Source organism: Oncorhynchus kisutch, linkage group LG25 (genome assembly GCF_002021735.2).
Source record: "Oncorhynchus kisutch isolate 150728-3 linkage group LG25, Okis_V2, whole genome shotgun sequence".
Classification (NCBI taxonomy): domain Eukaryota; kingdom Metazoa; phylum Chordata; class Actinopteri; order Salmoniformes; family Salmonidae; genus Oncorhynchus; species Oncorhynchus kisutch.
This window is the reverse complement of record NC_034198.2, coordinates 30,547,813-30,675,228: the sequence shown is the minus strand read 5'-3', so window position 1 is coordinate 30,675,228 and position 127,416 is coordinate 30,547,813. Positions and strand designations below refer to the sequence as shown.

At 44.0% G+C, this 127,416-nt stretch overlaps 2 protein-coding genes across 4 annotated transcripts; one reads left to right on the top strand and one right to left on the bottom strand.

The window, feature by feature from the left end:
* The first annotated feature begins 6,038 nt into the window (after positions 1 to 6,038).
* On the top strand, positions 6,039 to 84,026 carry LOC109870031 (proteasome activator complex subunit 4B-like). 2 transcript variants are annotated; one of them, XM_031804754.1, is made up of 44 exons: positions 6,039 to 6,940; positions 15,924 to 16,064; positions 16,560 to 16,676; positions 17,829 to 17,885; positions 20,539 to 20,583; positions 29,034 to 29,183; positions 29,580 to 29,643; positions 30,463 to 30,537; positions 33,068 to 33,190; positions 37,357 to 37,449; positions 40,307 to 40,572; positions 40,991 to 41,177; positions 41,307 to 41,461; positions 43,808 to 43,958; positions 44,030 to 44,198; positions 44,417 to 44,484; positions 44,723 to 44,938; positions 51,339 to 51,496; positions 51,969 to 52,064; positions 52,184 to 52,239; positions 52,346 to 52,402; positions 52,920 to 53,074; positions 53,298 to 53,360; positions 53,485 to 53,580; positions 53,813 to 53,944; positions 54,224 to 54,433; positions 54,847 to 54,983; positions 55,215 to 55,268; positions 55,559 to 55,688; positions 55,973 to 56,054; positions 59,404 to 59,627; positions 59,959 to 60,084; positions 60,370 to 60,522; positions 69,197 to 69,301; positions 69,578 to 69,669; positions 70,242 to 70,373; positions 71,080 to 71,288; positions 71,845 to 71,930; positions 72,023 to 72,151; positions 75,633 to 75,788; positions 80,650 to 80,812; positions 81,303 to 81,436; positions 81,654 to 81,795; positions 82,102 to 84,026. In XM_031804754.1, exons 1-43 carry the CDS (start codon positions 6,744 to 6,746, stop codon positions 81,786 to 81,788), a joined length of 5,544 nt encoding a protein of 1,847 aa, XP_031660614.1. In that variant the 5' UTR covers positions 6,039 to 6,743; the 3' UTR covers positions 81,789 to 81,795; positions 82,102 to 84,026. The 2 variants fall into 2 exon arrangements, with proteins under 2 accessions (XP_031660614.1, XP_031660615.1); XM_031804755.1 differs by lacking the exon at positions 17,829 to 17,885.
* A 7,953-nt stretch (positions 84,027 to 91,979) lies between these two features.
* Positions 91,980 to 102,904, bottom strand: LOC109870259 (endoplasmic reticulum lectin 1). Of its 2 annotated transcripts, none has more exons than XM_020460686.2 (13): positions 102,458 to 102,904; positions 102,047 to 102,151; positions 101,770 to 101,850; positions 99,330 to 99,407; positions 99,095 to 99,217; positions 98,659 to 98,882; positions 98,041 to 98,191; positions 97,718 to 97,882; positions 96,930 to 96,989; positions 95,503 to 95,627; positions 95,132 to 95,209; positions 93,238 to 93,313; positions 91,980 to 93,108 (listed from the first exon to the last, which is right to left on the bottom strand). In XM_020460686.2, exons 1-13 carry the CDS (start codon positions 102,599 to 102,601, stop codon positions 93,037 to 93,039), a joined length of 1,482 nt encoding a protein of 493 aa, XP_020316275.1. In that variant the 5' UTR covers positions 102,602 to 102,904; the 3' UTR covers positions 91,980 to 93,036. The 2 variants fall into 2 exon arrangements, with proteins under 2 accessions (XP_020316275.1, XP_020316273.1); XM_020460684.2 differs by having other exon boundaries at positions 99,095 to 99,220; positions 102,458 to 102,902.
* Positions 102,905 to 127,416: the final 24,512 nt, after the last annotated feature.

The window sequence follows — 127,416 nt, the reverse complement described above, 5'->3', positions numbered from 1 at the left end:
TCCTGGCACTCAATTGTTACCCAGAAATGATTTGATATTGAGATAAAAAAGCATTGGACCTTTAATAAAATACTTTTTATGCTAACAGATTTGTCTGAAGGTATTAAATTATTCTTCTCAGAGTCTGATAAGTCATTATGCTGCCTTGTAGGCTGTTGCAGACAGTCTACAAGGCAGCATTCTGACTTATCAGCCATTGAGGCTGCTATTGAATCTGATCAGTGCACTAGGAATAGAGAGCACACACTCTTGATCATATACATAATGCACTTACTACTAATCTGCCTGCAAGGAGCCTTACCTGTGAAACAGTCTACAAGACAGAATCCTGACTTACAAGCCTCTGAGGCTGTTAGGGAATTTGATTAAGCTCTGAGGCTGAAATTGAATCTGATCAGCCTGTCAGGAATGGAGATCGCTCACTCTGTAAATTTAAGTATGATCCATAAAACATTAAGTGTCCCTTACAATTATATACATATCAGTTACAGAAGCTAAGAACCAGCATAGATAACAAGCTAGCTAGCTAGCTAACAATACTACCTACCCTCTTAGAAGAAACGATGATATCTAGAGCCTAAAGGGGTTCTTCGGCTGTCCCCATACTTTGAAGAGCCCTTTTTAGTTCAAGGTAGAACCCTTTTGAGTTACACGTAGAACCATTTCCACATAGGGTTCTACATGGAACCCAAAAGAGATCTACCTGGAACCAAAAAGGGTTCTACTTGGAACCAAAAAGGGTTCTCCTATGGGGACAGTCGAAGAACCCTTTTGGAAACCTTTTTTTCTAACAGTGTAGCATACTTTTGAAGAAAGCTTGGAGTGAGATTTGCTTTGTGAATTTAATTGCCCCCTGGCACAACTGCTAGATGGAGAGTCTAGGCGTCCTCCCCCAGGAAAATGTTACTGTTTTAAAAATTTAAAATTTAAAAAACAGGTCAGGTGTCTTCAGGATGCCTTGAACATTACATGCTTTGTAACTTTCAGATTTTCAGGAATGAAATCTAAAGTATGCAAATATTGTTTTCAACATATTCTTTTGGTAGTTTGACCCTTTATTCAGGAAATAATAATAAAGTAATAATTACAATATTATGGTTGATGGCCGTGGGTAATCAAATCATAGATTGCAGTCTCCTTATCCATAGACTTCTTTCAAGGTAAGGACACAAACCTTTTTGACACAAACAAACAAATAATCTGCTCAGACCCCAACCAAGGATCATCAAAAGCCGTGCTATAAATTCTCGGAGAACCCAAAGATTCCTAGATGACTTCCAGACTCCCTCCACCTACCCAAGGACGTCAGAGTACAAAAATCAGTTAACCACCTAACTGAGGAACTCAATTTAACCTTGCGTAATACCCTAGATGCAGTTGCACCCCTAAAAACAAAAAACATTTGTCATAAGAAACTAGCTCCCTGGTATACAGAAAATACCCGAGCCCTGAAGCAAGCTTCCAGACAATTAGAATGGAAATGGAGCTACACCAAACTGGAAGTCTTCCGACTAGCTTGGAAAGACAGTACCGTGCAGTATCGAAGAGCCCTCACTGCTGCTTGATCATTCCATTTTTCCAACTTAATTGAGGAAAATAAGAACAATCCCAAATGTATTTTTGAAACTGTTGCAAAGCTAACTAAAAAGCAGCATTCACCAAGAGATGATGGCTTTCACTTCAGCAGTGATACATTCATGAACTTCTTTGACAAAAAGATCATGATCATTAGAAAGCAAATAACGGACTCCTCTTTAAATCTGCATATTTTTCCAAAGCTCAGTTGTCCTGAGTCTGCACAACATTGCCAGGACCTAGGATCAAGGGAGACGCTCAAGTTTTTAAATTCTATATCTCTTGACACATTGATGAAAATAGTCGAGGCCTGCATACTGGACCCTATTCTAACTAAACTACTGAAAGATTTGCTTCCTGTGCTTGGCCCTCCTATGTTGAACATAATAAACGGCTCCCTATCCACCGGATGTGTACCAAACTCACTAAAAGTGGCAGTAATAAAGCCTCTCTTGAAAAAGCCAAACCTTGACCCAGAAAATATTTTTTTAACTATCGGCCTATATCAAATCTCCCATTCCTCTCAAACATTTTTGAAAAAGCTGTTGCACAGCAAATCAAATCAAATCAAATCAAATGTATTTATATAGCCCTTCGTACATCAGCTGATATCTCAAAGTGCTGTACAGAAACCCAGCCTAAAACCCACCCAAACAATCCCTCAGGTGAAGAAGTCGGATGTGGAGGTCCTGGGTTGGCGTGGTTACACATGGTCTGCAGTTGTGAGGCTGGTTGGATGTACTGCCACATTCTCTAAAAAGACATTGGAGGCGGCTTATGCTAGTGAAATTAAGATTAAATGATCTGGTAACAGCTCTGGACATTCCTGCAGTTAGCATGCACTCTACTTCAAAACGTGAGACATTGTGGCATTGTGTTGTGTGACAAAACTGCACATTTAGAGTGACCTTTAATTGTCCCCAGCACCAGGTGCACCTGTGTAATGATCATACTGTTTAATCAGCTTCTTGATATGCCACACCAGTCAGGTGGATGGATTATCTTGGCAAAGGAAAAATGTTCCTTTGCCAGTGATTAGCACTGTTGTAATGGAAACTATCATCAAATACAACCCAGCAGCCAAACTCATCTGCCAGACTTACAATGGGGCAAGCTGCATTAGTGAGCAGTGACGTGGGGTTTAGGCATTCATGAAAACCCATTGTTAATATGCCCTGTTCATTCATTGTAATGCCCACAAACTAAACTTAGTTTTAGCACAGGGGACAAACAATATTCAAAATGCATTGTTTTTTTTGTTGCATCTATTGACAATTTTCATAACTTCTTTACCCGGTCATGCAAAAACACAGTCATGCTTACTGAGGTTGACAATACCATTCAGGTACCGGGAGGCTGTGCCACTCCTTGGAACTTCAAAAGTAGAGCAGTGCATGCTGTGCACAAAGGCCAGAGATTATTGGACATTGCTTTTGATCGGATCATTACTGTGATAAAGATTAAATTGCCCAGAGTAGTGCTCTGAAATAGAAACTGAAAGAGTTCATGTTAAGAGGTTTGCTGACATGAAGAGCATCGACTTCTTCCATGTTCTTGATCATGGGACAATTTCCGAGTACTCAAAGCCAGAGGGGTTTCTTGACAAAGTACTCACACAGCTGTTCCAGATGTACCCTTTCTTTGACAACCAGTGGTTGAAAGAATAGCTGCAGGTACCCTATGCTGATGCCTCCTTCCACAAACCACCAGGTGAGCTGCTGCAATAATATGACCTGTACACCACTTTACCCAAGCTCCTGAAACTGATGCTCACCATCCCTGTTACAAGTACATCTGCTGAAAGGTCATTTTCCTGCCTGAAAATAATTCAAACCTACCTACGCAATAGCTGTGGACAAGAGAGACTCACACATTTGGCTAAAATGGCAATGGAAACGTGTGTGCTGCATGAACCAGCGGAGTACTGTATGACAAAGTCATTGACCATTTTGCCAGCATGAAAGACAGGAGGATGGCATTCCTCTACAAGTAGGGTGAGTCAACATGTTGTTCTCTTCGTACACACACACAGATTGATTTGTCTGAATTGTTTATGCCGTTATTAAATTGCCATTGTAATAGACTAGGCATATACTTAATGTTGTTGTTTAAATGTTTTCTGTTTTCATCTTTGCCGTAAGATGATCAATGTCTATATGCTTACAATTTGTGTACCATGTTCATTGTTAATTTATTGTTTTAGCTCGGTTTATTTCATGTTTGCTTCCATCTTTGCAGCAAAATGGTAATACTTAAATATTTATCTTGTCTGGACTGTGGGCATATATTCTGCACAGGTTTATTCTAAATTGCATGTATTATTGTGACGAGTCAGTGTGAATGTGCTCGTTGAGAGAGGCGCTGTCCAACTGGCGGTGCTGATAGCGGAGGCCGCACCAGTAACTTTATCTCGCTGCTATACCATGTGCAACCGTGTTTCGATCTTGCCTAGCCATCTTGTCTCAAGACGACCACAATGGAAATAAGTCCCGGACTTTAATGTGTGTTATCCTCAATGATTTTACTTGTGTGTATGTATGGTTTTTTCAGGTTTTATGTGTGCTTGTATTTTAGAATGGTCAAATGAATAAACTAAACTCTCTGTGATCCTGAATCAATAGTTAATGTGCTCAGAGTCTGTTTTAATGCACATCTTGGGGTTACCACAGGTTAACATCAGTATTCCAGGTGTTTCTCCCTATAGTTAGCCTACAACATGTCCAAGTTGAAGTGCATTTCTGTTGTATTTTCCATTAGGCTATTTTAATCGTGCTGCTTCGGAAAACATTTTAGTAAGGATGTTATTATAACTTCAGCAAACCAATGGTGAAATTAGCTTTGCCAACTAACTTCAAACTTGCATTTGACCATGCTGTGTAGGTCATGTAACTGTTTGTTGCATGCAATATTTGATTTGTGGACTTGAATTTATTCCGCCACTGTGTGACATTTGTACTTTGGAACTGTCTGTAAACGTTAGAATGCATTTTAGTGGGTTATAGAGGAAACAAAGATATTATCACAATATAGGTTGTCAAAAAATGTTTGGCCCTGGCTTGTTGCGTCTGAACGTGAGAAGAGGGTCAAATGCATGTCTCACGGCCAGTGCGTGAAAGTCGACAGCGCTGTATCAACACGACCGCTCGTATTTATAGAATGTATCTCGTGATCTCGACAAAACAACTTTTGTTATGTTGTGATCATGAGATAAATAAGTTGTGATCTCGACATGAGGATGGATTTGTATTAATTTGTCCTCTCTGCACTTCCGTAGTTATGGGAGTTGTAGCAGAGTTTCTAAACCCAGAGACGCAACATTGCGAGACTTTCGGGATTGCTTGCAAAACAGACAAGGCTGACTGGGGTTTGAGAAGTCATTGGGGGAAGTGAAAAATGATTGCTTTGTTTTTTCTCGAAATCTAAATGCACAACCTAGATTCGAGCCAATGTCGTCAGTAGTTGAACATGTTATTATGTTTACCTCGTGAATGTGACAAACTGACACACTTTAAGTTGTGTCTAAAACACTCGAAGGAGTTCGGCACTAGACGACTATTAGAACCGATGGCGTGTTTCTACGCATGAGTTTAGCTAGCAATGAGCATGAGTTTAACAAGTGTTCTATTGCAGAAGCAGTTTTAGCCCATCTTCATACTATACTGTCTTTGGTCGTAGCAGAGGAAGAGAGGCCCAACTCGGCAGAAAATCTGTCTCCCTCCAGCAGGTGGCGATTTTTCGTTGTTTCGGCAACAAGCAATGACTTTTTGTATGGAAGTCCATGAGAGTTCCGAATCTGGTCAACAAACAAATTGTTTTGTTTTTTGCTACGGGAGGTTTATTTGATCGAATTTTTGTACGTTTTGTAATGTTTAAGGTGTTATTAGTGTACTGATATAAGTAGGACACGTAACATCCCGGGAACTTTGAGAAAAAAAGTGTTTATATCGGAGTTGTCTCGAGATGGCTATGCATCTCTCTCCCTTGAATACAAGCAGTTGACGTGACATTTCAAGTCATCCAATCAAATTGTATTTGTCACACGCGCCTAATACAACAGGTACAACCTTACCATGAAATGCTTACTTAACCAACAATACAGTTTTATGAAAATATAGTTAATGAAATATTTACTAAATAAACTAAATTTAAAAAAAGGCGGCAGTGCCCCTGTGACAACAATTTTGGACCCCCTTGTGCCCCCCCTAAATGTGGAGTATGAAATAATTTTTACATAACTCAATTTTGCTATCGTTCTTTTTTTACATCCGTTATTAGACAGAAAATGCAAATAAATTGTTGAATGATTATGAACATGGTATTTTGCCTGCTAATGCCTGCAATGCAGTGAAGAAAACGATATGACGACAATAACGTCTAATGTAACTGGCCCCTCTTAACAGTACAACTGGCCCCAGTTTGAAATGGTCTAGAACCGCCACTGCTCAGTGGAGGAGTTGCATAGTTTTGTCACAAATCGGACCATTCCTAGCCTAGGACCTTGGTCATAGAACCTGAGAAGGGAGATATGGAGATTAAGGAAGTTTTCGTTTTTTGTCAATGTGTAGTTCGCCATTAAACCAATAGAAGAAGAAAAAAATTGGTTTCATCGACTTTGCTTGAGATTGTTTTTTTAAATGGCGACGTATCACAAATAATTGAATGTAGGTTGACCGTGAATGGACTCACATTCCAGTACAGTAAGTGGCGGTGTATGCACCTTACGATCCGCCAACCCAATCCCAAAGAAGAAGAAACATCTAATTATTGTATCTTGCGAAAATTACTGTAGGGGAGGAGCCGATTGCGTGGGATGGGTGTCTGGTAAAGAAACGTTGAAAGTAGTCAGATGGATATAAGTAGCTAGCTAAATAAGAAGGAACCCGTTTTAAGTGCTAACGCACTCTTTCAAGAAAGCATATTCGACTGAATCGGATATTTACATTTTTGTGTAGCCATATCAATGCCCAAGTGTGATATTTAGCTAGCATGGTGTTACAAAGGAAACATTAAGATGTTGTAGCTAGCAAGCTAACGTTATCACGAAGTTACACAGAAGGATACAAACTGCTCATCCAAAGCTAGCTGATATACTACGAGCCAACGGTAGTGAACTACATTATCTTGTCAAGCAACGAAGAGAACACAACCAACATTTGGGAAATTGTAATATGAAAGAAGACGTGTCGGAGAAATTAGGATTTGTCCCTCAAAAAGACATAGTCTACAACAAACTTCTTCCATACGCGGATATATTAGACGAGGAATCCAATGACCTTTTGGGTAAAATCAAAGGAAACTTGGGCCGGGCTGTCCAGCTTCGAGAGATATGGCCGGGTGTCTTGTTTTGGACAAGGAAACTTTCCACGTAAGTGCTAACGTTAGCTAACCCAGTTCAGTTGTCTGGCTTTCTAGATAGCTACTGTAGATAACTAGTTAATCAATCAAATGTATTTATAAAGTCCATTTTGCATCAGCAGATGTCAGTGCTTATACATAAACCCAGCCTAAAACCCCAAACAGAAAGCAATGCAGATGTAGAAGCACGAAGTTAATCATTCATCTACTCTAAGTTAATTTGGGCCGCTAGCTACATAATACATTTGCTTTTGCCAAATAGTGTTTAGAAGCTGCCAATAGCTAGCTAAGGCTGGTTTTACGTTGGAGCGAGTGGGCTGCCCATCGGTAGCTAGCTAACTATTTGATCGGTGTTGACATCACTGACTGAGCGGGCGGTTGTGGATTTAGCTAGCTAGCAGGATTAGCCAGGCCAAGAAACAAGCTCTTACGTGAGGTAGCTGGCTAGATGTGTTTTGTGCTCAAACGTGTAAGAATGCTAACATAGCCATGCAGCAGAGAGTAAACATTAAAATGTCAAGCCCGAGATGGCAAGCAACATAACTAATGCCATGTCATACATCACGATATGATTCACGTTAGCACTGGCCATAAGCAACGCCATGCTACCAATTGCTGTGTCATTAGAATATGACGCTTGCTAACTAACTTGGCTAATACTCCCTAAGCATCTTGTTTGTAAACATACTTGTGGTCTTAACTAGTTGGTTGTACTACCGGTAACTTGCCACAGAGTCATTACTTTATATTTCTAACATCAGTTGCCATGTTCCCTAATGGCCCAGCTAGTTAGCTACTTGAGACACTGAGCGAGTTTGTTTTACATTGCTCGGCTAGGCGGGGTTTACTCAATTGAGACCATTTCATTGGTCCAAAGTGAAATGTCCACTCACCCGGGACACCGGGCTATGCAAAACGATTTTGCCCAATGTCACTGACATGACCCTATTGCCCAAATCCCTTTTAACAAACCATGCCTTCACTTAGGCTGGCTAAATTGGCCAGGCATTGCATAGTCACTGACTGTATCAGAAGCACGTGAAGTCTTAGCAAGTGATCACAACAGCCTTGGTTTAAATAAATAAATGGGTTTCTTGAGTCGTCCCATTAGATTGTATATATTTGTTGATGGTTTTACATCAGTCCCATGATTGAGCTAGCTGTATTGATTAGAGACTACAAAACCAAACAATCTCAGAAAGTGAAACAAGCTTTTCTTAATTTCCCCAAACATTCCTAAATATAATCAATATTATTTTCCAGTTGGGAGTTCAGGTTTGCTGTCACATGGCATTCAGCTACTGGTCATAACTTCACAACACAAGTAGGCTTCCCAAATTACCGTAGTCCCTAGCTCAGGGCTCACTAATTGTTCAATGTTTGCTTTCACACTCACTGTTCACATATAGCCTTATCACTGCCAGTCCTTTAATGACATGCAGTCACACTTAAATTCTGCGTGGTTTTCTGAGGTATTTGGTGACACACATACAGTGCATTTGAAAGTTTACGGCCTTATTCTAAAATTGATTAAAAATATATACATGTATAATATCTTGCTAATCTACACACAATACCTCCTAATGACAAAGCGAAAACAAGTTTAGATTTTTTTTGCAAGTTTATACAAAATAAAAAAATAATACCTTATTTACATAAGTGTTCAGACCCTTTGCTATGGTTGCGGTCCAAACGCATAAGACACACCCTCGTTCACTTAACCTCGCTTTATGCCCTTGGGGGAATCCCCGTTGCCATCTTGGAAGGCGGTCTAAATTATTAGCCAAGCTAAGGAAGTTTACAACGTACGCCCCTCAGCCCTCGTTTTTGATCGGCGTTGCGAGTGTACAATTGTGTTCACTCGGGCCTGAAACTTCCCACAATCCATTTTGCGACAATTGTACATCCGCTAAGAAAAGTCAGTGAAAACTTAACAACATCAATGGAGAAATGAACATTCAAGTGTAAGTAAAAACAAATGCAATAAGTTAGAAACTGTGCTACTAATGCACATGATGGCACAAACAAAAACATGTTACTTTTTATCTTTAGGAAATTGTGGAAATAACATTTTCCTTCAAGAAGTTCCAGCTAGGCAGGCTAACGTTAGTTAGCTAATTAATTTGCTAGCTATCATACAGTAGGCATATTAATAATATATTTAATATAAGCAGACATGCATAATTGACTGAAGCGCATATAAAGCACCCACAAGCTACCTGTGGCTGAAAACACGATCATCGCGGGATGAACAAGTAATGAATTTCCAGCCAAGGGTGGTTAATTTAAAAATCATTCCTCCTTCCCTCACCCTGCAAGTGTATGAAATGAAATGTTTTAAAAGGCTGGTCATGGCTCACATAAACACCATCAATGCAGACACTGGGGGACCCACTCTAATTCGCACACCGCCCCAACATACCCACAGATGATGCAATCTCTTTTTCACTCCACACTGCCCTTTCCCACCTGGACAAAATGAACACTTATGTGAGAATGCTGTTCATTGAGTACAGCTCAGCATTCAACGCCATAGCTTAGTGATGACTGGGATTAAAAGCCTCCCTCTGAAACTGGGTCCTGGACTTCCTGTTGGGCCACCCCCAGGTGGTGAGGGGAGGCAACAACCCATCTGCCACGATGACCCTTAACACAGGGTTTCCTCAGGGGTGTGTGCTTAGTCCCCTCCTGTTATCTCTGTTCACCATTGACTGTGTGGCTGCGAATGACTCCAACATAGGACTGATCACTGAAGACGATAAGACAGCCTACAGGGAGGAGGTCAGGGACCTGGCGGTATGGCGCTAGGACAACAACAACATCTCCTTCAACGTCCGCAAGACACAGGAGCTGATCATGGACTATAGGAAACAGAGGGCCGAGCACGCCCCCATTCACATCGCTGGGGCTGTAGTGGAGCAGGTCGAGAGCTTCAAGTTTCTATGCATCCACATAACTAAAGACCTATAATAGTCCAAACACGCCAACACAGTCGTGATGAGGGCCAGACAACACCTCTTGCCCTCGGCTGAAAATATTTGTAATGGGCCCTCGGATCCTCAAAGTTCTACAGCTGCACAATTGATGGCATCTTTACTGGCTGCATCACAGCTTGGTATGGGAAATGCTTGGCATCCGATCGCAAGTCGTTACTGAGAGTAGTGAGTTTGGCCCGAGTACGTCACTGTGGCGGAGTTCCCTGCCATCCAGGACCTCTGTACCAGGTGCTGTCAGAGGAAGGCTCTAAAAATGGTAAAAGTCTCCAGCCACCCAAGTCATAGACTCTTCTCTAGCTAACTATATAGCTACTGAAACAGATGTAATTTTGCTATGTTTTTGGGGAAGAACATTGTTTGCATCCATCAGCTAGATAGCTATTTTTTATGACCAGCACTGTAGGTGCGCGAGACAACTTTACCAGCATCATAGCATACGTAACGATTAATCGTTGTGACAAATACAAGTGATAGTGTAATCAATGTGTAATAACAACGTAAAAAATGAATGAACGTGTTAAATTGTGACGTGCAGCCATATTCAGGTCCTGATTGGTCAACAAGCTTATTTGAGACACAAAATAGTGTTATCAACTGGTCATTGTTTTCTTATTTGACACGCAAAGATCCAAACGGCGTTCCATAGAAATCCTGGTTGAGAATAAAACGACTGAACAAATGAACAACGAAACAGCACAGCAAGTAAGTGAAAGAAATAGGTTTTGATTATGTTTTACTGGTAATGGGGATATATGTAAATGCCAACAAAACAACCTTTATTGTGTGTGTTTTACCTTTTTTTAACTAGGCAAGTCAGTGAACAAATTCTCATTTACAATGACTGCCTACCCCGGCCAAACCCGGACAATGCTGGGCCAATTGTGCGCCGCCCTATGGAACTCCCGTATCACGGCCGGATGGGATACAGCCTGGATTCGAACCAGGGACTGTAGTGACGCCTCTTGCACTGAGATGCAGTGCCTTAGACTGCTGCTTCCGTGTGTGTGTGTTAACTAACTGTATGAGAATGCTTAAAAGGACGCACAAATTTTAAATATCTGTTATCGGATGCGCTACCAGTTGCGATAAATGCATTTTTATGCTTGCTTTGAGGCGAGCAACACTGAAGCATGCATGAGAGTACCAGCTGTTCCAGATGACTGTGTGATCACGCTCTCCGTAGCTGATGTGACCAAGACCTTTATAAACAGGTCAACATTCACAAAGCAACTGGGCCAGACGGATTACCAGGACGTGTACTCAAAACATGCGCTGACCAACTGGTAAGTGACTTCACTGACACTTTCAACTTCTCCCTGACCGAGTATGTAATACCAACATGTTTCAAGCAGTCCATCATTGTCCCTGTGTCCAAGAAAGCGGAGGTAACCTGCCTAAATAATTACCGCCCTGTAGCACTCAAGTCGGTATCCATGAAGTGCTTTGAAAGGCTGGTCATGGCTCACATCAACAGCATACTCCCGGACACCCCAGACCCATTCCAATTCGCATACCGCCCCAACAGATCCACAGATGATGCAATTGCACTCCGCACTGCCCTTTCCCATCTGGTCAAAAGGAACACCTGTGTGAGAATGCTGTTCATTGACTACAGCACAGTGTTCAACACCATAGTGTTCACAAGGTTGTAAGGGTATGCAACAACACATCTGTCACGCTGATCCTCAACACTGGGTCCCCTCAGGTGTGTGCTTAGTCCCGTCCTGTACTCCATGGTCACTCATGATTGCACGGCCAGGCACAACTCCAACACCACCATTAAGTTCGCTGATGACACAACAGTGGTAGGCCTGATAACCGACAACGATGAGACAGCCTATAGGGATGATGTCTTAGACAACAACCTCTCCCTCAATGTGAGCAAAACAAAGGAGCTGATCGTGGACTACAGGAAAAGGAGGGCCGAACAGGCCCCCATTAACATCGACCGGGCTTTAGTGGAGCGGGTCGAGAGTTTTTCAAGTTCCTTGGTGTCCACATTACCAACAATCTATCATGGTCCAAACACAACAAGACAGTTGTGAAGAGGGCATGACGAGACCTTTTCCCCCCCAGGAGACTGAAACGATTTGGCATGGGTCCCCAGAGGGTAGTGCGTACGACCCAGTACATCACTGGGGCCAAGTTTCCTGCCATCCAAGACCTTTATACTAGGCGTGTCAGAGGAAGGCCCAACAAATTGTCAACCTCCAGCCACCCAAGTCATAGACCTTTCTATCTGCTACCCCACGGCAAGCTGTACTGGAGCGCCAAGTTTAGGAAGGCTCCTTGACAGCTTCTACACCCTTGAGCCATAAAAATATTTGTAAAATTGTGCCCCTAACTATTTACATTGCTGCTACTTGCTGTCTATCTATGCATATTCACTTTACCCCTCTTCACTGTTGACATTGATATTGGTGTGTTGCGGGTACTATTTAATGAAGCTGCATTGAGGCGTCTTTCTCAAACTATACTCTAATGTACTTGTTGTCTTGCTCAGTTGTGCACCACTCCTGTTTCTTTTCTAGTTAGAGACATTTGGCTCTGAAGGGAGTAGTACACAGCATTGTACGAGATCTTCAGTTTCTTGGCAATTTCTCGCATGGAATAGCCTTAATTTCTCAGAACAAGAATAGACTGTGTTTCAGAAGAAAGTTCTTCCTGGCCATTTTGAGTCTGTACTCTAACCCACAAATGCTGATTCTCCATATATTCAACTAGTCTGAAGAGGGCCAGTTTTCAGCTGTTATAACATAATTGCAAAAGGCTTTTCTAATGATAGATTAGCTGACATGTGCCATTGGAACACAGGAGGGATGGTTGCTGATAATGGACCTCTGTATGCCTATGCAGATATTCCATTAAAAATCTGCCGTTTCCAGCTACAATAGTCATTTACAACATTAACAATGTCTACACTGTGTTTGATCAATTCTATGTTATTTTCTTTCCTTTCAAAAACAAGGACATTTCAAAGTGACCCCAAACAATTGAACAGTTGTGTACATGTACAAATGACCACGACTAACCTGTATCCCTGCACATTGATTCGGTATTGGTACCCTCTGTGTATAGCCTCATTATTGTTGTAATTTTCTTTGTTACATTTTTTATTATTTAGTAAACATTTTCTTAACTCTATTTCTTGAACTGCATTGTTGGCTAGGGGCTTGTAAGTAAGCATTTCACAGTAAGGTCTACGGCGTATTTGGTGCATGTGACAAATGCATTTGATTTGATTCCTTATTCTGCATGTCAGATATGCATGTTTGTTCTGCGTACTATATTTCTATATGAACGTTGGGTATGGCGGCAGGTAGCCTAGTGGTTAGTGTTGGGCCAGTCACCCGAAGGTTGCTAGATCAAATCCCAGAGCTGACCAGGTGAAAACCTGTCCTTCTGCCCCTGAGCAAGGCAGTTAACCCACTGTTCCCTGGACGCCGAAGACGTGGATGTCGATGAAGGCAGCCCTCCGCACCTCTCTGATTCAGAGGGGTTGGGTTAAATGCGGAGGACACATTTCAGTTGAATGTATTGTTGTGCAACTGACTAGGTATCCCCCTTTCCTATTGCTGAACGTGCCCCAGACCTATACCTTCAGTATAGAATAGCCTATACAATTGACAAAGATCGATGCACAGTTTTGTGTGAACCATTTCAGAACTTCTGAATGTAAGGCATTCGTCAGAGCTCCCCAAACCAGAAGAGACCTGTTCCAAATGTATAAGCTCCATCCTGGTTTATGGAAATGGCTGCACTTAGATGGTGTCTTCACACCTTGTTAATTTACATCAGGTTACTCTGTCTGTGTTGTGTAGAGAATATGGTGCCATTTGGGACTAAGCCTACATGCCAATGCATATGTCAATGCATATGTCCGACCAGGCTATGACTGAGTCACTGGGACCTAGGCAATTTAGGCCTAGATTTAATACAATATTGTTACTTTGCAAGCTTTGTGTGTGGGAGTTGCTTTCCTTGAAACTGAATCTAGCTAAAGGCCTAGCATCTTCTCCTTCCCGATTTGCTTTACTCATACAGTACCAGTCAAAGGTTTGGACACCTACTCATTCAAGGGTTATTTATTTTTATTTTTACTATTTTACTATATAATAGTGAAGATACACAACTATGAAATAACACCATATGGAATTATGTAGTAACCAAAAAAGTGTTAAGCAAATCCAAATATATTTGAGTTTCTTCAAAGTAGCCACACTTTGACTTGACAACTTTGCAGACTCTTGGCATTCTCTCAACCAGCTTCAGGAGGTAGTCACCTGGAATGACCCACCTTTTCAATTAACAGGTGTGCCTTAAGTTAATTTGTGGTATTTCCTTCCCCAATGTGTTTGAGCCAATCAGTTGTTTTTTGACAAGGTAGGGGTGGTATACAGAAGACAGGGCTGTTTGGTAAAAGACCAAGTCCATATTATGGCAAGAACAGCTCAAATAAGCAAAGAGAAACGACAGTACATCATTACTTTGACTGACATTCGTGTCTTAATCTGGAAAATTTCAAGAACTTTACAAAACCGATCAAGCGCTATGATGAAACTGGCTCTCATGAGGACCGCCAGACCCCAGAGTTACCTCTGCTGCAGAGGATAAGTTCATTAGAGTTACCAGCCTCAATTGCAGCCCAAATGTATGTTTCACAGAGCTCAAGACACAGACATATCTCAACTTCAACTGTTCAGAGGAGACTGCGTGAATCAGGCCTTCGTGGTCGAATTGCTGCAAAGAAATCACTACTAAAGGACGCCAATAAGAAGACTTGCTTGGGCCAAGAAACACGAGCAATGGACATTAGACCTGTGGAAATCTGTCCTTTGGGTTGATGAGTCCAAATTTGAGATTTTTGGTTCCAACCGCTGTGTCTTTGTGAGACAGAGTAGGTGAACGAATGATCTCTGCATGTGTGATTCCCACCATGAAGCATGGAGGAGATGGTGTGGGGGTGCTTTGCTGGTGACGCTGTCTGATTTATTTAGAATTCAAGGCACATTTAAACAGCATGGCTACAACAGCATTCTGCAGCGATACGTCATCCCATCTGGTTTGCGCTTAATGGGACTATAATTTGTTTTTCAACAGGACAATGACCCAATACACACCTCCAGGCTTTGTAAGGGCGAGTGATGGAGTGCTGCATCAGATGACCTGGCCTCCACAATCACCCGACCTTAACCCAGTTGAGATGGTTTGGGATGAGTCGGACCGCAGAGTGAAGGGAAAGCAGTTCTCATATGTGGGAACTCCAAGTCTGTTGGAAAATCATCCCTCATGAACATGGTTGAGAGAGTGCCAAGCGTGTCATCAATGCAAAGGGAGGCTGCTTTGAAGAATCTAAAATATATATTTTTATTTGTTTAATACTTTTTGGGTTACTACCTGATTCCATATGTGTTGTTTCATAGTTTTGATGTATTCACTATTATTCTACAATGTAGAAAAGAGTCCAAATAAAGAAAAACCCTACTACATTTCTTATTCACCTGCTCTATACTAAGCTATACCCATAAAGCTGTTTTTGTTGTTCAGGAGCATGAGTCTGTGGCGTTTGCACATATTTATTGTGCATCAGCAACTTTATATTATATTTAACTTTATATATAGGGATAGCACAAAGCTCCTTTTCTGTCCATTCTGCACAATACAAGAAGTCAAGCATTTATTATTCCCTGGCCAGCTCACTTTGAACTGTGGATGTTCAGGCTAGCTATAGGCCAGCCCCATGGCTGGGGCCACACATTTTGTGTCTGAAAATTCCTTATTTTTCCAGTGGGAGTCTTCCTTTGACAGATGTTGGTAAACAGAGTTGATAGTCTGTCAAACACACTAGGCTTTAGTCCTTTTTGGATATTCAGTTCGTCCGAGAATAGTTGCGTTGAATTGAACTTTTGACTGGTAAAAACCGACAGTTGAATGAATGATTTAATCCGCGTTCTTGCGTCTTTGTGGCTGTAGCCTAAAGCTTTTCTTCTCTTGTAGGTACATGCGGCTGTACGGCAGGAAGTTCTGCAAGGAGGACCATGTGCTGTTCATCCAGCTGCTGTACGAGCTGATCACCATCGACAAGTTGGAGATCAGTATGATGCAAGGACTAGCCCGGCTGCTCATCAACCTCCTTAAGTAAGACCCATAGGCTAAACACACGGTCACGCATGCAAACACACACGTTGACATGCTGGAGATCGGCACGATGCGAGGTCTGGCCCGCCTCATCAACTTCAAGTTAGCATGGGCTACTGCTACACACACAGTGATGGGCTTCGCTCGCTCATGGAGGGCCTCGCACACTCAACCTCCTAAAGTAAGCAACACACAAAACCCCATCAACAAGCTTGAGACCAGTATGATGCAAGGTCTTTGCCATCGTCATCAATCAATGTCACATTATAGGACTCTAAACAGACTTTATTTATTTGTTTGTCAGTGACTGGCGGGTCTACTGTTTTCCTCATAATTGTGTGAGAAGTTCAAGTGTCGCTTACATTTAAGAGTTGAAATACTCTCTGTAAATTGAGGCCTGCCCTCACCTAATTGTGTGAAGCTCTGAGGCAACACAGACCGTTTAAATGAAGTACTTTTACATGTTTTAACCCCACCTACTATTATTTCTGACAGGAAAAGAGAGCTGCTGTCGCGGGAGGATCTTGAGTTGCCTTGGAGACCCCTGTATGAGCTGCAAGACAGGATCCTCTACTCAAAGACTGAACACCTGGGACTAAACTGGTTCCCCAAGTACGCCCCTCTTCTCTTTTACCAGCATGGTTAAAACAGTCTTTGAAAATAAAAAATTACTCTGCATATTGACACATTGAAACCAACCTACTTAGCTGTAAAACCTTCAAGGTAACGTCTGTGTTATGACATCATCATACACTGCGGGGTGACTTCCCGATTAGAGTCAACACAATGACATCCAAAAGTCATCCAAGACTGCCACTATTGGTTCTTCCCATTTTGAGCCCTTCTTTGAGGCAGATTCTAAAAGCAGGAACGTGGCGGTGCCCCGTTTCGCACAATGATGTAGACTCATCGATATTACCTTTTATTTTTAAATGGACCTTACTCCTGAATCTCTAGTGGAGTTATACATGGGTTTATTGTGAAAAACATTGCTATAATATGTTGGTATCTGTTGGCGCTGTATAGGTACTGCCTATTGCTATGGTACTGCCTAATACAGTTCAACCCCACCCTCCCCCGATGCATCCTTTCTTACATGCACATATGTTCTGTTGTCCCTGCCCCCAGTTGTTGCCTGGACTAATTTCTGAATGTGGAAAAATCTGTACCTACCCCCAGGTGGCATATAGCCCTAGAGCTGCCTTCCCTGGTCATCACTAGCTTCCACAGCCACAAAGTTGTAAACCCCGCCTATTTCTAAAATTTTTATCTTCTAGATTTGTTTTTATTTGAATCATACCTCTAACTTAACCACACTGCTAACCTTGTGCTTAACCCTAAACTTAAATTAAGACTTAAAAGCAAATGTTTGTTTTAATGGCTTTTTACGATATAGCACGTTTTGGCTGTGGAATCTAGTGGAACCCCCCCCCCCCACCTTTTCTCCCAGCAAGCAGTGCGAGGTGCTCTTGTATGGGTCTATGGAAACATTGTGTGTCACTACAAAGCCTTGCTAGCACATAAGTCATCAGCTCTTTCACCAAGGGAAGCAAGCTGCTACTGTTTGTTTACTGATGCTTTGGCCCTTCTTTGTTTTTAAAGAAAACGAGCAGTGAAAAAAAAATCTAAAATCAAATGTACGATGCGCTGCAGCAGTACCAAAAAAAGGTGTAATTTTTTGGGATGTATTTAATTGAAATGGATTGGCTTTTCATAGTGTGAATCTGAATGTGTTTTTATGCCTTTGTCTCCTCTCACATTCAGTTCCCTACGGCCTCGTGCTTCCTCTAAACACGTAATGATAAAATTGTTTCAGAGGTGGTAAGGACAACGCTTCTCTTTTGTGTTTTTTTGTTTTTCATCCTTTTATTGAGGCACTCTTTTTGGTTTAAATTTTTCTATGTTGCATGTTGAAAACCAAAAAGCACACTGGACACCCCCACGCAGCTTGTTTGACATAAAATCAACTACAAATCAACCAAAAAGCAATGTTAACATTTCTCTCATATTGGACACTGTCGCACTGCATCTAACTGGACTATATATCCCCCTCCCCCTTTGTCAAGTCCCATATGATTTGGTGGATTGACCAACTAGAGTAGCCTAGCCCATTCTGAAGTCACCGGTTTCTAAACGGCCATGATGGATGACATCTTTGTGGTACAAAAGAGCACAAATCTGTGCTTATAATGCATATGGTTCAATGCTTATGTTTTTTTGGCCTTAATCATGCTGCCAGATAATAATTAAGTTTAGAGTAGCTTATATCTTTGCGGTTCTGTTCGCTTTTGCACCACAAATGTTGCTGTGATCACCCCTCTCTCATACCCCCCGGTATACTGGTATGAGAGAGGGGTGATGTTTCTCCCCCACTTCAAACTCTAAAGGACATTTGGATGTTCCCCAGGGTTGAGTGTCTGGACATTGGTAATGGTGTTCTGGTCATGCTGCTTTGCATTATTATTTCGGTGCATTACTTTGGTGATTTTCAGTGTGGTCTGTCTGTGGGTTGAATCCCACACATTTCTCCTTCCTCCTAAAGTGTGCATTCTTTCACTACTTCCCACAAATTTAAAATAATTATATTTGTGTTGGAATGGGCTAGAGGGAGTTTCAATATAGGCCTAGCAATCATTTCCTTTGAAATCCATAAAGGGAAGTGAACAAGTGCACATTTCAGGAGAAAGGAGAGATTAGGCTCTCCTCACTCAAGCCCTGAGATGCAAAGCCAAGAGTCCTTGGCAGAAATCGCTCGTTGTAGTTCCCATTAGTCTATTGAATTAAAGCAATGCAATCAGGTTGATTTGAAAAATACTTAAATGAAACAGAGCTTAGAGCGCGGTTGAATGGGACAGAGGGGCAGTTTAGAACGCATGACTTGAGCTCAGCGTGCATGTATGAGTGGAGGGCAAGGCAGGGGATTGAGGGTGTTTGAGCCTAACGGCTGGGGTTATATTGGTCCTCAGCTAAATCTTTTGACACTTATGTGACACGAGTCTAACCTTTACAAGCCATTATATACAGAGGCCCTATTGTAACTGTGCCAAAAAAATAAAAGTAACCAAACCAAAACCACAGCAGTCAGAAGTCCTGTAATGGAGGCCTAGTATTGGTTTTATTATTTAGGCACCAAACAGAAGAAAATGTACAATAGCAGTAAGTTGTGCTCATTTCAAGGGACTACTTGAACTTGTCCAAACCACTTTCTGTTGGTAAACCTTTTCTGTTACATTCCCCTGATATGTTTACTGTTTAGTCAGGCTAGGTGATAAAAAGCCTCAAACAATGGCTGAGGGCATCTGCCTTTTGGGCAACTATCTCCACTGTCAAGGTCAGCATTCATTACAAGTAATAACGGCTAGTCCTACTGTTTACATAAAGCCTCAGCTAGTCCTACTGTTTACATAAAGCCTCAGCTAGTCCTACTGTTTACATAAAGCCTCAGCTAGTCCTACTGTTTACATAAAGCCTCAGCTAGTCCTACTGTTTACATAAAGCCTCAGCTAGTCCTACTGTTTACATAAAGCCTCAGCTAGTCCTACTGTTTACATAGAGCCTCAGCTAGTCCTACTGTTTACATAAAGCCTCAGCTAGTCCTACTGTTTACATAAAGCCTCAGCTAGTCCTACTTTTTACATAAAGCCTCAGCTAGTCCTACTGTTTACATAGAGCCTCAGCTAGTCCTACTGTTTACATAAAGCCTCAGCTAGTCCTACTGTTTACATAGAGCCTCAGCTAGTCCTACTGTTTACATAGAGCCTCAGCTAGTCCTACTGTTTACATAAAGCCTCAGCTAGTCCTACTGTTTACATAAAGCCTCAGCTAGTCCTACTGTTTACATAAAGCCTCAGCTAGTCCTACTGTTTACATAAAGCCTCAAGCCATTTTCCCTCCAAGACATTTCCCCAAGCCCGATAAAAGACTTAATTCTGATGATTGTGAATGAACAGAGTAAATCTGTTAATTAGGTACCATTCATGTGCTGCTGTTACACTGCTGGCCCATGGCCATCCAGGACAAAGGTTGAACGGCCCTGGAATAGTCACATTGTGTGGGGGTGGGTGTTTCTGTAGTCCCTTTTGTCATGCTATGCCAGTTTGTGTGTCCTCGATTCCCTTGCTGTGTGGATGTACACACCTGCCCAACACATCCCTTACTTTTCATCTGTGTTTGAGTTGATCCGGTACATACACTAGTCTCTACTGCTTCATTACAGGCACCATAATATATGAACATACTGGTAGTGACCACACCCTAAAGGAGTAGCGAGCCAGGACTTTTCCCACTACACTTGATCAGTACACTTTAAATGCGTGGTTTGGCTGTACCTGTAGTCAGTCACTCATCCTTGTCCTAGTTGCGTTGGTGTGTTCAGTGTGTTCATTGTTTGATTTAAGTCACCTTAGACACATCTGTCTCTGTTCTGATGCCTCACCTTTCTTTCTTTTTCGCTCTCCTCCCTTTCTGTTTCTAGCTCGGTGGAAAACGTTTTGAAAACACTTGTGAGAAGCTGCAGACCGTAAGTATATTTTGAAACCCCTATGATCTATGTATTTGTTAATGAATTCAGTTGCTGAGCTCATGGTTACATTTAGGCCTACTCTTGGGACACTTGTGGTCAACACTCACACAGTTGGAGGACCACCTTAAGAGTTATTTTGTCTAGGGGTGTGAAGGTTATAATGTTTAAATGAAATTGAGATCTTAACATTAAAGATCCCTAACCTAAAACAATCCCCCACACTAAATAAAATCACTGTGCAGTGTGACCACCATTTCCCTCATGCGCCACGACACATCTCCTTCGCACAGAGTTGATCAGGCTGTTGATTGTGGCCTATGGAAGGCTGTCCCACTTTTCTTTAATGGCTGTGCGAAGTTGCTGGATGTTGGCCGTAACCGGAACATGTGTAGTATGCGTTGATCCATAGCATCCAAACGTGATCAATGGGTGACAGGTCTGGTGAGTATGCAGGCCATGGAAGAACTGGGACATTTTCAGCTTCCAGGAGTTGTGCACAGATCCTTGTGACATGGGCTGTGCATTATCATGCTGACACATGAGGTGATGGCAGCAGATGAATGGCATGACAATGGACCTTAGGATCTCGTCACGGTATCTCTGTGCATTCAAATTGCCATCGATAAATTGCAATTGTTTGTTGTTCATAGCTTATGCTTGCCCATACCATAACCCCACCACCAACATGGAGCACTGTGTTCACAATGTTGACATCAGCAAACTGAGGCCAGTTGGACGTACAGCCAAATTCTCTAAAGCGACGTTGGCGGCTTATTGTAGAGAAATGAACATTCAATTCTCTGACAACCACTCTGGTGGATATTCCTGCATGCCAATTACTCTCCCTCAAAGCTTGACATCTGTGGCATTGTGACAACTGCACATTTTAGTGGCCTTTTATTGACTCCAGCACAAGGTGCACCTGTGAAATGATCATGCTGTTTAATCAGCTTCTTGATATGCCACAGCTGTCAGGTGGATGGGTTATCTAGGCAAAATAGAAATGCTCACTAACAGGGATGCAAACAAATTTGTGCACAACATTTTAGAGATTGTTGTGTGTTTAAACATTTCTGGGATCTTTTATTTCAGCTCATGTAAAGTTTTGGTCCCAAGTTTCATGTTGCATTTATATTTTTATTCAGTGTAGAATAGAGGATATTCTATTTATTTGAGTTCTACCAGTTATCAACATATTGTTCAATGTTGAAAAAAATAAAGACCCGTGTTTATTCTGTGACTTTAGCTAATACACTCTGTTTTTGTTTTGTTGCCATGGTATCGTTTTGGTATAGAGTATCTGGATACTAAACCTGGTGTCGAAGTCCAAACTCTGGTAACGTGACAGCACTTGTGCAATTATCACAAAACATATTGCAAGGCGAGACACAGATTACCAAGACATATGCGCACCACGGTTCATTCTGCCTGCCTCCTCCCATTCTCCCTTGCCCTGGCAGCATCGCATTAGTGGAAATCAAGACCGTTTTCAGGGCAGGCCTGGTTATAGATAGATATGTTCAAGTCGTGTCATCAGGGATAATAACCCTTTCCTAACCTTAACCTAATTCTTCTAACCTGCTGTGTTAATTCTCCTAAACTGCTGCATAAATTCTACAATCTTGCTACGAAAAGTCACTTCTGCTTGTCAAAACCAGAAGACCTGCCCAGAACAATCTTGGTTTCCACTAATGTGATAGAGCCTCGCGATGGCTCGCCTGCTCTTTCTCTTCATTAATGATGCGATTGTGTGTTCAGTCTTCGGTCTGTGGCGTGTAGAATATCCTAGCCTTCATTGATGATGGACCCTGCTTTACTGAAGTTGTGAAACATTGCAAGCCAGGAAATTGTGAGATACAGCATGCCATTGCGAGATACAGCTTTTGATTGCAGATAAAACCATGCACTAGGCCTCTGTCTGCCTGCCAGGTGGCCGACCTGCCTATACTGTGCCGCTCCCGTCTTCCATCCCTCACTAGAAAAGAACAAGTGTGTGCTCTCGGAAGTACGGCAACAAATCAGTCTCTTCTGTTCCAAAATACCTGATTCTTTCACATGGCATGTTAACCTATTGTGCTTACTTCAGCACTCCTGCAATTGAATGATAGACCTAGAGTAGAGATGCAGACAGAGGCACGTGTCTACTCAGGAGGAAATAAGACACATTCTGTGAAACTGAACTGTCAGGAACAATTCTCCCTTAGGGACTTAGTTTAGGCATATTGACTGACAATTTGCGAATGTCATAATGGCTAGTTCCATCCTTGGATGCAAAGCAAGACTAGGTTTGTGTGAGCATGTGTGTCGAAGCTTAGTCACTGAGTCCCTGAGTTGCTAGTGTACCTACTAGTTGGCTAATAATCCTATTAAATCTAATTCTGTCCTGGGGAGAGTTTCCTGTTACTGTGAGCAGAGAAGAGAGGGAGCGAGAGGTGGAATACAGACATTGTCATCCTACTAGAAACATGGTATAGAGGAGGTGGACCCACTGGTTGTCCTCTAGGTTACAGATAGCTCATAGTCCCATCCACCACACTTCCAGGTGGGTGGTATAGAGGAGGTGGACCCACTGGTTGCCCTCTAGGTTACAGAGAGCTCATAGTCCCATCCACCACACTACCAGGTGGGTGGTATAGAGGAGGTGGACCCACTGGTTGCCCTCTAGGTTACAGAGAGCTGGTCCCATCCACCACACTACCAGGTGGGTGGTATAGAGGAGGTGGACCCACTGGTTGCCCTCTAGGTTACAGAGAGCTGGTCCCATCCACCACACTACCAGGTGGGTGGTATAGAGGTGGACCCACTGGTTGCCCTCTAGGTTACAGAGAGCTGGTAGTCCCATCCACCAAACTACCAGGTGTGAAATAGGGAAGTGGCTCAGGGGGTATGCTATTTTGGAATAGAGCAGACTTTACTCGCACTCTTAAATGAATCAAAACAGGAACATTTTACATTTTGGCAGGAAATTCTAAAGGAAATGATCTCAACAGGGCAACCTATCCACCTGTGTGCTACCTATAACCCCCATACTTTAATGAAGACAGCTTCTTCATCCTAGAAGGGGAGATCAACCATTTCCAGGCCCAGGGACATGTACTAGTCTTTGGTGACCTAAATACCAGAACTGAACAGGAACCTGACACTCTCAGCACAGACTGGGACAAACACCTACCTGGAGGTTACAGCGTTCCCTCCCCTAGGTTCAACTAGGACAACATAACCAAATAAAATAGGTCACAACTCCTGCAGATCTTTTAAAAAATGTATTTAACTAGGCAAGTCAGTTAAGCACAAATTCTTATTTACAATGACGGCCAAACCCGCGCGACGCTGGGCAGATTGTGCACCGTCCTATGGAACTCCCAATCACAGGCCAGATGTGATGCAGCCTGGATTTGAACCAGGTACTGCAGTGACTCCTCTTGCATTGAGATGCAGTGTCTTAGACCACTGCGCCACTCCGTTGCACACTGGGCATGTACATAGTCAGTGGTAGGCTTCAAGGGGACTCCTACGGTAGGTACACCTATAACTCATCTCTTGGTAGTAGTACTGTAGACTACTTTATTACTGACCTCAACCCAGAGTCTGTGTTCAGTCAGCCCACAGACATCAAAGCCAAAGGAACTGAATAATATTAAGAAATGCAAGGAAGGAAAGTAGTGTAGAAACATACCAAAGAACAATTAGACAACAGTCAATCCCTTTTAGGCAACTTCCCTCGACAAAACATTTCACTGTAATCGTGAAGGTGTGAACTTGGCAGTAGAATGCCTAAACAGTATATTTGACCTCTCGGCTTCCCTATCCATTTTTTATTTATTTAACTAGGCAATTCAGAACAAATTTTTATTTACAATGACTGCCTACCCCGGCCAAACGCTGGGCCGATTGTGCACCGTCCTATGGGACTCCCAATCAGAGCCGGATGTGGTGCAGCCTTGATTCGAACCAGGGACTGCAGTGATGCCTCTTGCACTGAGATGTAGTGCCTTAGACCACTGTGCCACTCAGGAACCCCAAATGGTTTGATGAAGAATGCAAAAACCTAAAAGAAATTGAAACAAATACAGAGAGACCCAGAAAACCTGAGTCTATGCCTTCACTATGGTGAATCATTAAACAATACAGAAATACACTATGGAAAAAGAAGGAACAGCACATTTGAATACAACTCAATGTAACTGAAGAATCCATAACATCGAACCACTTTTGGGAGAATTGGAAACCAATTAAACAACATGAGTTATCTATCCAAAACAGAGATGTACCGATAAACTACGGATCCAGTGTTTTTGGCCCTATAGCAAAGAACAAACAGCAAAAACATGTACATGATCAAATACAAATCTTAGAATCAACTATTAGAGACCAGAACACACTGGGTTCTCCAATTACATTGAATGAACTACAGGACAAAATACAAAACCCTCCAACCCAAAAAGGCCTGTGGTGTTGATGGTATCCTAATAGAAATGATAACATTTACAGACTACAAATTCCAATTGGCTATACTTAACTATTTTAACCTCTACAGGATCGGTAGACTTGGGCTGGAATAATACATTATGGCCTTTCTCTTGCATTTCAAAGATGATGGTACAAAAATAACTCATGGTTTTTTATTTGTATTATCTTTTACCAGATCTGTGTTATAGTCTCCTATTTTCATTTCACATTTCCACAAAAGTCAAAAGTGTTTCCTTTCAAATGGTATCAAGAATATGCATATCCTGAGCTAGGTCCTGAGCTACAGGCAGTTAGATTTGGGAATGTAATTTCAGTTAAAAAAATGTATCATCCTGACATCTTTCCCAATATTTGGAACCAAGGACCGATAACGCCAATCCACAAAAGTGGAGACACATTTGACCCCAATAACTATGCGTCAACAGCAACCTTCGGAAAATCCTCAGCATTATCATTAACAGCAGACTCAAACATTTTCAACTGGGCAAATGTCAAACTGGCTTTTTACCAAATCACCATATGACAGACCACGTACTCCCCTGCACACCCTAACTGACAAAGAAACATAACAAAGGCAGTCTTCTCATGCTTTGTTCAAAAAAAGCCTTTGACTCAATTTGGCATGAGGGTCTGCTATACAAATTGATGGATCGTGGTGTTGGGGGGAAAACCTACAAAATCCATGTACACAAACAAGTGTGCGGTTAAAATGGGCAAAAACACATTTCTTTCCACGGGGCTGTGGGGTGAGACAGGACTGCAGCTTAAGCCCCACCTTTTCTGAAGTAAAATGTATACTGTTTGCTGATGATCTGGACTTCTGTCCCCAACCATGTAGGGCCTAAAGCAGACAAAAATAATGGTGTTCCAAAAAAGGTCCAGTTGTCAGGACCACAAATACAAATTCCATCTAAACACTGTTGCCCTATAGCAGACAAAAATCTATACATGCCTCAGCCTAAACATCAGCACCACAGGTAATTTCAACAAAGCTGTGAGCGATCATTCGTAAAAATCCAAATAACTTCACAGATCTTCATTGTAAAGAGTTTAAACACAGTTTCCTATGCATGTTCAATGAACCATATACAATTAATGAACATGCACCTGTGGAAGGGTTGTTAAGACAATAACAGCTTACAGATGGTAGGCAATTAAGGTCACAGTTATGAAAACTTAGGCCTCTTTAGTGTACTTTCTACTGACTCTGAAAAACACAAAAAGAAAGATGCCCAGGGTCCCTGCTCATCTGCGTGAACGTGCATTCGGCATGCTGCAAGGAGGCATGAGGACTGCAGATGTGGCCAGGGCAATAAATTGCAATGTCTGTACTGTGAGATGCCTAAGACAGCGCTACAGGACGGACAGCTGATCGTCCTCGCAGTGGCAGACCACGTGTAACAACACCTGCACAGGATCGGTACATTCAAACATCACACCTGCGGGACAGGTACAGGATGGCAACAACAACTGCCCGAGTTACACCAGGAACGCACAATGCCACCATCAGTGCTCAGACTGTCCGCAATAGGCTGAGAGAGGCTGGACTGAGGGCTTGTAGGCCTGTGTAAGGCAGGTCCTCCCCAGACATCACCGGCAACAACATCGCCTATGGGCACTAACCCACCGTCGTTGGACCAGACAGGACTGGCAAAAAGTGCTCTTCACTTACAAGTTGAGGTTTTGTCTCACCAGGGGTGATTGTCGGATTCGTGTTTATTGTCGAAGGAATGAGTGTTACACCGAGGCCTGTACTCTGGAGCGGGATCGATTTGGAGGTGGAGGGTCCGTCATGGTCTAGGGCAGTGTGTCACAGCAACATCGGACTGAGCTTGTTGTCATTGCAGGCAATCTCAACGCTGTGCGTTATGGGGAAGACATCCTCCTCCCTCATCTGATACCTTTCCTGCAGGCTCATCCTGACATGACCCTCCAGCATGACAATGCCACCAGCCATACTGCTCGTTCTGTGCCTGGTTTCCTGCAAGACAGGAATGTCTCAGTGTTCTGCCATGGTCAGCGAAGAGCCCGGATCTCAATCCCATTGAATACTTCTGGGACCTGTTGGATCGGAGGGTGAGGGCTAGGGCCATTCCCCCCCAGAAATGTCCAGGAACTTGCAGGTGCCTTGTTACCCCACTCTTCCACCATCTCACAGCAAGAACTGGCAAATCTGGTGCAGTCCATGAGGAGGAGATGCACTGCAGTACTTAATGCAGCTGGTAGCCACACCAGATACTGACTGTTACTTTTGATTTTGAACCCTCCCTTTGTTCAGACACATTATTCCATTTCTGGTAGTCACATGTCTGTAGAACTTGTTCAGTTTGTCTGTTGTTGAATCTTGTTACGTTCATACAAAAATTTACACATGTTAAATTTGCTGAAAATAAACGCAGTTGACAGTGAGTACGTTTCTTTTTTTGCTGAGTTTAGAGCCCATTGCCCTTTGGTTGTGAGGTCTGGGGTCCGCTCACCAACCAAGAATTCACAAAATGGGACAAACACCAAATTGAGACTCTGTGTACAACGTAAAACACCAAATAATACACGCCGAGCAGAATTCGGACGATTACCCGCTAATGATCAAAATCTAGAAAATAACTTGCATTTTACCACCACCTAAAAGGAAGCGATTCCCAAACCTTCAATAACAAAGCCATCACCTGGAGAAGAGTCCCCTAAGCAAGTGGGTCCTGGGGCTCTGTTCACAAACACAAGTAGACCCCACAGAGACCCAGGAGAGCAACACAATTAGATACCACCACATCATGAGAAAACAAAAAGATAATTACTTGACACATTGGAAAGAATTAACAAAAATACTGAGCAAACTAGAATGCTATTTGGCCCTAAACAGAGCGTACACAGTGGCAGAATACCTGACCACTGTGACTGACCCAAACTTAAGGAAATATTTGACTATGTACAGACTCAAGTGAGAATAGCCTTGCTATTTAGAAAGGCTACCGTAGGCAGACATGGCTCTCAAGAGAAGACCGGGTATGTGCACACCGGCCACAAAATGACGTGGAAACTGAGCTGCACTTCCTACCCTCCTGAAAAATGTATGACCATGTTAGAGAGACACATTTCCCTCGTTACACATACCCACAAAGAATCAAAAAAATAAAATAATTTGATAAACTCATATCTATTGGGTGAAACACCAGTGTGCCATCACAGCAGCAAGATGTGTGACCTGTTGCCACAAGAAAAGGGCAACCAGTGAACAAACACCATTGTAAATACAACACACATTTATGTTCCCTTTTTTCCACTGTTTGCTCATTGTTCCAACACTATTTAAACATGACATTTGAAATGTCTTTGTTCTTTTGTAGTTTGTGTAATATTTACGGGTCACTTTTTGTTTTTCACTTTAGTTTATCCATTTCACTTGTTTTGGCAATGTACACGTTTCCTATGCCAATAAAGCCCTTTGAATTGAATAGAGGTGGAGTGAGGTGAGGTGTGGGGCTATAACGCTGCATAACAGCTCTTCTGAGGTTGAAGTGCTGTTGACATTGTGTTCACACGTCTTCTCATGATCTGATTCCATTTACTAAACTAAACACCAGCTTAACTACCATTGTTTAATATACCGTGTACAAATGGAATGCTAAGCCATAGCAGCTAAAATATAAATTCTATTATAAGGAATATATTTCTGTCTACCAGCCCTTGATTTTTGACAATTTTCTACGTGCAACGTTGCTCTTTGCATGTCTTGGTGTGGGATTTTTTCAATTGAACCTTTTATGCTGTGGGGTCAGTTATGAAATAAATTCATTAGCTGTGATTATACTGCAGGTGTTTAAAAAATAACTATTGCCATATGCTTATCACATATTGTTAGTCCTTGGCGAGTGAAAATGAATGTATGTAGATATTGTCTTTAGGTTGTAGGCATATGGCTCATACACATTACACCAACACGGTAGTCCAATAAATAATCGAATTGTTTTATTCTTCAGGTACTTCCCGGAGTCAGCCACCCAGGAGATGTTGGAGGAGTGGCGTCCACTGCTCTGTCCATTTGATGTGACCATGCAGAGAGCTATAGGATACTTTGAGCTCTTCCTCCCCACCACCCTACCCCCAGAGCTGCACCACAAGGGCTTTAAGTGAGAACACGCACCCGTATGCACACACACATCTCCACCATGTCATAGGGTCGCAAAGATAATGGAACATTTTGAAAAGTTCCCAGGTTTTTCATAAATCCCAAATGGTGGATTCCCTTACTGCTTATTCTATCATGATTACAGGAAGGTTTCCAGAATTGTTCATCTCTACGACATCCCAAAACTTTACCATTTTTAAAAATACCATTTCAATGTTGCCCCCAAAACATGATCACAATTGTTATTCTCTAATGAAAGGCAAGATAATATCTTGAGCATGCTGTAACTGCCACACGTATGACATTGGTTGTGTGTGTGTGTGTGTGTGTGTGTGTGTGTGTGTGTAGGACAGTAAGCGTTAGTATGGTGTTTGACAGACTGTTTGATGTTCACCAGGTTATGGTTTGATGAACTCATCAGCTTGTGGGTGGCAGTACAGAACCTTCCAGGTTGGGAGGTGGTAAGTTAGACATCGCTCACTTGATTGACACACTGTGTGTGTGTGTGGTGGTATGAGCCTGGTGCCTGGTGTGTGTGTGTGGTGGTATTAGCCTGATGCCCGGTGTGTGAGTGGTAGTATTAGCCTGATGCCCGGTGTGTGAGTGGTAGTATTAGCCTGGTGTGTGTGTGTGGTAGTATTAGTCTGGAGTGTGTGTGTGTGTGTGTGGTAGTATTTGCCTGGTGTGTGTATGTGGTAGTATTAGCCCGATGCCCAGTGTGTGTGTGGTAGTATTTGCCTGGTGTGTGTATGTGGTAGTATTAGCCCGATGCCCGGTGTGTGTGTGTGGTAGTATTAGCCTGGAGTGTGTGTGTGGTAGTATTAGCCTGGAGTGTGTGTGTGTGTGTGGTAGTATTTGCCTGGTGTGTGTATGTGGTAGTATTAGCCCGATGCCCAGTGTGTGTGTGGTAGTATTTGCCTGGTGTGTGTATGTGGTAGTATTAGCCCGATGCCCGGTGTGTGTGTGGTAGTATTAGCCTGGAGTGTGTGTGTGGTAGTATTAGCCTGGAGTGTGTGTGTGTGTGTGTGTGTGTGGTAGTATTTGCCTGGTGTGTGTATGTGGTAGTATTAGCCCGATGCCCGGTGTGTGTGTGGTACTATTAGCCCGGTGTGTGTGTGGTAGTATTAGCCTGATGCCCGATCTGATTCTGCTGTCTTGGCAAGACGGCACAAACAGATCTTGCACCAAGCTATTGTAGTACAGTTTCCATCATTACTTTTGATAGAAACAGAAACTTTGAGTGATTCGCTAACTTATTCCTCAATGAATGTTTTCCTCAGCATCTTGTCAACCTGTTTGCCCGGTTGGCCAACGACAACATTGGCTACATTGACTGGGACCCTTATATACCCAAGGTAAGGACACATTTGTCTAGCTGTGCCTATAACACTACCCCATCAATTCCACCCTACCCCATCACACCATTCATCTCTTCCAGCAGATCCCAATTCACTCCCTTCCCCTTGGGGAAGTCAACTTTACTTCCTGATTTGGCCTCGTTTTTCATCAATGCTCATTAAGAAATGCTATTGGCAGTGGCAGAATAATAACAGGAGTTGTCTTGGGGGTGTGGTTTGTGGGTGTTTCTTCGGTGTGTCTTTGCCTTTCAATCACAACAAACAAGGACAGTTTCTAGCCAGTTGAGTTATTGAAAGAAAGCTGGCAACCTGCATCAAACATGTCACGTTTGTGTTATGAGCTAGCTAGCTTACGTTAGCTAGCAGAGATCAAACCTGTCTTCGGGTGCAACGTTAGGAATACAAATTATCCTCTCATGTTACACGTTAGGGAAAGGCTATATATGTAGCTAGTTACATCACATTATTATAGCCTAGTATCATAGTGGCATAGCCTATCAAATAATGACATGTTGATAGCTATCTATAAACAAAATATAGCTACTTACCAACAACACACCAGTCTCAGGTTGACCGCCCAGCTGGGCCATGCAAAGCGAACTCGCCCAGTCTTTTCCCAGAAAACACGGTGCCTCACATGTTAATGGGCAAAAGGGGGCATGAATTGTTGACATAATTGTAACCCAACCTTCATTTCCCTATTGTGATGCACTAGGGTTCCAAACTCTGTTTTAGACAACACTGACTTTATTACCAAAATTATCCTATTTACACTTTGTAGTCAATTGTGACACTAGAATCAATATTTCTGACTCGTATCGATGCCACATAAGCTGTTTTCAAAGGGCTTAGTTGGTTTTTAGGGGCAGTCGTTCTTTAACACTCATGTTTGCAGATCTATAAGGTGTAAGCTCCAGCGCTGTACTGCTTAAACCTTTCCAGACCCTTCAGATCTGCAAAACATTGAAGGGGAAAGGGTAGTGGCTGAAAAGATCTTTTCCCTGATAATTTGACCTGTGACCATTGGTTGTTGGTGTGCATGTTATAGCAGACTAGACATGACCAGACAGCCATTGAAAGTGATACAGTAGTTAATGCCACTAACAGGTATCACATTTCCCTGTTGATCCCACTGGCTTGTCTTTTAGTGTGTTTTGATACAGATACGTCACAGTTATTAATTATGCCAACAGGCCCTGATCTCAAATCTGATGGAATGTTGTTTGTTGTTTTTTTGAGTAGCCCAAAAAATATGAATGAAAAACAATATACAGTGCATTCGGAACGTATTCAGACCCCTTGACTTTTTCCACATTTTGTTGCATTACAGCCGTATTCTAAAATGGATTCAAAAACAAATAAATCCTCATCAATCTACGCACAATAGTCCACAATGACAAAGCGAAAACAGGTTTTTAGAAATGCAAATTTATCAAAAAAAAAAAAATACTGAAATACCTTCTTTACATAAGTATTCAGACCCTTTGCTATGAGACTTGAAATTGACCTCGGGTGCATCATGTTTCCATTAATCATCCTTGAGATGTTTCTACAACTTAATTGGAGTCCACCTGTGGTAAATTCAATTGATTTAGACATGATTTGGAAAGGCACACACCTGTCTATATAAGGTCCCACAGTTGACAGTACATGTCAGAGTAAAAACCAAGCCATGAGGTCGAAGGAAATGTCCGTAGAGCTCTGAGACAGGAATGTGTCTCTGCACTGATCTGTGGAAGGCTACCAAAAAAATATCTGCAGCATTGAAGGTCCCCAAGAACACAGTGGCCAACATATTTCTCAAATGGAAGAAGTTTGGAACCACCAAGACTCTTCCTAGAGCTGGCCTCCCGGCCAAACTGAGCAATCGGGGGAGAAGGGCCTTGGTCAGGGAGGTGACGAAGAACCTGATGGTCACTCTGATAGAGCTCCAGAGCTCTGTGGAGATGGGATAACCTTCCATAATGACAACAATCTCTGCAGCACTCCACCAATCAGGCCTTAAAGGTAGTGGCCAGACAGAAACCACTCCTCAGTAAAAAGGCACATGACAGCCCGCTTGGAGTTTGCCAAAAGGCACCTAAAGAATCTGACCATGATTTTGCTTTGTCAATATGCGGTATTGTGTAGATTGATGTGGGGAAAAAATGATTGAATCATTTTTAGAACAAGGCTGTAACGTAACAAAATGTGGGGAATGTCAAGGGGTCTGAATACTTTCTGAATGCACTGTATCCTGTGATCAGAATGTAATTTGACGGTGGTTGTCAATTCCTGTCCTTCTGTACCACCATCAGTTCACATTTTTATTGTAGCCCCAGACAAGCACACCTGATTCTTGTCAACTAATCAACAGGACCTCAATGAGTTGAATCAGGTGGTTTTTTTTGTCCGGGGATACAACAAAAATATATGCTTTTGGGGGTACTCGAGGACTGAAGTTAGGAACCACTGCATTGGACAACACATTCAATGAAAGTACAATAATGTATTCATTTTCACACTTTTTGCTCCTTTATGATTCCAGATCTTCACCAGAATCCTACGTAGTCTGAACCTCCCGGTGGGGACCAGTCAGATGCTGGTTCCCAGATACCTGACAAACGCCTACGACGTCGGGCACGTGGTCCTCTGGGTCTCAGCTTTACTGGTCAGTTACTGTACACAATCTGTGTTGCCCAATCAATCCTTTTTATTTCTCCAAGTTCATTTACATTTTTTTCATGTATAATTGGCTTATAGAAATGAAGTAAATGTATTTTAGAGGGGGGGGATACTGTAATCATACAATGCAATACCATTAAGCCCTAGTTTATCAGAGAGGTTGGTGCTAAACTAAAGGGATATCGTAGACAACCCTGAAGCTACGGCTGAGGACAGGAACGAGTACAAGAAGTCCCGCTGTGACCTCTAGAGTCATCCTTAGGAATAAGGTGGAATCATACTACAGAGTCTCTCACGCCTGCCGCATGTGGCAGGGGCTACAGTCCATTACGGATTACAAAGGAAGTACCAGCCGTGAGCTGCCCAACGATGCTGCTACCAGATGAACACAATAAATTTTTATGCACACTTTGACAATGATAACATCGTGCCGGGTGTGAGGGCCACCACCGAGCCATAGGACTGGGTGATCTCGCTCTCTGAAGCCGACGTGAGTAAGGTCTTTTAATCAGGCCAACACCTGCAAAGCCGTGGGGCCCAACAGTCTTCAAGAACACGTTCTCCGAGCATGCGCAGAGTAGCTGGCAGGCATTTTCACAGTAATTATTTTTATCTCTCCATGTCCCAGTCTGTAATCTCCACATGTTTTAAGATGACCACAGTCATCCCTGATCCCAAGAACTCTTAAGGCTTCGTGCCACAATAACTATTACCCTATAGCAACTTGTGGGATACATTTATATGGAGAAAGTGCTTTGAGGGGCTGGTTATGGCACACATTATCTCCAGCATCCCAGACACCCTAGACCCACTCCGGCCCAACATATCCATAGACAGTGCAATGTCAATTGCACTCCACGCTGCCCTCACCCACCTAGATAAGAGAAATACCTATGTGGGAATGCTGTTCATTGTCTACAACTCAGCGTTCAACGCCATTGTCCCCTCCAGGGTTGTCACCAAGCTTATGACCCTGGGACTGAACACCTCCCTCTGCAACTGGATCCTGGACAACCTCCCTCAACGTCAGCAAGGCAAAGGAGCTGATTGTGGACTATAGGAAACGAGAGGCGAGCACTTAAAATGGTCCGCACACAGTCGTGAAGAAGGGGCGTCAGCGCCTATTCCCCTCAGGAGGTTGAAAAGGTTTTGCATGGGCCGTCAAATCCTCAAAAGGTTCTACAGCTGAACCATTGAGAGCATATAGACTGGCTGCATCACTGCTTGGTATGGCTGTGCTTCCGCACAGCAAGCGGTACCGGTGCATCAACTCTGACCCCAACAGGCTCCTGAACAGCTTCTGTCCCCAAGCCATAAGATGGCTAACAAAATGGCTACATGGACTATCTGAATTGACCCTTGCATTGTATATTTTTTATTTTTGCACAGTCTATGCACACTCACAGGGCCCTTCGCGCGCACACACACAAACACACACACACCATCATTAGCTCACACACACTCCATCATTAGCTCACACACACACATAATATGCACGTACATTTATAAGGACACTTGACACAGCCACACCCACTCATATGCAATCATCATATATCCTGATGTCTAGTCACCTTAACCGTATATTGTACATATCTACCCCTCTCACTCCAGTATCCCTGCATACTGCAGATATGGAACTGGAACTGACCCTGTATGTAGTATGGTTACGTACTTCCTCATGTGTTTTTGTTCTACCTTAAGTTATTTTTAGTTTTACATTGTTATTGATTCATGCATTAATGGGTTTAGAGCTTGATGAAAGGCATTTCACTGTACTTCACGTGCCATAAAAATACTTTAACAAGACGCCATAGTACCCCTAAATAAGGTTAAGAAAAAGAACAATGGAATTATATTTAAACTCAGCAAAAAAAGAAACAGCGTCTCACTGTGAACTGCGTTTATTTTCAGAAAACTTAACATGTGTAAATATTTGTATAACCATAACAAGATTCAACAACTGAGACATAAACTGAACAAGTTCCACAGACATGTGACTAACAGAAATGGAATAATGTGTCCCTGAACAAATGGGGGGGTTGACATCAAAAGTAACAGTCAGGTTCTGGTGTGGCCACCAGCTGCATTAAGTACTGCAATGCATCTCCTCCTCATGGACTACACCAGATTTGCCCGTTCTTGCTGTGAGATGCTACCCCACTCTTCCACCAAGGCACCTGCAAGTTCCTGGACATTTCTGGGGGAATGGCCCTAGCCCTCACCTTCCGGTCCAACAGGTCCCAGGCGTGCTCAATGGGATTGAGAACCGAGCTCTTCGCTGGCCATGGCAGAACACTGACATTCCTGTCTTGCAGGAAATCACGCACAGAACGACCAGTATGGCTAGTGGCATTGTCATGCTGGTGGGTCATGTCAGGATGAGCCTGCAGGAAGGTTACCACGTGAGGGAGGAGGATGTCTTCCCCATAACGCACAGCGTTGAGATTGCCTGCAATGACAACAAGCTCATTCCGATGTTGCTGTGACACACTGCCCTAGACCATGACGGACCCTCCACCTCCAAATTGAACCCGCTCCAGAGTACAGGCCTCGGTGTAACACTCATTCCTTCGACGATAAATGCGAATCCGACCATCACCCCTGGTGAGACAAAACCACAACTGAAGAACACTTTTTGCCAGTCTTGTCTGGTCCAACGATGGTGGGTTCGTGCCCATAGGCAACATTGTTGCCGGTGATGTCTGGGGAGGACCTGCCTTACACATGCCTACAAGCCCTCAGTCCAGCCTCTCTCAGCCTATTGCGTACAGTCTGAGCACTGATGGAGGGATTGTGCGTTCCTGGTGTAACTGGGGCAGTTGTTGCCATCCTGTACCTGTCCCGCAAGTATGATGTTCGGATGTACCGATCCTGTGCGGGTGTTGTTCAAATCAAATCAAAATCAAATCAAATGTATTTATATAGCCCTTCGTACATCAGCTGATATCTCAAAGTGCTGTACAGAAACCCAGCCTAAAACCCCAAACAGCAAGCAATGCAGGTGTAGAAGCACGGTGGCTAGGAAAAACTCCCTAGAAAGGCCAAAACCTAGGAAGAAACCTAGAGAGGAACCAGGCTATGTGGGGTGGCCAGTCCTCTTCTGGCTGTGCCGGGTGGAGATTATAACAGAACATGGCCAAGATGTTCAAATGTTCATAAATGACCAGCATGGTCGTATAATAATAAGGCAGAACAGTTGAAACTGGAGCAGCAGCACGGTCAGATGGACTGGGGACAGCAAGGAGTCATCATGTCAGGTAGTCCTGGGGCATGGTCCTAGGGCTCAGGTCCTTCGAGAGAGAGAAAGAAGGAGAGAATTAGAGAACGCACACTTAGATTCACACAGGACACCGAATAGGACAGGAGAAGTACTCCAGATATAACAAACTGACCCTAGCCCCCCGACACATAAACTACTGCAGCATAAATACTGGAGGCTGAGACAGGAGGGGTCAGGAGACATTGTGGCCCCATCCGAGGACACCCCCGGACAGGGCCAAACAGGAAGGATATAACCCCACCCACTTTGCCAAAGCACAGCCCCCACACCACTAGAGGGATATCTTCAACCACCAACTTACCATCCTGAGACAAGGCTGAGTATAGCCCACAAAGATCTCTGCCATGGCACAACCCAAGGGGTTGTTACACGTGGTCTGCCACTGCGAGGACGATCAGCTGTCCATCCTGTCTCCCTGTAGCGCTGGCTTAGGCGTCTCACAGTACTGACATTGCAATTTATTGCACTGGCAACATCTGCAGTCCTATGTCTCGCAGCATACCTAAGGCACATTCACACAGATGAGCAGGGACCCTGGGCATCTTTCTTTTGGTGTTTTTCAGAGTCAGTAGAAAGGCCTCTTTAGTGTACTAAGTTTTCATAATTGTGACCTTAATTGCCTACCGACTGTAAGCTGTTAGTGTCTTAATGACCGTTCCACAGGTGCATGTTTATGGTTCATTGAACAAGCATAGGAAATGGTGTTTAAACCCTTTACAATGAAGATCTGTGAAGTTATTTGGATTTTTAAAGACAGAGTCCTGAAAAAGGGACGTTTCCTTTTTTGCTGTTTATATATATATATATATGTGTATGTGTATGTATGTATGTATGTGTATTTTAATGTTAAGCATCTGTTTCTGTGATTGCAGGGAGGCCCCAGTAAGCAAGCCCAGGCACAGCTCAGTGGCCTTTTCAACAGCATCACATCTTTCTTCCACCCATCCAACCATGGACGCTGGCTGGTGAGTCACTAGAACTCTCACTTCCTGTGGATGCCTTCTTTGGAAGGCACATGATCTGCTAGTACTGTTAGTTCAGAAATAACACCCTGATGACATATGAGAGAGAGGCAGCAACCAGCCGTGCTATTAAAGGTTAACCTGATATCGGGGGCACACGCCATTCTGTTCTAGGAACATCCCCCCCCTCCGTCATCAGACCAGAGCCTCTGGCTACAGGCAGTGTCTTCAGTCATACACAAATCTTTATTTATGGGTGAGGGACATAGACCTGGGTTCAGATACCATTACAAATACTAAACCTGGGCTCGATTGAGCCTTTCTGACGCAATAGAATGCTCATAAAAGTGCACACCCTGCTCATTTGGCACTCCAGCTAAAGTGAACTTTAAAAGTATTTGAAAGATTTAGTTCTTGTACCCAGGTCTGGAGGGAGAGTTGTTTGTGACCCCGTTTTGTTGCTGGGAAACCTCCTGACCCCTCAGATGTTGAGGTTTTATTGCAAGTAGGTGAATGTGTACAGACAACCTGACGTTCTTGGGACCTGTGTCCAATTTGAGGGCACTATGTGTCCTGGCTTGGCAAAAGTTGTATTGTGTAATGTAATGGTCATCACTGAAGTGACATAGAAAGACACAGGGTTTGTTTAGGATTAATAAAATGACTTTGGCCTGACATTTGACATTCTGTCAGCCACTTAGGGAGCTGGATCTGTGACAGACATTTCAGATCTTAGTTCGTCGGTCTTTATATAGAGATGAAACAATCTAAGGCCATGCTGTCCTGACGGGTTATTGGTTCTAAGGCCATGCTGTCCTGATGGGTTATTGGTTCTAAGGCCATGCTGTCCTGATGGGTTATTGGTTCTAAGGCCATGCCGTCCTGACTAGGGCTGTTGCGATGACTGTATTACCGCCACACCGGCGGTCATGTGTCATGAAGGCAGTCAAATTCCACATGACCGTTTTGTCAGGGTAATTAGGCTTCTCCAAGCTCTGATGCTGCTGATGGTCATTAGTAGCCTTCAAAACTTTAACTGCCTGGTACTCAGCACTCTATTGTCCCTCTAATCATTCTGACATCAATGCAAATGTGTTCAATAATCTAATCAAACACTTCATGAGAGCCCATGAGCTCATGTTGCCAACATTTCTATAGGCTATGCAATTGCATGAAAAAACAGAATGATGGCCTTTATTAAAAAGAGGAGGATCAGCTTTGTATAGGCTAGGCCTACTATATTTATTTCTCAACTTTCCTAATATTAAGTATAGCCTACCTGACTGGCATGAAAATAAACCACAGGGAAAAGTGTCCTTCATTCACTATTTAATTGCATCAACGAAATGTATTTTTTTCCCGCTGCCCCGGTTTCGAGACAGGTGCATGATAATGGTCCATTCTAAATCAAACCAAATGTCACACATATATTATTTAGTATACGTAAAGACCAAATTAAATCAGGAATAGGTTGATGGGTGACAATATTAGCCTATCACTTGTGAATTATACACTGCTCAATAAAATAAAGGGAACACTTAAACAACACAATGTAACTCCAAGTCAATCACACTTCTGTGAAATCAAACTGTCCACTTAGGAAGCAACACTGATTGACAATACGTTTCACATGCTGTTGTGCAAATGGAATAGACAACAGGTGGAAATTATAGGCATTTAGCAAGACACCCCCAATAAAGGAGTGGTTCTGCAAGTGGTGACCAGACCACTTCTCAGTTCCTATGCTTCCTGGCTGATGTTTTGGTCACTTTTGAATGCTGGCGGTGCTTTCACTCTAGTGGTAGCATGAGACGGAGTATACAACCCACACAAGTGGCTCAGGTAGTGCAGCTCATTCAGGATGGCACATCAATGCGAGCTGTGGCAAGAAGGTTTGCTGTGTCTGTCAGCGTAGTGTCCAGAGCATGGAGGCGCTACCAGGAGACAGGCCAGTACATCAGGAGACGTGGAGGAGGCCGTAGGAGGGCAACAACCCAGCAGCAGGACCGCTACCTCCGCCTTTGTGCAAGGAGGAGCAGGAGGAGCACTGCCAGAGCCCTGCAAATGACCTCCAGCAGGCCACAAATGTGCATTTGTCTGCTCAAACGGTCAGAAACAGACTTCATGAGGGTGGTATGAGGGCCCGATGTCCACAGGTGGGGGTTGTGCTTACAGCCCAACACCGTGCAGGACATTTGGCATTTGCCAGAGAACACCAAGATTGGCAAATTCGCCACTGGCGCCCTGTGCTCTTCACAGATGAAAGCAGGTTCACACTGAGCACGTTACAGAGTCTGGAGACGCCGTGGAGAACGTTCTGCTGCCTGCAACATCCTCCAGCATGACAGAAAATATCCTTTCTATTTTATTCAGCTTTGTTCAATTCTATTCTTCTATTATAAAATAATGCCACGGAATTCTAAGCAGATCTTGTCTGCTAAATGAACTAGTGTAGCTAGTGTCCTCCCACCGGTCTCTGTCTTTATGTCCTCCCACCGGTCTCTGTCTTTATGTCCTCCCACCGGTCTCTGTCTTTATGTCCTCCCACGGTCTCTGTCTTTATGTCCTCCCACAGTCTCTGTCTTTATGTCCTCCCACCGGTCTCTGTCTTTATGTCCTCCCACCGGTCTCTGTCTTTATGTCCTCCCACCGGTCTCTGTCTTTATGTCCTCCCACCGGTCTCTGTCTTTGTGTCCTCCCACCGGTCTCTGTCTTTATGTCCTCCCACCGGTCTCTGTCTTTATGTCCTCCCACCGGTCTCTCAGCCAGTGTGTCTCTAACCCTGTCTGTCTCTGTTTTCATGTCCTCACACCTGTCTCTGTTTTCATGTCCTCACACCTGTCTGTCTCTTTATCCCCAGATGAAGTTGATGAAGCTGCTGCAGCGCCTCCCGGCCAGTGTGGTGCGGCGGCTCCACCGGGAGCGCTACCGGAAACCCACGTGGCTCACGCCGGTACCGGACAGCCACAAGATGACAGAGGCGGACATCACGGCGTTCGTGGAGAGTATGATGCAGCCGGTGCTGCTGGCCATGTTCAGTAAGACAGGCAGTCTGGACGCTGCTCAAGCCTTGCAGAACCTGGCCCTCATGAGGCCCGAACTTGTCATACCACCAGTGCTGGAGAAGTGAGTCAAATTAAACTGTCTGTCTGAATAGTGGATGGGCAGTGTTTCTTCTTTCATTGTATAGATGGGGCGGGCCCCACAACATCTGTTGTCCCTCAATGCCTAAAGCCTTCAACCCTTTAGTTGATTTCTATTTAACTTTAGACTCCCTGAATGTTAAATCGGGACTTGTGTACTCTGCCTGGAAAATAGGCTAATCTATGGGAAACACTGGGTAGAGGATACAGAGGGAAGAATTGGAATGGGGTTCTGTATTCCAAGAGGCAGATTAACTAAAGTTCTAAGGCAAATACCACAAACACATTAAACAAAGCTATTTGTCTTAGGGCTGGGCAATATAGCCAAAATATCATATCACAATATTTTTGGCAGTATTTGACATTATGTTTCTCAATTCTGTCTTGTTCTCTCTTTATAGAACCTACCCTGCTATGGAGACACTGACAGAGCCCCACCAACTGACTGCCACACTGAGCTGTATGATCGGTGTGGCTCGCAGCCTGGTGTCTGGGGGCCAGCGCTTCCCCGAGGGCCCCACACACATGCTGCCCCTCCTCATGCGGGCCCTTCCCGGGGTCGACCCCAACGACTTCAGCAAGTGCATGGTAGGTAATGGAGTTCAGGGGAAAGAAGAAGCTCTCGTAGGCCTAGATTGTCATCAATTTGGAAGTGTGTGGTGTGTGTGTGTGTGTGTGTGTTGCAGGTCTAACTTTTGCTCTCCCTCCTTTCTCCAGATAACATTCCAATTCATTGCTACGTTTGCGACTCTTGTGCCTTTGGTGGACTGTTCATCTGCTGTTCATGAAAGGAGCGACCTGACAGAGGTGGAGAGAGAGATGTGCTCAGCCTCTGCAGAGTTTGAGGACTTTGTTCTTCAGTTCATGGACAGGTATGAGTATGGAGAACGAAGTCAATGTACACTATATATACAAAAGTATTGTGGACACCCCTTCAAATGAGTGGTTTTGGTTATTTCACAAGCTCACAGAACGGGACCGCGAGTGTTGAAGCATGTACAAATCTTCTGTCCTCTGTTGCAACCCTCACTACCGAGTTCCAAACTGCCTCTGGAAACAACATCAGCTTCAATGGGTTTCCGTTGCCGTGCGGCCGCACACAAGTCTAAGATCACCATGCGCAATGCCAATAGTCGGCTGGAGTGGTGTAAAGTTCACCACCAGTAGAATGTGAAGCAGTGGAAACGCGTTCTCTGCAGTGATGAATTACGCTTCACCTCTTGGCAGTTCGACAAACAAATCTGGGTTTGGCGGAAGCCAGGAGAGGGCTTCCTGCCCCAATGCATAGTGCTGACTGTAAAGTTTGGTGGAGAAGGAATAATGGTCTGGGGCTGTTTTTCATGGTTTGGGCTAGGCCCCTTCCAGCTACAGCATACAATGACATTCTAGACAAATTTGTGCTTCCAACTTTGTGGCAACAGTTTGGAGAAGGCCATTTTTTGTTTCAGCATGACAAGGCCCCTGTGCACAAAGCGAGGTCCGTGCAGAAATGGCATGGCCGATTTCAAGTTTTCATAACAATCGGTCATTGGCATTTTTGGTCACCGATTATAGCCGATTAGATTGCACTCCACGAGGAGACTGCGTGGCTGGTTGACTACCTGTTACGCGAGTACAGCAAGGAGCCAAGGTGAGTTGCTAGCTAGCATTAAACTTATCTTATAAAAAACCAATCTTAACATAATCACTAGTTAACTACACATGGTTGTTGATATTACTATTTTAACTAACTTGTCCTGCATTGCAAATAATAGATGCGGTGCCTGTTAATTTATCATCGAATCACAGCCTACTTCGCCAAACAGGTGATTTAACAAGTGCATTTGCGAAAAAAGCACTGTCTTTGCACCAATGTACCTAACCATAAACATCAATGCCTGCCTGCCTGCCTTATATTTTTTTAAACCTGCATATTTAGTTAAAAGAAATTCATGTTAGCAAGGCAATATTAACTAGGAAAACTAGTGCGTCAGGGTATATGCAGCAGTTTGGGCCGCCTGGCTCGTTGCAAACTGTGTGAAGACCATTTCTTCCTAACAAAGACGGTAATTAATTTGTCAGAATTTAACATAATTATGACATAACATTGAAGGTTGTACAATGTAACAACAATATTTAGACTTAGGGATGCCACCCATTTGATGAAATACTTAACAGTTCTGTATTTCACTGAAAGAATAAACGTTTTGTTTTCTAGATGATAGTTTCTGGATTTGACCATATTAATCACCAAAGGCTCGTATTTCTGTGTTTTATTATATTATAATTAAGTCTATAATTTGATAGAGCAGTCTGACTGAGCGGTGGTAGTTAGCAGCAGGCTCATAAGCATTCATTCAAACAGAACTTTCCTGCGTTTGCCAGCAGCTCTTCGCAATGCTTGAAGCACAGCTCTGTTTATGACTTCCAGCCTATCAACTCCCGAGATTAGGCTGGCAATACTATGGTGCTTATAAGAACATCCAATAGTCAAAGGTATTTGAAATACAAATGGTATAGAGAGAGAGATAGAGAGTCCTATAATAACTACAACCCAAATCTTAACTGGGAATATTGAAGACTCATGTTAAAAGGAACCACCAGCTTTCATGTGTTCTCATGTTCTGAGCAAGGAACTTAAATGCTTTTTTACATGGCACATATTGCACTATTACTTCTCCATCACTGTGTTTTTGCATTATTTAAACCAAATTGAAAATGTTTTATTATTTATTTGAGACTAAATTGATTTGTATTAATGTATTATATTAAGTTAAAATAAGTGTTCATTCAGTATTGTTTTAATTGTCATTATTACAAATGTGTGAATAGGAATCAGCTTTTTTTGGTCCTCCAATAATCGGTATCGACGTTGAAAAATCATAATCGTTCGACCTCAATCCCATCAAACACCTTTGGAATCAATTGGAATGCAGGCTATGAGCCAGGCCTAATCGGCCAACATCAGTGCCGACCTCACTAATGCTCTTGTGGCTGAATGGAATCAAGTCCCCGCAGCAATGTTCCAACATCTAGTGGAAAGCATTCCCAGAAGAGTGGTCTGTAATAGCAGTCAATTGGGGACCAACTCCATAGTAATGCCCATGATTTTTGGAATGAGATGTTCAGGTGTCCACATACTTTTGGTGATATATGTAGCCTATGTATGCATACATGTCATCAGTGGAACAGCATAGCAGTTCTAAACTGTGTCTGTGCATGTGTTTATCTCTGTCCAGGTGTTTTGCCCTGATAGACAGCAGTACTCTAGAGCAGACCAGAGAGGAGACAGAGACAGAGAAGATGACCCATCTGGAGAGCCTGGTGGAGCTGGGACTATCTTCTACCTTCAGCACCATCCTCACACAGTGCTCCATAGACATCTTCAAGGTAGACCCACTCACTCACTCACTCACTCACTCACTCACACTCAACTGTTTGTTTCTCCTGGCTGTACTCAGGTGGCTCTGGAGAAGGTCTTCAACTTTGCCACCACCAACATCTTTGAGACTCGTGTGGCTGGCAGGATGGTGGCTGACATGTGCAGAGCAGCTTCCAAGTGTCACCCGGCACAGTCTCTGAAGCTTTTTGTGCCCCACTGCTGCAATGCCATAAACCAGATCGCTGTCAGTAAGTATTCACTAAGTAGGACGTGTGTTCTGTTTATGTGCAGGGCTATAAATTCAAATCTTGATTTAATCCAGCCATGATTTGATCAAGATGATGCTGTGTGCTGATTTGTTGTGGAGGGCTTAGAGTTGGGGAGAAGTGGGAATCATTGGGTCCTTGTTCTGAGTTGGCCTCAGTATCTCACTATCTCTGTCGTGTTGTTCTTGATGATTTTCCAGATGAAGAGGTGTTGAGTGAGGAGGAACTGGATAAGGAGTTACTATGGAACCTTCAGCTACTGTCAGAGGTGAGGTCCTCATCCTGTGTTCATACCGACTGGACTGAGAGACTCTCTTGTTCCCTTCACCTGTCAGTAGACACCAAACAGGAAAACATTTTTGAAATGCGGGAGTTACTAACCTAATGTTATCTGATAAGAAAGCTTATTTTTGTTTTCCGTAGCAAAATAAATAAAAAGAATTGTGCCCTAATGAACAGAACACAGGTGCGGTCTGTATTTTCTCTCCTAACCTTGTTCTCCCCAGGTGACTCGTGTGGACGGGGACAAGATCCTTCCCTACAGCACACAGCTGGTTCAGATCCTGCAGCTGACCCTCCATCTAAAGTGTAAACAGGGCTACACCCTGGCCTGTAACCTGCTGCATCATATCCTGAGGTCTACAGCCCTCATCTACCCCACAGAGTACTGCAGTGTACCTGGAGGCTTTCAGCAGCCCACACAGGACTACCTGCCCATCAAGGTATGCACAGTATAGGGTTAAGTACAGGGCTAGGGGGTTAGGGTTAGTGGTACATGCAGGGCTGGTGTTAGGGGTAACACATCTATCTACCCCACAGAGTACTGCAGTGTACCAGGGGACTTTCAACAGCCCATATAGGACTACCTGCCCATCAAGGTATGCACAGTATAGGGTTAAGTACAGGGCTAGGGGGTTAGGGTTAGTGGTACATGCAGGGCTGGTGTTAGGGGTAACACATCTATCTACCCCACAGAGTACTGCAGTGTACCTGGAGGCTTTCAGCAGCCCACACAGGACTACCTGCCCATCAAGGTATGCACAGTATAGGTTTAAGTACAGGGCTAGGGGGTTAGGGTTAGTGGTACATGCAGGGCTGGTGTTAGGGGTAACACATCTATCTACCCCACAGAGTACTGCAGTGTACCAGGGGACTTTCAAAAGCCCATATAGGACTACCTGCCCATCAAGGTATGCACAGTATAGGGTTAAGTACAGGGCTAGGGGGTTAGGGTTAGTGGTACATGCAGGGCTGGTGTTAGGGGTAACACATCTATCTACCCCACAGAGTACTGCAGTGTACCAGGGGACTTTCAACAGCCCATATAGGACTACCTGCCCATCAAGGTATCAAGTCCAAAACTTTAGTTTTATATATTTTTTTGATTCCTGCCTGCCAAATTTCTGCTACATATTCTTTGTTAGGAATACATATTTATAACCCAGAAGACCGTGAAAAATGGTGATTATCGAGCACTTCTGTCCATTTCTATCACAAATGGTGTTATTTTATACCTTTTTACATTATCTTCTTGATTGGTCTTATCATTTATCAGTCACTCTGGACCTTCGGTAAGAAAGTGTGTCAAAGGAACCAGACCAGACTAGTAGTGGTCCAGTGCATAACATGCCTCTGCCCTGTTAACTCTATTTCTCCTTCCTCATTTACTCTCTTCAGCCCTCCCCCTGTCTACTTAGTCAGTGAGAAGGGTCCATAGAGATGGATAGAGGACACCTATCTTTGCCCATAGGAAGTACAATTGTGAAATCCCAGTCCACACTAAAAGGCTTTTGTGGCAAGTGCACCCTTTATCCATCTCTATGGCCTGGCATGTGATCCTATTATGTCTTCACTATGTCACCCCCCAGTAGAGGTAGAGACATAACCTTTCTCCCCGAAGTGTGCACTTTCATGGATTTTAAAGGAAATACCTGGTATATCCAGGCCATTCCTTTTAACAATTCAATGCTTTAAAATGTGTGTGGAGTAGTGAATGTTCACTTCAGGAGGAAGGAGAGATTGTTGGGACGCACCCCAGGGCAGATTGTTGGCTAGCTCAATGGATTAAAGCCTGTATGGCACTAGATGCCAAATAAGGTGTCTTGCCTGCTGTTCTTAGAATTGATGTCAGGACTACAAGACAAGCACGTGTGTGTGTTTTGTATGTCTGTGTGTGTGTGTGTGTTATTTGCGTGCATGTCATTGACTATATATGAATGGACTAAACCATTGATTCCTATGTGAAGACTCAATAGTGCATTTAGGCCAAACGAAGTTGGTTAAGATGACATCTCATGGAGACACAACATGTGCAGTTTGAGCTACTACAGGAAGTGATGTTGCAGGCTCACTCAGTGCTGCCCCCTTTCATTGAGTAAATGTGTCAGCATGCTTTAGTTTTGCTAGCCAAAGTCGGCTAGGCGACCCGAACGAGTGCTCGCATACTCCCTTAAAAGACATTCGCTTGAAAAATGAGAAAAAAGCGTCAATAGTACCGTTTGTCCATATTTGTCCGTATATACTTCCTCAAAATAGTCTTAATTCATCTAAGATGACTCAAGAAATCTGTCATTGATTTCAACGTTTTTGCTGAGGAGATTTGTCGTACATCTAACTAACATGTTTGGTGCAGTATTTCTAAATGACAAAATGTGCATGAAAACTAGTCTTCTCTCGTTGAACGACAACAAAGAACTTACTGAAGAATTCCAACTGTTGACCAATCACCGATTTGGGCTTGCCTCAAGAAAAAATGTGTGGCCGAAAAACTGGTGAAAAAAGCTAACAAGAACTTTAGTGTCGTCATAATATATGCTCAAACTGTTTCGGCTGGGAAGCATGCGGATGCCTTAACTCCAATTGAAAGCTGACCGGTGTACTACAGGCTGCCATTAGCAACTCAATCTTACATTTTTAAGTAATGCTATGGGGAGGTCACGTAGGTCCTTTTATTAACATATGGCTTAGGTCCTTTATAAACATATGGCATAAGGCTGCATAGGTCAAGACATGATTATAATACATTGATAGCTATGACTTAGTGGACCGGGTACCACTGAGATTATACTATGTGGTTTGAATAGACATGTTCTCTATACAGTCCACAATCCACATGACCATAATTAACCTCTTTGATTGTGTACATACAGTGCATTCGGGAAAAGTATTCAGACCCCTTGACTTTTTCCACATTTTGTTACGTTACAGCCTTATTCTATCATTGTACATTTTTTTTATTTAATCGATCTACACCCAATACCCCATAATGACAAAGCGAAAACAGTTTTTAGAAATTGTTGCACATTTATAAAATATAGAAAACAGAAATACCTTATTTACATAAGTATTCAGACCCTTTGCTTGTGCATCCGGTTTCCATTGATCATCCTTGAGATGTTTCTACAACTTGATTGGAGTCCACCTGTGGTAACTTCAATTGATTAGACATGATTTGGAAAGGCACACACCTGCCTATATAAGATCCCACAGTTGACAGGGCATGTCAGAACATCAGGTCGACGGAATTGTCCGTAGTGCTCCGAGACAGGATTGTCGAGGCACAGACCTGGGGAAGGGTATCAAAACATTTCTGCAACACTGACGGTCCCCAAGAACACAGTGGCCTCCATTTTTAAGTGGAAGAAGTTTGGAACCACCAAGACTCTTCCTAGAGCTGGCCAAACTGAACAATCAGGGGAGAAGGGACTTGGTCAGGGAGGTGGCCAAGAACCCGTTGATCACTCGACAGAGCTCCAGACTTCCTCTGTCGAGGTGGGAGAACCTTCCAGAAGGACAACCATCTCTGCAGCACTCCACCAAGCATGCCTTTATGGTAGATTGGACAGATGGAAGCCACTCCTCAATAAAAGTCACATGACGGCCTGCTTGGAGTTTGCCAAAGGGCACCTAAAGGACTTTCGGACCATGAGAAACAAGATTCTCTGGTCTGATGAAACCAAGATTGAACTATTTGGCCTGAATGCCAAGCCTCATGACAGGAGGAAACCTAGCACCATCCCTACGGTGAAGCATGGTGGTGGCAGCATCATGCTGTGGGAATGTTTTCCAGTGGCAGGGACTGGGAGACTAGTCAGGGTCAAGGGAAGATTTGAGGGTGTAATCGCTGCCAAAGGTGCTTCAACAAAGTACTGAGTAAAATACTTATGTAAATGTGATATTTTAGTTTGTCCTTTAAAAATCAGGTGTATTATTAACATATTGAGCCAAACTTTCCGGTTTTCTTTCTGCATAGAAACGTCTTGGGTGGGCCGCAGTGTGAAACCATTTTAAATGTTTTAATACATTTTTGCATTGTAGACACACTTTCAGTGTAGAAAAGATAGACCTATATATTTTTTTAATTTTAAACATTTGAGAACTAACAACTTTTGAGCATAAGAACACAGCATTAACCATGGCAAGTGCATTACGTTACAGGAAGTTTGCTTAAAAGCGGAAAAATGTATTTCAGCGCCAAGGCAAAATGTGTAGAATTGCAGGAATTTGGCTTTAAGCTACTGAAGATATGTGTAGAATGCAGGAAATTGGCTTTAAAACACCAAAATCCTCTCCACCGCCAAGATGGGAGCCTCAAATGTTATTTCCTAGTGGTCAGACAAATTTCAGCTGTGCTGACAGACCGACCATGGCCATTGCCATGCCAAGTAGCGTAGCTTAATCATGACGGGCCCAGGTGCCCAAAAACATTAGTCCCCTGTCACCACCAATATTTCCCGTAAAATGTCAATCATTTTGTTGGTAAGGCTGTGCGTTAATATTACTAAGCATTGTAACAGCAGAGCAGAACCTAATCTAAGGGCACATTTGAAGCTGTTACCAGAGAAGCCGCAATATAGCCAATACATTCAGCACCATGAACGGTGGTCAGAAATGAACCCATATAAGTCGATCAGCACCACAGAAGCACAAAGCGGTCAGAAACCACCCTATTTTATCTGCAAATAATAGGTAATAGCCTATATTATAAAACATAAATACATAGATCAATCTCTTGACAGGCACTGAAACACAGCTGATGACCCAGTACATGTTTGCTGAAGTTACGCAGGGGGTCAAAACTGACATACCGCTATGTCAGATGATCTGCCTCCTGCAGAGGCCTATTGCAAAAACACCAGAAAATCAACCAAGTGGAGCATTCAAACAGATGTCTGAAATGGCAGCATGCCTTTTAACAGTATATGATGTGTATGTGCTTACTATTATTCTTATAGCCTAGTTAAACGTATAGGCTATGATGACAATGAAATGGCTCAGCGGCCGTGCACCAGAACATGGTTTCCAAAGACAGATTGATCATAGTCGTAGATTGACAAGCAATGTCAATTAATTATATAGGCTGCCCTTTAAAAATATAAGCTTACTCACTCATTTGATTGGCATTCGACAGGACTTGCGCTCTGTGAAGTCGTTGACTATGGCATTAAAATCCATGGTCCTGGCCCTGGTGTTTTCAATGGACAGAATGGCCAACCCACTCAGTCTCTCCTGTCCCATGCTGCTTCTCAGCTGCTCCCATGATTAAATTATTTTCCGTTTGGAAAAGGAGCGCTCGGCACTGGCTACCGTTACAGGCAGTCACAGAAAGAGCATCGCTGTAACTACTTCCCCAAATGTAGCAGTGACTGAATTGTAATTCAAAATTAGCATCTTGGCCAGGTCTCTCACTGTAGTGTGCTTTGCTATTTCCTTCTTAAAACATTCCCTGAAAAAGAGTAATTGGCCAGGGAAACTTGCTGATATATCTGTAATGTTCAGTCAGCCGGCTGTCTGTCTCGTAGAGCGCATCATCTGCTTTGGCCAGGGTAGTGGGATGGATGGAGTCAAACAGACTCATTGTTGCCCGCAGACTTTTAAATCTGTTTGCTCGTTGGCTCTAAATTGACTCTCCCCATCAGACAGTCGCTCGTCCTCACATAGCTCATCAAAATGACCCCTCGCCTTCCTTCTCCGAGTGTCTTCAAATGTGTTCTGAGCTCCTGTCAGCAAGGGTCTTTGCAGTGACTTTGGCTTTCTCAAAATCCTGTGGGAATCTGGACAGGACCTCTATGTCCTTAGTAGGCTGACCTTCACATTTTCTAAAACCTTAGTCTGCAGAACGACTAAAAGTTCATTTTTTAATTTTCTTTTTCCGTGCTGCTGCATCATCCCTCTCGTCCTTCTTGTCACTTAAAAGCACCATCTTGGTGGGGTCCTTCATTACGTCCACATATCTGTATCTCAGGGTGGCAAGGGACTCATATCTAGATGACCAGCGGGTGGGACACAGTCGTTTTAGTTACATTTTCTGTTTCTGATGCAAAATCAAAAATACCACTCATCATTGACCATCTCTTTATGCTATGCCCGGAGAAGGTGTATAACAGTTCAACAGTATCATAAAACTGTTTAATCGCTGGCACATTTTTGACAGTTGTTGAGAGCCAGGTTAAGACTGCGCCGGTTAAGACCCTGCTCATGTTAGCAGCTCCATCATACCCCTGCCCACCACATTTTGAAATATCCAGCCCATTATCCTCTATGCTGCCAGGATTTTATGTTGAATCTCAGCTACTGATGTGTCAGCAGTCTCCAGAAATCCCCAAAACACTTTGTGATCGTCAGATCTGTGGTGACATTATTTGCATCCCTTATCACGCTCACATAGAGATACACTTGGCTTAACTGGTCTACTTTGGATACATCCGGTGTGGTGTCCATAATAGTAGGATAAAAATGGGGCTTCCTGCATCTCTCCCTGAATGTCACACTTCACTCACGCAGCTAAGCTATAAATCAGCTCATTTTGGATTTGAGGACTGAGGTAGTTAACGGATCCTAAAAGTTATTTCAGAACTGGGTCGTAAAAATGACAGCAGTTCAATTATACTGAGAAAATTCCCACTGTTGGCCTGCCCCAGCTTTTCACGGTGCCATCTGAACGCCGAATTACATGACGTAAGAATGAGAGTTACATTAACTATGCGCTCCAACACCTGCCGCCAGAAATTTGCTGCGTTACTCACATTACTCAACTTTCTCTACTGTAAAAAGACAGTATCGTCTGATATATGGGTTGGCCTCTACTCACGCCCACCACCATTTTTCTCTCTGTGTCTCCAGGATTGGGGTCGTCCGGGGGACCTGTGGAACCTGAACATCCAGTGGCACGTCCCCAGAGTGGAGGAGACCAGCTTTGTGTTCTACGTTCTAGACCTGATCCTACAGCCAGAGCTGCTCCGACTACAGAGATACGCCCAGGGGGAACGGGACATGACCAGGTGAGAAAATGGTCCTATTCATCTGTTATCAAACAGAAGGAAACAGACAAACACAGAAGGACTACATAAACTTTCCCAATTAGAGAAACACGTTTTGCCAGGCCTTTACCAGGTTGAAGACCCATTAAACAGTGTGCCAGCGACTGGTTAAGTCTGGAGTAGACAGGTGGAGGTGCAAGATTAGGATACTGAACATCCAATAATAAGCTAACCTTTTTATGCTCTTCTGAACCAGAAGCAGGAACACCATTTTTTAAACAAGCCTGGGTGTCTACTACACCACTACTTCAGTAATGCACACAGTAGCAAAAACGTTTTGCAATGGACAAGTGTGCTATTGTCTTGAAGAGTTTAGCTGCTACCTCCATTTCAAAACGTTTTCGCCCCGCTGAACACAACCCTGTTCTGCTCTATAATGTGTAGTCAGTGTTATTTGGACCCTGCATGTAACTGTGTTAATTCTGTTTTTCAGGGATGACGTCCTACAGAGTTTGTCCATTGTACAGCACTGCCTTCTGGGAGCAGGTAGCCTGTTGCCCCTGCTGCAAGGAGAGCCCATCCCTGAACTGTGAGTAGGACACATTTAATTTGCAAACAAGTTAATCAATAAAATGTATTTATAAAGTAATTTGTTGTCAGTGTTTAACCAACTGTGTGTTTTAACTTTGAAACCTCTTTCTCCATCAGGGTGACTAGCATGGTGAATCTGGGGGAGACTAACCTCTTCACAGGGATGGCCGATGGTAGGGAGTATTACTAACTACCCTTCTAGTTACCTGTGCTCTGATTTCTTTGTGTGGGCAGTCATATTGTGACTGGGATGCCTCAACTCGCTCTCCCTCCCTGCAGATGTGTCCAGAGAGAACTACAGAGATGCTATCTGCAGAGTGATGAGGCAGCTGCTACGTGAGTAGTGTCCGCTTCCCTTCTGTCGGTGTAACCACAACCCCACCTAACATTACATTCACATCCTCTCTGCCTCTGTAACAACACCACACCCAAGAACAAACCCTTGTCCCCTCCTGTTTTTGTAACCACAACACAACCGCACACCCAACATCAAACTACAGCCAGCCAAACAACTGTTGTTATACCATGTGGCACTTAACACCTCTACCTTCCAGATACTTGTCCTGTCATCGACTGCGGTATTATCATTGTTTTGGCAAGATTACTTTATTGTCCAATGTACACAGATGTCCAACGGGAACTTGTCTTCTGCTGTACTTGGCTTTTCTGCACATGTCCAGATCTAACTAACACAAAGTGTAAACCTATCCAGATCATTTCCCTTCCTATAAGTGTAATGTTTTTTTTAATTGCTTTGTGTTCACCACCTTATGACGCTCTTCACATATTAAGATTGAATAAACCATGTCTAAAACATATCCATGTAATGGTTTGTTCCGTTTTATTTTCTCAGATCACATTCTGGAGCACTCAGAGGACGACACCAAGTCTCTGTTCTCCATCATCAAGATCATCAGTGACCTGCTGCACTTCAAAGGCTCCCACAAACAAGAGTTTGACTCTCGCTGGAAGAGCTTCAACCTGGTCAAGAAGTCCATGGAGAACAGGGTGAGCGATATAGCTAGAACGCCATACTGGAGCCATGGCTGAGATTGTGGTGGAACTCCTGAATGAAGTTTTATTTCTCTTGAGTGAATGAATGCTGGTCATTTACAGCACCCACATACTTATCTGACATATCTTTTGTAAGAGTTGAGTTTGATATTTTTTGTTGTTGATTCTGTTGCTGACCCGTAATCACTTACTCATTTGTCTTCTAATACACCTACAGCTTCACGGCAGGAAGCAGCACATCCGAGCCCTGCTAATCGACAGAGTCATGCTACAGCACGAGGTAGGGTTTCTCTCTCTCTGCCCTCTCTCTGTTCTGTCCATCCTCAAGTGTCTGCTGCTGTCATGGAAGAATCTGTGTGTTTACCCCAGGTTGTAACATAGCCTCTGTGCTTTGTGTTGTCCAGCTGCGTAAGCTAACAGTGGAGGGGTGTGAGTACAAGAGTATCCACCAGGAACTGATGCGGGATCTGCTGCGGCTCTCTACCAGCACCTACAGTCAGGTTAGCTCAGTTTACTACCACAGATGTTTGTTTTAGTAGCTCCAGCAGGTAAACAAAACATTACTGTGGTGAGAGAGATATTTTATCAATCTTGGCTTCTTTTCCTTGATTCCTCTCTCCTCACCACCTCAACACATTAATCTCCTCTGATGTTTTTTGAGGAGGCGGCAAGGAGATAGGATGCAAGGAATCAAGAAACATTTGAGGGTATGTACCTCGTGTGTTCCTCCAGGTGCGTAGCCGGGCTCAGAGTGTGCTGTTCACAGCTCTGGGGACCTATAACTTCTGCTGCAGGGACCTGATCCCCCGTGTGCTGGAGTTCCTGGAGCCAGACCGCTCCGACGTCACACAGCAGCAATTCAAAGTACGACTGGCCTGTTTCTGTCCTGTGTCTCTCTTATCTTGACCACACACATAAACACTCCCCTACCTCATCCACACACACATATAAACATGGTCTAGGCTGGTTATTGCAGATTGATTATTGATCAGTCGATTGATTGACTGACTAAATGACTGACTGACTGACTGACTGACTGGATGATGTAAATAGAGAAATGGAATATAACTTCGAGTCCTCATATTCGCCATCCTTCATTATTTTCCTCATCCTTCCTTACCCCCCTGTCTCTCCTCTCTTCAGGGTGCCTTGTACTGTCTTTTGGGGAACCACAGTGGGGTGTGCCTGGCCAACCTGCACGACTGGGACTGCATCACCCTGACCTGGCCTGCCATCGTCCGCTCAGGACTCAGCTCAGCTATGTCCCTGGAGAAGCCCTCCATCGTCCGCCTGTTCGACGACCTCGCTGACAAGGTCCACCGCCAATACGAGACCATCGGCATCCACTTTGCTGTAAGATACCCTTCCTGCTTTTCCACTGGTGGAAATTGTCATTGCTACCATCTGGTTGTGAATGGTTTGTTCTGATGTAATTTCAACTTGATCTGATTTGTAAACTGAAAGTAAGGATATCATTCCTTCCAACTTTGCCCGCTGGGTTTACTCTCAACTCAACTTCAATGAATGACAAAATGTATATACTATTTCCTGTTAGGCGTATAGAAGTACAGTGTGACATAAGCCTTTGAGAGTAAAGCTTTGTGACTGAATAGGATTCAGACATGTCTCTGAAGTTGGGAATCTACAGGTCATCTATATATTAGTCTGCTTGGCCTGAGATGACCTGTCTTTACCTTCACTAGCTATATATCATATCCTGTATAACATATATAATAATTTATGTTTAAACGAACTCTTTGCTGTAGATCCCGTCAGAATGTCGTGCGGTGGCGGTGCAGCTCCAGACCTCCGGTGTTCCCCTGCCTCAGGACCCTGTCCCCTCAGACCAGGAAGAAGCAGAGGGCCTCAGGAAGCAGGAGGAGAAGAACCTCGACTCAGTTCAGTAAGTACCAGAGGAACACCAGAGGAACAGCTTTCACTGCTAATGAATAAACACTCAATACTGTTGATGAACTGTACACAAAATCTTCAAATTACAGCCCTATTGGTGTCTTATTGCAGTCTAGCAAAGGTCTGCCGTTCCTGTTGTTAAACTCATTTCTCAGTTATGTCTACAGTATAATGTCCCCAGTATAAGCCACTTTATAAGATATTACTGGTCTGTCTCCCTCAGGAAATATGAGAGTCTGGTTGGTGAACTTCTGGACTGCCTCAACGACAGAAACATGTAGGTTCACCTTGTCTCAATGACTGAAACGAGCATAGAAATGTATTGTGTTTAACAGATATGATAGTCTGTTGTATAGAACAAGGGAATCATGTCAGCTTAGTTCCTTACGTTTCTAACTCCAACATTTTCAACTTCCTATTCATCAGTGCACTCTGTAGCAAAACGTTGTGAAACGGAAACCATTTACATCATGTTGTACAAAGATTTATTACTAATGAATATGACCCAGGTAGTGCTTCCCTTTACTCTGTCAAAACGTTTTTCACCCACTGCTCTGCATGTTGCAGGCCCTGGAAGTTTGAGCACAATGCCATTGGATTCATGTCTCTGTTGCTGAGGGATGACCACCCTCTCCCCTCCCCTGCTGTCCTGTTCTTTGTCAAGAGCCTCAACCACGACTCCCTCCTGGTCCGCAAGGTGGGCGCTCCCACACAACTACCACTATCCATACACACACGCGCACTAAACACAGAATCACTAACGGACAGACCCAGTCATGCATTCAGTTTCGTTCACTACATTGAGAGAATCTATTTTGCATGAGAACTCTTCAAGATGGCAGCAGTCAACAACGTTACAGTAAAGTTTCACACATAAATTCACATTTATCTTCACACATCAGCCACGTATGCATAATCGTCGTTATAGTGTTTCATTTTAAGATATAGAAACATATTTCTTGTGTTTATTTCCCCCTCTAGTTGGCGATATCAGCAGTGGCAGGGATCATGAAGCAACTCAAGAGGCCGCATAAAAAAGTACCAGTCAGCCCCAACGAGCTCTGTAAGTACCCACTCTCGAGTTGCACTTCCTGTCTCCTCGCTCACTAGTCCCCTTACCTGTGTTCAAATAGTATTCGTTTCAAGCTGTACTTGATTGGGCTTGCTCTGGTGCAATGGAACCAAAGGAATAGTCCCAAAATTGCAAACCCTTTCCATCTGGCACTTCAGGTAGGCTCTAAAAGTGTTTCAATCAAATGTATTTATAAAGTCCTTTTTACATCAGCAGATGTCACAGTGCTGATACAGAAACCCAGCCTAAACCCCCAAACAGCAAGCGATGCAGATGTAGAAGCACCTACAGTACCAGTCAAAAGTTTATTTATTTTTACATTGTAGAATAATAGTGAAGACATCAAAACTATTAAATAACACATGGAATCATGTAGTAACCAAAAAAGGTGTTAAACAAATCAAAATATTTTATATTTGAAATTCTTCAAAGGAGTCACACTTTGCCTTGATGACAGCTTCGCACACTCTTGGCATTCTCTCAACCAGCTTCATGAGGTCAGTCAATCCGGAAAATGTCAATATCTTTTCTTCAAGTGCAGTCGTAAAAACCATCAAGTGCTATGATGAAACTGTCTCTAATGAGGACCCCCACAGGAAAAGAAGACCCAGAGTTACCTCTGCTGTAGAGGATAAGTTCATTAATTACCAGCCTCAGAAATTGCAGCCCAAATAAATGCTTCACAGAAGCAAGTAACAGACACATCTCAACATCAACTGTTCAGAGGAGACTGTGTGAATCAGGCCTTCATGGTCAGTTTGTTGCAAAGAAACAACTACTAAAGGACACCAATAAGAAGAGACTTGCTTGGGCCAAGAAACATGAGCAATGGACATTAAACCGGTGGAAATCTGTCCTTTAGATGAGCTGCCTATGTGTGGTTCCCACTGTGAGATGAGCTGCCTATGTGTGGTTCCCACTGTGAGATGAGCTGCCTATGTGTGGTTCCCACTGTGAGATGAGCTGCCTATGTGTGGTTCCCACTGTGAAGCATGGAGGCGGGGGTGCTTTGCTGGTGATAAGCTCTGATTTACAGTGCCTTGCGAAAGTATTCGGCCCCCTTGAACTTTGCGACCTTTTGCCACATTTCAGGCTTCAAACATAGATATAAAACTGTATTTTTTTTGTGAAGAATCAACAAGTGGGACACAATCATGAAGTGGAACAACATTTATTGGATATTTCAAACTTTTTTAACAAATCAAAAACTGAAAAATTGGGCGTGCAAAATTATTCAGCCCCTTTACTTTCAGTGCAGCAAACTCTCTCCAGAAGTTCAGTGAGGATCTCTGAATGATCCAATGTTAACCTAAATGACTAATGATGATAAATACAATCCACCTGCGTGTAATCAAGTCTCCGTATAAATGCACCTGCACTGTGATAGTCTCAGAGGTCCGTTAAAAGCGCAGAGAGCATCATGAAGAACAAGCAACACACCAGGCAGGTCCGAGATACTGTTGTGAAGAAGTTTAAAGCCGGATTTGGATACAAAAATATTTCCCAAGCTTTAAACATCCCAAGGAGCACTGTGCAAGCGGTAATATTGAAATGGAAGGAGTATCAGACCACTGCAAATCTACCAAGACCTGGCCATCCCTCTAACCTTTCAGCTCATACAAGGAGAAGACTGATCAGAGATGCAGCCAAGAGGCCCATGATCACTCTGGATGAACTGCAGAGATCTACAGCTGAGGTGGGAGACTCTGTCCATAGGACAACAATCAGTCGTATATTGCACAAATCTGGCCTTTATGGAAGAGTGGCAAGAAGAAAGCCATTTCTTAAAGATATCCATAAAAAGTGTTGTTTAAAGTTTGCCACAAGCCACCTGGGAGACACACCAAACATGTGGAAGAAGGTGCTCTGGTCAGATGAAACCAAAATTGAACTTTTTGGCAACAATGCAAAACGTTATGTTTGGTGTAAAAGCAACACAGCTCATCACCCTGAACACACCATCCCCACTGTCAAACATGGTGGTGGCAGCATCATGGTTTGGGCCTGCTTTTCTTCAGCAGGGACAGGGAAGATGGTTAAAATTGATGGGAAGATGGATGGAGCCAAATACAGGACCATTCTGGAAGAAAACCTGATGGAGTCTGCAAAAGACCTGAGACTGGGATGGAGATTTGTCTTCCAACAAGACAATGATCCAAAACATAAAGCAAAATCTACAATTGAATGGTTCAAAAATAAACATATCCAGGTGTTAGAATGGCCAAGTCAAAGTCCAGACCTGAATCCAATTGAGAATCTGTGGAAAGAACTGAAAACTGCTGTTCACAAATGCTCTCCATCCAACCTCACTGAGCTCGAGCTGTTTTGCAAGGAGGAATGGGAAAAAATGTCAGTCTCTCGATGAGCAAAACTGATAGAGACATACCCCAAGCGACTTACAGCTGTAATCGCAGCAAAAGGTGGCGCTACAAAGTATTAACTTAAGGGGGCTGAATAATTTTGCACGCCCAATTTTTCAGTTTTTGATTTGTTAAAAAAGTTTGAAATATCCAATAAATGTCGTTACACTTCATGATTGTGTCCCACTTGTTGTTGATTCTTCACAAAAAAATATGTTTGAAGCCTGAAATGTGGCAAAAGGTCGCAAAGTTCAAGGGGGCCGAATACTTTCGCAAGGCACTGTATTTCGAATTTAAGGCACGCTTAACCAGCATGGCTACCACAGCATTCTGCAGCGACACGACCATCTGGTTTGCGCTTAGTGGGACTATCATTTGTTTTTCAACAGGACAGTGACCCAACATACCTCCAGGCTTGTGTAAGGGCTATTTGACCAAGAAGGAGAGTGACGGAGTGCTGCATTAGATGACCTGGCCTCCACAATCCCCGAACTCAACCCAATTGAGATGGTTTGGGATGAGTTGGACAGCAGAGTGAAAGAAAAGCAGCCAACAAGTCCTCAGTATATGTGGGAACTCCAAGACTGCTGGAAAAGCATTCCAGGTGAAGCTGGTTAAGAGAATGCCAAGAGTGGCTACCTTGAAGAATCTCAAATATATTTTGATTTAACACTTTCTTGGTTACTACATGATTCCATATGTGTTTCATAGTTTTGATGTCTTCACTATTATTCGACAATGTGAAAAATGGTAAAAATAAAGTAGAATGAGTAGGTGTGTCCAAACTTTTGACTGGTACTGTATTTGAAAGTAAACAAATACTATTTGACCCCAGGTGTGATTATAACAGCTATACAGCATGTATCTCAACTTCTCTCTCCTCTCCTGATGATATGATAGCAGGAGACAGGCCTGATAACCAGTGGCTCCAGTATAACAGTAGCAGTCTGGTCCTCTCACTGCCTCTCTCCCTCTACCAGGTGGTCTAAAGGAGCCGGCTGGTATGATAGCAGGAGACAGGCCTGATAACCAGTGGCTCCAGTATAACAGTAGCAGTCTGCCTCGTACCCAGCAGGACTGGGAGGGCTGTACATTCGTAGAGAAGACCCACTGGGGATACTACAGCTGGCCACAGAAACTCATGATGTACTCTCCCTCTGAGGAGCAGCCCAAACAGGGACTGACCAGAGAGGAGATGACAGAGGTGAGGAGATGACACGGCACACACACACAATGACCACAGTCTAATTCGCTACCCTTGTCCCGAAGTGTACACTTGGACACTCCTCCCTGATTGATGTGAAATGACTGTATTAGTGTAGGGAATATGGTGGAAACTCCCTCCAGCCATGCACGCTTTCGATACAATGCTTTTAAATGTATGAGCAGGAGTGAACAAGTGCACACTTCTGGCTGAAGGGTAGATAATCAGAATGCAGTCTCTCACTCTTTGAAAACGCTATATAACATCCTCTGCTGTAAAATGTGATATCTCCAGTCCACTGTAATAACAGTTTCTTCTTCTCTCCTTCCAGCGAGAGCAGATCATCTACGACCACTTTTCAGACCCAGTGTTCATCAACCAGCTGATTGAATTCCTCTCTCTGGAGGACCGGAAGGGCAAGGACAAGTTCAGCCCCCGCAGGTTCTGCCTTTTCAAGGTGAGGGAGAGAGAGATCAGACCCTGAGATCAGACCCTCCCAATCTGAGGTATTTCCTGAACCTTCATTAATACCTTGTTCTCAATCCCGCCTCTTGTTCAAAACATCGGAGGACGTGAGTTCTCTCTTCATAGTCTATTCGCTTCCGTCTGACATTTTGAAAAGGAGACTGCAAGGAACGAGGCTGCGAGGAACGAGGGAAGGATAAACCCAGGAGGGGGGTTTTGTAAGCCAATTTTTTGGGCTTCCTTAGCTCTGTCTTATTGACACTCCTCTATCTTTCAGGGTCTGTTCCGTAACTTCAACGATGCCTTCCTGCCCGTGCTGAAACCACACATGGAGCGTCTGGTGGCTGACACACACGAGAGCAAACAGCGCTGTGTAGCAGAGATCACTTCTGGACTGATCAGAGGCAGCAAGCACTGGCGCTACGGCAAGGTAGGAACGAACACACACACACTGGAGCCAGGGCAAGGTAGGAACGAACACACACACACTGGAGCTACGGCAAGTTAGGAACGAACACACACACTGGAGCTACGGCAAGGTAGGAATGAACACACACTGGAGCTACGGCAAGTTAGGAACGAACACACACACTAGAGCTTTGGCAAGGTAGGAATGAACACACACTGGAGCTACGGCAAGTTAGGAACGAACACACACACTAGAGCTTTGGCAAGTTAGGAACGAACACACACACTAGAGCTTTGGCATGGTAGGAATGAACACACACACTAGAGCTTTGGCAAGGTAGGAATGAACACACACTGGAGCTATGGCAAGGTAGGAATGAACACACACTGGAGCTACGGCATGGTAGGAATGAACACACACACTAGAGCTTTGGCATGGTAGGAATGAACACACACACTAGAGCTTTGGCATGGTAGGAACGAACACACACACTAGAGCTTTGGCAAGTTAGGAACGAACACACACACTAGAGCTTTGGCATGGTAGGAATGAACACACACACTAGAGCTTTGGCAAGGTAGGAATGAACACACACTGGAGCTACGGCATGGTAGGAATGAACACACACACTAGAGCTTTGGCAAGGTAGGAACGAACACACACACTAGAGCTTTGGCATGGTAGGAATGAACACACACACTAGAGCTTTGGCAAGGTAGGAATGAACACACACACTAGAGCTTTGGCATGGTAGGAATGAACACACACACTAGAGCTTTGGCAAGGTAGGAATGAACACACACTGGAGCTACGGCATGGTAGGAATGAACACACACACTAGAGCTTTGGCATGGTAGGAACGAACACACACACTAGAGCTTTGGCAAGGTAGGAATGAACACACACACTAGAGCTTTGGCAAGGTAGGAATGAACACACACACTAGAGCTTTGGCAAGGTAGGAATGAACACACACACTAGAGCTTTGGCAAGGTAGGAATGAACACACACACTAGAGCTTTGGCAAGGTAGGAATGAACACACACACTAGAGCTTTGGCAAGGTAGGAATGAACACACACACTAGAGCTTTGGCAAGTTAGGAATGAACACACACTGGAGCTTTGGCAAGGTAGGAATGAACACACACACTAGAGCTTTGGCAAGGTAGGAATGAACACACACACTAGAGCTTTGGCAAGGTAGGAATGAACACACACACTAGAGCTTTGGCAAGTTAGGAATGAACACACACTGGAGCTTTGGCAAGGTAGGAATGAACACACACACTAGAGCTTTGGCAAGGTAGGAATGAACACACACACTAGAGCTTTGGCAAGGTAGGAATGAACACACACACTAGAGCTTTGGCAAGGTAGGAATGAACACACACACTAGAGCTTTGGCAAGGTAGGAATGAACACACACACTAGAGCTTTGGCAAGGTAGGAATGAACACACACACTAGAGCTTTGGCAAGGTAGGAATGAACACACACACTAGAGCTTTGGCAAGTTAGGAATGAACACACACTGGAGCTTTGGCAAGGTAGGAATGAACACACACTGGAGCTACGGCAAGGTAGGAATGAACACACACACTAGAGCTTTGGCAAGGTAGGAATGAACACACACACTAGAGCTTTGGCAAGGTAGGAATGAACACACACACTAGAGCTTTGGCAAGTTAGGAATGAACACACACACTAGAGCTTTGGCAAGGTAGGAATGAACACACACACTAGAGCTACGGCAAGGTAGGAACGAACACACACTGGAGCTACGGCATGGTAGGAATGAACACACACACTAGAGCTTTGGCATGGTAGGAACGAACACACACACTAGAGCTTTGGCAAGTTAGGAACGAACACACACACTAGAGCTTTGGCATGGTAGGAATGAACACACACACTAGAGCTTTGGCAAGGTAGGAATGAACACACACTGGAGCTACGGCATGGTAGGAATGAACACACACACTAGAGCTTTGGCAAGGTAGGAACGAACACACACACTAGAGCTTTGGCATGGTAGGAATGAACACACACACTAGAGCTTTGGCAAGGTAGGAATGAACACACACACTAGAGCTTTGGCATGGTAGGAATGAACACACACACTAGAGCTTTGGCAAGGTAGGAATGAACACACACTGGAGCTACGGCATGGTAGGAATGAACACACACACTAGAGCTTTGGCATGGTAGGAACGAACACACACACTAGAGCTTTGGCAAGGTAGGAATGAACACACACACTAGAGCTTTGGCAAGGTAGGAATGAACACACACACTAGAGCTTTGGCAAGGTAGGAATGAACACACACACTAGAGCTTTGGCAAGGTAGGAATGAACACACACACTAGAGCTTTGGCAAGGTAGGAATGAACACACACACTAGAGCTTTGGCAAGGTAGGAATGAACACACACACTAGAGCTTTGGCAAGTTAGGAATGAACACACACTGGAGCTTTGGCAAGGTAGGAATGAACACACACACTAGAGCTTTGGCAAGGTAGGAATGAACACACACACTAGAGCTTTGGCAAGGTAGGAATGAACACACACACTAGAGCTTTGGCAAGTTAGGAATGAACACACACTGGAGCTTTGGCAAGGTAGGAATGAACACACACACTAGAGCTTTGGCAAGGTAGGAATGAACACACACACTAGAGCTTTGGCAAGGTAGGAATGAACACACACACTAGAGCTTTGGCAAGGTAGGAATGAACACACACACTAGAGCTTTGGCAAGGTAGGAATGAACACACACACTAGAGCTTTGGCAAGGTAGGAATGAACACACACACTAGAGCTTTGGCAAGGTAGGAATGAACACACACACTAGAGCTTTGGCAAGTTAGGAATGAACACACACTGGAGCTTTGGCAAGGTAGGAATGAACACACACTGGAGCTACGGCAAGGTAGGAATGAACACACACACTAGAGCTTTGGCAAGGTAGGAATGAACACACACACTAGAGCTTTGGCAAGGTAGGAATGAACACACACACTAGAGCTTTGGCAAGTTAGGAATGAACACACACACTAGAGCTTTGGCAAGGTAGGAATGAACACACACACTAGAGCTACGGCAAGGTAGGAACGAACACACACACTAGAGCTTTGGCAAGGTAGGAATGAACACACACACTAGAGCTTTGGCAAGGTAGGAACGAACACACACACTAGAGCTTTGGCAAGGTAGGAATGAACACACACACTAGAGCTTTGGCAAGGTAGGAACGAACACACACACTAGAGCTTTGGCAAGGTAGGAATGAACACACACACTAGAGCTTTGGCAAGGTAGGAATGAACACACACTGGAGCTTTTATTTTTATTTTTTATTTTTATTTCACCTTTATTTAACCAGGTAGGCTAGTTGAGAACAAGTTCTCATTTGCAACTGCGACCTTGCCAAGATAAAGCATAGCAGTGTGAGCATACAACAAAGAGTTACACATGGAGTAAACAATTAACAAGTCAATAACACAGTAGAAAACAAAGGGGGGGTCTATATACAATGTGTGCAAAAGGCATGAGGAGGTAGGCAAATAATTACAATTTTGCAGATTAACACTGGAGTGATAAATGATCAGATGGTCATGTACAGGTAGAGATATTGGTGTGCAGAAGAGCAGAAAAGTAAATAAATAAAAACAGTATGGGGATGAGGTAGGTGAAAAGGGTGGGCTATTTACCAATAGACTATGTACAGCTGCAGCGATCGGTTAGCTGCTCAGATAGCTGATGTTTGAAGTTGGTGAGGGAGATAAAAGTCTCCAACTTCAGCGATTTTTGCAATTCGTTCCAGTCACAGGCAGCAGAGTACTGGAACGAAAGGCGGCCAAATGAGGTGTTGGCTTTAGGGATGATCAGTGAGATACACCTGCTGGAGCGCGTGCTACGGATGGGTGTTGCCATCGTGACCAGTGAGCTGAGATAAGGCGGAGCTTTACCTAGCATGGACTTGTAGATGACCTGGAGCCAGTGGGTCTGGCGACGAATATGTAGCGAGGGCCAGCCGACTAGAGCATACAAGTCGCAGTGGTGGGTGGTAAAAGGTGCTTTAGTGACAAAACGGATGGCACTGTGATAGACTGCATCCAGTTTGCTGAGTAGAGTGTTGGAAGCCATTTTGTAGATGACATCGCCGAAGTCGAGGATCGGTAGGATAGTCAGTTTTACTAGGGTAAGCTTGGCGGCATGAGTGAAGGAGGCTTTGTTGCGGAATAGAAAGCCGACTCTTGATTTGATTTTCGATTGGAGATGTTTGATATGAGTCTGGAAGGAGAGTTTGCAGTCTAGCCAGACACCTAGGTACTTATAGACGTCCACATATTCTAGGTCGGAACCATCCAGGGTGGTGATGCTAGTCGGGCATGCGGATGCAGGCAGCGACCGGTTGAAAAGCATGCATTTGGTTTTACTAGCGTTTAAGAGCAGTTGGAGGCCACGGAAGGAGTGTTGTATGGCATTGAAGCTTGTTTGGAGGTTAGATAGCACAGTGTCCAAAGACGGGCCGAAAGTATATAGAATGGTGTCGTCTGCGTAGAGGTGGATCAGGGAATCGCCCGCAGCAAGAGCAACATCATTGATATACACAGAGAAAAGAGTCGGCCCGAGAATTGAACCCTGTGGCACCCCCATAGAGACTGCCAGGGGACCGGACAGCATGCCCTCCGATTTGACACACTGAACTCTGTCTGCAAAGTAATTGGTGAACCAGGCAAGGCAGTCATCCGAAAAACCGAGGCTACTGAGTCTGCCGATAAGAATATGGTGATTGACAGAGTCGAATGCCTTGGCAAGGTCGATGAAGACGGCTGCACAGTACTGTCTTTTATCGATGGCGGTTATGATATCGTTTAGTACCTTGAGTGTGGCTGAGGTGCACCCATGACCGGCTCGGAAACCAGATTGCACAGCGGAGAAGGTACGGTGGGATTCGAGATGGTCAGTGACCTGTTTGTTGACTTGGCTTTCGAAGACCTTAGATAGGCAGGGCAGGATGGATATAGGTCTGTAACAGTTTGGGTCCAGGGTGTCTCCCCCTTTGAAGAGGGGGATGACTGCGGCAGCTTTCCAATCCTTGGGGATCTCAGACGAGATGAAAGAGAGGTTGAACAGGCTGGTAATAGGGGTTGCGACAATGGTGGCAGATAGTTTCAGAAATAGAGGGTCCAGATTGTCAAGCCCAGCTGATTTGTACGGGTCCAGGTTTTGCAGCTCTTTCAGAACATCTGCTATCTGGATTTGGGTAAAGGAGAACCTGGAGAGGCTTGGGCGAGGAGCTGCGGGGGGGGCGGAGCTGTTGGCCGAGGTTGAAGTAGCCAGGCGGAAGGCATGGCCAGTCGTTGAGAAATGCTTATTGAAGTTTTCGATAATCATGGATTTATCAGTGGTGACCGTGTTACCTAGCCTCAGTGCAGTGGGCAGCTGGGAGGAGGTGCTCTTGTTCTCCATGGACTTCACAGTGTCCCAGAACTTTTTGGAGTTGGAGCTACAGGATGCAAACTTCTGCCTGAAGAAGCTGGCCTTAGCATTCCTGACTGACTGCGTGTATTGGTTCCGGACTTCCCTGAACAGTTGCATATCACGGGGACTATTCGATGCTATTGCAGTCCGCCACAGGATGTTTTTGTGCTGGTCGAGGGCAGTCAGGTCTGGGGTGAACCAAGGGCTGTATCTGTTCTTAGTTCTGCATTTTTTGAACGGAGCATGCTTATCTAAAATGGTGAGGAAGTTACTTTTAAAGAATGACCAGGCATCCTCAACTGACGGGATGAGGTCAATGTCCTTCCAGGATACCCGGGCCAGGTCGATTAGAAAGGCCTGCTCACAGAAGTGTTTTAGGGAGCGTTTGACAGTGATGAGGGGTGGTCGTTTGACTGCGGCTCCGTAGCGGATACAGGCAATGAGGCAGTGATCGCTGAGATCCTGGTTGAAGACAGCGGAGGTGTATTTGGAGGGCCAGTTGGTCAGGATGACGTCTATGAGGGTGCCCTTGTTTACAGAGTTAGGGTTGTACCTGGTGGGTTCCTTGATGATTTGTGTGAGATTGAGGGCATCTAGCTTAGATTGTAGGACTGGCGGGGTGTTAAGCATATCCCAGTTTAGGTCACCTAACAGAACAAACTCTGAAGCTAGATGGGGGGCGATCAATTCACAAATGGTGTCCAGGGCACAGCTGGGAGCTGAGGGGGGTCGGTAGCAGGCGGCAACCGTGAGAGACTTATTTCTGGAGAGAGTAATTTTCAAAATTAGTAGTTCGAACTGTTTGGGTATGGACCTGGAAAGTATGACATTACTTTGCAGGCTATCTCTGCAGTAAACTGCAACTCCTCCCCCTTTGGCAGTTCTATCTTGACGGAAGATGTTATAGTTGGGTATGGAAATCTCTGAATTTTTGGTGGCCTTCCTGATCCAGGATTCAGACACAGCAAGGACATCAGGGTTAGCAGAGTGTGCTAAAGCAGTGAGTAAGACAAACTTAGGGAGGAGGCTTCTGATGTTGACATGCATGAAACCAAGGCTTTTTCGATCACAGAAGTCAACAAATGAGGGTGCCTGGGGACATGCAGGGCCTGGGTTTACCTCCACATCACCCGCGGAACAGAGAAGGAGTAGTATGAGGGTGCGGCTAAAGGCTATCAAAACTGGTCGCCTAGAGCGTTGGGGACAGAGAATAAGAGGAGCAGGTTTCTGGGCATGGTAGAATATATTCAGGGCATAATGCGCAGACAGGGGTATGGTGGGGTGCGGGTACAGCGGAGGTAAGCCCAGGCACTGGGTGATGATGAGAGAGGTTGTATCTCTGGACATGCTGGTAGTAATGGGTGAGGTCACCGCATGTGTGGGAGGTGGGACAAAGGAGTTATCAGGGGTATGAAGAGTGGAACTAGGGGCTCCATTGTGAACTAAAACAATGATAACTAACCTGAACAACAGTATACAAGGCATATTGACATTTGAGAGAGACATACAGCGAGGCATACAGTAATCACAGGTGTTGAATTGGGAAAGCTAGCTAAAACAGTAGGTGAGACAACAGCTAATCAGCTAGCACAACAACAGCAGGTAAAATGGCATAGACTAGGCAACGGGGCCAACAGATAAAACAAACAAGCAGAATGGAGTACCGTGATTAATGGACAGTCCAGCGTGCATCAGCTATGTAGCCAAGAGATCAGTGTCCAGGGGGCAGCGGTGGATGGGGCAGGGAAGCTGGACTGGCGAGTGTTATCCAGGTTAAAAAAAAACTAACAATGACTAAATAGCTTGTAGCTAGTTAGCTGGTTAGCTTCTGGAGGTTCTTGAGTGTGTTCTAAAAATAAATAAATAAATAATAGCGATTCCGTATCACATTGGGTGAGGCAGGTTTCCGGAAGGTATAAACAAATTAAAAGTCAAAAGAGATAGAAAGTAAATATGGGTCCGGTGAGCGTTTGGGACGCGGCGATTCAGGCGGTTAGCAGGCCTGTGCTAACAAGCTAACAGTTTGTAAGCCCGGGCTAGACAAGGTAGCAGTTAGCGGACCGGAGCTGGACAAGCTAGCAGTTAGCAGGCCGAATTAGCAAGCAGGGAGATAGCGAGGGCTAGAGAGTTAGCCTTTGGGGGACGTCGCGATGGGGTGAGTCTGTTTATTCCTCTTCATGCGGTGACATCGATAGACCGGTCGTGGGCCCGGGTATTGTAGCTCAGGAGTATGCTACGGTGGTAGCGCAGGCCGGGCTAGCTTCAAGCTAAGTGGGTGGAAACGCTAGCCAGGGGTAATCATCCGGGGTTGCGGTTTAGCTAGATAGCTAGTGAAGATCCAGCTGAAAAATCCAGCTGAAAAATGTTCAGTTTGCTGTGGGAATCCGGGGATGAATCCGGGGATGAAAAATAAATAGGTCCGTTATGCTCTGGTTAGAGTCGCGTTGTTCGAACTGGCGAGAGCTTTCCGAACTACAGGTTAGCTGATGACCGGTTAGCTGAAGACCGCTAGCATAGCTGGTGGTTAGCTGGCTAGCTTCAGTTGAGGGGTTCCGAAGTAAATATAAATACTTTAGGAAAAATAGCTACATTGGGTGAGGCGGGTAGCAGGAGAGTATTTGGAAGCTTAGGTTTAGCAAAATGTTTTTAAAGGGATAGCTATGTAAAAAACGAAAAAAATAAACAAAATATACAGGGACACGACACGACAGGACGACTTACTGCTACGGCAAGGTAGGAACGAACACACACACTAGAGCTTTGGCAAGGTAGGAACGAACACACACTGGAGCTATGGTAAGGTAGGAACGAACACACACGAGCTACGGCAAGGTAGGAACGAACACACACTGGAGCTACGGCAAGGTAGGAACGAACACACACACACACACTCTGGAGCTACGGTAAGGTAGGAACGAACACACACACACACACACTCTGGAGCTACGGCAAGGTAGGAACGAACACACACTGGAGCTATGGCCAGGTAGGAACGAACACACACTGGAGCTATGGCCAGGTAGGAGAGAGATGCATAGACCATGGTCAAATGCGCGTGCACACACCAGACTCAAGCAGTACTTTACATTTCTCCACTTGCCAGGCAAATAAGAACGTGTGTGTATGTCTGACTTACTTGGATAAATAAAAGTTAAATATTTTTTAAGTTCTTGACCTTTGACTCTGGACCTGTGTTCCCCTGCCAGGTTGAGAGTCTGTGGGAGCTGCTGTGTCCTCTGCTTCGTACAGCACTGAACAACATCACTGTAGAGACCTACGCTGACTGGGGCACCTGCATCGCCACTGCCTGTGTAAGCCTCAAGCCCTCATCTCATTCAGCAGTCCATTTCTTTCAGCTTCTTTCTCAATCAGTAGTTCCTCCATTCCCAAATGCATCCTCTCTCCTTGCTTCTTTCCCAAAACGCATTAGAGGAGAAGGCCAGAACGGGAAGGACCTTGGATCTTCTCTTCCAATGCATTTAAGGAGACGAGGAGTGAATGCAGGAATGGGGAAAGACTGTCCCATCTGACATGATTCTGTTTCCCTGCATCCACATCTTTGACCTTTGTGGTTTTGTGTGGCACAGGAGAGCAGAGACCCCAGGAAGCTCCACTGGCTGTTTGAGATGCTGATGGAATCTCCAGTCAACGGGGAGGGGGGATCCTTCGTAGACGCCTGGTGAGGAGAAACTTTACCAACGCTTGAACTGTCAGATAGACAGGCAGCTCTCTGTACAGTCTTTCTCCTAGATTATGAACTGTCAGATAGACAGGCAGCTCTCTGTACAGTCTTTCTCCTAGATTATGAACTGTCAGATAGACAGGCAGCTCTCTGTACAGTCTTTCTCCTAGATTATGAACTGTCAGATAGACAGGCAGCTCTCTGTACAGTCTTTCTCCTAGATTATGAACTGTCAGATAGACAGGCAGCTCTCTGTACAGTCTTTCTCCTAGATTATGAACTGTCAGATAGACAGGCAGCTCTCTGTACAGTCTTTCTCCTAGATTATGAACTGTCAGATAGACAGGCAGCTCTCTGTACAGTCTTTCTCCTAGATGATGTTCCATGCACACACAAAGGCCCCCAAAGCAACAATCAGGCTCTTGTCAATTGAAACCAATAAAAAACAAACTATTTTAGGTGGGGGGTGGCAGCAAAAGAGCTAGGCAGTGTAGCCCCCCACATGTACAATGGTAGGTAGGGGAAACACTTTCTTTTTGTGTTAGTGTGTATAACTCTCCTCTCTCCAGTCGTCTGTATGTGCTGCAGGGGGGCCTGGCTCAGCAGGAGTGGAGAGTCCCTGAGCTGCTCCACAGACTGCTGCAGTACCTAGAGCCCAAACTCACACAGGTCTACAAGAACGTCCGCGAGCGCATCGGCAGGTAGGACCTCTCTTACATCCATTGACCGAACACTGATGCAGTATTTTAAAAGTATACTATCGATATACTTTTCAAATGGCGTATTTCCACTAACACTTACCCCCCAGTGTTTTACCCAAAAGGCTGACTTGTTTCCACCTCCACGGCCTGGCCCCAGGTTCTCACTGGGAGCTAAGGCCCTGGCCTCTGGTACTTTTCATTTACTTAACAATGGTTGACTGTGAACATGGATGAATACCTTCCATGGTTAACAACTAGTCACAACGAACTGTCTTGATGATGCAGAGGTTGTTTATTCGGCTCTTCACAAGTCCTCAGTTACAGCCCTGTCTATATGGAAACACAGTTCCCAAAAAACAACACTAGAGCCCACGTAGTCATAATCACTGGCAACACACTGGGGGTGTAATGGAAACCGCCCAAAAGATGATGGTAAGGGACTTCACACACCCACCATCATGCTCTCTTATTGTTCTCCTCCCTCCCTCTCTGTCCTCCCTCTCGCTCTCTGTCCTCCCTCTCGCTCTCTGTCCTCCCCCCTCTCGCTCTCTGTCCTCCCCCCTCTCGCTCTCTGTCCTCCCCCCTCTCGCTCTCTGTCCTCCCCCCTCTCGCTCTCTGTCCTCCCCCCTCTCGCTCGCTGTCCTCCCCCCTCTCGCTCGCTGTCCTCCCCCCTCTCGCTCGCTGTCCTCCCCCCTCTCTTCTCCAGTGTCCTCACCTACATCTTCATGATAGACGTCAACCTGCCGTACACTCAGCCCACAGCCTCGCCTCGCATCAAGGAGTTCACAGAGCGGGTACTGCTGCGCCTCAAACCCCTGACGGAGGGGGACGAGGAGATCCAGAACCACGTGGTAGAGGAGAACGATGTGGGGGAGCAGGACGAGAGGACACAGGCCATCAAACTACTGAAGACAGGTACGACCCCTAACCCTAGCACAGGCCGTCAAACTACTGAGAACAGTTACGACCCCTAACCTTAACACAGGCCATCAAACTACTGAAGACCGGTACGACCCCTAACCTTAACACAGGCCATCAAACTACTGAAGACAGGTACGACCCCTAACCCTAGCACAGGCCATCAAACTACTGAAGACAGGTACGACCCCTAACCCTAGCACAGGCCATCAAACTACTGAAGACAGGTACGACCCCTAACCTTAACACAGGCCATCAAACTACTGAAGACAGGTACGACCCCTAACCCTAGCACAGGCCATCAAACTACTGAAGACAGGTACGACCCCTAACCTTAACACACACCATCAAACTACTGAAGACTGGTAAGAGACCAGAGGATAGGGAGAGCGAGAGCATATTGATGATGATAATCCCAGTTGTAAAGCAAAAGAAAACAGTCTCCGTACATACAAGATCAATGCACATTTGTAATTTTAATGTGTCAACCTTTCGGTTACAATGACCTTTGTCAGAGCATACAATGTAATAAAGGTTTTCTATTTGTTTCCAGTACTCAAGTGGCTGATGGCCAGTGCTGGACGCTCCTTCTCCACGGCTGTTCCAGAGCAGCTCCAGTTGCTGCCACTGCTGTTCAAGGTGGGTGGGTCAAGGAAGGAAGACACCTGGAGAGGAACCAGACTCAAAGGGGGAGGCCTATCCCTAATCCCTCTTCACTCTTCCTGTTGTAGATCGCTCCGGTAGAAAATGATGACAGTTATGATGAGCTGAAGCGGGACGCTAAGACCTGTCTGTCTCTGATGTCCCAGGGACTGCTCTACACAGAGCAGATACCACTGGTCCTACTGGCCCTGCAAGAGGTAGGGACACGCATGCTATGCAGGTGGTAGGTCACCACACACAAACGTGCACGCAGTGTGGGAGGTGAGTCACTGGGCCATGCGCCTTTCATTTCTGACACACACACACTTTTTCCACATTTTGTTACATTACAGCCTTATTCTAAAATTTATTAAATAAATAAAAAATCCTCAGCAATCTACAATACCCCATAATGACAAAGCAAAAACAACAGGTTTTTAGATTTCTTTGGGGCCTTGACAATTTTGTCGGAGCTCTATGGACGTTTCCTTTGACCTCATGGCTTGGTTTTTGCTCTGACATTCACTGTCAACTGTTGGACCTTATATAGACAGGTGTGTGCCTTTCCAAATCATGTCCAATCAATTGAATTTACTACTGATGCACTCCAAACAAGTTGTAGAAACATCTCAAGGATGATCAATGAAACAGGATGCACCTGAGCTCAATTTCGAGTCTCATAGCAAAGGGTCTAAATATTTATGTAAAGAAGGTAAAGTTTATTTTTAATACATTTGAAATAATGTTTGAACCTGTTTTCACTTTGTCATTATGGGGTGTTGTGTGTAGATTGATGATCTTTTTTAATTTAATCAATTTTAGAATAAGGCTGTAACAAAATGTGAGAAAAGACAAGGGGTCTGAATGCTACCTGACGGCACTAATTAAACCAGTAGGCCTATAGGCTGTACCTACGCTGCGTTGTATGCCTCCTGCTTAAATCTGAGGAGTAAAAAACAGCGTAGGCTATTCCATTCAAACAACTAGACCCTATGCACACATTGTAATCAAATTCCAAATCTTACTTGGTGCATTTCAAACTTCTTTTGTGTGGTGCAGCCGGGAACAAGTTCTGTCCGATGGCGAGTGGTGTGGTCGATGAATCAGATTTGGAGGATTGTTTATCTCTCCAGTTTGGGAACATTTTGGCTTTCTAATATAAGCAAAAATGTATTGAAGTTTGTAGGATAACAACTAAATGTATTTATTAGACCATTTCATTCATTTGTCCAAGATAAAAAGACATGCTTAAGTGATTCAAATTTTCCTTCAACTTTCTGAAGCGGCAACAGCGTGTGAAATCCCCCGTCTGTGTGCGATTATGCTAATGACTACGGTCTTCTGGTAGATGGAAAGGCTCTCCCAAAAAGCTACAAAGTAGTCGATGCTGACCTGGCAGAATGATACCAGGATTATTTACATCACTTCAGTGGTGATTTGTTCAGAAAACTCTGCAATCACGTGTGCTACAGAAACTACGCTAACCAAGCAAGGCTCTTGCTGGTGTGCAACTACATTGCTTTATTTAACTAGGCAAGTCCGAACAAATTCTTATTTACAATGACAGCCTACCAAAAGGCAAAATGCCTCCTGCGGGGACGGGGGCTGCGATTAAATATGAATATAAATATAGGACAAAACACACATCCCGACGAGAGACAACACAAAACTACCTGAAGAGAATCCTGAGACAACAACATAGCAAGGCAGCAACACATGACAACACAGCATGGTAGAAACACATGACAACAACGTGGTAGCAGCACAAAACATGGTACAAACATTATTGGGCACAGACAACAGCACAAAGGGCAAGAAGGTAGAGACAATACATCACGCGAGGCAGCCACAACTGTCAGTAAGAGTTTTCAGTTAAGTTCAAGGGTATCTAAACCCAAAAATGAATATTTATTTTCACCAGAACACAACATTGTCTCCTGATGGGGTTGAAACATTGTTGTGGGCTTAGAACCTCCAATTGTCTCCTGATGGGGTTGAAACATTGTTGTGGGCTTAGAACCTCCAATTGTCTCCTGATGGGGTTGAAACATTGTTGTGGGCTTAGAACCTCCAATTGTCTCCTGATGGGGTTGAAACATTGTTGTGGGCTTAGAACCTCCAATTGTCTCCTGATGGGGTTGAAACATTGTTGTGGGCTTAGAACCTCCAATTGTCTCCTGATGGGGTTGAAACATTGTTGTGGGCTTAGAACCTCCAATTGTCTCCTGATGGGGTTGAAACATTGTTGTGGGCTTAGAACCTCCAATTGTCTCCTGATGGGGTTGAAACATTGTTGTGGGCTTAGAACCTCCAATTGTCTCCTGATGGGGTTGAAACATTGTTGTGGGCTTAGAACCTCCAATTGTCTCCTGATGGGGTTGAAACATTGTTGTGGGCTTAGAACCTCCAATTGTCTCCTGATGGGGTTGAAACATTGTTGTGGGCTTAGAACCTCCAATTGTCTCCTGATGGGGTTGAAACATTGTTGTGGGCTTAGAACCTCCAATTGTCTCCTGATGGGGTTGAAACATTGTTGTGGGCTTAGAACCTCCAATTGTCTCCTGATGGGGTTGAAACATTGTTGTGGGCTTAGAACCTCCAATTGTCTCCTGATGGGGTTGAAACATTGTTGTGGGCTTAGAACCTCCAATTGTCTCCTGATGGGGTTGAAACATTGTTGTGGGCTTAGAACCTCCAATTGTCTCCTGATGGGGTTGAAACATTGTTGTGGGCTTAGAACCTCCAATTGTCTCCTGATGGGGTTGAAACATTGTTGTGGGCTTAGAACCTCCAATTGTCTCCTGATGGGGTTGAAACATTGTTGTGGGCTTAGAACCTCCAATTGTCTCCTGATGGGGTTGAAACATTGTTGTGGGCTTAGAACCTCCAATTGTCTCCTGATGGGGTTGAAACATTGTTGTGGGCTTAGAACCTCCAATTGTCTCCTGATGGGGTTGAAACATTGTTGTGGGCTTAGAACCTCCAATTGTCTCCTGATGGGGTTGAAACATTGTTGTGGGCTTAGAACCTCCAATTGTCTCCTGATGGGGTTGAAACATTGTTGTGGGCTTAGAACCTCCAATTGTCTCCTGATGGGGTTGAAACATTGTTGTGGGCTTAGAACCTCCAATTGTCTCCTGATGGGGTTGAAACATTGTTGTGGGCTTAGAACCTCCAATTGTCTCCTGATGGGGTTGAAACATTGTTGTGGGCTTAGAACCTCCAATTGTCTCCTGATGGGGTTGAAACATTGTTGTGGGCTTAGAACCTCCAATTGTCTCCTGATGGGGTTGAAACATTGTTGTGGGCTTAGAACCTCCAATTGTCTCCTGATGGGGTTGAAACATTGTTGTGGGCTTAGAACCTCCAATTGTCTCCTGATGGGGTTGAAACATTGTTGTGGGCTTAGAACCTCCAATTGTGTTGTTTTTCTATTAAACAAGTTTGATTTTGAGACTGAAAATCTGAAACGTGGAGTAACTGAATTAGGGGGTAAATTGAAAACGTTATAGGGTCCTACATTCTATGCCTCATCTATTCCTTTCTTAGTTTTGCATGTTTTACCCCAAAAAATTTAACCTGCTGTACCGACACTGAACCGTGACCCCAAAACGTCAGATGCGTACCAAACCAGGGGTTTGGTGAACCTTTACACCCATAGTTGTTGTTTTGTAATTAACATTCTATGTTCTCTTCCAGATAGCGGGCAGCAGTTCGTGGCATGCTCGCTACACGGTGCTGACGTACCTACAGATCATGGTCTTCTACAACCTGTTCACCTTCCTGAGCAACCAGGGAGCCGTCAACGACGTCAGAGCACTGGTCATACGCCTGCTGGAGGACGAGCAGCTGGAGGTAACGCGCACAGGCACAGACACACACACACACAGACGTGTACTGTACACACACACACACACACAGACGTGTACTGTACACACACAGACACAGACGTGTACTGTACACACACAGACACAGACGTGTACTGTACAGACACAGACGTGTACTGTACACACACAGACACAGACGTGTACTGTACACACACAGACACAGACGTGTACTGTACACACACAGACACAGACGTGTACTGTACACACACAGACACAGACGTGTACTGTACACACACAGACACAGACGTGTACTGTACACACACACAGACACAGACGTGTACTGTACACACACACAGACACAGACGTGTACTGTACACACACACAGACACAGACGTGTACTGTACACACACACAGACACAGACGTGTACTGTACACACACACAGACACAGACGTGTACTGTACACACACACAGACGTGTACTGTACACAGACACAGACGTGTACTGTACACACACACAGACACAGACGTGTACTGCAGACACACAGACACAGACGTGTACTGTAGACACACAGACGTATACTGTACAGACACACAGGAAATTGATGTAGAAAGGGAGTTGAACAGGCATGAGTGGATGATCATTATACAGAACAAAGACATGGATATGTAGACTGATTAATGCCAGATAACATCATGGCTGAAAGAGCGGGGACAGAGCAGTGTGGGGAGGTAGGCCTATTGGTTACAGATCACATTGTGTAATTGCTGAGCAATCTGTCACAGAGTGTGGGGGGGTGCTCACAGGCCCTTTCCTCCCTGTTTTACACTTCTATGTATGTAGGGATTAGGCACTCTTCCTCCCTCTGTCTACCTCCTCTTTCTCCCCTTCTGGTCCCTCTCTCACTTGTTGCTATGGAAACCACTGGCTGCAGGAGTATTCTGTTGCTATGTGGAGGATATTAAGGGGGAGGGGGTGAACAGATGGATTTAGCCATTTCTGTCTTTCTATCCAACGGTCCTCTAGGGAGGGCTGTGACGATTATGGAATTTTAGGTAACGATTCATTGTCATGCAAAGGGAGATGGTAATTGTAGTTCTAGTTGTAGTTTGTTTTAATGGTGTGTTTAATGCAGCTTTACGTCTAAAAAACTAATGGTTTTGCCGACCTTGGAACTTTTGAAAATGAACCTTCTCCTCACGACTGTGTCGTTCTGCTCGTAAAATGATAAACAACTTTACCCATTTGAAGTCAAAATGGAAGAATTGCTATTGGGTAAACAATATCTATTTGAAGTTGAATCCAGCCTCCTCCTAAAATGAGTGTATTAAGACGATTATGACAACAACAAAATGAGTTCACGGTTATTGTCCATAATTATACCAGCCTTACTCTGGAGCCTAATATATTGACTTCCCTTGGCTGCTTGACACCTCTCGTTGCTAGGCGACATAAATTGGTTCCCTCAATCAGTGACAGGATTGGGTTTAATACGGTTGTGTAAACGTTGGACTGTGTGTCTGTTTAATAACATACATATACTGATCAGGAGCTGCGAAGTCACATGTATACAACTTATTCATAATTATGTTTTAACGAGAAGTCTAACGACACTAAAGACCTGATGCTGGTTGCAGCTGTAGATTCCTAGATTCTTCTTCCCAAGCCCACAGTATAGTGCACAGCCTCTAACCTCCTATCCCCCACCGTACAGTACACAGCCTCTAACCTCCTATCCCCCACCGTACAGTACACAGCCTCTAACCTCCTATCCCCCACCGTACAGTACACAGCCTCTAACCTCCTATCCCCCACCGTACAGTACACAGCCTCTAACCTCCTCTTCCCCAGCCCACAGTATAGTGCACAGCCTCTAACCTCCTCTTCCCCAGCCCACAGTATAGTGCACAGCCTCTAACCTCCTATCCCCCACCGTACAGTACACAGCCTCTAACCTCCTCTTCCCCAGCCCACAGTATAGTGCACAGCCTCTAACCTCCTCTTCCCCAGCCCACAGTATAGTGCACAGCCTCTAACCTCCTCTTCCCCAGCCCACAGTATAGTGCACAGCCTCTAACCTCCTCTTCCCCAGCCCACCGTACAGCACACAGCCTCTAACCTCCTCTTCGCCAGCCCACCGTACAGCACACAGCCTCTGACTTCCTCTTCCCCAACCCACCGTACAGTACACAGCCTCTAACCTCTTCCCCAGCCCACCGTACAGTACACAGCCTCAAACCTCCTATCCCCCACCGTACAGTACACAGCCTCTAACCTCCTCTTCCCCAGCCCACCGTACAGTGCACAGCCTCTAACCTCCTCTTCCCCAGCCCACCGTACAGTGCACAGCCTCTAACCTCCTCTTCCCCAGCCCACCGTACAGTACACAGCCTCAAACCTCCTATCCCCCACCGTACAGTACACAGCCTCAAACCTCCTCTTCCCCAGCCCACAGTACAGTACACAGCCTCTGACCTCTTCGCCAGCCCACCGTACAGTACACAGCCTCTAACCTCTTTCCCAGCCCACCGTAAGGTACACAGGCTCTAACCTCCTCTTCCCCAGCCCACCGTACAGTACACAGCCTCTGACCTCCTCTTCCCCAGCCCACCGTACAGTACACAGCCTCTAACCTCTTCCCCAACCCACCGTACAGCACACAGCCTCTGACCTCCTCTTTCCCACCGTACAGTACACAGCCTCTGACCTCTTCCCCAGCCCACCGTACAGTACACAGCCTCTAACCTCCTCTTCCCCAACCCACCGTACAGTACACAGCCTCTGACCTCCTCTTTCCCACCGTACAGTACACAGCCTCTGACCTCTTCCCCAGCCTAGCTACAAAACAGTCCTGAGCCTTTGTGCGCTCAATGGTGAGCCTGAATCACTCAATGAACTCCAGCCTCCCTGTTCTGTTTTCTCCTCTTTTCTCTCTCTAGCTCCATCTAAATTAGTCCTGTGATTCCTCGCTTGCCATCTCCTTGCCAACAGTGTTGTTCAACTGTACGGAGCTGGGTGGCGCAGTCTGTACTGACTACCTCAGCTCAACTAAGAAGCTCTATCCAAATTCTCCTCCTTGCCGCCGCCTCAAAATTCATTGGAGAGTGACCTTGGACCTTCTCCAATGCATTTTGAGGCAGCAGCGAGGAGGAGAATTTGGATAGAGCTTCTTAGTTGAGCCGAGGTAGTCAGTACAGACTGCGCCACCCAGCTCCGTACAGTTGAAGTCGGAAGTTTACATACACTTAGGTTGGAGTCATTAAAACTTGTTTTTCAACCACTCCACAAATTTCTTGCTAACAAACTTATAGTTTTGGCAAGTCGGTCAGGACATCTACTTTGTGCATGACATAAGTCATTTTCCCAACAATTGTTAACAGACAGATTATTTCACTTATAATTCACTGTATCACAATTCCAGTGGGTCAGACGTTTACATACACTAAGTTGACTGTGCCTTTAAACAGCTTGGAAAATTCCAGAAAATGATGCCATGGCTTTAGAAGCTTCTGATAGGCTAATTGACATCATGTGAGTCAATTGGAGGTGTACCTGTGGACCTATTTCAAGGCCTACCTTCAAACTCAGTGCCTCTTTGCTTGACATCATGGAAAAATCAAAAGAAATCAGCCAAGACCTCCGAATTTTTTTGTTGACCTCCACAAGTCGGGTTCATCCTTGGGGGCAATTTCCAAATGCCTGAAGGTACCATGTTCATCTGTACAAATAATAGTATGCAAGTATATGGGACCACGCAGCCGTCATACCGCTCAGGAACGAGAACGAGTGTTCTGTCTCCTAGAGATGAACGTACTTTGATACGAAAAGTGCAAATCAATCCCAGAACAACAGCAAATGACCTTGTGAAGATGCTGGAAGAAACAGGTACAAAGGTATCTATATCCACAGTAAAACGAGTCCTATATCGACATAACCTGAAAGGCCGCTCAGCAAGGAAGAAGCCACTGCTCCAAAACTGCCATTAAAATGCCAGACTACGGTTTGCAACTGCACATGGGGACAAAGATCATACTTTTTGGAGAAATGTCCTCTGGTCTGATGAAACAAAAATAGAACTGTTTGGCCATAATGACCATCGTTATGTTTGGAAGAAAAAGGGGTAGGCTTGCAAGCCAAAGAACACCATCCCAACCGTGAAACACGGGGGTGGCAGCATCATGTTGTGGGGGTGCTTTGCTGCAAGAGGGCTTGGTGCACTTCACAAATTAGATAGCATCATGAGGATGGAAGCAACATCTCAAGACATCAGTCAGGAAGTTAAAGATTGGTCGCAAATGGGTCTTCCAAATGGACAATGACCCCAAGCATACTTCCAAAGTTGTGGCAAAATGGCTTAAGGACAACAAAGTCAAGGTATTGGAGTGGCCATCACAAAGCCCTGACCTTAATCATATAGAAAATGTGTGTGCAGAACTGAAAAGGTGTGTGCGACTCAGTTACACCAGCTCTGTCAGGAGGAATGGGCCAAAATTCACCCAACTTATTGTGGGAAGCTTGTTGAAGGCTACCTGAAATGTTTGACCCAAGTTAAACAATTTAAAGGCAATGCTACCAAAGTCTAATTGAGTGTATGTAAACTTCTGACCCACTGGGAATGTGATGAAATAAATAAAAGCTGAAATAAATCATTCTCTCTACTATTACTCGGACATTTCACATTCTTAAAATAAAGTGGTGATCCTGACTGACCAGAGACAGGACATTTTTACTAGGATTAAATGTCAGGAATTTTAAGTTTAAATGTATTTGGCTAAGGTGTATGTAAACTTCTGACTTCAACTGTATATGGACACACACTCTGTCAAATTGTGTAAATAATGAACTCTTTCCCCCTTTCCTTCTCTACCTCTGTTCTCCCTCTGTCCCCCAGGTGAGGGAGATGGCTGCTACCACGCTGAGCGGTTTCCTGCAGTGTAACTTCCTGTCCATAGAGGGCCCCATGCAGAGCCACTTCGAGGCCCTCTGCAAGACCCGCCTGCCCAAGAAGCGGAAGAGGGAGCTGGGCTCCGTGGTGGACACCATCCCCTCCGGAGGTAGCTACTAACACAACTTTCCAATGCTTTACTTAGAATGCATACTGTTCCTGGTAGTGCTACAAGCATACTGGCTCAGTTCAATATCTACACTAGAATGGCCAATGCCAAGCTTCATTCTAAGTGCTCTTTCTAGTGTGGATATTGGAAAAACCACTGTCTACATCAGCGTTTCCCAAACTCGGGTCCTCGGGACCCCAGGAGGTACATGTCTTTGATTTTGCCTTAACACTACACATCTGATTAAAATGATCAAAGCTTGATGAATAGTTGATTATTTGAATCAGCTGTGTAGTGCTAGGGGGAAAGCCAGAACGTGCACCCCTTGTGTTCCTGAGGACCCTGGTCAACGTGCAACGGTCCATTGCCTTACCTGGAACACAGTTGAGTTAGATGGTCTTCTAGATTGTAGTTTCCTTGACCTTACTAAACCTGTTATACCTCAGCTTTTCAAAGCTCCTTTATAGTCTTTTCCTCCCTGTGTGTGTAGATCTGGTGCGGCGTCATGCTGGAGTGTTAGGTCTGAGTGCCTGTATCCTGTCCAGCCCCTACGATGTTCCCACCTGGATGCCCCAACTACTGATGGACCTCAGTGCCCACCTCAATGACACACAGCCCATTGAGGTGAGGAGGACTAACACATACATATACACACACATACACACACACACACACAGAGAGAGGAAGAAACAACACACACACACACACTGCTCTCTCACACAAACACACACACCTCAACGACACACAGCCTATAGAGATGAGGGGTACCCCAAACACACGTGTGTCTCTCCCCATTCCCGGGCATCTTGTTTCTGAATGCGTCTTGTGTCTACTCCTGCAGATGACGGTGAAGAAGACCCTGTCGAACTTTAGACGGACTCATCATGACAACTGGCAGGAGCATAAACAGCAGTTCACTGACGACCAGCTGCTGGTTCTGACCGACCTGCTGGTCTCTCCCTGCTATTACGCCTAGATACCTGGTACACACACAGCAGCTAACAGTAGCACCCACACACCCAAAACAAATGACATTATAAACAATACAAGGTACCAAGCATTAATCCCACTATCCATTCTGTCTCTCTTTAGGGCCAAGCATTAATCCCACTATCCATTCTGTCTCTCTTTAGGGCCAAGCATTAATCCCCCTATCCATTCTGTCTCGAGGCCCAAGCAATAATCTCAGTATCCATTCTCTCTATTTATGGCCAAGCATTAGTTGTGCTATGCATTCTGTCTCTTTAGAGCCAAGCATTAATCCCGCTATCCATTCTGTCTCTCTTTAGGGTCCTGGTGCAACTTTCAGGAGATTTGTATGTTTTCTTAATGGAGGAACGTTATCCTCGATGCCCTCTGAGCCTTTTGACAATTCCTCACTCTGGCATTAGACTGGGAAGGTCTCAGACTGAACAGAACAGGCCCGTATTCAAAAAGCGGTTTAGAGTAGGATTGCTGATCTAGGATCAGTTTTGCCTTTCAGATCATATTGAATACCATTATATGGACAGGGTGACCTGATTCTCGATCAGCACCTCTACTCTGAGACACTGTGTGAATACAGGCCCAGAACAGAACACACCAGCCTGCATGAGGGTAGACCAAACCCTCACATCCAGGACCCTGCACTCTGGCCAGACCAATGGACAACATCTGGGTCGTATTCATTAGGCATCAAACGGAAGACAATAGAATGAAAAACAGGGAGGAACTACCTGGGACTTGTCCATTAAGGACCGCTTGTTTTTTGTGTGTGTGTGGGGGGGGGGGGGGGGGGGGGGCTTTTTTCTGTGTTTTTTTTACGATGTACCCTGAGGACCCTAAAAGGGAGGGACGGGGGGAACACGAATGCGTAATGGTTGAATGGATGGAATAAAGGTTGTGTATTTAGCGCTGATTTACATTTTTACTATACTTAATATTTAAGGATAAACCATAGCAGGGATGATTGTCCTGCGGTTTGTAATACTACTGTACAGTTTTTCTTAAATTTTTATTTTCTTTATTTGCTTGCGTGTGTTTATGTGAAATGCTTGATGATACCCTACCTCTGGTCCAAGGTGTAGTGTGCCTTCCTCCACTAATGCACCACTACTTGTGGAGGAGTGCACGCTACGCCCTGCACCAGAGCAATTCCCTGTCCCCTCCGTACTATTGCTCTCAGCACAAAATCCCCTCAATGTTATCAACTCTGAGCCAACTAACTGTATTATCCCAGTAGAGGGTAGAAACCGTACTGTCCCAGTTCTCCTATAGTGACGTGTTCTTAGCCACAGTCTGTATGCGTTTAGATTAGGTTGAGAATGTATCCCAAATGGTAGCCTATTTGTTTAGTGCACTACTTTTGACTATGGCCCATAGGGCTCTGGTCAAATGTAGTGCACTATATAGGGAATAGGGTGCCATTTGGGAATTAGATTTGAACCTGCCACACACATTTACGTACATGACGTTTGTGTACATTGTTTAATCTATATATGATATGTGCATATTTTATAATGTGTATATAGCATATGTATATAACATAAATGCACAAACATGTATTTATTTATTTATTGTTTTTTGAAGTGCTGATATTATTATTCTTAGAGTTTCTAGTAATTAAAGATTTTGGTTTGTGAGTAAATGGGTTGTTCAGCTTTTTAGTGACAGAGCTTTTGATTTCATCCTGCTCTCTCATTGTCAATGGTATAGATGGAGTGATTGTGTGTGTTCATCCCCAAGTCTGTATGTGTGTGCTGTGTTGAGCTGATGAGCACAGTTTTATCGTCATGGCATGTGTCTAAACACCTCTCAGAACCCCAAGGGACTGGTAATTCCTTGACACAGATAATTGGAGAGTCTCCATTGAAATGAGGCTTTTCCGGGACAAAAAAGCCAAAGTCCAGGACTAGGCTAAATCAGTGTCCGGGAAACAGGCCCGAGGAATAACCAAACCTTCTGTCCACCACCTTAGCATCACACCCCTTCCTCTACTCTACAATACAATATTATTCTCCATTCTTTTTAAAAAATCCTAGTGAGTTATTTTTTGTTCAATATTTTGTTTATCCATGAAGACTTGAAAAGCTAGTCTCATTGAAGCATCGGTTCAGTTTAGTACTTCACTCATGTATAGTGTAGTGCCAAAACTGCATTGATTTATTTTTATTTTAGATGTACTGTTTGCTTATATTTAATGAAGAAAATAAATAAATGGGTTGCTTGTAACACATTTCTAGTGTGTGTCTGTGCCAGTTGGTTTTGAGATGACTCATATTGAAGTTAGTCACAGCTGGGGCCATATGCATCCTCATGAATAGAGCAGCAATTGACATTAGAAAATATGGTACAGTGCCCATACATTCATATCAAGTAGACATGTCTTGGATATGCAGTGCAATATAAAGTAGCACTTTGACTGGTTTAAGTGTACCATGTTGAGAGGGTCCTTTTTATTTTACATCACGGTCTAAAATAGGGGAGGGGGGGGGGGGGTTCCAAAATAGGGGAGTGTTTTGTTTTTATTGGGTACAGGGGAGGGTAGTGCGTTTTTCCCTGGTTTACATTCATCATTTTGCATGTTTTCCTATATAATTTCTTCCATCCTTTGACATATGTCCTAATTTGCTTGAATGCACCTCTATATCAAGGTGGTACTTCCCTTATGCACTACGCTTTTCCCGCGTGCTAACCTTTACAATACCACAGGTCAAAATAGTCTGTTCATCCAGGCCCTCTATCCACCATTCATCGTGACATTAGTGGTAGGTGGATCGTTTGCTAGTTAGCCTTTTGCAGATCTGACAATCATACCACACATAAAAACATTCAAAGCTGCACCAATTGTCTATTTGAATCCACAATAACAAATACAAATAGCTGATAGGCAGTGGAGAGGCCAGGCTCATTGCTCATGAAGTGGAGACATGAGACGCGTAGCTCAAAAAGCTCCCCTATTGATCTTAAGTGACAATACAATTATCCTACCTAGACTAACACCACAATGCAATGAACAATTGTATTGTTTTCAAGTGAGGACAAACTTGTACTTGAAGCTGCAATTAATGTAAATAATGGCTCAAAAGCCCTATGATTAGAATGTTTCACTCCATTTGAATCAGTTGTGGGTCGACTCGACAGTTTAAGGTTTAGAACAGGACAGTAGCAGGCTAGTCTGGCTGTATTTTCACTTCTGGAACTGATATGTGCAATCTGTTGCAGATCTTCATTCTCCCAAATCGTCCTATAATAGGGTGGCCACACATGCTCCTGGCTGGCCCAGTTATTCAGGAAAGCTTCATGTGCACTCTGCCTCTTTTCCAATCTGAGCAGCCTATTCTTTATTCTTTACCTAGTGCTTCAATATAGCCTAAATATTTGTCATTTCACTTTTAAAATGTAACTTTTATATGTGGCATAAACACAACCAGTCACGATGTTTTAATCTGATTAGACTACTTCAAAGGTCTCCTGTAGGCATGCGCCCGTGTGTCCAAAATATGATTTCAGCATCCTCAAAATGGCTTGACATTAGGGTTGCAAAGGGTCGGTACATTTCCAGAATTTTTCCATAACAGTAAGCCCGAGAATTTAGATAAATTCATCAAAAAAGTTAGTTTAAAGGGAACCTTTTTGTGGGATACACAAGGCAATTCAAGGTATTGTGGCATATTTTGGTTAAACTACCCCCAATTCAATGGAATTGCAACCCTCTTTATGCACAATACACTCTTCCATCACATGTACAGCTGATTCTCAAGATCTTGCACACTAATGAGATGCTATTGAGCCCACACCACTAAACTGTCTGAGCCAAGGACTACATGCTTTCTGGTAAGTTTTGATTACAATACTGGGTGGGTGAATATATTTTATATGACACATTATTTTTTGTTAACTAGTAAATAGTAGCCTACAGCGAAGTGTTTAAATAATTTCTAACTTGTTAACAATTTCTACTAGTTAGTTTTTGCTACCATGTGGGTTTTAGCTTGCTTGAGCCCCTAACTGAGTGTTAATTCACCTGTTTCCATACGTTTAATTTAAAAACATGTATTTTACAGTGGAGTTGTTTAATCTAACTGCTTAAATATTTATCTGTACACTTGTTATGTCACAACGTGCAGTTTATTAGGCTAGATTAAATACATGTTTAACTTCATATGGTGGTGAAAGTGCACAGTGATGAACTTGATGCTCCTTTCAATAAATATTGAGGGTCTTATTCTGGGGACATGATGATCGTTGCTTGGCTGCCGTTTGACAAATAAAAATCTCATGTAGGCTATACCTGCGCTGTATCTGCGAGCTGTTTGCTAGACCACATGTGCCAATACCAGAGTGGGCACATTCACTATACCTAATCAACATTTTTAGTGACAGAACCATCAGTAGGCCTAGATTTGAAAATGCGATGGAAACCCATTTAACTTGTATTTTTTATTCAGTACATGGGAATTTAACCGCGAATGTTATGTTGACCTAGACTACGTATTTGACCACAGACTTTTATCCTCAACAAGTCAATTTGATGGAAACGCTATGCAGATTTTTTATTTATTTTTTACCAGTTGGATGGGAACCTAGCTATAGACACCCTAAAGACTCTGGCAAGTGCCCTAGTCCAGTGTTACTTTGATTATGCTTGTAGATTATGGTTCACCAGCAGCCACAAACATCTAAAAGAGTAAGCCAGAACAAACTTGTAACAAGTGCACTGAAACTCCCCCTTCATACTAATCTGGAGGTAGAACATTTTATGCTAGGCTGGCTATCTGTGGGGGAAAAAGAGTAGTATTAATTTAGGTCTGGTCCACAGAATTATCACGGACTCAGCCCCCAGATATCTATCCAACTATTTTTCATTTGTTAGATGTCCACCAGCATAATGCCAGAGACTCACTGTTCGAAATATGAGTCTTACCTGGTAAGAACATATATTGGTACTGTTGAGTGGAACAAACTACCACAGCAACTCAAAACAATAGCAACCATAACCACGTTTTAAAAGAATGTCAAAAGATTGCTAGTGTGTGAACAGTAAAAACTATTTTTGTCTATTGAATTGAATTGATTTTGGGTAACAGGCATATACAACAAAATGTAAAACATGGACCCAGAGGAAATCACTTGAAAGTATTCATTAAAACGCTTGTTTCCAAAGTGGTCCGTGATGGTAAAAACAATAACACATATAATGATGAAAAGGCAAGACAAAATTACGAACAACCATAAATACATTAATTTATATTGACATCCTAAAAAGTGTCACTATTCACTGCACTTCTCCCTAACCTTAAAAATCAACCATATTAATTTCACATTAACTCTGTAAAGTGTCTGTATCTATGTCTGTATCTATGCAATTGTATATGTATTTATGTAAAAAGTAGGGACAACAATGGATATATAGTATGTTCGACTTTATTGTACAATCCCAGTCACTCATATTTGTACTGTATGTATATATTTTTTAACTGACAAATAAAATCAATTGCAAACTTTGCAGCGGCCATTTGATAACTATAAAGAGACATCTGTTACAAAACACCAACAAGTTTAATGATGTGGAGATTGTCAAGCCCAGGATTCCATACGGGGTAGTCCTACAAGGTAGGGAGTGGTGTATTTTCTGTTTGTTCAGATTGACGTTGTCTATTTATTGTGGTGTTGAAAACGCAAACCATAATGTTGAAGTGCCTGAAGTTGGTATGGTTTGTTTATTGGTTGTGTGTTGCATTGGCACAGAAACCTGTTGGTGGAAAATGTGTTGCATATATTTGATATACTTAAAAATATAACATCAACATTTTTAATCTGATTTCCCCCCTAGTTGATCATTGTCTGCAGCTGGCTATAATCATAGTGTAGGACTAATGGAACAAGCAGGGGGGGTGGGCAGGGAGAGTGCGCTTGTTCGTGGTGGTCAGTGCCACAAAAGCATGCTAATTGGCTAAGTCCATATTCACGTTTATAAACACAGGGCGGTTTTTAGGACACCACCCTACCCCCCAGTAAATGTCGATTTGTCCATTAGAGTGAGACGTTCGAGCTAGAGAGGTGGACATCCCGAGGTGGTATCACGCGCCGCACGTCTCCCATGACTTCACACACTCATCTCCCACTTCTTGTCGATGTACAGCGCGCCGCCGTCTTCTCCAGGATATTTTGGGGGGATCACATTAACAAGAAAATTAAAAAAAACATAATTTTTTTATGATATAGTGTGAATAAAAATGTGTGTGGTTATTATGGAGGCGGGCGGTAAATTTCCAATTCCAAATATGAAAATGTACGGGTTATATATCAACGATGTACATTTTCGCATTTTGTTTTTTCTAGCCTACACATCAAGTCTATCATTTTTCTAGATGCGCTTTTTCAAGTAACCCGCAATATTAGGTTGCATTCAGAATAAATAGGCTATATGGTCTTATTGCTTCTGATCATCACCTGTGAAGGAATCATTTTTCCTTTGTAATGCCTGTAGCTGGGATTAGGCAGGAACGGAGAGAGGAAACCTTCAGTAGGCTATTGTATTGGTTTTCATCATATGTAATTAAATGACCATGATGACCCATTTACTCTCTTGACATTGAAATGCTTTTACATCACAGAGCATTCAGACGAACAAACGGATACATGCAAATGTGGTAGGCATGGGTGCCTACCACATTGGGCCCCATGAAAGATATCACATTGGGCCCCACTACCACAAGCCACACCAACCCTGCGCAATTGCTGTCACCGCACACCTCCAAAACCCAATCGACCCATTCAAAGCTTTAAATAACTAAAAAAGACTTTTAAAAAAAGAACCTGATCACGTGAAGTGTTCGGAAAACATGTTTTCACATGATTTAACATGTGAAATCATGTGTTTTTTCTGTAAGGGGTGTGTGCTTGTGTGTGTGCATGCATGCATGCGCGTGTGTCTGTGAGTGAGTGTGTGTGAGTGGGTTGAAAAGCAAAATATAAATTTCTGTGGAATGTAAGGAAAGTATATCTAAAATCTTCTTCTCTTACTCCTTATTCTCCTCCTCCTTCACCTCTTCCTCCTTGTCATCTGCCTCCTTTTAGGTTCCTCTCCTCTTCCTCCATTGGTTGGGCCCTGATCCACAAGGCTAAACTGAGCTGCTCCCTGCTCCTCATCTTTATCTTCTGTCTGGTTTCCTATGGCAACCTGGTGGTGTTCCACCTCTTCAACCAGGCCTTCCGCAAGTTCCACACCAACTTCCACTTCATGATCCTGAACTTATCGTTCTGTGATATCAAATCAAATCAAATCAAATCAAATTTATTTATATAGCCCTTCGTACATCAGCTGATATCTCAAAGTGCTGTACAGAAACCCAGCCTAAAACCCCAAACAGCAAGCAATGCAGGTGTAGAAGCACGGTGGCTAGGAAAAACTCCCTAGAAAGGCCAATACCTAGGAAGAAACCTAGAGAGGAACCAGGCTATGTGGGGTGGCCAGTCCTCTTCTGGCTGTGCCGGGTGGAGATTATAACAGAACATGGCCAAGATGTTCAAATATTCATAAATGACCAGCATGGTCAAATAATAATAAGGCAGAACAGTTGAAACTGGAGCAGCAGCACAGTCAGGTGGAAGTTGAAACTGGAGCAGCAGCATGGCCAGGTGGACTGGGGACAGCAAGGAGTCATCATGTCAGGTAGTCCTGGGGCATGGTCCTAGGGCTCAGGTCAGTTGAAACTGGAACAGCAGCATGGCCAGGTGGACTGGGGACAGCAAGGAGTCATCATGTCAGGTAGTCCTGGGGCATGGTCCTAGGGCTCAGGTCCTCCGAGAGAGAGAAAGAAAGAGAGGAGAGAATTAGAGAACGCACACTTAGATTCACACAGGACACCGAATAGGACAGGAGAAGTACTCCAGATATAACAAACTGACCCCAGCCCCCCGACACATAAACTACTGCAGCATAAATACTGGAGGCTGAGACAGGAGGGGTCAGGAGACACTGTGGCCCCATCCGAGGACACCCCCGGACAGGGCCAAACAGGAAGGATATAACCCCACCCACTTTGCCAAAGCACAGCCCCCACACCACTAGAGGGATATCTTCAACCACCAACTTACCATCCTGATATATGAGTATGATATATGATATGAGTATATGTTGAGTGATGGCTCTTTCTGTACTCAGGTGAGTAGATTGTATTTACTTCTTTCTGTTCTTTGCTTCATTCTTCTCTCTTGCTTCAGCTAAGACCCTGGGCCCTGTCTGTCCCCAGTTTTGCTTTGGATCTATTTGGTTCTGTGGTCTGCCTGTTTGAGCTTGCCTAGCTTAGGAAATAGAAAAGTCCCAAAACTGCAAACTCTGCCCATCTAGCCCTCCAGGTGAATCGAGCAAATCAATTTGGTCTAATCGCTGACTGTCATTGCACAAAACAAATTCTTCAGTAATTGGATCATCTCTAACAAATCCAACCAATCAGTATCAAAGTTGCTAACTTCATTATGTTAGCTGGCTCTGGCCCAACCCATCGGTTTTTGGGACCAATCAGAATGGTCAGAATATGTTCGCATTTTAGAAAGCGGGTAGGGAGGCAAATCCAGTCTCATTGTGGAGAAGAAACATCAGTTTGGCCGTAGCGATGTGGCTGGGTAGCAAGCACCATACAGCCATCACCTGCTTTGTGGGAGGCACTATTTGTCAACCAATCATTAGGGTATTTTTGGTTGACCCATGCTAATGTGACCAAAGAAGTGACTGAAAGAGGAACCAACTTTGCTGTGAGTCTAAAGCTACAGGGGACACAAATTAGTGATATTTGAGGCCGCTATCTAACCAATTAATTGAACACATGCTATGTTTTCAGTTTATGATTGTGTGATATGGGGTATAGAAAAGTTTTTATTACCTATATTTATAAAGAACAACTTTTCTAAATAATAGCAGCCGTATTGATCTGAGCCTTGCTGTTGGAAAACTACTTCACTGTCTGACTTTCGGCTCTCACAGATGCAACTCTGCTAACTTCACTTGCCGACTTTCGTCTACAGACGGCTTCGTTAGCCTTACTGCTCGAACACACCCTTTGAAATGATTTGTACAAGTTTTTGAACCCAGGTCTGATTCTTGAAAGTTTGCAAAAGTCTTAAGAGTATACTTTTTGTTACAGGGGGCGGTGTGTCACCTTCAACCTGACTGGCCCAGCCTTCATCATGTCTCTGGAAACGCTAGCTGTGATTGCCCTCCGAAGGCTCCATATGGTCCTGGACCAGCAGCCCAACGGCATGGCCTCGCTCCCCTGTACTCTGTCTCTCACCACCCTCCTCTGGACCTCCAGCTTCATCATAGCTTCCCTGCTCACCTTCCCCACAAAGGAGGAACCTTGCCTGCCTCACTTCGGCCTAACGGGGGTGCCAGGGTGGTTCTATTATGTCTACCTGGTGGACTTCTGCGTGGCAGTGGTGTCTGTCTGTTACCTGATGATCGCTCAGACGCTAGAACGCACAGGTGGGAGAGGGAGGGAGGGGTGGGGTGAGAGAACGAGAGGGGGGGGAGGGGGGGGTAAGAAAAAGAGAGGGGGGGAGAGAGAGAGGGAGGAGAGGGAGGGGGGTGAGAGAACGAGAGGGGGGAGAGGGAGAATGGGATGGCATTTGATTTTCTTGTCAGGTAAATTACCTTAGCGACCCACACCAATGGGATTATTTGTTTTGAAGAACTTTACTTATAACTTTCTATAAACATGTACAGTATAAACCTAAATAATGTCTTATAACAGTTTTTATATCATCTAATGTCTCTCAATGCTAAATACTGCCAAAGAATATACAGTATATTAGAAATTCTTCATTTTATAGTGTTCTATGTACAGACGTTATATTACATTGTATAACGTAAATAATCATATAAATTCCTCAAGATTTTTTTGTTGAAGATCCATAAAGGTGAACAGCACCTTTTTGAAGGAAAATATCAGAGCCCTCTGGTGGTCAGCTAATCAACCTGCATCTCAAGCGTTTGTCATTTGACAGCTATGCACAGTGCATGTGTCTATCCATAGAGCGCTCTACTTGGACCACTTCAATGGCGCTGCCCATGCTCAGACGACCATAATGGGACAGATACAAAGATGAGTTGTCTAACTAAGTCTGTGGTCAAACAGAATTCTGTTCAGTTCGCCTTTTTACTAAGTGTATAATGGTTCAAACTGAATGCTAGTTAAACAAGAGCTTTATTATATTGTGGCTAGCTCTCCCAGACAATCATTTTCTCATTTTTGTTATATTTTTATTTAACTATTTATTTTTTTCCCTCATTTTAACCATAGAACACACCAGATTTAGAAATTCACAGGAAACATCTGATTCAGTACATAACAAATGTTCATCAGAACTTGTCAATTACATCGGGGGATTTGAATTCACAGCACATCAAGTTAAGTTACTCTCACTCACCCTGTAACATAACAACCATGGTCGGGGTCAATTCAGGAAGTAAACTGGCAAATTCAAATCCCAATTTAAATTATTGCTTTTGAATGAGGAAATACTGCAGCATTTGGAATTTCAGTTTACTTCCTGAATCGACTGAATTGAAATGGAATTGATCCCAACCATGACACCAGAACCCCAATCTTATTATACCCACAGTTAGTTTGTCTGCACATTTTAAAATTCAAACTGACCTTGCTCAAAGATATCTACAAAACCAAAGTGTCACGGACAAGCATCAAATCAATCTGAAATAAATTACGATAATTTAGAATGTTGACAATAAAACCAACTACAACATGGAAACTGGTTCTCCTGATGAGGTTCTGAATGATTGGTGGTTCTCTGTCCTGGCATATGGCCAGAAAAGACACTAGAACTAATGTGCCAAAGATGAAGCATACAAGGAAGATATGAAGTCCAGGCCATAGATCCACTGCCTTGTGGAGTGAGCAGGGTCACATTCTGTGAGTCTCTGTCCCATTTAGAATAGGATTTCCATGCTTTTATCATAAGGCTTTTTAAGCAGAATGGGTCTGGTACAGTCCATAGAGGAGGTATAAGCCAGGGCATTAGCAGGGGACTGTGGTCCTGGCTTCCAGGGGCCGTTCCAGGATCAACACTTTCTCCATGTCTGTCTGAACCTCCTGAGCAGTGCCATGGGTCTTGGTGCATCCATTCTTCAGTTGTCCGTTTTATGCCACCTAAATCCATGTCCTTTTCTGTTGCGCTTCTTATTCCCCTCTGCTCATCCTTCGTCTCTCTGGCCTCCTGTTCTGTTAGCTGGAGACAGATAGAAGGCCTTTCTCATCAGCTGTGTCCAGGATCTGGCATATGACTGGAGACTCAACCTGAATGAGAAAAAATAACAGGGTTGAGTTTATTTGCCATGTGTAGTGAATACATTGGAAATATGCAACAATGTGTTCAAGTGTTGAACCATAAGACGATGCGACAGTGATGTGTGTATGCAGTCTTACCCCAAGGACGTACTGACAGGTCTGAGGCTCCAGCATGTACACAGTGACGGCATGGGGAGACTCAGACTCCTTACACCTGAGGCAGAGGAGAGGAAAAAGACTTGAATCAGAGACTCGCGGTGTATTCAGTGATGTGAAACATTCTGAACGTTGCAGATAGAAATATAATCAGTAGAGCTGACAAGATTCCCTGTTCTACACCATACATTTCTATCTGATGAGATTTTAAGCTCCGCATGTCACTCCAATGGGGAAGTGGTCCTCTGTAGCTCAGTTGGTAGAGCATGGTGCTTGCAATGCCATGATAGTGGGTTTGATTCCCGCGACCACCCTTACGTAAAATGCATGACTAAGTTGCTTTGGATAAATGTCTGCTAAATGTCATATATAAAAGTATGTGGACACCCCTTCAAATTAGTGTATTTGGCTATTTCAGCCGCACCCGTTGCTAACCGGGATATGAAATTGAGCAAGCAGCCATGCAATCTCCATAGACAAACATTGACAGTAGAATGGCCTTACTGAAGAGCTCAGTGAGTCACTGTGGCACCGTCATTGGTTGCCACCTTTCCAACAAGTCAGTTCGTCAAATTTCTACCCTGCTAGAGCTGCCCCGGTCAACTGTAAGTGCTGTTATTATGAAATGGAAATGTCTAGGAGCAACAACAGCTCATCCAAGAAGTGGTAGGACACACTAGCTCATAGAACAGGACAGCTGAAACACAAAAAAATGGTCTGTCCTCGGTTAAAACACTCACTACCGAGCAACGTCAGCACAAGCACTGTTCGTTGGAAACTTCATGAAATGGGTTACCATGACCGAGCAGTCATGGACAAGCCTAAGATCGCAATGACAAGCGTCGGCTGGAGTGGTGTAAAGCTTGCAGCCATTGGACTCTGGAGCAGTGGAAATACGTTCTCTGGAGTGATGAATGACGCTTCACCATCTGGCAGTCTGACGAACTAATCTGGGTTTGGCGGATGCCAGGAGAACGCTACCTGCCCAAAGCATAGTGCCAACTAAAGTTTGGTGGAGGGGGAATAATGGTCTGGGCCTGTTTTTCATGGTTTGGGCCCCTTATTTCCAGTGAAAGGAAATCTTAACACTACAGCATACAATGACATTCTAGACGATTCAGTGCTTCCAACGTTGTGGCAACAGTTTGGGGAAGGCCCTTTCCTGTTTCAGTATGACAATGCCCCCGTGCACAAAGCGAGGTCTATACAGAAATGGTTTGCCGAGATCAGTGTGGAAGAACTTGACTGACCTGCACAGAGCCCTGACCTCAAACCCATCGAACACCTTTGGGATTAATTGGAACGTCGACTTCGAGCCATGCCTAATTGCCCAACATCAGTGCCCGACCTCACTAATGCTTGTGGCTGAATGGAAGCAAGTCCCCGCAGTAATGTTCCAACTCCATATTAATCCCCATGACTTTTGAATGAGATGTTCGATGAGCAGGTGTCCACAATATACATGTAGTGAATATTGATGATGCACTATGCAGCAATCACTTCGCCATTTCCTGTTTGCTAAAATTCTAATAGTTCTAATTTCAGTTTGTGACAAAACAAGCAAGCATAGTGTAGAGAATCATCGTACCATCTAAACCGCTGTGAAATATATTTTCCATAACCAAACATCTTTTATTTTCAGCTGTTTGAATCTGGTGTACAAAGCTGAAAGTAAAAAGACGCAATAAAAACTTTGAAGGGAAAGCATAGAAATATAGAATAAATATCCCGCTTTCAATGAGAATGACAGATCTAGAACTTAGATTTATGTGAATTTGGTCGGGTCGTCCCCAAAAATGACGTTGCAGCTTTAAGTGTGTCAATACTAGACCAGGCCTCTCTCAGGAAGAGAGTGGAAACACTAATGATGACCCACTTGAGCTTGACGATGACCTGTCTGGGTTTCCCCGTCATGTCACACACATCCCCGTGGCCGTAGAAGTGAGACACCAGTCTGGGGAGAAGAAAGTACAACCATGAAATCCTCATTATCAATCATAAATGTGTTCTTCTCATTAAACATGTTTAGGTTTCCTGGAAACAGGTGAAATCTATTACTGGCCCTTAAAGGCCCTTTCAATCAGTATTCTCCATCGAGCACGCTTTTTAGTCCAGAGGTAGGCTTAACCTTTGTCCCAGACACCAGCCTCTAATGCCCCATTTCTAAAATAGTGGTACATTCATTATCAACATCCTGCAGATCAGTGTGATCTTTTAATAAACTGATTGTAGAGCTGGCTGACATACTTGACTTTCTGCACCCCATCGTTTTTGAGCTGGTAGGACCGGGCCACGTTCTTCTGGGCCCACTCCAGGTGTTCCTCAGTGTTCCAACTGCCCACTACCACCATGTTCTTCCCTTGCTCCTTATCCTGGGAGAGAACACATACATCAACCAACCATCCTATATTATACTGAACAAAAATATAAAACGCAAGTGTTAATCCCATGTTTCATGAACTGAAATAAAAGATCCCAGAAATGTTCCATAAGCCCAAAAAGCTTATTTCTCTCAAATGTGCACAAATTTGTTTACATCTCTATTAGTGATTATTCCTCCTTCGCCAAGATAATCCATCCACCTGACAGGTGTAGCATATCAAGAAGCTGATTAAATAGCATGATCAATACACAGGTGCACCTTGTGTTGGGGACAGTAAAAAGCCACACTAAAATGTACAGTTGTCACACACAACAAAATGCCACAGATGTGTCAAGTTTTGAGGAAGTGTGCAGTTGGCATGCTGATTGCAGGAATGTCCACCAGAGCTGTTGCCAGAGAATTGAACATGAATTTCTCCACCATAAGCCACCCCCAACATCACTTTTTTAAAGAATTTGGCAGTGCGTCCAACCGGCCTCACAGACCACGTGTAACCACGCCAGTCCAGGACCTCAACATCCAGCTTCTTCACCTGCAGGATCAGGTGAGACCAGCCACCCGGTTTGCACAACCTGTCAGAAACCATCTCAGGGAAGCTCATCTGCGTGCTCGCCATCCTCACCAGGGGCTTGACCTGACTGCAGTTTAGTGTCATAACTGACTTCAGTGGGGAAATGCTCACCTTCGATGACCACTGGCATGCTGGAGAAGTGTGCTCTTCATGGATGAATCCTGGTTTCAACTGTACCGGGCGAGCAATTTGTGTGGGTGAGCAATATGCGGATGTCAACGTTGTGAACAGAGTGCCCCATGGTGGTTGTGGGGTTATGTTATGAGCTACGGACATCGAACACAATTTAATTTTATTGATGGCAATTTGAATGCACAGATACCGTGACGAGATCCTGAGGCCCATTGTCGTACCATTAATCTGCCGTCATCACCTCATGTTTCAGCATGATAATGCACGGCCCCATGTCGCAAGGATCTGTACACAATTCCTGGAAGCTGAAAATGTCCCAGTTCTTCCATGGCCTGCATACCCACCAGACATGTCACCCATTGAGCATGTTTGGGATGCTCTGGATCGCCGTGTATGACAGTGTTCCAGCTCCCTTCAATATCCAGCAACTTCGCACAGCCATTGAAGAGGACTGGGACAACATTCCACAGGCCACAATCAACTCCATGTGAAGGAGTACAGGCTCATTGTAAGGGCTGGGATGGAATCAATGGAATGGAGTCAAACACGTTGTTTCCATAAGTTTGATACACAATAGAGAACCCTTACCTCATGGTACTGATGCACATGCTTCCCATAGCAGAACTCATACTTCCACCACCCCACTCCCTGGAACACACAGATTCCAGACATCAGACAGATGCTACAGTATGAGCTACAGAAGAGGTGTGTGTTACTTGAGCACCTCTTCTAACCTCCTCTGTCAGTTCCCCTTTTTTTTTATTTCACCTTTATTTAACCAGGTAGGCTAGTTGAGAACAAGTTCTCATTTACAACTGCGACCTGGCCAAGATAAAGCATAGCAGTGTGAACAGACAACAACACAGTGTGTTGGAGTAAACATGGAGTACATGGAGTAAACAATAAACAAGTCAATAACACAGTAGAAAAAGTAGAAAAAGAAAAAAACAGTCTATATACATTGTGTGCAAAAGGCATGAGGAGGTAGGCGGATAATTACAATTTAGCAGATTAACACTGGAGTGATAAATGATCAGATGGTCATGTGTAGGTAGAGATACTGGTGTGCAAAAGAGCAGAAAAGTAAATAAATAAAAACAGTATGGGGATGAGGTAGGTAAATTGGGTGGGCTATTTACCGATGGACTATGTACAGCTGCAGCGATCGGTTAGCTGCTCAGATAGCAGATGTTTAAAGTTGGTGAGGGAGATAAAAGTATTTTGGTATGTATACATGTAATACATCAGGGAACAATAACGTTATATTCAATTGAATTGAATAAACAGCAGCCAATGAGCAGTAGCCAATATGGAACTGTAGCCAATGAGTAGGTGTCTTCTTCAACAGCCAGCCAATCAGCATGCCTCATACTAACCCCATGGAGACAGTAGGAGCCACTCAGGAACTCTTTGATCAGCTGCTCGTCCGTCAGGCGGGAGATGTGGGTGGTTCCCACTGTAATATGAGTCTGCCCGCCCACCACCAGGGGCTTATGGGTAGAGGAGAAGGCCTCCTCTCTCACCGGGGACATACTCTCCTCCTGGAGAAAAAAAGGGAGGGGAGGTGGTTGGCTTCTAAACCCGAGTCTTGTTCAGTAGAGTAGGGAGGAAGGCAAAACGCTTTACCATGGTGTGGCCTACTAGTCTTCCACTACCCCTGCCCCTTCCCATCTTCCACCAGTTTCATCTCCCCCCTCACCTCTCTCTCCATCTCTGGGGCAGTAGGAGCAGTGAAGGGAGGTTTCAGTAGCTGTTCCTGCTCTCGGTTCATCTGAGAGAGACTGTGAGGCTGCAGGGGAGAACCAGACAGGGCCTGGCAGAAGATGGCATTCACTGGGGACGACTTGAACCTAACACACCATGGGATAAAGATATGACTCCATTACATCTCAAACATGGGACAATATACTAACATTTTGATAAAGAATTATAAATTTAAAAAATGTAGCACAATTATTTATTGGTTTATTTTAATTTTTTATAAGAAAATTCATTACATTTGAGGTTATTTATTGATGCAAATAAATATACAGATTTTAAGGTTGTCATATTGGGGTCTCGAGAAACTATTGCGAACACGGTTCCCCAGAAATTCTGGTGGAAAACATGGGGTCCCAAAAGTTTGAATACCACTGCCTTAACTCATACTAACTACGAGACTATTCACTATGTCATTCTGTAAAGGAGTTAAATCAGCTATGCTAGTTCTGAAATAGATCAAACAAGGGAAACTGATTGGGTAGATCTGCTGCTACCTGTATTTGGGGTGTGCACCTCATACTCACTCACTCACTCACTCACTCACACTCACACACACCTGTATTTGGGGTGTGCACAGATCAGATGGGTCAGCACCACTACTTCGTACTCGCAGGTAGTGACCTCAGCAATAGAGAGGATCTCATGCTTTGCTTCGGGGTGGCAGACATACAGCACGTTGGTGGAGCGAGGCGTGTTCTGTTTCAGGACGCAGGCCGTCCCGTGGCCCATCAACACCGGGTAGTATGGAGCGAGCTGGCCCTCCACGTTCTTAGTGGGAACCTAAAGACATTTATATTTGTGTCTTTCAACAGAGATAATCTGTGTATTCAACTTAGGTAGATAAACTAACCAGATCACAGCAAGTAAGGTAGAGACCAATGATTAGAAAGAGAAATTAAACAAAAATAAGACAAAAGATTCAAAGAAGTCTTATCAGGTGTTTTTTCAAATGTATATGAGCCAAACTGCTGGGTCGCTGTCAAACAACAAACCTCTTTCTCCGGTTCTGACTTAGGTTTCGTCTCCTCAACTTTCTCTGCAGTCTCTGTTCCTGAAGTGGTTGAAGACTCAGTCTTCTTGGTCATGCTTCCCAAGACGTACTCCTGAAGTTTGATCTGCTAGATAAAACAGAGAAAAATCATTTCACCTTGATTGCTTTTTTTCTATGTGTTGCAACATACTTAAATGGTAGACTATTTAATTATGGTGTAAGTAATCATTTCCCACCTGTCCCGTCTCCTTCTCTTCATGGTATTGTCTCACATGCTTCCCATGACACACCTCATACGTCCAGTATGACTCGATCTACAATTAACACCACAACACATGCCAGAAGAGAGTGGTTAGCCTATCCAAAGTGACTGACAGCACAGTGAGTACATTAAGGGTAGTGTTGTCACGATGCCAAAACTTTACTACCGATTTGGTATCCTTTTTGCGCCGTCCACCGGACGTTTTCCACCATTTTCTAAACCTATCACTGAAATTCACACTTCTACTCAATACAACACACTGACTTCACACAGTTCAGCGTATAATAGAATGGCCGATTTGCTCATATTTTCAAATGCCTAGCTGTGATTTGGCTGGAGGAATGGGAGGGAGGAGTATACATGCATAATGATCTGCATGTCATTGTGGCAGTAAGGGAAAACACTGCATGAAACCTTTACTCTTCAGTTAACACAGACACATACCTCCCTCCCTTCATCACACACACTGTCTCCCTCCCTCTTATAAAAAACACACACACACACACACACACCTCTCTCTCTCTCTCTCACACTCAGTCCCACAAACACACACTGCTACCAACTTTTAAAATGTTAGGCACCAAACAGATTTCAAGGATCACCAGAAAGAGATTGAATTTATGATATAGTTTAGGTTTCAATTAGTCCTACGTGAATCCTACCTCTGAAGCACATCTCATGAGTAGCAGACTCGTTTTCTTTGTTCCTGTGCCAATTGAATTTGCCTAAACCTACTGTCAATTTACCGGGTTGTTAGCTAGCAAGGTAACATGACTGAACGTTGTTTGTTATCAAACCAATAATAAGCGACCAGGGATTAGTTCAAAACAGCCTGCGACATGGATTGTGAAATTATATCAAATGAGGACAAATCCCGATAGAAAGAAAAAAGGTATATTGGGTCATATACTGTATTTTCAAATGTTTAGGCTAGAGACAAGCCGTTTTCTCTGCTGTAAAGCTGCAAGTATGGCTGTCGTGAAGCTCTGCTCAATTTTCTCTTTCTGGCACTCAGAGGCTGTGTGACAGCGAACTTGCTGTCTCCTCAGACTGGCCTGTGCCCATGTTTATAACAGGCGATGAAAATATACAATGTATCAACTTTGCTCGCTCTGTAGAAGACTCATCAGGGTCTGCAATCCCGCTCGCCATCACTGCTAAATTATATTTTAAAAACTGATGGAGGAATAGACGCACACAGAGAGAAGCATGTGAGTGAGGGCTGGTAGGGGATGCTGAGAGAAGCAGGTGAGTGAGGGCTGGTAGGGGATGCTGAGAGAAGCAGGTGAGTGAGGGTTGGTAGGGGATGCTGAGAGAAGCAGGTGAGTGAGGGCTGGTAGGGGATGCTGAGAGAAGCAGGTGAGTGAGGGCTAGTAGGGGATGCTGAGAGAAGCAGGTGAGTGAGGGCTGGTAGGGGATGCTGAGAGAAGCAGTTGAGTGAGGGCTTGTAGGGGATGCTGAGAGAAGCAGGTGAGTGAGGGCTGGTAGGGGATGCTGAGAGAAGCAGGTGAGTGAGGGCTGGTAGGGGATGCTGAGAGAAGCAGGTGAGTGAGGGCTGGTAGGGGATGCTGAGAGAAGCAGGTGAGTGAGGGCTTGTAGGGGATGCTGAGAGAAGCAGGTGAGTGAGGGCTGGTAGGGGATGCTGAGAGAAGCAGGTGAGTGAGGGCTGGTAGGGGATGCTGAGAGAAGCAGGTGAGGGAGGGCTAGTAGGGGATGCTGAGAGAAGCAGGTGAGTGAGGGCTGGTAGGGGATGCTGAGAGAAGCAGGTGAGTGAGGGCTGGTAGGGGATGCTGAGAGAAGCAGGTGAGTGAGGGCTTGTAGGGGATGCTGAGAGAAGCAGGTGAGTGAGGGCTAGTAGGGGATGCTGAGAGAAGCAGGTGAGTGAGGGCTGGAAGGGGATGCTGAGAGAAGCAGGTGAGTGAGGGCTGGTAGGGGATGCTGAGAGAAGCAGGTGAGTGAGGGCTGGTAGGGGATGCTGAGAGAAGCAGGTGAGTGAGGGCTGGTAGGGGATGCTGAGAGAAGCAGGTGAGTGAGGGCTGGTAGAGGATGAGGCTGGTTGATTACAGCTGCCACGCGTGATATGCACATGAAATGGTGTGGATATCATTGGACCAGTGCATACTAATGGCTGTTGCTTAAATTCAACTGAATTTATGAACAATACTGATTTCATAAACATTTTATAACAGGAATCAGACGAAAAACTTGGTAGTATCATATGAAACGGTACGCTAAAATGTTGGTATCATAAGTATCATGACCTTTTGGTACCGTGATATTACCATTGTACCGGTGTACCGTGCAACACTACCTAAGGGGGTTAAACCCATGACATTGGTGTTGCTAGTATTGTAGTGGTACTCAAGATAGCCTATATTTAGACAGAAGTCAAAGTGAAACTGGGCGGTTCTCACTCTGTAGGAGCAGCTGCTCTGTTTGAACAGTGGGTCCAGTAGATCACCTGGAGTGGGACCAGCGTACTCCTTGACATCATCCTGAGAGATAGAATTAGAGGGAGAAGAGAGACATAGGGGAGATAGAGAGAAAGGAGAGACAGCAAGAGAGAGATGGAGAGGCGAGACGGCAAGAGAGAGAGAGAGAGACGGAGACCAGGAGAGGAGGATAAGTGAGAAGCAATAATTGAAAAAGGAGCCAGACATAATTCTTTATCTAGCTAATCTTTATACTCACGTCGTCTCCATTTGACAAGGAAGGCAGGAGACATTTGTATTTCTCCTTCTCTGTTGTTGTCATGATGACAAAGTCATCATCTTTGTAGAGGGCACCGGAGGTTGGCTATGGAAGGACATATTTTGGGTCAGTTAATAATACTGTACTGAAAGCATGCATGTTTACTGGCTACATCATCTCAGATTGTAAATGTTGAGGAGATGCAACCCTTTACAGGAGTCATAACAGGCAATGACAGAGACTATGTATCATCAGCTTTTCATTGACAATCATATGTCAACAGCCATAACAAGGAATACCTAGCTAGGTAGGCTTAACATGCTTTATCACCATTTAAAACAACAAACGTTTGTCAATAAATCATTTTCTTTTTAAAAGCCATGATTTAACACACACACACACAACACTCACCAAGGTGAATTCGTCCCCGGGCCAGTTGATTTTGAATGGGATTTCATCAGAAAACGAAGGAGATCCCCCTCTGTTAGCCGACACATGACAACACAACTCAGACAAACCCCCAAACAACACGAACAGCAGCCTAGTCCGGTCCATTGCCTCTGCAAGGCTGGTTCGCTAACTACCTTCTATGGTGCCTGTCAATGCGTAAGATAGCTAACCACCGATAAAACTGGTTTAGTTTCCGGGTAATTGTACAATTATGAATCCATCTGGCTGTCTCTTTCGTTTGTCAACACAGCAACCAGGAAATAGCTCGTCGCTTGCCACGTGTATTTCCGGTACATCGGTGTTAGCGTTTACTGAAACTGAAAAGTAAGTCCAAATGTATTACCCAGTTGTCTGTTTATAGTTCAGTGTGAAGCACATCTGACATATCGGCTTCACTAACCACGTTTCCATGCGTGTATACCGTATACAAACAAAAAAAGTAATACCGTATACAAACATGTCACGATCGTTGTGACGGAAACAGGAAGTTTCGGTAAATTGTAAACCATGTTACATATTTGTTCATTCGACATTGTGTCGGTAAAATGTATTATGCGAGAAATGGCGGTGGAAACGACTTTATGAGCAAATACTGATATAATAACCATCATATCGAAGCAAACTTGGAGTCACGCGATATGTGTTCCTCCCACGATGACTCGGGAAACCATGCCGTTCTTTAGGATACATATTAAGTAAATGATGATGAATTAACTTCACAGGGTGTTGAAAGTGCACGCTATAAATTTGATGCTCCTTTCCAATAACCATCGAGGGTCATATTCTGGTGATTGCTGTTTGACAAATATTCTGGTTTTTATCCATGATCTCATTTTTGGGGCGGCAGGTAGCCAAGTGGTTAGAGTGTTGGACTAGAGTGTTGAATCCCTGAGCTGACAAGGTACAAATCTGTTGTTCTGCCCCTGAACAAGGCAGTTAACCCACTGTTCCTAGGCCATCATTGAAAATAAGAAGTTGTTCTTGACTAACTTGCCTAGTTAAATCAAATGTAAAAAATAGACTAATCTTCATGCACAGCCTAACCTCACTCTGTCTGCCAGCTGAACGACTAAAAAACGGGTGGAAAAAGTACCTAATTGTCACACTTGAGTAAAAGTAGCTCTTAATAGAAAATGACTATTGAAAGTCACCCAGTAAAATAATACTTGTCTAAATGTAAATGTAATTGCTAAAATATACTTAACTATCAAAAGTAAACTATTTCTAATTACTATTTCAATGTAAGCAAACCAGACTGCACAATTTAGTTTTTTATTTATTTACCGATAGCCAGGGGACACTCCAAACCAATAATTTATGTTTAGTGAGTATGCCAGATCAGAGGCATTAGGGATGACCAGGGTTGTTCTTTTGATAAGTGCTTGAATTGGACCATTTTCCTGTCCTGCTAAGCATTCAAAATGTAACAAGTACTTTTGGGTGTCAGGGAAAATGTGTGGAGTAAAAAGTACACAATTTTCTTTAGGGATGTAGTGAAGTAAAAGTTGTCAAAATATAAATAATGAAGCAAAGTACAGATACCACAAAAAACGACTTAAGTAGTACTATTTCTACTTAAGTACTTTACACCACTGCTAAAAAACACGCTATGGAAAAGCTAAACTAAAAGGATTGGTTTTAAAGTCTTTTTAATATGTACACAGTTTCAGCCCCCCTCAGGTTCTCTGGCAGGCTATTCCAGAGGCTGGGGGCATAATAACTAAAGGCTGCCTCTGAATGCCTCTTGGTCCGATGCTTTGGGATAATTAAAAGGCCAGTGCCAGAGGACCTGAGGGACCTATTGGGTACATAACTAAAAAGCATGTCTGACATGTATTGGGGTGCACAATCGTGGATTGATTTAAAAACCAATAGAATAACCTTAAAATCAATTCTTAAACGTACAGGAAGACCGTGCAGAGACCTTTAAAACCGGTGTAATGTGTGCTCTCCATCTGGTCTTGGTCAGTACGCATGCTGTAGCATTCTGTATGTTTTGCAGTTGGCAAATGGCTTTCTTGGGTAGACCAGACAGGAGAGCATTACAGATGTCAAGCCTGCTTGTATTAAAAGCATGGATGAGCCTCTCTGTATCAGCCTGAGTGAGAAATTGACACACTGTGGGATGTTCCTCAGGTGGTAAAAAGCTATTTTGGTCACATTCCTAATGTGATTCGAAATAGAGTTCAGAATCTAAAATAATACCTAGTTTTTTTACCCTGTGTTTTATCTTTATTGCCTGTGAATTAAAATGTGTGGACAGATTCTCTCTGTGCTTTGGCTCCAACAATAAGTACCTCAGTCCTGTCTTAATTTAGCTGAAGGACGTTGTGAACCATCCAGGTATTTAAATCACTAATAGAGTAATAATTTATTTGTGGAGCTAAAATCCTCTGGTGACACAGAAATGTATAGTTGTGTATTGTCCCACAGTTTCGTCAAACTGTCTGGATGTCCTTTGGGTGGTGGACCATTCTTAATACACACAGGAAACTGTTGAGCAGCGTTGCCGTTCTTGACACACATCGGTGCGCCTGGCACCCACTATCATACCCCGTTCAAAGGCACTTAAATATTTTGTCTTGCCAATTCACCCTCTGAATGGCACACATACACAATCCATGTACCAAATGTCTCAAGGCTTAAAAATCAATACTTAACCTGTCTCCTGTCCTTCATCTACACTGATTGAAGAGGATTTAATAAGTGACATCAATAAGGGATCATAGGTTTCACCTGGTCAGTCTGTCAAGCAGAAGAGTGCCCCCTGGTGACAACATTTGGAAACTCAGGGTTTTCTCTAAACTGGCTTTTTTTCTAGCAACCTTTCTAATGGAAAATGTTAATACAAGTATTGATATTTGGTAGCTGCATACTGTGAAGAAACGTAATGAATTGTACAATTTCTCAAATAATTTATGAAAAATAACATGCTTTTGTACCTGCATTTGACTTGAACTTGGTGTGCAGAAAACTGTTTCAAGTTGTATTAGTCATATGCACAGGATACACATAGTACACTGTCCAATGAAATGCTTACTTGCAGGTTCCTTCTCAAAAATGCAACAGCAATAAGAAATAATAAAATATACAAATACGAATGTAAAGTAAATGCTCAGTAGAATAGAATAATTTTTTTTGCATACGTATAATACAGGAAGGTACAGGAATTTATTGTCCAATATTTACACGTGTTGTGGGGAAGGGGCGATTGGGGAGCAAGAGTTTAAATTGTGCAGTATTTTGCACGTCTGGTAGCAGCAGTTGTGATGTGTGTGTAGCATGAACGTATACTGTATATGTGTGAAAAACAATCTGCCATTATATTAACTACATTTTAATTGAAGGTGGTGGAACCATCTGTGCAATGTCAGTTTCATTCTAAAACACAGAGAGAGTGATAGACACAGAGAGAGAGTCATTATCTCACTTCCCTTTAGCAACAGTGGCTTTGTCATTCATGCTGAGAGAGAGAGAAAATCCAGCCAGGCAGGTGCACTGTGCTCATTAGGATTCCTCTTCCCCCAGCAGGCAGGCAGGTTCTCAGTTCCCCAGACACACAGACGATGTACTCTGATGGTCCTGTCTCTGGGGGATGGGGACAGTGTGTGTGTTTCGCTCTCTGAGTGTGTATGTGTCTCTAGGGGATGGGACACATTCATGTTACCACAGCCACAGAGGAATGGGTCGGTCTCCTCCACAAGCTCTTACAGTAAATTGGAAAAATCCTGCTGGAATAATGACTGAGCAGAGGGGAGAAGGTAGAGGTAAGTGAGGGCTCATTTAAATGGCTGTTCTCAATGGCTGAACTTCCTAAATCGTGCTGTTGTTCAACTACTTTTTCTGGTCTGGTCTGCTTTGACATTGTATGTATTTAATGATGTTGGAAAGGCATAATATATATGTGGGACATAGGCCTATTTTAGTGATTTGCCATCCACCCTCTTAGGCTATTGCTTTATCAAAGAAATGTAGGCCGCAAAGAATAAGATCATATTCAAGTTAAGTTATAGTATAAATACTTTTAGTGAACTTAACTTATTAAAAATTGATACAGCAAACCAGTGTTACAGACAAGATTATATTTTGTATATATCATTCAACCTTTCTTACTAAAATCATGAAAGAATGTTTATCAGACAAATATATACTTACTCTTCTGCCTTTTTTATTAAACATTCTGTGCAGTCCACTTTCTGCTTGAGGTGGTTTTTTGACCGTGTCCTGCATCATTTATGTCTGGTGGAGAATGGACACACCTTCAGGCACGATACCTTGCCAGACTATGCCTCAACTCTGCCCCCAGTGGACATTTGTAGAACAGATTGAGACATTGAGTGGCACTGCAGGCAATATCAATTGTGCAGACAGAGCAGTGACTTAGAGTACTTCCCAAATGGCACCTTATTTCCTATTTAGTGCACTACTTTTGACCAGAGCTGTATGGGATCTGGTCAAAATGAGTCTACTATATAGAGAATAGGGTGCCATTTGGGACACATCATTATAAACAGAAGATCTAATCTCAGCAACACAAAAACTGCACCGACAGAGGGACTATCTGCATGGCTGCTGTAAGATCATATCATATTTCATGTCTCTATATGCATTTATTACCGTCCTTGTTTTCTCAATTGTGCAGCTATTCGTGTCGTTCATATTCTGCTTGGTCAGCATCTTCTGGCTCGGCCCTTCCAGAGCAAGAGATAAATGTCAGAGATGAGCCAAGGAGGAGGCAGACTGTGTGTCCCAAATGGCACCCTATTCCCTACATAGTGCACTACTTTTGACCTGGGCCGTAGTGCTCTGAATGTGATGCCATTTGGGACGACCCCACGGGAAAGGGAGTATTTACTATAAATGGACGCATTGACTGGAAGACAGAACACATACTGTAAATACAGACAAGATGAGGAAGTCTAACAAACTTTTCCACAGCTTACATGATCATCAGTATGTCTTAATTGTTTATCTATTACTAACCAATTTTATATATTTAACCTGAAGAAAGTACTTATTGGATAGTATTTGCATGCATTTAAGATTTATTCTGTGTATGTATTTATATGGGGGGAAAAGCCCAATTAGGTATATTAGTGAAACAGTGTTTTATGTTGGGAGATGTCAGTGGGTAGATTGAGGGTTATGATGGAGAGAGAGATGCATGTGAGGAAGCTTTCTCTACCTCTTGGTGGAGCTGTTGACATGGCTGAGAAAGGGACTGAAGGAGAAAGGGAGGCAGAGGGAATGAGAGAGAACAGGAGGCAGGAGAGGAGAGATTACAGCAGAGATTTAGAGACAAAGAGTGAGGCTTAGGATGAGAAAGGGATACGGAGGAACAGGGTAGGATACATATAGAGAGAGGAACACAGGAGAGAGTCTTCTCCCTCCCGCCCTCCCTCCTCTCTCACACCTCCTCCCTTACATACATACTCACATACACGTATCATGTCTCCATGCTACTCACCCACACACTCCTCCCATCCTGGATGCTCCCTCTCTATTTCTGTCTCACTCACATTGTTCACTGTTCTTTTTCCTCTTCTTGAAGTCGTGAACCGTATAGCAAACACTCACACACACACACTCACACACTAGCACGTCAACTCCAATCAACAGAAACCGGAGAATTTATTTTTCGTACCTTTATTGCTTTAGTGTCTTCTATTTATACTCAAGTACCTTCCTTTATTTTGGAACTTACAGTAAGCAATTATATTATGTTTCTTATTCCATGTTTCCATAGTAACTGTGCCCATATTCCACCACGCAGTTTGATGAGATGTCACATAATTAATTTTCTTGATTTTGTTTATAATTATAATTTTTTAAAGCACACGCACATCTGAGTAATCATGTTTCCGGTGCGTGGGAATGTGATTACTTCAAAGAAAAGAGAAACCAGCACACTGCTCAGAACACAGACATTTATTAGATTTTGTTTAGAAATCTCAGGCAGTTCCCACATTTTCTCTTGAGTAGATAAAGTGTGTATGTCTCTGTGTGTGTTTCTGTGTCTGTCTCTGTGTATCTATTTGTGTGTGTGTGTGTCTGTGTCTCTCTCTCTGTGTGTGTGTGTAGGCGTGTGCGTGTGCAGATAAAGTGGGTGGAAAGGGATAATGTTTTTCTGTTCCTCAGAGAGATAGGCTGATTGAATCCCTCCTGCACAAGACGGAAATAAATTAGAAGTTAAACATTGAGATCAATTGTATGGCTGTCTGGCACTCCACTAGCTTCCAATTAATATAAAATTGCATCATGCCAACAAAGATGCACTTAATTCAAAGCAATCAGTAGCATACACTTACAAAGCTTCATCAAGCTTAGAATACTGAGATGCAGAAACCATGTCATGTTACACGATTCATGTATTTCAAAATCCTATTTTCACAAACCCTTTCTTCAGGAAGCTATGAAACCACACCTTTATCTCAACCACCTGTTGTTCCACTTAACCACCACATTCTGAAAGAGAATCTCCAGCATTGCAATTTAATCTTTCTTCATCATGTAATTTCCAACTGCACCTTGAACAACAGCTATGAAACTAGACATTTGTTACTGTAACTCGAGCACCTGTTAGCTTAACCACACTCCACCATATTGCAAATGAGTCTGTCTGTAACCACATAAAGTCAAGGAACCAGTTCATTCTCAAACAACATCAGACGTCAAGCAACAAAACCAATCAGTGGAACTGTGGAACATGAAAGCGATAAGAGCTGGAGGGTTTAACAGAGAGAAACTTTGCCAGCCTGATCAGAGATAGAGCTAGGCTACTGTGTGTGTGTGTGTATGTGCGTGTGTGCATGCGTGTGTGTAATACTGTACTGTAGCGATTCTACACACCTCTACTGAGAGTAATGAGAGAAGCTTTTGTTTCTGAAACGGATTCAGAAACAATCTCTAGCCCCTTCCCCCTAGGTATAAGCAATCTAGTAGTTTGATATTGTCACCTGATAGGCAAGGTGAACATTTTGCATATCGCTTATCCTTTCAGATATACTGATCTAAGTGTCAGGGCTATGTGCTAGGGCACCAGGGGGGAAGGGTTAGGGGGCTATGTGCTAGGGCACCAGGGGGGAAGGGTTAGGGGGCTATGTGCTAGGGCACCAGGGGGGAAGGGCTAGGGGGCTATGTGCTAGGGTACCAGGGGAAGGGCTAGGGGGCTATGTGCTAGGGCACCAGGGGGGGAAGGGTTAGGGGGCTATGTGCTAGGGCACCAGGGGGGAAGGGTTAGGGGGCTATGTGCTAGGGCACCAGGGGGAAGGGTTAGGGGGCTATGTGCTAGGGTACCAGGGGGGGAAGGGCTAGGGGGCTATGTGCTAGGGCACCAGGGGGGAAGGGTTAGGGGGCTATGTGCTAGGGCACCAGGGGGGAAGGGTTAGGGGGCTATGTGCTAGGGCACCAGGGGGGAAGGGTTAGGGGGCTATGTGCTAGGGCACCAGGGGGGAAGGGATAGGGGGCTATGTGCTAGGGCACCAGGGGGGAAGGGTTAGGGGGCTATGTGCTAGGGCACCAGGGGGGAAGAGCTAGGGCGCTATTTGCTAGGGCACCAGGGGGGAAGGGTTAGGGGGCTATGTGCTAGGGCACCAGGGGGGAAGGGTTAGGGAGCTATGTGCTAGGGCACCAGGGGGGAAGGGTTAGGGGGCTATGTGCTAGGGTACCAGGGGGGGAAGGGTTAGGGGGCTATGTGCTAGGGCACCAGGGGGGAAGGGCTAGGGGGCTATGTGCTAGGGTACCAGGGGGGAAGGGCTAGGGCACCAGGGGGGAAGGGTTAGGGGGCTATGTGCTAGGGCACCAGGGGGGAAGGGCTAGGGGGCTATGTGCTAGGGTACCAGGGGGGGAAGGGCTAGGGCACCAGGGGGGAAGGGTTAGGGGGATATGTGCTAGGGCACCAGGTGGAAGAGTTAGGGGGCTATGTGCTAGGGCACCAGGGGGTAAGGGTTAGGGGGATATGTGCTAGTGCACCAGGGGGGAAGGGCTAGGGGGCTATGTGCTAGTGCACCAGGGGGGTAAGGGTTAGGGGGCTATGTGCTAGGGCACCAGGGGGGTAAGGGTTAGGGGGCTATGTGCTAGGGCACCAGGGGGGTAAGGGTTAGGGGGCTATGTGCTAGTGCACCAGGGGGGAAGGGCTAGGGGGCTATGTGCTAGTGCACCAGGGGGGAAGGGCTAGGGGGCTATGTGCTAGGGCACCAGGGGGGAAGGGTTAGGGAGCTATGTGCTAGTGCACCAGGGGGGAAGGGCTAGGGCACCAGGGGGGAAGGGTTAGGGGGCTATGTGCTAGTGCACCAGTGGGGAAGGGCTAGGGGGCTATGTGCTAGGGCACCAGGGGGGAAGGGCTAGGGGGCTATGTGCTAGGGTACCAGGGGGAAGGGCTAGGGGGCTATGTGCTAGGGCACCAGGGGGGAAGGGTTAGGGGGCTATGTGCTAGGGCACCAGGGGGGGAAGGGCTGGGGGCTATGTGCTAGGGCACCAGGGGGGAAGGGTTAGGGGGCTATGTGCTAGGGCACCAGGGGGAAGGGTTAGGGGGCTATGTGCTAAGGTACCAGGGGGGGAAGGGCTAGGGCACCAGGGGGGAAGGGTTAGGGGGCTATGTGCTAGGGCACCAGGGGGGAAGGGCTAGGGGGCTATGTGCTAGGGCACCAGGTGGTAGGGTTAGGGGGATATGTGCTAGGGCACCAGGTGGAAGGGTTAGGGGGCTATGTGCTAGGGCACCAGGGGGGAAGGGCTAGGGGGCTATGTGCTAGGGCACCAGGGGGGAAGGGCTAGGGGGCTATGTGCTAGGGCACCAGGGGGGAAGGGTTAGGGGGCTATGTGCTAGGGCACCAGGGGGGAAGGGTTAGGGGGCTATGTGCTAGGGCACCAGGGGGAAGGGTTAGGGGGCTATGTGCTAGGGCACCAGGGGGAAGGGTTAGGGGGCTATGTGCTAGGGCACCAGGGGGGAAGGGTTAGGGGGCTATGTGCTAGGGCACCAGGGGGGAAGAGCTAGGGCGCTATGTGCTAGGGCACCAGGGGGGAAGGGTTAGGGGGCTATGTGCTAGGGCACCAGGGGGGAAGGGTTAGGGAGCTATGTGCTAGGGCACCAGGGGGGAAGGGTTAGGGGGCTATGTGCTAGGGTACCAGGGGGGGAAGGGCTAGGGCACCAGGGGGAAAGGGTTAGGGGGCTATGTGCTAGGGTACCAGGGGGGGAAGGGTTAGGGGGCTATGTGCTAGGGTACCAGGGGGGAAGGGCTAGGGGGCTATGTGCTAGGGTACCAGGGGGGGAAGGGCTAGGGCATCAGGGGGGAAGGGTTAGGGGGCTATGTGCTAGGGTACCAGGGGGGAAGAGCTAGGGGGCTATGTGCTAGGGTACCAGGGGGGTAAGGGTTAGGGGGCTATGTGCTAGTGCACCAGGGGGGAAGGGCTAGGGGGCTATGTGCTAGGGTACCAGGGGGGGAAGGGCTAGGGCACCAGGGGGGAAGGGTTAGGGGGCTATGTGCTAGGGTACCAGGGGGAAGGGATAGGCGCTAGGGAAGAAGGACTAGGGGCTAGGAGGGGAAGTGGCTAGGGGGAGAGCCTAAGTAACCTACCAGAAAAAGTAGGGGGGGGGGGGGGGGAGTCAGCCGAGTAGGAACACCAATACTGCTGAGACTGACTCAGACACCACCCACAGAGGAGATGATGCAACGTGAGGACATTGAGTCTTGTCAACCCCACCATGTAAACCTCTAAGGTCTTTATAATTACATGAGTGGGAGGAGTAGTGTGTGTGTGTTTCTACAGAAACCTGCCTTTGTCATCCAGTCTATTTGGGCCACCCTTGATGAAAATCAAGACACACACACTTTGGCTATAGTGTTGCTATGTCTGCAATTTCATGTTAAATTGAGTAGCTTATAGTCATTTTAGGCCTATAGGCATTTTTTTTCTAGGCAGACTGCACTACTGAGGTTCCAGGCTTGCCTCCCTTGATACTTAATACAATTGGAACTAGGTAGAAAACACTCATCAAGAAATATCTTGCTCTCACACGCTTAACATTTCAGGTCATTTCTAGAGGATTTATGTTTTACAAATTTAGTTAGAATTAGAACTCAAATAAAGAACAGAACACACTCTTGGAATGTGTTCCCCATTTAGGTACATACGGTTATATATTGCATTCCACTGAGGCTTTATAGACTGTTTCAGGGTACTATGAACAAACTCCTTGAATAGCTGCACTTGAGTGAAAAATTGCTGAAACCCCCAGAAGTACATTTTGTCTTTAAACTAGAATGGAAAGTGGGTTAACCGCCTTGAAAATGCAGCCTAAGCAGTGTGCATAAACTGGAAGAGCTTAGGGAGGATGGAGAGAATTTTCAGAGAGAGTGAAAGTCGTTCAGTGTTTCCAGTGCAGAAAGTGAATTGTTAGAAGTGCTGTGTGAATTGGTGTGGTGATGTCAGCGAACGGAAGTCATTGCAGAACAAAAAGTTTGAAATGCTGTTATGAACTCAGAGCCATGACCATCCAATATGCTAGAAAATGAAATGTCACTCTCTCTTTAGAGAGTTTTCTCCTCAATTCAACTCAGACACATCAAGTGCCTTTGGGATTTGACTTATTTCTAAAACAGGGGCGGTCGGTGCCTTGTATGATGAGGGAGGATGATTATTTGTTTAATGATGTTAGGTTCTGACAAACAGAGAGAAAAACTAACGGACAACTAGTCAAAGCTCAAAACAACTTTATTCACCCACTGGGTCAAACAGCTGAGAAGACAAGACATGTTTGCACAAGCACATATACTATAACCTCCTTCTAAGCGGAGTTTCCTCCTTGCACATCCAGACAGCCAATACATCTCTGTTGCTAGGCAGGAACTTAATTTGTTCCTCTCATTGGTGTTGTCATGTCCCTGCCTCCTATGTGTGTATGTCATAGGACTGTTCCTTCACACTTCATCTGACCTGATCGCGGGCCGAATTCCTCACTCCTGCCTAATCCACGGCTCTCCAACCTTATCACTGACTGAAACCAGACTGTTGCCCTTTGCCTCTCTCATTAGGAGCCATGAGATTTAACAACAACATGTTCTGACAGAATGTAAACTTTCTGCGCTCCCCCTAATCCACCCTCTATTGACCCCAATATATACAGTGGGGCAAAAAAGTATTTAGTCAGCCACCAATTGTGCAAGTTCTTCCACTTAAAAAGATGAGAGAGGCCTGTAATTTTCATCATAGATACACTTAGGATGTTTAATGAATTTATTTGCAAATTATGGTGGAAAACTTTTGTTATTGACCAAATACTTATTTATATCAATACTTTGTTATATACCCTTTGTTGGCAATGACAGAGGTCAAACATTTTCTGTAAGTCTTCACAAGGTTTTCACACACTATTGCTGGTATTTTGGCCCATTCCTCCATGCAGATCTCTAGAGCAGTGATGTTTTGGGGCTGTTGCTGGGCAACACGGACTTTCAACTCCCTCCAAAGATTTTCTATGGGGTTGAGATCTGGACCTTGAAATGCTTCTTACGAAGCCACTCCTTCGTTGCCCGGGCGGTGTGTTTGGGATCATCGTCAGGCTGAAAGACCCAGCCACGTTTCATCTTCAATGCCATTGCTGATGGAAGGAGGTTTTCACTCAATCTTACGATACATGGCCCCATTCATTCTTTCCTTTACACGGATCAGTCATCCTGGTCCCTTTGCAGAAAAACAGCCCGAAAGCATGATGTTTCCACCCCCATGCTTCACAGTGTAGGTATGGTGTTCTCTGGATGCAACTCAGCATTCTTTGTCCTCCAAACACGACGAGTTGAGTTTTTACCAAAAAGTTATATTTTGGTTTCATCTGACCATATGACATTCTCTCAATCTTCTTCTGGATCATCCAAATGCTCTCTAGCAAACTTCAGACGGGCCTGGACATGTACTGGCTTAAGCAGGGGGATACGTCTGGCACTGCAGGATTTGAGTCCCTGGCGGTGTAGTGTGTTACTGATGGTAGGCTTTGTTACTTTGGTCCCAGCTCTCTGCAGGTCATTCACTGGGTCCCCCCCGTGTGGTTCTGGGATTTTTGCTCAACGTTCTTGTGATCATTTTGACCCCACGGGGTGAGATCTTGCGTGGAGCCCCAGATCGAGGGAGATTATCAGTGGTCTTGTATGTCTTCCATTTCCTAATAATTACTCCCACAGTTGATTTCTTCAAACCAAGCTGCTTACCTATTGCAGATTCAGTCTTCCCAGCCTGGTGCAAGTCTACAATTTTGTTTCTGGTGTCCTTTGACAGCTCTTTGGTCTTGGCCATAGTGGAGTTTGGAGTGTGACTGTTTGAGGTTGTGGACATGTGTCTGTTATACTGATAACAAGTTCAAACTGGTGCCAATAATACAGGTAACGAGTGGAGGACAGAGGAGCATCTTAAAGAAGAAGTTACAGGTCTGTGAGAGCCAGAAATCTTGCTTGTTTGTAGGTAACCAAATACTTATTTTCTACCATAATTTGCAAATAAATTCATTCAAAATTCTACAATGTTATTTTCTGGATTTTCTTTTCTCATTTTGTCTGTCATAGTTGAAGTGTACCTATGATGAAAATTACAGGCCTCTCTCATCTTTTTAAGATGGAGAACTTGCACAATTGGTGGCTGACTAAATACGTTTTTGCCCCACTGTATATTCATTATACATTACCGTTCAAAAGTTTGGGGCCACTTAGAAATGTCCATGTTTTTGAAAGAAAAGCACATTTTTTGTCCATTAAAATAAGATCAAATTGATCAGAAATACAGTGTAGACATTGTTAATGTTAACCATTACTCCTGTGTTCCAATGGCACGTTGTGTTCGCTAATGCAAGTTCATAATTTTAAAAGGCTAATTGATCATTAGATAACTCTTTTGCAATTATGTTAGCACAGCTGAAAACGGGCCTCCTTTAGACTAGTTGAGTATCTGCAGCATCAGAATTAGGGGGTTCGATTACAGGCTCAAAATGGCCAGAAAAAAATAACTTTCTTCTGAAACTCATCAGTCTATTCTTGTTCTTAGAAATGAAGGCTATTCTATGTGAGAAATTGCCAAGAAACTGAAGATATTGTGCAAGGCTGTGCACTACTCCCTTCACACAACAGTGCAAGCTGGCTCTAACCAGAATAGCAAGAGGAGTAGTGGGAGGCCCCGGTGCACAATTGAGCAAGAGGACAAGTACATTAGTGTCTAGTTTGAGAAACAAACGCCTCACTAGTCCTCAACAGGCAGCTTCATTAAATAGTACCTGCAAAACACCAGTCTCAACTTCAACAGTGAAGAGGCGACTCCAGGATGCTTGACTTCTAGGCAGAGTTGCAAAGAGTAAGCCATATCTCAGACTGGCCAATAAAAAGAAAAGATTAAGATGGGCAATAGAACACAGACACTGGACAGAGGAACTCTGCCTAGAAGGCCAACATCCCGGAGTCGCCTCTTCACTGTTGACATTGAGACTGGTGTTTTGCGGATACTATTTAATGAAGCTGCCAGTTGAGAACTTGTGAGGCAAAGGACATCAGGCTCGGCCGTTCATAAGTATGTGGGGCTAACTCATTAATGATATGGATGCAATTCATTAGTAGAGTGAATTTGTTCCATAAAGTGTAGATAAATAAATAAATAAAAAAGTGAGAAAGATAAAAACCTAATACACCTCTAGACAAAGAGTAAATGGATACATCGATATAGTAAAACAGTGGACCTGAGAAACTAAGTTAACTAGGGAATTTAGATGTAGTCTCTCTTTATATGTGGTAGTAATTAACTAACAGATTCATGTCTGTATTTCCAGTCATGTGAAATTCATAGATTAGGGCCCAATTAAGTTATTTCAATTGATAGATGTCCTCATATGAACTGTAACTCAGTAAAATATTTGAAATTGTTGCGTGTTGCATTTTTATATTTTTGTTCAGTATAGTAAAACATTGGACCTGAGAGAATAAGTTAACTAGGGAATATAGATGTAGTCTTGTCCACCAACCATCTCTCTTTATATGTGGTAGTAATTAACCTGTGGACGAGGTAACAACACTACAAAAAGGGTTTTCAGAGAACAAAAGGGAGTCGAAATGGAGTCTGAATCTTTTTCCTGTTCTGTCTGTTCTGCACCACTGAGGCCGAGACAGCTTTATGACTTCTTCACTGAGAAGCTGCACCTAATTAAAACTACTGGAGTCTGCTGTGTGTGCGTGTGGATTTGAGCTCCTTGCCTTTGCCCATGCATAACTAATACCTTTTAATTAGACAAGAAAAATATAGACAAAAGTGTGTGCGTGCGTGCCTAGGGTGAAACGCGTGATTTGGTACATATGAATCATCCATACATGGGCTACATCAATGTGATTCAATTCATTTGATTGCATCTCAGATTTCTTAAGAATGCCTCCTGTGTATAGTTGTACTTTTGTATAATTATTTAATTATTTTCTAATTAAGCCACGTGTATGGTTTTACTTGAATCACAATATGATTTTATCATTAATGCAACAGTTTGATATTCTAGGGGAAAGAGAATGGTTTATTGATGTACAAATAGAGAGTAATTGACTCAACACCCACACAATAAGATATTTTTAAACACTTCTTACTGTATGCATACACCCACACAGAGCATGATGGTCATAGTCAAATGTATTCAGATAAAGGCCTAGTTGGCGTGGCTGGGAGTATCCATCTCAGAGGGCCTTCACACACACACAGTCTTGTACAGCGTGTTGCTTTTTATATTTTTGTTCAGTATAGTAAAACATTGGACCTGAGAGAATAAGTTAACTAGGGAATATAGATGTAGTCTTGTCCACCAACCATCTCTCTTTATATGTGGTAGTAATTAACCTGTGGACGAGGTAACAACACTACAAAAAGGGATTTCAGAGGACAAAAGGGAGTCGAAATGGAGTCTGAATCTTTTTCCTGTTCTGTCTGTTCTGCACCACTGAGGCCGAGACAGCTTTATGACTTCTTCACTGAGAAGCTGCACCTAATTAAAACTACTAGAGTCTGCTGTGTGTGGACTTATGGACTGTGTCTCAAATGGCACCCTGTTCACTATAGTGTACTTCATTTGACCAGGGGCCATAGGGTTACACATGCTATCTGGAAAATGTGAACATGCTCCAACCATACATGCATCAAGGACATTCAATACATTTATGACATCTCAGATTTCTTTTATATGCCTTTGTGTGTATATATATTTCTTTCTTCTAATTATTTTACAATTAAGCCACGTGTCTATGGAATCACAGTATGATTGTACCATTAATGGAACAGTTTGATATTATAGCGGAAGAGAACTGTTTGGTATCGCTGTACAATTAGAGAATAATTGACTCAACACCCAAATGATTAGATATTTCTAAAAACCTCTTATGCATACACCCACAAAGAGCATGGTAGTCATGACCAAATGTATTGGCATATAGCCCTAGTTGGTATGACTGGGAGTATCCATCTCAGTGGGTCCTGACACACACACACACATGATATATGATAACCAGAAGCTCATTAAAATGGCTATTTGCATTGACCCCACTTTTCTTTGCACTGACGTTCTTTCATTGGACTCACCCAAACTCTCACACATACTACAATGACATTCCAACACACACACACTCACACACACTTTCACACTCTGTTAATCCTGATTGCCTAGTGACTTTTACCCCTATCTACATGTACATATTACCTCAATCACCTCAACTACTGCACATTGCCTCGGTTCCGGTACTCCTTGTATATAGCCTTGTTATTGTTTTTATCTTGTTACTATTTTATTTATTTGCTAATCTTTTATTACTTTTTTAACTCTGCATCGTTGGGAAAGCACTCCTAAGTAAGCATTTCACCATAAAGTCTACACCTCTTGTATTCGTCGCATGTGACAAATAACATTTGATTTGGTTTGATTTGAACTGCGTTAGAGCTGTCAAATCAGCAAACGACTTTGGGGATAACCGACAACTGCAGAGCAGTTCCATTGTTTTTATTTAGAGCGTCGGAGGTGTTAGAGCCAGTGAATGTCTCCCAGAATTATACCCATCAAGAACCTGGCCATTGGATGCGCCCACTCACATTAGTAATAATCCCAGCATTGTTACAAGTTGGAATGTGTGTTGTAATTTACACCTCAATTAGGCTGATATAAATCCTTATTATTTTGTTTAATGATTTCAACTCAAGTGTCGTTATTTCTATATAGCCTATATGTTCTCATTCTGAACTTGTAATGTGAGTGGGATGGGTGTGGCTTCACAAGCAACCTCTCACCGATTTGACAGCTCGAATGTAGTTACAACTCTGACACCACCAAAACACCAGCTATGCCGGTGTCGGCTATTCCGGGTTAACGCTTGAGCTGATTAAGTCTAGGCTTATGTTTCTACTTTTCCCAGGCTTGTCCTCTCCCTGTGGTCAATGCCCACATTCGACCCCCCACCCTAGGGCACAACCCAAGTTCCTTTCCTCCAGCCAAGTCTCCAGTGGTCAAAGAAGACAAAAGAAGAGGCCTGTATAATGCAGAGAAGAAACTTTACTGAAGTATATGTACAATACATATATTACATGTAGGTGCAGTTCATCTCCAGGTAGTCTCACATTGTCTCCCTCTTCTCCGCCCGCCCCTGGTTATCTACTGACCAGCAGCAATGCCTTATCAATATGGTTAGATTTGTTGTCAGTTTTTCTATTTACATTTAACAGTATCCCTCACGCCACTCAGTAATCTTGGAAATTATTTAAAAGCGTACAGTATTATGAGACTGTAGAGGCTATATTCAATTACAGTTAATTTAGGAAAGTAATCAGACCCCTTCACTTTTTCCACATTTTGTTACATTACGGCCTTATTCCAAAATTGATAATATTTTTTTCCCTCATTAATCTACACACTATACCCCATAATGACAAAGCAAAATAGTTTTTTTGGGACATTTTTGCTAATTTATATATATAACAAAAACAGAAATACCTTATAAGTATACAGACCCTTTTGCTATTAGACTCAACATTGAGCTCAGGTGCATCCTGTTTTTTGATTTATTTAACCTTTATTTAACTAGGCAAGTCAGTTAAGAACAAATTCTTATTTACAATGACAACCCACTGTTCCTAGGCTAGCTGCCTTGTTCAGGGGTAGAACGGCAGGTTTTTACCTTGTCAACTCGGGGATTTGATCTAGCAAACTTTCGGTTACTGGCCCAATGCACTAACCACTAGGCTACCTGCCACCCCTATTTCCATTGATAATTCTTGTCGAAACATCTCAACTTGATTGGAGTCCACCTGTGATAAATTCAATTGATTAGACATGATTTGGAAAGGCACACACTTGTCTATATAAGGTCCCACAGTTGACAGTGCATGTCAGAGCAAAAACCAAGCCATGAGGTCGAAGGAAATATCCGCAGAGCTCAGAGGCAGGATAAAAACATTTCTTCTGCATTGACGATCCCCAAGAACACAGTGGCCTCCATTATTCTTAAATGGATGAAGTTTGGAACCACTAAAGACTCTTCCTAGAGCTGGCCGTCCGGCCAAACTGAGCAATCGTTGAAAAAGGGCCTTGGTCAGGGAGGTGATCATGAACCTGATGGTCACTCTGACAGAGCTCCAGAGTTGCTCTGTGGAGATGGTTGTCCTTCTGGAAGGTTCTCCCATCTCTGCAGCACTCCACCAATCAGGCCTTTATGGTTGAGCGGCCAGACGGAAGACACTCCTCAGTAAAAGGCACATGACTGCCCACTTGAAGTTTGCCAAAAGGCACCTAAAGACTCTCAGACCATGAGAAACAAGATTCTCTGATCTGATGAAACCAATATTTATCTCTTTGGCCTGAATGCCAAGCGTCACTTCTGGAGGAAACCTGGCACCATCCCTATGGTGAAGCATGGTGGTGGCAGCATCATGCTGTGGGGATGTTTTTCAGTGGCAGGGACTGGGAGACTCATCAGGATCACGGGAAAGATGAACGGAGCAATGTACAGAGAGATCATTGGGGTGAAGGTTCACCTTCCAACAGGACAATGACCCTAAGCCCACATCCAAGACACCGCAGGAGTGGCTTCGGGACAAGTCTCTGAATGTGGCCCATCCAGAGCCTGGACTTGAACCCAATCTAACATCTCTGGAGAGACCTGAAAATAGCTGTGCAGCAGCTATACAGAGAAGAATGGGTGAAACTATCCAAATACAGGTGTGCCAAGCTTGTAGCGTCATACCCAAGAAGACTCAAGGCTGTAATTGCTGCCCTAGGTGCTTCAACAAAGTGCTGAGTAAAGGGTCTGAATACGTATTTAAATGTGAATTCAGTTTTTTTATTTGATACATTTGCTAATTTCTAAAAACTTGTTTTTGCTTTGTCATTATTGGGTATTGTGTGTAGATTGATGAGGGACGAAAACTATTTCATACATTTTAGGACAAGTGGTCTGAATACTTTCCACATGCACTGTAGACATGAGTAGTTAGGTAAAAGATGCAGTGCCTCCTTATCTAATTCAGTGTTTTAATACAACAGATTTCCACCTCTCTAGATTAAAATGTCCATTTAACTTCTCTCTGGACTGTCTTCTCTTCCACTGACTTCCCACAGAATTAGTGCTGACGGTATGCTAGCCGGGTGTGAGGTAGCTGGCCGATGCCATCTCACATTGATGAGACGGTGATATCATAATAAATAGGTCATATTTTATTAAAACTTGCATGACATACCAGCAGTCACCTTCACACACACTGAATACCATCCCCCATTTAAACAAACTGAAGCTCTTGAGGCAGTAGGACACAGTTGTGCTCAATCAGCTATTTATCAATGCTTGAAAGTGACCCTCTAACAATTAAAGGGACATTCCACTCAATCTAACATTGAAACAAACAGGTAAAGACTGAGCTGATTGGAAAATATAAATTAACCGGATGTGACAATAGATTGACATTTTAGGATCCTAGATATATAAATACAATATAAATACATTGAAACAAATTACAGTGATGCTCCTTTACAGCTGGCTTGCCTCATTATCTTTTCATACTGGTGAGCATAGAAATGAACCTTTGCCAGTCAATTTGGAGTCCTGTCATAGCAAATTTAAATTGAACATTAATGAAAGCCATCTTGACGGAAATTGAATGATTGAACCTTCTCCCCTCACCCTTCCAGTCTGTTAGGCTACAAACATCCCATCATGCACCCTTGATTGTGTCTTTATGGTCTCTGTTAGTTGATGTGTAAATGTTTTAGCACCATGTTAAATGTATGATAGGAGAGAAAAGTAAAGGGTTGTTTTCTTCTAGTCTAGTAATGTTTTGTAATTTAATTCTCAATAAATGAAATGAGATTCATACATAATTTGTGCAGTTATTGAGTTTCAACTTGAAAAGAGGAAAGCTGATTGGATATTGACAGTTTGGCATCGGTCTGCCTCTCTTCCAAATGGCACAGACAGGGAGTTTGCCCTTTCAATGATCCCGATGCTGTCAGAGAATGCCCTTTTTGGAATAGATCCCATGTAGTGCAGTCTAGGTTAAAACCTCTAAAAACTCACTCACTTCTCAAACAACTCAGCATTGAAAGCCAAGCTGTGAGCAAAATCATTTAAAAAAAGGTTAAAATGGGTCAGTTTATGGCTTGGATTATTCAGAGTTGCTACAACAATGATAAACGTTAATAAATCATGAAATAAACTCTAAAAGAAGTTTGATACGCTTTACTTAAAGGGCCAATCAGCAGTTGAAACAATACCAAAGTTCTGTCCCTGCCACTGTTTTGGTCAAAAGCTGAGGGATGGGGCTTATAGGAATCACTGGCCACTTTAAGGAAGGGAACACTAGTCACTTTAATAATGTTTACATATCTGGCACTACTCATCTCATATGTATATACAGTGCCTTGCGAAAGTATTCGGCCCCCTTGAACTTTGCGACCTTTTGCCACATTTCAGGCTTCAAACATAAAGATATAAAACTGTATTTTTTTGTGAAGAATCAACAACAAGTGGGACACAATCACGAAGTGGAACAACATAACGTTTTGCATTGTTGCCAAAAAGTTCAATTTTGGTTTCATCTGACCAGAGCACCTTCTTCCACATGTTTGGTGTGTCTCCCAGGTGGCTTGTGGCAAACTTTAAACACCACTTTTTATGGATATCTTTAAGAAATGGCTTTCTTCTTGCCACTCTTCCATAAAGGCCAGATTTGTGCAATATACGACTGATTGTTGTCCTATGGACAGAGTCTCCCACCTCAGCTGTAGATCTCTGCAGTTCATCCAGAGGGATCATGGGCCTCTTGGCTGCATCTCTGATCAGTCTTCTCCTTGTATGAGCTGAAAGTTTAGAGGGACGGCCATGTCTTGGTAGATTTGCAGTGGTCTGATACTCCTTCCATTTCAATATTATCGCTTGCACAGTGCTCCTTGGGATGTCTAAAGCTTTAAAGGGCTGAATAATTTTGCACGCCCAATTTTTCAGTTTTTGATTTGTTAAAAAAGTTAGAAATATCCAATAAATGTCGTTCCACTTCATGATTGTGTCCCACTTGTTGTTGATTCATCACAAAAAAATACAGTTTTATATCTTTATGTTTGAAGCCTGAAATGTGGCAAAAGGTTGCAAAGTTCAAGGGGGCCGAATACTTTCGCAAGGCACTGTACTGTATTCTATACTATTCTATGGTATCTTAGTTACCTAATAATGTTTACATATCTTGCATTACTAATCTCATGTGTATATACTGTTTTCTATACTATTCTACAGTATCTCATTCACATAATTATGTTTACATATCTTGCATTTCTTCATCTCATATGGATATACTGTTTTCGCTACACTCGCAATAACATCTGCTAATCGTGTGTATGTGACCAATAACATTTAATTTGATAAAGGGGCAGTGCAGTTAAAAATGTGATTTCTGGCCTCCTGAGTGGCGCAGTGGTCTAAGACACTGCATCGCAGTGCTAGCTGTGTCACTAGAGATCCTGGTTTGAGTCCAGGCTCTGCCGCCGCCGGCTGCGACCGGGAGACCCATGGGGCGGCGCACAATTGGCCCAGCGTCGTCCGGGTTAGGGGAGTGTTTGGCCGGCAGGGATGTCTTTGTCCCATCGCGCTCTAGCGACTCCTGTGGTGGGCCATGCGCATACACACTGACATGGTTGCCAGGTGTACAGTGTTTCTCCCGACACATTGGTGTGTCTGGCTTTCGGGTTAAGCGGGCATTGTGTCAAGAAGCAGTGTGGCTGGTTTGGATTATGTTTTGGAGGACGCACGGCTCTCGACCTTCACCTCTCGCGAGTCTGTACGGGAGTTGCAACGATGAGACAAGACTGTAACTACCAATTGGATACCACAAATATTGGGGAGAAAAAGGGTTAAAAAAGGTTATTTCTTTTAGGATATTTCCACACTATGAGGTCGAAATTACACTCTGAAATTGTGAAAATAATGATATCTATTATAATCAGATCACATTGTGAAAATAATGATAATGCAATTTTTTCAAACAGCTCTTACACAAAAAGAGCATTATCATTATTTTCACAATGTGATCTGATTATAATAGACCAATGACTGTTCATCTGGGTAAGGGCGTGGGTTCTAAACCATCCTATCAGTCATACAGTGATGATTTGAAAATAACATTACAAAGACTGCATGGGGGATTTAATCCATCAATCACATTTATTTTATAAAGCCCTTTTTACATCAGCAGTTGTCACAAAGTGCTTCTACAGATATCCAGCCTAAAACCCCAAAGAGCAAGCAATGTAGATGTAGAAGCAGAGTGGCTAGAAAAAACTCTAGAACGGTAAGAACCTAGGAAAAGCCGAGAGGAACTAGGCTCCGAAGGGTGGCCAGTCCTCTTCTGGCTGTGCTGGGTGGAAATTAAGATAGTACATGGCCATTAAAGCAAGATCATATTTTGAGTTTGTTTACATTTACTTTGTTTACAACATTGGAGTAAAATAAACGTATATATTGGGTTCTGATGGGGTGCGACATTTAAACTAAGCTCATGAGGAAAGTTATATTCTTCAAGAATCAAATGGGTACATATTATTAATGTAGCCCACTGCTGGATGTCCCTTTAAAGCCTGCAGTTAACATGTTTTATAACTTGCTGTAAACATGAACCTGAATTTGTTTATATGCTGCCCGTTGGTTACGGCAGGCAGCTGAACTTCGAATATAGCACGAACCAACGCAAAACAAAAACCTAACCTAATCCAATTCAGCAGCACTTAACAAATAAAGACATCGCCAGAATTGATTTGTCTCTCTTCCAGTGAATGACAGAAAATTCAATCCAAGACAGCACTATTCTTCCACTAAAACACCCACCTAAATTCTGTCTATGCTTTTATCCTCCAGACCTTTAACTTCTTATCCTGCGTGTAGAGGAGAATCAATTCACTTCTGCTTCTAGTTCTTAAGTTATTTTAGCTCGTGGAGTGGGAGGAGAGAGAGGAGAGGAGGTGGAGAGGAGGCAAAGAGAGGAGAGGGGGAAGAAGAGAGGAGAAGAATGGACTGGTTCCCCGGAGGATCCAGGTGAGTTTGTTAACCTGTCGGGCCATTGGCGGGTTGGCCCTAAGGCGCTTCAGATGTCACAGGTTCATTATCCTGGAGCAGCCATCTGCCACTTGGTCCTAGCGGGGCCTGCCAGACCCACACACACGGTCTGGTCTGAGTGACAGAAGCCATGCTGCTCTCCTTCCCCCATACCCACACACACCTCCACCTGGCTGCAGAACTCTTCATGATGGGGATGGGTTGGGGTGGATGGAGGTGGGAGCAGGGAGGAAAGAGGATGGAGGAGAGAAGGGGGAGGTCACACACAAGGTACACAAAGGGGAGCTCTGAAGTCCTTAACCCACAAACCAAACCCAAGTAATTAACGATGCATTTGCGGTTTTTAACTTTGTCTCCCACAGTGGCTGAACTGATGGGCCGTTTGGCTCCTCATTTCAGTGCAGCTGGGATAGAAGGAGGCTTGTTGCCAACCTGAACTCTCACCTCCACAGCAGAGAAAAAGGGACTTGACTTCTTGTCTTACTTTAATCAGACATCTTCATTACACTAAAACCACCACCCCCATAGCAAGCCACTACAACCTCCACGAAATCACATTACGATACATTTAGCAGACACTCTTATCCAGAGCAACTTCCAGGAGCAATTAGGGATGTGAACCATCAACCTTTCAGTTACTGGCCCAACGCTCTAACCACTAGGCTACCTGCTCTAACCACTAGGCTACATGCACCCTCCAGCCCCACATTACAACCGTTCATCCTCTCCAGACGTACAGACAGCCCCGCTGAGCCCCCATACCTCCTGAAACGTCTCAACACAGTTAATCATTTTTTATAAAACTCATATTCAACCGAAATGCACACAGAGACCATCCCTTTGTCTTGGTTCATCCTTATTAGCCAATATGGCCAACGTGGCCTAGCCAAACAAAAAGTTCAACAAAACACACAAACTCATTACGTCCTCCGGATCCTCCTGCCAGCATCAATCAGATTTAGAATGCTGTGACAATTTTTTGAAGTTAGGGTACAATACAATAATGTGTAGTCTGAATAAGAGTGTTATGATTCAGGGGATGGATGCATGGTGGGTCTACAGTTGGAAAATGTAAAGAAAGGCCAACTTTGAGAGTTTAATCATTGGTTCCTTGAAGGTGTGGTGTTTTACAGTGACTTCTAGTTCTAATTCTAATTTCTCTAGTAAGAAGGAAAAAATTCCTTTAAGATATGACTGCAAAAGAAACCATATTGTCCTATATGGGAATCCACACAAACACATACCCACACACACACGTGGGATATGCTGATATAAGCATACACACACATTCACGGACACAGGGGGAGGGAGGACCATCCTGTAACCTGCCTGTCGTTTCCTCTGGCATCCCAAACCACGCCAGCTGGCTCCGTTCTGATTGGCTGTCTCCTGACAGAAGACCTGCTGACTGGATACTTTTAGAACAGACCTTTAACCCCACCCCCTGCCATCTATTACCCCAGCCTAGTCCCAGATCTGTTTTTGTTGTACAGCCTTGTGTTTGATGTTACAATGACCATAGGAGTTGGCAAGACTACAGAACCTACTAACCAAACTCTAAAGTAAATTGCTATCCTTACCCTTTTAAAATGAACATTTTCATATTGAACGTTTTGGCCGCCCTCATAAATGATCAACTTTAGATGACCTTTTCATTGTAGTGGAGAATAACTTTACACAATGCTTTGTGTATGCCAATTTACAACTGTCATGAAATCTGGCAACACACTGCACTATCGTGAGAGGTGAGGCAATGGTTGCCAAAACTCCTTCATTTGTGATGTGTGGAATCACAACATTGATGCCTGTCTTCCAGATAGTGTTGCTGTGTCTGCCAGCTCCTGTAGGGCTCCGGTGAGTTGGAGAGAAGGTACATTGATAATATCTAGAAAAAAGATCCCATACAGTGCCTTCATCAAATGTATTGAAATTGATATAGAGAATGATCTAATTTACACAATATTCACACCCTTTTTCTCAGAAGTGGCTTTGGTCTGGCCACTATCCCATAAAGCCCAGATTGGTGAAGTACTGTAGAGACCGTTCCTACTAGCAGGTTAATCTTCAAATCATATTTTTGAAGGAATCTCCTTGCGAATGATTTTGCATCCCCGCTTGGCTGTAGTTCTGTGAGAGTGGTCATTGGGTTTTTGGTCACCTCTCAGACCAAGGTCCTTCTTGCCTGGTTTCTCAGTTTGGTCGGACGGCCAGCTCTAGGCAGAGTCTGATGATGGGGACCACTGGTGTCTTGGAAACTTTCAACACTCTCTTCCCCAGATATATGTTTTATAACCTTCCCCAGAAATATGCCTCATCACAAATCTATCTAAGAAATCTACAGAC

Excerpts from the sequence above, each read along its gene's own strand:
- LOC109870031 (XM_031804754.1), top strand. The coding sequence starts at position 6,744 with ATGAAAGAAGACGTGTCGGAGAAATTAGGATTTGTCCCTCAAAAAGAC. Across the intron at positions 41,178-41,306 it reads ACGACTTCAGCAAGTGCATG|ATAACATTCCAATTCATTGC; the intron begins GTAGGTAATGGA and ends TCCTTTCTCCAG. Across the intron at positions 80,813-81,302 it reads GGACACCATCCCCTCCGGAG|ATCTGGTGCGGCGTCATGCT; the intron begins GTAGCTACTAAC and ends CTGTGTGTGTAG.
- LOC109870259 (XM_020460684.2), bottom strand. The coding sequence starts at position 102,601 with ATGGACCGGACTAGGCTGCTGTTCGTGTTGTTTGGGGGTTTGTCTGAG. Across the intron at positions 101,851-102,046 it reads CCTTGTCAAATGGAGACGAC|GATGATGTCAAGGAGTACGC; the intron begins GTGAGTATAAAG and ends TCTATCTCTCAG. Across the intron at positions 99,221-99,329 it reads AAGAGAAGGAGACGGGACAG|CAGATCAAACTTCAGGAGTA; the intron begins GTGGGAAATGAT and ends TGTTTTATCTAG.